Source organism: Ambystoma mexicanum, chromosome 10 (assembly GCF_040938575.1).
Source record: "Ambystoma mexicanum isolate Mex_15411 chromosome 10, UKY_AmexF1_1, whole genome shotgun sequence".
In the NCBI taxonomy this organism is placed as follows: domain Eukaryota; kingdom Metazoa; phylum Chordata; class Amphibia; order Caudata; family Ambystomatidae; genus Ambystoma; species Ambystoma mexicanum.
The window spans coordinates 571,057,714-571,201,892 of NC_090932.1; positions in this window are offsets into that span (position 1 = coordinate 571,057,714).

Consider the following 144,179-nt stretch of genomic DNA (forward strand, 5'->3'; position numbering starts at 1 on the left):
GTATAAGCATTGAGATATCACATCTCTGCTATCGGAAGGGTCTCAGGATTGGAATGGTAAGGAGTTGGATATTCCCATCTCATGTTATAGGAAGGGTCTCAGGTTTGGTATTAGAAGCATTGAGATATCACATCTCATGCTATAGGAAGGGTCTCAGGATTGGAATGGGAAGGACTTGGATATCACATCTCATGCTATAGGGAGGGTCTCAAGTTTGATATTAGAAGCATTGAGCTATCACATCTCATGATATCGGAAGGGTCTCAGGATTGGAATGGGAAGGAGTTGGATATCACATCTCATGATAAAGGAAGGGTCTAAGGTTTGGAAGGGGAAGGATTTGGATATCACATCTCATGTTATAGGATGGGTCTCAGGTTTGGTATTGGAAGCATTGAGATATCAAGTCTCATGGTATAGGAAGGAGTTGGATATGACATCTCTTGTTATAGGGAGGGTCTCAGGATTTGAATGGCAAGGAGTTGGATATCACATCTCATGCCATAGGAAGGGTCTCAGGTTTGGTATTAGAAGCCTTGAGATATCACATCTCATGGTATAATAAGGGTCTCAGGATTGGAATGGGAAGGAGTTGGATATCACATCTCAAGCTATTTCAGGATTGGAATGGGAAGGAGTTTGATATCACATCTCAAGCTATAGGAAGGGTCTCAGGTTTGTGAAGGGAAGGATTGGGATTTCACATCTCATGTTATAGGATGGTTCTCATGTTTGGTTTTAGAAGCATTGAGATATCACATCTCATGCTATCGGAAGGATCTCAGGTTTGGAATGGGAAGGAGTTGGATATCACATCTCATGTTATAGGAAGCATATCAGGTTTGGTATTAGAAGCATTGAGATATCACATCTCATGCTATAGGAAGGGTCTCAGGATTGGAATGTGAAGGATTTGGATATCAAATCTCATGCTAAAGGAAGGGTCTCAGGTTTGGTATAAGCATTGAGATATCACATCTCTGCTATCGGAAGGGTCTCAGGATTGGATTGGGAAGGAGTTGGACATCCCTTCTCATGCTTTAGGAAGGGTCTCATGTTGGAATGGGAAGGAGTTGGATATCATATCTCATGTTATAGGAAGGGTCTCAAGATTGAAATGGGAAGGATTTGGATATCACATCTCTTGCTATATGAAGGGTCTCAGGTTTTTTATTAGAAACATTGAGTTATCACATCTCATGCTATCGGAAGGGTTTCAGGATTGGAATGGGAAGGATTTGGATATCATATCTCATGTTATAGGACGGGTCCCAGGTTTGGTATTAGAAGCATTGAGATATCACATTTTATGGTATAGGAAGGGTCTCAGGTTTGGAATGGGAAGGAGTTGGATATCACATCTCATCCAATAGGAAGGGTCTCAGGTTTGGAATGGGAAGGAATTGGATATTACATCTCATGTTATAGGAAGGATCTCAGGATTGGAATGGGAAGGAGTTGGATATCCCTTCTCATGCTATAGGAAGGGTCTCAGGTTGGAATGGGAAGGATTTGGATATCACATCACTTGCTATAGGAAGGGTCTCAGGTTTTTTATTAGAAACATTGAGATATCACATCTCATGCTATAGGAAGGGTTTAAGGATTGGAATGGGAAGGAGTTGGATATCCCGTCTCATGCTATAGGAAGGGTCTCAGGTTGGAATGGGAAGGATTTGGATATCACATCTCTTGCTATAGGAAGGGTCTCAGGTTTTTTATTAGAAACATTGAGATATCACATCTCATGCTATAGGAAGGGTTTAAGGATTGGAATGGGAAGGATTTGGATATCACATCTCATGCTAAAGGAAGGGTCTCAGGTTTGGAAGGGGAAGGATTTGGATATCACATCTCATGTTATTTGACCGGTCTCAGGTTTGAGATATCAAGTCTCATGGTATAGGAAGGGAGTTTGATATCACATCATGCCATGGTATGGGTCTCAGGTTTTGTAGAAGCATTGGGATATCACATCTCATGCTATCGGAAGGGTATCAGGATTGGATTTGGAAGGAGTTGTTGGATATCCCATCTCATGCTATAGGAAAGGTCTCAGGTTGGAATGGGAAAGAGTTGGATATCACATCTCATGTTATAGGAAGGGTCTCAAGATTGGAATGGGAAGGACTTGGATATCACATCTCATGCTGTAGGAAGGCTTTCAGGTTTGGAAAGGGAAGGAGTTGGATATCACATTTCATGTTAGAGGTAGGATCTCAGGTTTGGTATTAGAGGCATTGAGATATCACATCTCATGCTATCAGAAGGGTATCAGGATTGGAATGGGAAGGAGTTGGATATCACATCTCATGCTAAAGGGAGGGTCTCAGGTTTGGATGGGGAAGGATTTGGATATCACATCTCATGTTATAGGAAGGATCTCAGGTTTGGTATTAGAAGCATTGAGATATCACATCTCATGCTATCGGAAGGATCTCAGGTTTGGTATTAGAAGCATTGAGATATCACATCTCATGCTATAGGAAGGGTCTCAGGATTGGAATGGGAAGGACTTGGATATCACATCTCATGCTAAAGGAAGGGTCTCAGGTTTGGTATAAGCATTGAGATATCACATCTCTGCTATCGGAAGGGTCTCAGGATTGGATTGGGAAGGAGTTGGATATCACATCTCATGTTATAGGAAGGGTCTCCGGATTGGAATGTGAAGGATTTGGATATCACATCTCATGCTAAAGGAAGGGTCTCAGGTTTGGAATGGGAAGGAGTTGGATATGACATCTCTTGTTATAGGGAGGGTCTCAGGATTTGAATGGCAAGGTGTTGGATATCACATCTCATGCCATAGGAAGGGTCTCAGGTTTGGTATAAGCATTGAGATATCACATCTCTGCTATCGGAAGGGTCTCAGAATTGGATTGGGAAGGAGTTGGATATCCCTTCTCATGCTATAGGAAGGGTCTCAGGTTGGAATGGGAAGGAGTTGGATATCACATCTCATGCTATAGGGAGGGTTTCAGTTTTGATATTAGAAGCATTGAGATATCACATCTCATGCTATCGGAAGTGTCTCAGGATTGGAATGGGAAGTAGTTGGATATCACATATGCTAAAGGAAAGGTCTCAGGTTTGGAAGGGGAAGGATTTGGATCTCACATCTCATGTTTTAGGACGGGTCTCAAGTTTGGTATTAGAAGCCTTGAGATATCACATCTCATGGTATAATAAGGGTCTCAGGATTGGAATGGGAAGGAGTTGGATATCACATCTCAAGCTATTTCAGGATTGGAATGGGAAGGAGTTTGATATCACATCTCAAGCTATAGGAAGGCTCTCAGGTTTGGGAAGGGAAGGATTGGGATTTCACATCTCATGTTATAGGATGGTTCTCATGTTTGGTTTTAGAAGCATTGAGATATCACATCTCATGCTATCGGAAGGGTCTCAGGTTTGGAATGGGAAGGAGTTGGAAATCACATCTCATGTTATAGGAAGCATCTCAGGTTTGGTATTAGAAGCATTGAGATATCACATCTCATGCTATAGGAAGGGTCTCAGGATTGGAATGTGAAGGATTTGGATATCAAATCTCATGCTAAAGGAAGGGTCTCAGGTTTGGTATAAGCATTGAGATATCACATCTCTGCTATCGGAAGGGTCTCAGGATTGGATTGGGAAGGAGTTGGACATCCCTTCTCATGCTATAGGAAGGGTCTCATGTTGGAATGGGAAGGAGTTGGATATCATATCTCATGTTATAGGAAGGGTCTCAAGATTGAAATGGGAAGTATTTGGATATCACATCTCTTGCTATATGAAGGGTCTCAGGTTTTTTATTAGAAACATTGAGATATCACATCTCATGCTATCGGATGGGTTTCAGGATTGGAATGGGAAGGACTTGGATATCACATCTCATGCTAAAGGAAGGGTCTCAGTTTTGGTAGAAGCATTGCGATATCACATCTCATGCTATAGGAAGGGTCTCAGGATTGGAATCGGAAGGAGTTGGATATCACATCTCATGCTATAGGAAGGGTCTCAGGTTTGGTATAAGCATTGAGATATCACATCTCTGCTATCGGAAGGGTCTCAGGATTGGATTGGGAAGGAGTTGGATATCACATCTCATGTTATAGGAAGGGTCTCCGGATTGGAATGTGAAGGATTTGGATATCACATCTCATGCTAAAGGAAGGGTCTCAGGTTTGGAATGGGAAGGAATTGGATATCACATCTCATGTTATAGGAAGGATCTCAGGATTGGAATGGGAAGGAGTTGGATATCCCTTCTCATGCTATAGGAAGGGTCTCAGGTTGGAATGGGAAGGATTTGGATATCACATCACTTGCTATAGGAAGGGTCTCAGGTTTTTTATTAGAAACATTGAGATATCACATCTCATGCTATAGGAAGGGTTTAAGGATTGGAATGGGAAGGAGTTGGATATCCCGTCTCATGCTATAGGAAGGGTCTCAGGTTGGAATGGGAAGGATTTGGATATCACATCTCTTGCTATAGGAAGGGTCTCAGGTTTTTTATTAGAAACATTGAGATATCACATCTCATGCTATAGGAAGGGTTTAAGGATTGGAATGGGAAGGATTTGGATATCACATCTCATGCTAAAGGAAGGGTCTCAGGTTTGGAAGGGGAAGGATTTGGATATCACATCTCATGTTATTTGACCGGTCTCAGGTTTGAGATATCAAGTCTCATGGTATAGGAAGGGAGTTTGATATCACATCATGCCATGGTATGGGTCTCAGGTTTTGTAGAAGCATTGGGATATCACATCTCATGCTATCGGAAGGGTATCAGGATTGGATTTGGAAGGAGTTGTTGGATATCCCATCTCATGCTATAGGAAAGGTCTCAGGTTGGAATGGGAAAGAGTTGGATATCACATCTCATGTTATAGGAAGGGTCTCAAGATTGGAATGGGAAGGACTTGGATATCACATCTCATGCTGTAGGAAGGCTTTCAGGTTTGGAAAGGGAAGGAGTTGGATATCACATTTCATGTTAGAGGTAGGATCTCAGGTTTGGTATTAGAGGCATTGAGATATCACATCTCATGCTATCAGAAGGGTATCAGGATTGGAATGGGAAGGAGTTGGATATCACATCTCATGCTAAAGGGAGGGTCTCAGGTTTGGATGGGGAAGGATTTGGATATCACATCTCATGTTATAGGAAGGATCTCAGGTTTGGTATTAGAAGCATTGAGATATCACATCTCATGCTATCGGAAGGATCTCAGGTTTGGTATTAGAAGCATTGAGATATCACATCTCATGCTATAGGAAGGGTCTCAGGATTGGAATGGGAAGGACTTGGATATCACATCTCATGCTAAAGGAAGGGTCTCAGGTTTGGTATAAGCATTGAGATATCACATCTCTGCTATCGGAAGGGTCTCAGGATTGGATTGGGAAGGAGTTGGATATCACATCTCATGTTATAGGAAGGGTCTCCGGATTGGAATGTGAAGGATTTGGATATCACATCTCATGCTAAAGGAAGGGTCTCAGGTTTGGAATGGGAAGGAGTTGGATATGACATCTCTTGTTATAGGGAGGGTCTCAGGATTTGAATGGCAAGGTGTTGGATATCACATCTCATGCCATAGGAAGGGTCTCAGGTTTGGTATAAGCATTGAGATATCACATCTCTGCTATCGGAAGGGTCTCAGAATTGGATTGGGAAGGAGTTGGATATCCCTTCTCATGCTATAGGAAGGGTCTCAGGTTGGAATGGGAAGGAGTTGGATATCACATCTCATGCTATAGGGAGGGTTTCAGTTTTGATATTAGAAGCATTGAGATATCACATCTCATGCTATCGGAAGTGTCTCAGGATTGGAATGGGAAGTAGTTGGATATCACATATGCTAAAGGAAAGGTCTCAGGTTTGGAAGGGGAAGGATTTGGATCTCACATCTCATGTTTTAGGACGGGTCTCAAGTTTGGTATTAGAAGCCTTGAGATATCACATCTCATGGTATAATAAGGGTCTCAGGATTGGAATGGGAAGGAGTTGGATATCACATCTCAAGCTATTTCAGGATTGGAATGGGAAGGAGTTTGATATCACATCTCAAGCTATAGGAAGGCTCTCAGGTTTGGGAAGGGAAGGATTGGGATTTCACATCTCATGTTATAGGATGGTTCTCATGTTTGGTTTTAGAACCATTGAGATATCACATCTCATGCTATCGGAAGGGTCTCAGGTTTGGAATGGGAAGGAGTTGGAAATCACATCTCATGTTATAGGAAGCATCTCAGGTTTGGTATTAGAAGCATTGAGATATCACATCTCATGCTATAGGAAGGGTCTCAGGATTGGAATGTGAAGGATTTGGATATCAAATCTCATGCTAAAGGAAGGGTCTCAGGTTTGGTATAAGCATTGAGATATCACATCTCTGCTATCGGAAGGGTCTCAGGATTGGATTGGGAAGGAGTTGGACATCCCTTCTCATGCTATAGGAAGGGTCTCATGTTGGAATGGGAAGGAGTTGGATATCATATCTCATGTTATAGGAAGGGTCTCAAGATTGAAATGGGAAGTATTTGGATATCACATCTCTTGCTATATGAAGGGTCTCAGGTTTTTTATTAGAAACATTGAGATATCACATCTCATGCTATCGGATGGGTTTCAGGATTGGAATGGGAAGGACTTGGATATCACATCTCATGCTAAAGGAAGGGTCTCAGTTTTGGTAGAAGCATTGCGATATCACATCTCATGCTATAGGAAGGGTCTCAGGATTGGAATCGGAAGGAGTTGGATATCACATCTCATGCTATAGGAAGGGTCTCAGGTTTGGTATAAGCATTGAGATATCACATCTCTGCTATCGGAAGGGTCTCAGGATTGGATTGGGAAGGAGTTGGATATCACATCTCATGTTATAGGAAGGGTCTCCGGATTGGAATGTGAAGGATTTGGATATCACATCTCATGCTAAAGGAAGGGTCTCAGGTTTGGAATGGGAAGGAATTGGATATCACATCTCATGTTATAGGAAGGATCTCAGGATTGGAATGGGAAGGAGTTGGATATCCCTTCTCATGCTATAGGAAGGGTCTCAGGTTGGAATGGGAAGGATTTGGATATCACATCACTTGCTATAGGAAGGGTCTCAGGTTTTTTATTAGAAACATTGAGATATCACATCTCATGCTATAGGAAGGGTTTAAGGATTGGAATGGGAAGGAGTTGGATATCCCGTCTCATGCTATAGGAAGGGTCTCAGGTTGGAATGGGAAGGATTTGGATATCACATCTCTTGCTATAGGAAGGGTCTCAGGTTTTTTATTAGAAACATTGAGATATCACATCTCATGCTATAGGAAGGGTTTAAGGATTGGAATGGGAAGGATTTGGATATCACATCTCATGCTAAAGGAAGGGTCTCAGGTTTGGAAGGGGAAGGATTTGGATATCACATCTCATGTTATTTGACCGGTCTCAGGTTTGAGATATCAAGTCTCATGGTATAGGAAGGGAGTTTGATATCACATCATGCCATGGTATGGGTCTCAGGTTTTGTAGAAGCATTGGGATATCACATCTCATGCTATCGGAAGGGTATCAGGATTGGATTTGGAAGGAGTTGTTGGATATCCCATCTCATGCTATAGGAAAGGTCTCAGGTTGGAATGGGAAAGAGTTGGATATCACATCTCATGTTATAGGAAGGGTCTCAAGATTGGAATGGGAAGGACTTGGATATCACATCTCATGCTGTAGGAAGGCTTTCAGGTTTGGAAAGGGAAGGAGTTGGATATCACATTTCATGTTAGAGGTAGGATCTCAGGTTTGGTATTAGAGGCATTGAGATATCACATCTCATGCTATCAGAAGGGTATCAGGATTGGAATGGGAAGGAGTTGGATATCACATCTCATGCTAAAGGGAGGGTCTCAGGTTTGGATGGGGAAGGATTTGGATATCACATCTCATGTTATAGGAAGGATCTCAGGTTTGGTATTAGAAGCATTGAGATATCACATCTCATGCTATCGGAAGGATCTCAGGTTTGGTATTAGAAGCATTGAGATATCACATCTCATGCTATAGGAAGGGTCTCAGGATTGGAATGGGAAGGACTTGGATATCACATCTCATGCTAAAGGAAGGGTCTCAGGTTTGGTATAAGCATTGAGATATCACATCTCTGCTATCGGAAGGGTCTCAGGATTGGATTGGGAAGGAGTTGGATATCACATCTCATGTTATAGGAAGGGTCTCCGGATTGGAATGTGAAGGATTTGGATATCACATCTCATGCTAAAGGAAGGGTCTCAGGTTTGGAATGGGAAGGAGTTGGATATGACATCTCTTGTTATAGGGAGGGTCTCAGGATTTGAATGGCAAGGTGTTGGATATCACATCTCATGCCATAGGAAGGGTCTCAGGTTTGGTATAAGCATTGAGATATCACATCTCTGCTATCGGAAGGGTCTCAGAATTGGATTGGGAAGGAGTTGGATATCCCTTCTCATGCTATAGGAAGGGTCTCAGGTTGGAATGGGAAGGAGTTGGATATCACATCTCATGCTATAGGGAGGGTTTCAGTTTTGATATTAGAAGCATTGAGATATCACATCTCATGCTATCGGAAGTGTCTCAGGATTGGAATGGGAAGTAGTTGGATATCACATATGCTAAAGGAAAGGTCTCAGGTTTGGAAGGGGAAGGATTTGGATCTCACATCTCATGTTTTAGGACGGGTCTCAAGTTTGGTATTAGAAGCCTTGAGATATCACATCTCATGGTATAATAAGGGTCTCAGGATTGGAATGGGAAGGAGTTGGATATCACATCTCAAGCTATTTCAGGATTGGAATGGGAAGGAGTTTGATATCACATCTCAAGCTATAGGAAGGCTCTCAGGTTTGGGAAGGGAAGGATTGGGATTTCACATCTCATGTTATAGGATGGTTCTCATGTTTGGTTTTAGAACCATTGAGATATCACATCTCATGCTATCGGAAGGGTCTCAGGTTTGGAATGGGAAGGAGTTGGAAATCACATCTCATGTTATAGGAAGCATCTCAGGTTTGGTATTAGAAGCATTGAGATATCACATCTCATGCTATAGGAAGGGTCTCAGGATTGGAATGTGAAGGATTTGGATATCAAATCTCATGCTAAAGGAAGGGTCTCAGGTTTGGTATAAGCATTGAGATATCACATCTCTGCTATCGGAAGGGTCTCAGGATTGGATTGGGAAGGAGTTGGACATCCCTTCTCATGCTATAGGAAGGGTCTCATGTTGGAATGGGAAGGAGTTGGATATCATATCTCATGTTATAGGAAGGGTCTCAAGATTGAAATGGGAAGTATTTGGATATCACATCTCTTGCTATATGAAGGGTCTCAGGTTTTTTATTAGAAACATTGAGATATCACATCTCATGCTATCGGATGGGTTTCAGGATTGGAATGGGAAGGACTTGGATATCACATCTCATGCTAAAGGAAGGGTCTCAGTTTTGGTAGAAGCATTGCGATATCACATCTCATGCTATAGGAAGGGTCTCAGGATTGGAATCGGAAGGAGTTGGATATCACATCTCATGCTATAGGAAGGGTCTCAGGTTTGGTATAAGCATTGAGATATCACATCTCTGCTATCGGAAGGGTCTCAGGATTGGATTGGGAAGGAGTTGGATATCACATCTCATGTTATAGGAAGGGTCTCCGGATTGGAATGTGAAGGATTTGGATATCACATCTCATGCTAAAGGAAGGGTCTCAGGTTTGGAATGGGAAGGAGTTGGATATGACATCTCTTGTTATAGGGAGGGTCTCAGGATTTGAATGGCAAGGTGTTGGATATCACATCTCATGCCATAGGAAGGGTCTCAGGTTTGGTATAAGCATTGAGATATCACATCTCTGCTATCGGAAGGGTCTCAGGATTGGATTGGGAAGGAGTTGGATATCCCTTCTCATGCTATAGGAAGGGTCTCAGGTTGGAATGGGAAGGAGTTGGATATCACATCTCATGCTATAGGGAGCGTTTCAGTTTTGATATTAGAAGCATTGAGATATCACATCTCATGCTATCGGAAGTGTCTCAGGATTGGAATGGGAAGTAGTTGGATATCACATATGCTAAAGGAAAGGTCTCAGGTTTGGAAGGGGAAGGATTTGGATCTCACATCTCATGTTTTAGGACGGGTCTCAGGTTTGGTATTAGAAGCCTTGAGATATCACATCTCATGGTATAATAAGGGTCTCAGGATTGGAATGGGAAGGAGTTGGATATCACATCTCAAGCTATTTCAGGATTGGAATGGGAAGGAGTTTGATATCACATCTCAAGCTATAGGAAGGGTCTCAGGTTTGGGAAGGGAAGGATTGGGATTTCACATCTCATGTTATAGGATGGTTCTCATGTTTGGTTTTAGAAGCATTGAGATATCACATCTCATGCTATCGGAAGGGTCTCAGGTTTGGAATGGGAAGGAGTTGGATATCACATCTCATGTTATAGGAAGCATCTCAGGTTTGGTATTAGAAGCATTGAGATATCACATCTCATGCTATAGGAAGGGTCTCAGGATTGGAATGTGAAGGATTTGGATATCAAATCTCATGCTAAAGGAAGGGTCTCAGGTTTGGTATAAGCATTGAGATATCACATCTCTGCTATCGGAAGGGTCTCAGGATTGGATTGGGAAGGAGTTGGACATCCCTTCTCATGCTATAGGAAGGGTCTCATGTTGGAATGGGAAGGAGTTGGATATCATATCTCATGTTATAGGAAGGGTCTCAAGATTGAAATGGGAAGTATTTGGATATCACATCTCTTGCTATATGAAGGGTCTCAGGTTTTTTATTAGAAACATTGAGATATCACATCTCATGCTATCGGAAGGGTTTCAGGATTGGAATGGGAAGGATTTGGATATCATATCTCATGTTATAGGACGGGTCCCAGGTTTGGTATTAGAAGCATTGAGATATCACATCTTATGGTATAGGAAGGGTCTCAGGTTTGGAATGGGAAGGAGTTGGATATCACATCTCATCCAATAGGAAGGGTCTCAGGTTTGGAATGAGAAGGAATTGGATATCACATCTCATGTTATAGGAAGGATCTCAGGATTGGAATGGGAAGGAGTTGGATATCCCTTCTCATGCTATAGGAAGGGTCTCAGGTTGGAATGGGAAGGATTTGGATATCACATCTCTTGCTATAGGAAGGGTCTCAGGTTTTTTATTAGAAACATTGAGATATCACATCTCATGCTATAGGAAGGGTTTAAGGATTGGAATGGGAAGGAGTTGGATATCCCTTCTCATGCTATAGGAAGGGTCTCAGGTTGGAATGGGAAGGATTTGGATATCACATCTCTTGCTATAGGAAGGGTCTCAGGTTTTTTATTAGAAACATTGAGATATCACATCTCATGCTATAGTAAGGGTTTAAGGATTGGAATGGGAAGGATTTGGATATCACATCTCATGCTAAAGGAAGGGTCTCAGGTTTGGAAGGGGAGGGATTTGGATATCACATCTCATGTTATTTGACCGGTCTCAGGTTTGGTATTAGAAGCATTGAGATATCACATCTCATGCTATAGGAAGGGTTTAAGGATTGGAATGGGAAGGAGTTGGATATCCCTTCTCATGCTATAGGAAGGGTCTCAGGTTGGAATGGGAAGGATTTGGATATCACATCTCTTGCTATAGGAAGGGTCTCAGGTTTTTTATTAGAAACATTGAGATATCACATCTCATGCTATAGGAAGGGTTTAAGGATTGGAATGGGAAGGATTTGGATATCACATCTCATGCTAAAGGAAGGGTCTCAGGTTTGGAAGGGGAAGGATTTGGATATCACATCTCATGTTATTTGACCGGTCTCAGGTTTGGTATTAGAAGCATTGAGATATCAAGTCTCATGGTATAGGACGGGAGTTTGATATCACATCATGCCATGGTATGGGTCTCAGGTTTTGTAGAAGCATTGGGATATCACATCTCATGCTATCGGAAGGGTATCAGGATTGGATTTGGAAGGAGTTGTTGGATATCCCATCTCATGCTATAGGAAAGGTCTCAGGTTGGAATGGGAAGGAGTTGGATATCACATCTCATGTTATAGGAAGGATCTCAGGTTTGGAATGGGAAGGAGTTGGATATCACATCTCATGTTATAGGAAGGATCTCAGGTTTGTTATTAGAAGCATTGAGATATCACATCTCATGCTATCGGAAGGGTCTCAGGTTTGGAATGGGAAGGAGTTGGATATCACATCTCATGTTATAGGAAGGATCTCAGGTTTGTTATTAGAAGCATTGAGATATCACATCTCATGTTATAGGAAGGGTCTCAGGATTGGAATGTGAAGGATTTGGATATTACATCATGCTAAAGGTAGGGTCTCAGGTTTGGTATAAGCATTGAGATATCACATCTCTGCTATCGGAAGGGTCTCAGGATTGGATTGGGAAGGAGTTGGATATCCCTTCTCATGCTATAGGAAGGGTCTCAGGTTGGAATGGGAAGGAGTTGGATATCACATCTCATGCTATAGGAAGGGTCTCAAGATTGAAATGGGAAGGATTTGGATATCACATCTCTTGCTAGAGGAAGGGTCTCAGGTTTTTTATTAGAAACATTGAGATATCACATCTCATGCTATAGGAAGGGTTTCAGGATTGGAATGGGAAGGATTTGGATATCACATCTCATGTTATAGGAAGGATCTCAGGATTGGAATGGGAAGGATTCGGATATCACATCTCTTGCTATAGGAAGGGTCTCAGGTTTTTTATTAGAAGCATTGAGATATCACATCTCATGGTATAGGAAGGGTCTCAGGATTGGAATGGGAAGGAGTTGGATATCCCTTCTCATGCTATTGGAAGGGTTTCAGGATTGGAATGGGAAGGATTTGGATATCACATCTCATGTTATACGGCGGGTCCCAGGTTTGGTATTAGAAGCATTGAGATATCACATCTCATGGTATAGGAAGGGACTCAGGATTGGAATGGGAAGGAGTTGGATATCACATCTCATCCAATAGGAAGGGTCTCAGGTTTGGAATGGGAATGAATTGGATATCACATCTCATGTTATAGGAAGGATCTCAGGATTGGAATGGGAAGGATTTGGATATCACATCTCTTGCTATATGAAGGGTCTCAGGTTTTTTATTAGAAGCATTGAGATATCACATCTCATGGTATAGGAAGGGTCTCAGGATTGGAATGGGAAGGAGTTGGATATCCCTTCTCATGCTATATGAAGGGTTTCAGGTTTGGAAGGGGAAGGATTTGGATATCATATCTCATGTTATAGGACGGGTCCCAGGTTTGGTATTAGAAGCATTGAGATATCACATCTCATGGTATAGGAGGGGAGTTTGATATGACATCTCATGCCATGGTATGGGTCTCAGGTTTTGTAGAAGCATTGGGATATCACATCTCATGCTATCGGTAGGGTATCAGGATTGGATTTGGAAGGAGTTGGATATCCCATCTCATGCTATAGGAAGGGTCTCAGGTTGGAATGGGAAGGAGTTGGATATCACATCTCATGTTATAGGAAGGGTCTCAGGATTGGAATGGGAAGGACTTGGATATCACATCTCATGCTGTAGGAAGGCTCTCAGGTTTGGAAAGGGAAGGAGTTGGATATCACATTTCATGTTAGAGGTAGGATCTCAGGTTTGGTATTAGAGGCATTGAGATATCACATCTCATGCTATCAGAAGGGTATCAGGATTGGAATTGGAAGGAGTTGGATATCACATCTCATTCTAAAGGGAGGGTCTCAGGTTTGGAAGGCGAAGGATTTGGATATCACATCTCATGTTATAGGAAGGATCTCAGGTTTGGTATTAGAAGCATTGAGATATCACATCTCATGCTATCGGAAGGATTTCAGGTTTGGTATAAGAAGCATTGAGATATCACATCTCATGCTATAGGAAAGGTCTCAGGTTTGGAAGGGGAAGGATTTGGATCTCACATCTCATGTTTTAGGACGGGTCTCAGGTTTGGTATTAGAAGCATTGAAATATCACATCTCATGGTATAGGAAGGGTCTCAGGATTGGAATGGGAAGGAGTTGGATATCACATTGAATGGGAAGGAGTTTGATATCACATCTCAAGCTATAGGAAGGGTCTCAGGTTTGGAAAGGGAATGATTTGGATTTCACATCTCATGTTATAGGATGGTTCTCATGTTTGGTTTTAGAAGCATTGTGATATCACATATCATGCTATCGGAAGGGTCTCAGGTTTGGAATGGGAAGGAGTTTGATATCACATCTCATGTTATAGGAAGGATCTCAGGTTTGGTATTAGAAGCATTGAGATATCACATCTCATGCTATAGGAAGGGTCTCAGGTTTGGTATAAGCATTGAGATATCACATCTCTGCTATCGGAAGGGTCTCAGGATTGGAATGGGAAGGAGTTGGATATCCCATCTCGTTATAAGAAGGGTCTCAGGTTTGGTATAAGCATTGAGATATCACATCTCTGCTATCGGAAGGGTCTCAGGATTGGAATGGGAAGGAGTTGGATATCCCATCTCGTTATAGGAAGGGTCTCAGGTTTGGTATTAGAAGCATTGAGATATCACATCTCATGCTATAGGAAGGGTCTATGGTTTGGAAGGGGAAGGATTTGGGTATCACATCTCATGTTATAGGACCGGTCTCAGGTTTGGTATTAGAAGCATTGAGATATCAAGTCTCATGGTATAGGACGGGTCTCAGAATTGGAATGGGAAGGAGTTGGATATTACTCATGTTATAGGACGGGTCTCAGAATTGGAATGGGAAGGATTTGGATATTATCTCATGTTATAGGAAGGGTCTCAGGTTTGGTAGAAGCATTGAGATATCACATCTCATGCTATAGGAAGAGTCTCAGGATTGGAATGGGAAGGAGTTGGATATCCCGTCTCATGTTATAGGAAGGATCTCAGGTTTGGTATTAGAAGCATTGAGATATCATATCTCATGCTATAGGAAGGGTCTCAGGATTGGAATGTGAAGGATTTGGATATCACATCTCATGCTAAAGGAAGGGTCTCAGGTTTGGCAGAAGCATTGAGATATCACATCTCATGCAATAGGAAGGGTCTCAGGATTGCTATAAGCATTGAGATATCACATCTCTGCTATCGGAAGGGTCTCAGGATTGGATTGGGAAGGAGTTGGATATCCCTTCTCATGCTATAGGAAGGGTCACAGGTTGGAATGGGAAGGAGTTGGATATCACATATCATGTTATAGGTAGGGTCTCAGGATTGAAATGGGAAGGATTTGGATATCACATCTCTTGCTATAGGAAGGGTCTCAGTTTTGTATTAGAAACATTGAGATATCACATCTCATGGTATAGGAAGGGTGTCAGGATTGGAATGGGAAGGTGTTGAATATCACATCTCATCCAATAGGAAGGGTCTCAGGTTTGGAATGGGAAATAATTGGGTATCACATCTCATGTTATAGGAAGGATCTCAGGATTGGAATGGGAAGGATTTGGATATCACATCTCTTGCGATAGGAAGGGTCTCAGGATTGGAATGGGAAGGAGTTGGATATCCCTTCTCATGCTATAGGAAGGGTCTCAGGTTGGAATGGGAAGGAGTTGGATATCACATTTCATGTTATAGGAAGGGTCTCAGGATTGGAATGGGAAGGATTTGGATATCACATCTCTTGATATTGGAAGGGTCTCAGGTTTTTTATTAGAAACATTGAGATATCACATCTCATGCTATAGGAGGGGTTTCAGGATTGGAATGGGAAGGATTTGGATATCACATCTCATGTTATAGGAAGGGTCCCAGGTTTGGTATTAGAAGCATTGAGATATCACATCTCATGGTATAGGAAGGGTGTCAGGATTGGAATGGGAAGGTGTTGGATATCACATCTCATCCAATAGAAAGGGTCTCAGGTTTGGAATGCGAAATAATTGGGTATCACATCTCATGTTATAGGAAGGATCTCAGGATTGGAATGGGAAGGATTTGGATATCACATCTCTTGCTATAGGAAGGGTCTCAGGATTGGAATGGGAAGGAGTTGGATATCCCTTCTCATGCTATAGGAAGGGTCTCAGGTTGGAATGGGAAGGAGTTGGATATCACATCTCATGTTATAGAAAGGGTCTCAGGATTGGAATGGGAAGGATTTGGATATCACATCTCTTGCTATTGGAAGGGTCTCAGGTTTTTTATTAGAAACATTGAGATATCACATCTCATGCTATAGGAAGGGTTTCAGGATTGGAATGGGAAGGAGTTGGATATCACATCTCATGTTATAGGAAGGGTCTCAGGATGGGAATGGGAAGGATTTGGATATCACATCTCTTGCTATAGGAAGGGTCTCAGGTTTTTTTATTAGAAACATTGAGATATCACATCTCATGCTAAAGGAAGGGTTTCAGGATTGGAATGGGAAGGATTTGGATATCATATCTCATGTTATAGGACGGGTCCCAGGTTTGGTATTAGAAGCATTGAGATATCACTTCTCATGCTATCGGAAGGATCTCAGGTTTAGTATTAGAAGCATTGAGATATCACATCTCATGCTATCAGAAGGGTCTCAGGATTGGAATGGGAAGGAGTTGGATATCACATCTCATGCTAAAGGGAGGGTCTCAGGTTGGAATGGGAAGGAGTTGGATATCACATCTCATGTTATAGGTAGGGTCTCAGGATTGAAATGGGAAGGATTTGGATATCACATCTCTTGCTATAGGAAGGGTCTCAGTTTTTTATTAGAAACATTGAGATATCAGATCTCATGCTTTAGGAGGGGTTTCAGGATTGAAATGGGAAGGATTTGGATATCACATCTCTTGCTATAGGAAGGGTCTCAGTTTTGTATTAGAAACATTGAGATATCACATCTCATGGTATAGGAAGGGTGTCAGGATTGGAATGGGAAGGTGTTGTATATCACATCTCATCCAATAGGAAGGGTCTCAGGTTTGGAATGGTAAATAATTGGGTATCACATCTCATGTTATAGGAAGGATCTCAGGATTGGAATGGGAAGGATTTGGATATCACATCTCTTGCTATAGGAAGGGTTTTAGGATTGGAATTGGAAGGAGTTGGATATCACATCTCTTGCTATTGGAAGGGTCTCAGGTTTTTTATTAGAAACATTGAGATATCACATCTCATGTTATAGGAAGGGTCTCAGGTTGGAATGGGAAGGAGTGGGATATCACATCTCATGTTATAGGAAGGGTCTCAGGATTGGAATGGGAAGGATTTGGATATCACATCTCTTGCTATTGGAAGGGTCTCAGGTTTTTTATTAGAAACATTGAGATATCACATCTCATGCTATAGGAGGGGTTTCAGGATTGGAATGGGAAGGATTTGGATATCACATCTCATGCTAAAGGAAGGGTCTCAGGTTTGGAAGGGGAAGGATTTGGATATCATATCTCATGTTATAGGACGTGTCCCAGGTTTGGTATTAGAAGCATTGAGATATCACATCTCATGGTATAGGAAGGGTGTCAGGATTGGAATGGGAAGGTCTTGGATATCACATCTCATCCAATAGGAAGGGTCTCAGGTTTGGAATGGGAAATAATTGGGTATCACATCTCATGTTATAGGAAGGATCTCAGGATTGGAATGGGAAGGATTTGGATATCACATCTCTTGCTATAGGAAGGGTCTCAGGATTAGAATGGGAAGGAGTTGGATATCCCTTCTCATACTATAGGAAGGGTCTCAGGTTGGAATGGGAAGGAGTTGGATATCACATCTCATGTTATAGGAAGGGTCTCAGGATTGGAATGGTAAGGATTTGGATATCACATCTCTTGCTATTGGAAGGGTCTCAGGTTTTTTATTAGAAACATTGAGATATCACATCTCATGCTATAGGAAGGGTTTCAGGATTGGAATGGGAAGGAGTTGGATATCACATCTCATGTTATAGGAAGGGTCTCAGGATTGGAATGGGAAGGATTTGGATATCACATCTCTTGCTATAGGAAGGGTCTCAGGTTTTTTATTAGAAACATTGAGATATCACATCTCATGCTAAAGGAAGGGTTTCAGGATTGGAATGGGAAGGATTTGGATATCATATCTCATGTTATAGGACGGGTCCCAGGTTTGGTATTAGAAGCATTGAGATATCACTTCTCATGCTATCAGAAGGATCTCAGGTTTAGTATTAGAAGCATTGAGATATCACATCTCATGCTATCAGAAGGGTCTCAGGATTGGAATGGGAAGGAGTTGGATATCACATCTCATGCTAAAGGGAGGGTCTCAGGTTTGGAAGGGGAAGGATTTGGATATCACATCTCATGTTATCGGAAGGATCTCAGGTTTGGTATTAGAAGCATTGAGATATCACATCTCATGTTATAGGAAGGGTCTCAGGATTGGAATGGGAAGGAGATGGATATCACATCTCATGCTAAAGGAAGGGTCTCATGTTTGGTAGAAGCATTGAGATATCACATCTCATGCTATAGGAAGGGTCTCAGGATTGAAATGGGAAGGAGTTGGATATCACATCTCATGCCATAGGAAGGGTCTCAGGTTTGGTATAAGCATTGAGATATCACATCTCTGCTATCGGAAGGGTCTCAGGATTGGAATGCGAAGGACTTAGATATCACATCTCATGCTATAGGGAGGGTCTCAGTTTTGATATTAGAAGCATTGAGATATCACATCTCATGCTATCGGAAGGGTCTCAGGATTGGAATGGGAAGGAGCTGGATATCACATCTCTTGCTATAGGAAGGGTCTCAGGTTTTTTATTATAAACATTGAGATATCACATCTCATGCTAAAGGAAGGGTTTCAGGATTCGAATGGGAAGGATTTTGATATAATATCTCATGTTATAGGACGGGTCCCAGGTTTGGTATTAGAAGCATTGAGATATCACTTCTCATGCTATCGGAAGGATCTCAGGTTTAGTATTAGAAGCATTGAGATATCACATCTCATGCTATCAGAAGGGTCTCAGGATTGGAATGGGAAGGAGTTGGATATCACATCTCATGCTAAAGGGAGGGTCTCAGGTTTGGAAGGGGAAGGATTTGGATATCACATCTCATGTTATCGGAAGGATCTCAGGTTTGGTATTAGAAGCATTGAGATATCACATCTCATGCTATAGGAAGGGTCTCAGGATTGGAATGGGAAGGAGATGGATATCACATCTCATGCTAAAGGAAGGGTCTCATGTTTGGTAGAAGCATTGAGATATCACATCTCATGCTATAGGAAGGGTCTCAGGATTGAAATGGGAAGGAGTTGGATATCACATCTCATGCCATAGGAAGGGTCTCAGGTTTGGTATAAGCATTGAGATATCACATCTCTGCTATCGGAAGGGTCTCAGGATTGGAATGCGAAGGACTTAGATATCACATCTCATGCTATAGGGAGGGTCTCAATTTTGATATAAAAAGCATTGAGATATCACATCTCATGCTATCGGAAGGGTCTCAGGATTGGAATGGGAAGGAGCTGGATATCACATCTCTTGCTATAGGAAGGGTCTCAGGTTTTTTATTAGAAACATTGAGATATCACATCTCATGCTAAAGGAAGGGTTTCAGGATTGGAATGGGAAGGATTTGGATATAATATCTCATGTTATAGGACGGGTCCCAGGTTTGGTATTAGAAGCATTGAGATATCACTTCTCATGCTATCGGAAGGATCTCAGGTTTAGTATTAGAAGCATTGAGATATCACATCTCATGCTATCAGAAGGGTCTCAGGATTGGAATGGGAAGGAGTTGGATATCACATCTCATGCTAAAGGGAGGGTCTCAGGTTTGGAAGGGGAAGGATTTGGATATCACATCTCATGTTATCGGAAGGATCTCAGGTTTGGTATTAGAAGCATTGAGATATCACATCTCATGCTATAGGAAGGGTCTCAGGATTGGAATGGGAAGGAGATGGATATCACATCTCATGCTAAAGGAAGGGTCTCATGTTTGGTAGAAGCATTGAGATATCACATCTCATGCTATAGGAAGGGTCTCAGGATTGAAATGGGAAGGAGTTGGATATCACATCTCATGCCATAGGAAGGGTCTCAGGTTTGGTATAAGCATTGAGATATCACATCTCTGCTATCGGAAGGGTCTCAGGATTGGAATGGGAAGGTCTTAGATATCACATCTCATGCTATAGGGAGGGTCTCAGTTTTGATATTAGAAGCATTGATATATCACATCTCATGCTATCGGAAGGGTCTCAGGATTGGAATGGGAAGGAGCTGGATATCACATCTCATGCTAAAGGAAGGGTCTCAAGTTTGGAAGGGGAAGGATTTGGATATCACATCTCATGTTATAGGACGGGTCTCAGGTTTGGTATTAGAAGCATTAAGATATCACATCTCATGGTATACGAAGGGTTTCAGGATTGGAATGGGAAGGAGTTGGATATCATATCTCATGCTATAGGAAGGGTCTCAGGATTGGAATGGGAAGGAGTTTGATATCAAATCTCATGCCATAGGAAGGGTCTCAGGTTTGGTATTAGAAGCATTGAGATATCACATCTCATGCTATAGGAAGTGTCTGAGGATTGGAATGGGAAGGAGTTGGATATCCCATCTCATGTTATAGGAAGGGTCTCAGGTTTGGTAGAAGCATTGAGATATCACATCTCATGCTATAGGAAGAGTCTCAGGATTGGAATGGGAAGGAGTTGGATATCACGTCTCATGCTATAGGGAGGGTCTCAAGTTTGATATTAGAAGCATTGAGATATCACATCTCATGCTATAGGAAGGGTCTCAGGATTGGAATGGGAAGGAGTTGGATATCACATCTCATGCTATAGGAAGGGTCTCAGGTTTGGTATAAGCAGTGAGATATCACATCTCATGCTATAGGAAGGGCCTCAGGATTGGAATGGGAAGGAGTTGGATATCACATCTCATGTTATAGGAAGGATCTCAGGTTTGGTATTAGAAGCATTGATACATCACATCTCATGCTATAGGAAGGGTCTCAGGTTGGAATGGGAAGGAGTTGGATATCACATCTCATGTTATAGGTAGGGTCTCAGGATTGAAATGGGAAGGATTTGGATATCACATCTCTTGCTATAGGAAGGGTCTCAGTTTTTTATTAGAAACATTGAGATATCACATCTCATGCTATAGGAGGGGTTTCAGGATTGGAATGGGAAGGATTTGGATATCACATCTCATGCTAAAGGAAGGGTCTCAGGTTTGGAAGGGGAAGGATTTGGATATCATCCAATAGGAAGGGTCTCAGGTTTGGAATGGGAAATAATTGGGTATCACATCTCATGTTATAGGAAGGATCTCAGGATTGGAATGGGAAGGAATTGGATATCACATCTCTTGCTATAGGAAGGGTCTCAGGATTGGAATGGGAAGACGTTGGATATCCCTTCTCATGCTATAGGAAGGGTCTCAGGTTGGAATGGGAAGGAGTTGGATATCACATCACATGTTATAGGAAGGGTCTCAGGATTGGAATGGGAAGGATTTGGATATCACATCTCTTGCTATTGGAAGGGTCTCAGGTTTTTTATTAGAAAAATTGAGATATCACATCTCATGCTATAGGAAGGGTTTCAGGATTGGAATGGGAAGGAGTTGGATATCACATCTCATTTTATAGGAAGGGTCTCAGGATTGGAATGGGAAGGATTTGGATATCACATCTCTTGCTATAGGAAGGGTCTCAGGTTTTTTATTAGAAACATTGAGATATCACATCTCATGCTAAAGGAAGGGTTTAAGGATTGGAATGGGAAGGATTTGGATATAATATCTCATGTTATAAGACGGGTCCCAGGTTTGGTATTAGAAGAATTGAGATATCAATTCTCATGCTATCGGAAGGATCTCAGGTTTAGTATTAGAAGCATTGAGATATCACATCTCATGCTATCAGAAGGGTCTCAGGATTGGAATGGGAAGTAGTTGGATATCACATCTCATGCTAAAGGGAGGGTCTCAGGTTTGGAAGGGGAAGGATTTGGATATCACATCTCATGTTATCGGAAGGATCTCAGGTTTGGTATTAGAAGCATTGAGATATCACATCTCATGCTATAGGAAGGGTCTCAGGATTGGAATGGGAAGGAGATGGATATCACATCTCATGCTAAAGGAAGGCTCTCATGTTTGGTAGAAGCATTGAGATATCACATCTCATGCTATAGGAAGGGTCTCAGGATTGAAATGGGAAGGAGTTGGATATCACATCTCATGCCATAGGAAGGGTCTCAGGTTTGGTATAAGCATTGAGATATCACATCTCTGCTATTGGAAGGGTCTCGGGATTGGAATGGGAAGGACTTAGATATCACATCTCATGCTATAGGGAGGGTCTCAGTTTTGATATTAGAAGCATTGAGATATCACATCTCATGCTATCGGAAGGGTCTCAGGATTGGAATGGGAAGGAGCTGGATATCACATCTCATGCTAAAGGAAGGGTCTCAGGTTTGGAAGGGTAAGGATTTGGATATCACATCTCATGTTATAGGACGGGTCTCAGGTTTGGTATTAGAAGCATTAAGATATCACATCTCATGGTATAGGAAGGGTTTCAGGATTGGAATGGGAAGGAGTTGGATATCATATCTCATGCTATAGGAAGGGTCTCAGGATTGGAATGGGAAGGAGTTTGATATCAAATCTCATGCCATAGGAAGGGTCTCAGGTTTGGTATTAGAAGCATTGAGATATCACATCTCATGCTATAGGAAGTGTCTGAGGATTGGAATGGGAAGGAGTTGGATATCCCATCTCATGTTATAGGAAGGGTCTCAGGTTTGGTAGAAGCATTGAGATATCACATCTCATGCTATAGGAAGAGTCTCAGGATTGGAATGGGAAGGAGCTGGATATCACGTCTCATGCTATAGGGAGGGTCTCAAGTTTGATATTAGAAGCATTGAGATATCACATCTCATGCTATAGGAAGGGTCTCAGGATTGGAATGGGAAGGAGTTGGATATCACATCTCATGCTATAGGAAGGGTCTCAGGATTGGAATGGGAAGGAGTTGGATATCACATCTCATGTTATAGGAAGGATCTCAGGTTTGGTATTAGAAGCATTGAGACATCACATCTCATGCTATAGGAAGGGTCTCAGGATTGGAATGGGAAGGAGTTGGATATCACATCTCATGCCATAGGAAGGGTCTCAGGCTTGGTATAAGCATTGAGATATCACATCTATGCTACCCGAAGGGTCTCAGGATTGGAATGGGAAGGAGTTGGATATCCCATCTCATGTCATAGGAAGGGTCTCAGGTTTGGTATTACAAGCATTGAGATATCACATCTCATGTTATAGGAAGGATCTCAGGATTGGAATGGGAAGGATTTGGATATCACATCTCTTGCTATAGGAAGGGTCTCAGGATTGGAATGGGAAGGAGTTGGATATCACTTCTCATGCAATAGGAAGGGTCACAGGTTGGTATGGGAAGGAGTTGGATATCACATCTCATGTTATAGGAAGGGTCTCAGGATTGGAATGGGAAGGATTTGGATATCACATCTCTTGCTATTGGAAGGGTCTCAGGTTTTTTATTAGAAACATTGAGATATCACATCTCATGCTATAGGAAGGGTTTCAGGATTGGAATGGGAAGGAGTTGGATATCACATCTCTTGCTATAGGAAGGGTCTCAGGATTGAAATGGGAAGGATTTGGATATCACATCTCTTGCTATAGGAAGGGTCTCAGTTTTTTATTAGAAACATTGAGATATCACATCTCATGCTATAGGAGGGGTTTCAGGATTGGAATGGGAAGGATTTGGATATCACATCTCATGCTAAAGGAAGGGTCTCAGGTTTGGAAGGGGAAGGATTTGGATATCATATCTCATGTTATAGGACGGGTCCCAGGTTTGGTATTAGAAGCATTGAGATATCACATCTCATGGTATAGGAAGGGTGTCAGGATTGGAATGGGAAGGTGTTGGATATCACATCTCATCCAATAGGAAGGGTCTCAGGTTTGGAATGGGAAATAATTGGGTATCACATCTCATGTTATAGGAAGGATCTCAGGATTGGAATGGGAAGGATTTGGATATCACATCTCTTGCTATAGGAAGGGTCTCAGGATTGGAATGGGAAGGAGTTGGATATCCCTTCTCATGCTATAGGAAACGTCTCAGGTTGGAATGGGAAGGAGTTGGATATCACATCTCATGTTATAGGAAGGGTCTCAGGATTGGAATGGGAAGGATTTGGATAGCACATCTCTTGCTATTGGAAGGGTCTCAGGTTTCTTATTAGAAACATTGAGATATCACATCTCATGCTATAGGAAGGGTTTCAGGATTGGAATGGGAAGGAGTTGGATATCACATCTCATGTTATAGGAAGGGTCTCAGGTTGGAATGGGAAGGAGTTGGATATCACATCTCATGTTATAGGTAGGGTCTCAGGATTGAAATGGGAAGGATTTGGATATCACATCTCTTGCTATAGGAAGGGTCTCAGTTTTTTATTAGAAACATTGAGATATCACATCTCATGCTATAGGAGGGGTTTCAGGATTGGAATGGGAAGGATTTGGATATCACATCTCATGCTAAAGGAAGGGTCTCAGGTTTGGAAGGGGAAGGATTTGGATATCATATCTCATGTTATAGGACGAGTCCCAGGTTTGGTATTAGACGCATTGAGATATCACATCTCATGGTATAGGAAGGGTGTCAGGATTGGAATGGGAAGGTGTTGGATATCACATCTCATCCAATAGGAAGGGTCTCAGGTTTGGAATGGGAAATAATTGGGTATCACATCTCATGTTATAGGAAGCATCTCAGGATTGGAATGGGAAGGATTTGGATATCACATCTCTTGCTATAGGAAGGGTCTCAGGATTGGAATGGGAAGGAGTTGGATATCCCTTCTCATGCTATAGGAACGGTCTCAGGTTTTTTATTAGAAACATTGAGATATCACATCTCATGCTAAAGGAAGGGTTTCAGGATTGGAATGGGAAGGATTTGGATATCATATCTCATGTTATAGGACGGGTCCCAGGTTTGGTATTAGAAGCATTGAGATATCACTTCTCATGCTATCGGAAGGATCTCAGGTTTAGTATTAGAAGCATTGAGATATCACATCTCATGCTATCAGAAGGGTCTCAGGATTGGAATGGGAAGGAGTTGGATATCACATCTCATGCTAAAGGGAGGGTCTCGGGTTTGGAAGGGGAAGGATTTGGATATCACATCTCATGTTATCGGAAGGATCTCAGGTTTGGTATTAGAAGCATTGAGATATCACATCTCATGCTATAGGAAGGGTCTCAGGATTGGAATGGGAAGGAGATGGATATCACATCTCATGCTAAAGGAAGGGTCTCATGTTTGGTAGAAGCATTGAGATATCACATCTCATGCTATAGGAAGGGTCTCAGGATTGAAATGGGAAGGAGTTGGATATCACATCTCATGCCATAGGAAGGGTCTCAGGTTTAGTATAAGCATTGAGATATCACATCTCTGCTATCGGAAGGGTCTCAGGATTGGAATGGGAAGGACTTAGATATCACATCTCATGCTATAGGGAGGGTTTCAGTTTTGATATTAGAAGCATTGAGATATCACATCTCATGCTATCGGAAGGGTCTCAGGATTGGAATGGGAAGGAGCTGGATATCACATCTCTTGCTATAGGAAGGGTCTCAGGTTTTTTATTAGAAACATTGAGATATCACATCTCATGCTAAAGGAAGGGTTTCATGATTGGAATGGGAAGGATTTGGATATAATATCTCATGTTATAGGACGGGTCCCAGGTTTGGTATTAGAAGCATTGAGACATCACTTCTTATGCTATCGGAAGGATCTCAGGTTTAGTATTAGAAGAATTGAGATATCACATCTCATGCTATCAGAAGGGTCTCAGGATTGGAATGGGAAGAGTTGGATATCACATCTCATGCTAAAGGGAGGGTCTCAGGTTTGGAAGGGGAAGGATTTGGATATCACATCTCATGTTATCGGAAGGATCTCAGGTTTGGTATTAGAAGCATTGAGATATCACATCTCATGCTATAGGAAGGGTCTCAGGATTGGAATGGGAAGGAGATGGATATCACATCTCATGCTAAAGGAAGGGTCTCATGTTTGGTAGAAGCATTGAGATATCACATCTCATGCTATAGGAAGGGTCTCAGGATTGAAATGGGAAGGAGTTGGATATCACATCTCATGCCATATGAAGGGTCTCAGGTTTGGTATAAGCATTGAGATATCACATCTCTGCTATCGGAAGGGAATCAGGATTGGAATGGGAAGGACTTAGATATCACATCTCATGCTATAGGGAGGGTCTCAGTTTTGATATTAGAAGCATTGAGATATCACATCTCATGCCATCGGAAGGGTCTCAGGATTGGAATGGGAAGGAGCTGGATATCACATCTCATGCTAAAGGAAGGGTCTCAGGTTTGGAAGGGGAAGGATTTGGATATCATATCTCATGTTATAGGACGGGTCCCAGGTTTGGTATTAGAAGCATTGAGATATCACATCTCATGGTATAGGAAGGGTGTCAGGATTGGAATGGGAAGGTGTTGGATATCACATCTCATCCAATAGGAAGGGTCTCAGGTTTGGAATGGGAAATAATTGGGTATCACATCTCATGTTATAGGAAGGATCTCAGGATTGGAATGGGAAGGATTTGGATATCACATCTCTTGCTATAGGAAGGGTCTCAGGATTGGAATGGGAAGGAGTTGGATATCCCTTCTCATGCTATAGGAAACGTCTCAGGTTGGAATGGGAAGGAGTTGGATATCACATCTCATGTTATAGGAAGGGTCTCAGGATTGGAATGGGAAGGATTTGGATAGCACATCTCTTGCTATTGGAAGGGTCTCAGGTTTTTTATTAGAAACATTGAGATATCACATCTCATGCTATAGGAAGGGTTTCAGGATTGGAATGGGAAGGAGTTGGATATCACATCTCATGTTATAGGAAGGGTCTCAGGTTGGAATGGGAAGGAGTTGGATATCACATCTCATGTTATAGGTAGGGTCTCAGGATTGAAATGGGAAGGATTTGGATATCACATCTCTTGCTATAGGAAGGGTCTCAGTTTTTTATTAGAAACATTGAGATATCACATCTCATGCTATAGGAGGGGTTTCAGGATTGGAATGGGAAGGATTTGGATATCACATCTCATGCTAAAGGAAGGGTCTCAGGTTTGGAAGGGGAAGGATTTGGATATCATATCTCATGTTATAGGACGAGTCCCAGGTTTGGTATTAGACGCATTGAGATATCACATCTCATGGTATAGGAAGGGTGTCAGGATTGGAATGGGAAGGTGTTGGATATCACATCTCATCCAATAGGAAGGGTCTCAGGTTTGGAATGGGAAATAATTGGGTATCACATCTCATGTTATAGGAAGCATCTCAGGATTGGAATGGGAAGGATTTGGATATCACATCTCTTGCTATAGGAAGGGTCTCAGGATTGGAATGGGAAGGAGTTGGATATCCCTTCTCATGCTATAGCAACGGTCTCAGGTTTTTTATTAGAAACATTGAGATATCACATCTCATGCTATCAGAAGGGTCTCAGGATTGGAATGGGAAGGAGTTGGATATCACATCTCATGCTAAAGGGAGGGTCTCGGGTTTGGAAGGGGAAGGATTTGGATATCACATCTCATGTTATCGGAAGGATCTCAGGTTTGGTATTAGAAGCATTGAGATATCACATCTCATGCTATAGGAAGGGTCTCAGGATTGGAATGGGAAGGAGATGGATATCACATCTCATGCTAAAGGAAGGGTCTCATGTTTGGTAGAAGCATTGAGATATCACATCTCATGCTATAGGAAGGGTCTCAGGATTGAAATGGGAAGGAGTTGGATATCACATCTCATGCCATAGGAAGGGTCTCAGGTTTAGTATAAGCATTGAGATATCACATCTCTGCTATCGGAAGGGTCTCAGGATTGGAATGGGAAGGACTTAGATATCACATCTCATGCTATAGGGAGGGTTTCAGTTTTGATATTAGAAGCAATGAGATATCACATCTCATGCTATCGGAAGGGTCTCAGGATTGGAATGGGAAGGAGCTGGATATCACATCTCTTGCTATAGGAAGGGTCTCAGGTTTTTTATTAGAAACATTGAGATATCACATCTCATGCTAAAGGAAGGGTTTCAGGATTGGAATGGGAAGGATTTGGATATAATATCTCATGTTATAGGACGGGTCCCAGGTTTGGTATTAGAAGCATTGAGACATCACTTCTTATGCTATCGGAAGGATCTCAGGTTTAGTATTAGAAGAATTGAGATATCACATCTCATGCTATCAGAAGGGTCTCAGGATTGGAATGGGAAGGAGTTGGATATCACATCTCATGCTAAAGGGAGGGTCTCAGGTTTGGAAGGGGAAGGATTTGGATATCACATCTCATGTTATCGGAAGGATCTCAGGTTTGGTATTAGAAGCATTGAGATATCACATCTCATGCTATAGGAAGGGTCTCAGGATTGGAATGGGAAGGAGATGGATATCACATCTCATGCTAAAGGAAGGGTCTCATGTTTGGTAGAAGCATTGAGATATCACATCTCATGCTATAGGAAGGGTCTCAGGATTGAAATGGGAAGGAGTTGGATATCACATCTCATGCCATAGGAAGGGTCTCAGGTTTGGTATAAGCATTGAGATATCACATCTCTGCTATCGGAAGGGACTCAGGATTGGAATGGGAAGGACTTAGATATCACATCTCATGCTATAGGGAGGGTCTCAGTTTTGATATTAGAAGCATTGAGATATCACATCTCATGCCATCGGAAGGGTCTCAGGATTGGAATGGGAAGGAGCTGGATATCACATCTCATGCTAAAGGAAGGGTCTCAGGTTTGGAAGGGGAAGGATTTGGATATCACATCTCATGTTATAGGACGGGTCTCAGGTTTGGTATTAGAAGCATTAAGATATCACATCTCATGGTATAGGAAGGGTTTCAGGATTGGAATGGGAAGGAGTTGGATATCATATCTCATGCTAAAGGAAGGGTCTCAGGATTGGAATGGGAAGGAGTTTGATATCAAATCTCATGCCATAGGAAGGGTCTCAGGTTTGGTATTAGAAGCATTGAGATATCACATCTCATGCTATAGGAAGTGTCTGAGGATTGGAATGGGAAGGAGTTGGATATCCCATCTCATGCTATAGGGAGGGTCTCAAGTTTGATATTAGAAGCATTGAGATATCACATCTCATGCTATAGGAAGGGTCTCAGGATTGGAATGGGAAGGAGTTGGATATCACATCTCATGCTATAGGAAGGGTCTCAGGTTTGGTATAAGCAGTGAAATATCACATCTCATGCTATAGGAAGGGTCTCAGGATTGGAATGGGAAGGAGTTGGATATCACATCTCATGTTATAGGAAGGATCTCAGGTTTGGTATTAGAAGCATTGAGACATCACATCTCATACTATAGGAAGGGTCTCAGGTTTGGTATTAGAAGCATTGAGATATCACATCTCATGCTATAGGAAGGGTCTCAGGATTGGAATGGGAAGGACTTGGATATCACATCTCATGCTGTAGGAAGGGTCTCAGGCTTGGTATAAGCATTGAGATATCATATCTCTGCTATCCGAAGGGTCTCAGGATTGGAATGGGAAGGAGTTGGATATCCCATCTCATGTCATAGGAAGGGTCTCAGGTTTGGTATTAGAAGCATTGAGATATCACATCTCATGCTATAGGAAGGGTCTCAGGATTGGAATGGGAAGGACTTGGATATCACATCTCATGCTAAAGGAAGGGTCTCAGGTTTGGAAGGGGAAGGATTTGGATCTCACATCTCATGTTTTAGGACGGGTCTCAGGTTTGGTATTAGAAGCATTGAGATATGACATCTCATGGTATAATAAGGGTCTCAGGATTGGAATGGGAAGGAGTTGGATATCACATCTCATGCTATAGGAAGGCTCTCAGGTTTGGAAGGGGAAGGAGTTGGATATCACATTTCCCATCTCATGCTATAGGAAGGGTCTCAGGTTTGGTATTAGAAGCATTGAGATATCACATCTCATGCTATAGGAAGGGTCTCAGGATTGGAATGGGAAGGAGTTGGATATCACATCTCATGCTAAAGGAAGGGTCTCAGGTTTGGTAGATAGCATGAGATGGGATATCCAACTACTTCCAAATCCAATCCTGATACCCTTCCGATAGCATGAGATGTGATGTTTCAATGCCTCTAATACTAAACCTGAGATCCTTCCGATAGCATGAGAAGTGATATCTCAATGCTTCTAATACCAAACCTGAGATCCTTCCTATAACATGAGATGTGATATCCAAATCCTTCCCCTTCCAAATCTGAGACCCTCCCTTTAGCATGAGATGTGATATCCAACGCCTTCCCATCCCAATCCTGAGACCCTTCTGATAGCATGAGATGTGATATCTCAATGCCTCTAATTCCAAACCTGCGATTCTACCTCTAACATGAAATGTGGTATCCAACTCCTTCCCCTTCCAAACCTGAGAGCCTTCCTATAGCATGAGATGTGATATCCAAGTCCTTCCCATTCCAATCCTGAGACCCTTCCTTTATCATGAGATGTGATATCCAACTCCTTCCCATTCCAATCCTGAGACCCTTCCGATATCATGAGATGTGATATCTCAATGCTTCTAATATCAAACTTGAGACCCTTCCTATAACATGAGATGGGATATCCAACTCCTTCCCATTCCAATCCTGAGACCCTTCCTATAGCATGAGATGTGATGTCTCAATGCTTCTAATACCAAACCTGAGACTCTTCCTATAACATGAGATGGGATATCCAACTCCTTCCCATTCCAATCCTGATACCCTTCCGATAGCAGAGATGTGATATCTCAATGCTTATACCAAACCTGAGATCCTTCCTATGGCATGAGATGTCATATACAACTTCCAATTCCAATCCTGAGACCCTTCCTATAGCATGGGATGTGGTGATATCTCAATGCTTATACCAAACCTGAGACCCTTCCTATAGCATGAGATGTGATGTCTCAATGCTTCTAATACCAAACCTGAGATCCTTCCTATAGCATGAGATGTGATATCTCAATGTTTATACCAAACCTGATAACCCTTCCTATGGCATGAGATGTGATATCCAACTCCTTCCCATTCCAATCCTGAGTTCCTTCCTATAGCATGAGATGTGATATCTCAATGCTTCTATCAAACCTGAGACCCTTCCTTTAGCATGAGATGTGATATCCAACTCCTTGCCATTCCAATCCTGAGACCCTTCCTATAGCATGAGATGTGATATCTCAATGCTTCTAATACCAAACCTGAGATCCTTCCTATAACATGAGATGTGATATCCAACTCCTTCCCATTCCAAACCTGAGACCCTTCCGATAGCATGAGATGTGATATCTCAATGCTTCAAAAACCAAACATGAGAACCATCCTATAACATGAGATGTGAAATCCAAATCCTTCCCTTCCCAAACCTGAGGCTCTTCCCATAGCATGAGATGTGATATCTGAATGCTTCTACCAAACCTGAAACCCTTCCTATAGCATGAGATGTGATATCCAACTCCTTCCCATTCCAATCCTGAGACTATTCCTATAGCATGAGATGTGATATCACAATGCTTCTAATACCAAACCTGAGACCCGTCCTATAACATGAGATGTGATATCCAAATCCTTCCCCTTCCAAACCTGAGACCCTTCCTTTAGCATGAGATGTGATATCCAGCTCCTCCCATTCCAATCCTGAGACCCTTCCGATAGCATGAGATGTGATATCTCAATGCTTCTGATATCAAAACTGAGACCCTCCCTATAGCATGAGATGTGATGTCTAAGTCCTTCCCATTCCAATCTTGAGACCCTTCCGATAGCAGAGATGTGATATTTCAATGCTTATACCAAACCTGAGACCCTTCCTATAGCATGAGATGTGATATCCAACTCCTTCCGATTCCAATCCTGAGACCCTTCCTATAGCATGAGATGTGATATCGCAATGCTTCTACCAAAACTGAGAACCTTCCTTTAGCATGAGATGTGATATCCAACTCCTTCCCATTCCAATCCTGAGACCCTTCCTTTAGCATGAGATGTGATATCTCAATGCTTCTAATACCAAACCTGAGATCCTTCCTATAACATGAGATGTGATATCCAACTCCTTCCCATTCCAATCCTGAGACCCTTCCTATAGCATGAGATGTGATATCTCAATGCTTTTAATACCAAACCTGAGATCCTTCCGATAGCATGAGATGTGATATCTCAATGCTTCTAATACCAAACCTGAGATCCTTCCTATAACATGAGATGTGATATCCAAATCCTTCCCCTTCCAAACCTGAGACCCTCCCTTTAGCATGAGATGTGATATCCAACTCCTTCCCATTCCAATCCTGATACCCTTCTTGTTAAGACGGATTTCTGAACTCTGTCCTGGTGGCGCAGAAGTTCAGAAGGCCAACCTAGTTACTTGGAACAGGGTAACCTCTAGACGAGCCAGACCAATCAAGGTAGCGATCGCGGCGGGCAAGACTAGGTCTCAAGAGGGGTGAGGGTGACTGAAAGCTCGTAATGAGCCCACAAAGCAAGATCACTTACAAACTACTCCAAACAGTTGTTATATAAAAAATATATACACATTTATTTTAAGGCCTTTAAAACAATGACCGTAGCGAGAAAATCACAATATCACAATATTAAACCAACACATACCATATCCACACAATATATATACAAATACGACAGTCGCAAGCGTTATAGGCACGAAATGTGTAGTCCACCTAAAAGGGAAGGAAAACAGGCAGTGCGATATAATGCTTAGACTCAGTTCGCCTTCAGAGGCACCTAACTAGATGGAAGTCCGAGCCCTGCGAAGAGTGGAGCCTTGTGCTCAAAGTACCTGCACGCGCTGGTGCCAACGGGTAAAAGGAGAAGCTCTTTGAAGGAAGTCAGGCAGTTCAGTTTAGTGCACGAAAGAAGAAGAACAAGTTCCGCGACTCAAGCGCAGCCTCCACAGTGGGCAGAAGCAGAGCGCGAGTACGGACAAGGGTGCTGTTTTACACAGCGGGGAAAAGCAATGGGCTCCTGCAGGAGGGCGACCAGATCCTAGCTATGCTACTCACCGGTCCCCGATGCAAGCAGACCCAGGCTTCTCCGCGTCAGTTTCAGCAGCTGGCAGGTTCAGAAGAGCAGGGAACGCCTCGTCGTCGTGTAGAGCAAAAAGACGTCCCAATCGAAGAAACCTGCACAGTTTGTTGCCGCAGCAGGGCAACGGAGCGGCCGTGTGTATCTGAGCCAAATGTCCACTCCTGCCTTCAGACCTGGGAACGCCAAGAGTACGAAGCGTGGGAGAGTGACAAGGACTCGAGATACTACACAACCTGGCGGCGGTTACAGAGCAGGACTCCCGTGTAAGCTGGTCAGTCAACTGGATGGCCCAGAGACGCTTCCGAAGGCTTACTGGCAGGAGATGATGAAGTTGCCGAGAATAGCTGTTCCTGCTATTCCAAAGGTCGAAGCACCAGTACAGGCCTTCTGGTTCGATCAAAGGAGGAAAGGGTTTCACAGGACGACAGCAGTGCAAAGGAGGAATCCTTCAGCGGGTCACCAGCGATTCCTCGGTCCAGCCTCTTGGTTGCAGGATACTTGGCTCCTGTATTCCTTCGTTCGTGAGAACTCAGGAGATCGACATGGTAGTGGTGTTTCCAGCCCCCTCTTATCCACGGTTCCCTTCGCGCCAAAACGGAGGGGACCCGATGGGAGATCCGCTCATCAACACACACCATTCGTGGACCAATCACGGACCACGGTGGTCCCAGGCATTCACACCACCCTAGACTCTCTGGCACCCAGGATGTGTATTGGGACCAGACATCCCAGCCCACATCCTGGAGGCACACACACGACATGTAGAAGCCCGCAAAAGCATCCGTGTTTCGCGGGAAAGTACATGCCCAAATAAGGAAGGCCCCGGGTCGGCTCGACCTGGGAAAGGTGAAGGGAGCAAGACGGTCAGCGGACAGGACAAAGGAGCCTCGTGGTCTGGCCATTTTGGGAGCCAGGCCACCATTTTGGGTTAAGCGCGAGAAATGCGCTTAGAACGCCAAAAGGAGCTCAAAACACAAGAAAACGATCGCTGCCACCATTCCCGTCCCTGAATTACTTGCACCGATCAGATACAATCCTAAACGAGTATCTAGGGCCCGTAGAAGGCTAGAGACCCAAGAGAGCTGTAACTTAGCTTACAGTGCCCTCTTGTGTCATGTTGCACTAAAGCCGCAACATGATAAAAGAAACTACGGGAAACAGCGTTCTCCGGTACTGACTGTCTTAAGGGCATGTCAGTTTCCCCATGAGAAAAGGAGCGAAATCCCAGAGGAGTGCAGCAGAAGGCTGCACTTCTCTGGCAAAGTCAAGAACAAGGTGAAAAACAACAGCAAAAAGTTTAGGGGTTGCCACATGGAAGGAAAATTACCTACAATTACGAAATCTTTCCTAACACTTCTGATAGCATGAGGTGTGATATCTCAATGTCTCTAATACCAAACCTGAGATCCTACCTCTAACATGAAATGTGATATCCAACTCCTTCCCTTTCCAAACCTAAGAGCCTTCCTACAGCATGAGATGTGATATCCAAGTCCTTCCCATTCCAATCCTGAGACCCTTCCTATAGCATGAGATGGGATATCCAACTCCTTCCAAATCCAATCCTGATACCCTTCCGATAGCATGAGATGTGATATGCCAATGCTTCTACAAAACCTGAGACCCATACCATGGCATGAGATGTGATATCAAACTCCCGTCCTATACCATGAGACTTGATATCTCAATGCTTCTAATACCAAACCTGAGACCAGTCCAATAACATGAGATGTGATATCCAAATCCTTCATGTTCCAAAACTGATACCCTTCCTATAGCATGAGATGTGATATCCAATTCCTTCCCATCCCAATCCTGAGACACCTCCGATAGCAGAGATGTGATATCTCAATGCTTATACCAAACCTGAGACTCTTCCTATAACATGAGATGTGATATCCAACTCCTTCCCGTTCCAAACCTGAGACCCTTCCTATAGCATGAGATGTGATATCCAACTCCTTCCCATTCCAATCCTGAGACCCTTCCGATAGCATGAGATGTGATATCTCAATGCTTCTAATACCAAACCTGTGATCCTTCCTATAACAAGAGATGTGATATCCAAATCCTTTCCCTTCCAAACCCGAGACCCTCCCTTTAGCATGAGATGTGATATCTCAATGCCTCTAATACCAAACCTGAGATCCTTCCGATAGCATGAGATGTGATATCTCAATGCTTCTAATACCAAACCTGAGATCCTTCCTATAACATGAGATGTGATATCCAACTCCTTCCCATTCCAATCCTGAGACCCTTCCTATAGCATGAGATGTGATATCTCAATGCTTTTAATACCAAACCTGAGATCCTTCCGATAGCATGAGATGTGATATCTCAATGCTTCTAATACCAAACCTGAGATCCTTCCTATAACATGAGATGTGATATCCAAATCCTTCCCCTTCCAAACCTGAGACCCTCCCTTTAGCATGAGATGTGATATCCAACTCCTTCCCATTCCAATCCTGATACCCTTCTTGTTAAGACGGATTTCTGAACTCTGTCCTGGTGGCGCAGAAGTTCAGAAGGCCAACCTAGTTACTTGGAACAGGGTAACCTCTAGACGAGCCAGACCAATCAAGGTAGCGATCGCGGCGGGCAAGACTAGGTCTCAAGAGGGGTGAGGGTGACTGAAAGCTCGTAATGAGCCCACAAAGCAAGATCACTTACAAACTACTCCAAACAGTTGTTATATAAAAAATATATACACATTTATTTTAAGGCCTTTAAAACAATGACCGTAGCGAGAAAATCACAATATCACAATATTAAACCAACACATACCATATCCACACAATATATATACAAATACGACAGTCGCAAGCGTTATAGGCACGAAATGTGTAGTCCACCTAAAAGGGAAGGAAAACAGGCAGTGCGATATAATGCTTAGACTCAGTTCGCCTTCAGAGGCACCTAACTAGATGGAAGTCCGAGCCCTGCGAAGAGTGGAGCCTTGTGCTCAAAGTACCTGCACGCGCTGGTGCCAACGGGCAAAAGGAGAAGCTCTTTGAAGGAAGTCAGGCAGTTCAGTTTAGTGCACGAAAGAAGAAGAACAAGTTCCGCGACTCAAGCGCAGCCTCCACAGTGGGCAGAAGCAGAGCGCGAGTACGGACAAGGGTGCTGTTTTACACAGCGGGGAAAAGCAATAGGCTCCTGCAGGAGGGCGACCAGATCCTAGCTATGCTACTCACCGGTCCCCGATGCAAGCAGACCCAGGCTTCTCCGCGTCAGTTTCAGCAGCTGGCAGGTTCAGAAGAGCAGGGAACGCCTCGTCGTCGTGTAGAGCAAAAAGACGTCCCAATCGAAGAAACCTGCACAGTTTGTTGCCGCAGCAGGGCAACGGAGCGGCCGTGTGTATCTGAGCCAAATGTCCACTCCTGCCTTCAGACCTGGGAACGCCAAGAGTACGAAGCGTGGGAGAGTGACAAGGACTCGAGATACTACACAACCTGGCGGCGGTTACAGAGCAGGACTCCCGTGTAAGCTGGTCAGTCAACTGGATGGCCCAGAGACGCTTCCGAAGGCTTACTGGCAGGAGATGATGAAGTTGCCGAGAATAGCTGTTCCTGCTATTCCAAAGGTCGAAGCACCAGTACAGGCCTTCTGGTTCGATCAAAGGAGGAAAGGGTTTCACAGGACGACAGCAGTGCAAAGGAGGAGTCCTTCAGCGGGTCACCAGCGATTCCTCGGTCCAGCCTCTTGGTTGCAGGATACTTGGCTCCTGTATTCCTTCGTTCGTGAGAACTCAGGAGATCGACATGGTAGTGGTGTTTCCAGCCCCCTCTTATCCACGGTTCCCTTCGCGCCAAAACGGAGGGGACCCGATGGGAGATCCGCTCATCAACACACACCATTCGTGGACCAATCACGGACCACGGTGGTCCCAGGCATTCACACCACCCTAGACTCTCTGGCACCCAGGATGTGTATTGGGACCAGACATCCCAGCCCACATCCTGGAGGCACACACACGACATGTAGAAGCCCGCAAAAGCATCCGTGTTTCGCGGGAAAGTACATGCCCAAATAAGGAAGGCCCCGGGTCGGCTCGACCTGGGAAAGGTGAAGGGAGCAAGACGGTCAGCGGACAGGACAAAGGAGCCTCGTGGTCTGGCCATTTTGGGAGCCAGGCCACCATTTTGGGTTAAGCGCGAGAAATGCGCTTAGAACGCCAAAAGGAGCTCAAAACACAAGAAAACGATCGCTGCCACCATTCCCGTCCCTGAATTACTTGCACCGATCAGATACAATCCTAAACGAGTATCTAGGGCCCGTAGAAGGCTAGAGACCCAAGAGAGCTGTAACTTAGCTTACAGTGCCCTCTTGTGTCATGTTGCACTAAAGCCGCAACATGATAAAAGAAACTACGGGAAACAGCGTTCTCCGGTACTGACTGTCTTAAGGGCATGTCAGTTTCCCCATGAGAAAAGGAGCGAAATCCCAGAGGAGTGCAGCAGAAGGCTGCACTTCTCTGGCAAAGTCAAGAACAAGGTGAAAAACAACAGCAAAAAGTTTAGGGGTTGCCACATGGAAGGAAAATTACCTACAATTACGAAATCTTTCCTAACACTTCTGATAGCATGAGGTGTGATATCTCAATGTCTCTAATACCAAACCTGAGATCCTACCTCTAACATGAAATGTGATATCCAACTCCTTCCCTTTCCAAACCTGAGAGCCTTCCTACAGCATGAGATGTGATATCCAAGTCCTTCCCATTCCAATCCTGAGACCCTTCCTATAGCATGAGATGGGATATCCAACTCCTTCCAAATCCAATCCTGATACCCTTCCGATAGCATGAGATGTGATATGCCAATGCTTCTACAAAACCTGAGACCCATACCATGGCATGAGATGTGATATCAAACTCCCGTCCTATACCATGAGACTTGATATCTCAATGCTTCTAATACCAAACCTGAGACCAGTCCAATAACATGAGATGTGATATCCAAATCCTTCATGTTCCAAAACTGATACCCTTCCTATAGCATGAGATGTGATATCCAATTCCTTCCCATCCCAATCCTGAGACACCTCCGATAGCAGAGATGTGATATCTCAATGCTTATACCAAACCTGAGACTCTTCCTATAACATGAGATGTGATATCCAACTCCTTCCCGTTCCAAACCTGAGACCCTTCCTATAGCATGAGATGTGATATCCAACTCCTTCCCATTCCAATCCTGAGACCCTTCCGATAGCATGAGATGTGATATCTCAATGCTTCTAATACCAAACCTGTGATCCTTCCTATAACAAGAGATGTGATATCCAAATCCTTTCCCTTCCAAACCCGAGACCCTCCCTTTAGCATGAGATGTGATATCTCAATGCCTCTAATACCAAACCTGAGATCCTTCCGATAGCATGAGATGTGATATCTCAATGCTTCTAATACCAAACCTGAGATCCTTCCTATAACATGAGATGTGATATCCAAATCCTTCCCCTTCCATTCCTGAGACCCTCCCTTTAGCATGAGATGTGATATCCAACTCCTTCCCATTCCAATCCTGAGACCCTTCTGATAGCATGAGATGTGATATCTCAATGCCTCTAATAAAAAACCTGAGATCCTACCTCTAACATGAAATGTGATATCCAACTCCTTCCCTTTCCAAACGTGAGACCCTCCCTATAGCATGAGATGTGATATCCAAGTCCTTCCCATTCCAATCCTGAGACCCTTCCTATAGCATGAGATGTGATATCTCAATGCTTCTAATACCAAACCTGAGACCCTTCCTATAACATAAGATGGGATATCCAACTCCTTCCCATTGCAATCCTGAGACCCTTCCGATAGCAGAGATGTGATATCTCAATGCTTATACCAAACCTGAGACCCTTCCTGTGGCATGAGATGTCATATACAACTCCTTCCCATTCCAATCCTGAGACCCTTCCTATAGCATGAGATGTGATATCTCAATGCTTATACCAAACCTGAGACCCTTCCTATAGCATGAGATGTGATATCCAACTCCTTCCCATTCCAATCCTGAGACCCTTCCTATAACATGAGATGTGATGTCTCAATGCTTCTAAAACCAAAACTGAGATCCTTCCTATGGCATGAGATGTCATATAAAACTCCTTCCCATTCCAATCCTGAGACCCTTCCTATAGCATGAGATGTGATATCGAACTCCTTCCCATTCCAATCCTGAGATCCTTCCGATAGCATGAGATGTGATATCTCAATGCTTCTAATACCAAACCTGAGATCATTCCTATAACACAAGATGTAATATCCAAATCCTTCCCCTTCCAAACCTGAGACCCTCCCTTTAGCATGAGATGTGATATCCAACTCCTTCCCATTCCAATCCTGAGACCCTTCCTATAGCATGAGATGTGATGTCTCAATGCTTCTAATACCAAACCTGAGATCCTTCCTATAACATGAGATGTGATATCCAACTCCTTCCCATTCCAATCCTGAGACACTTCCTATAGCATGAGAAGTGATATCTCAATGCTTATACCAAACCTGAGACCCTTCCTATAGCATGAGATGTGATATCCAAATCCTTCCCATTCCAATCCCGAGACCCTTCCTATAGCATGAGATGTGATATCCAAGTCCATCCCATTCCAATCCTTAGACCCTTCCTACAGCATGCGATGTGATATCTCAATTATTCTAATACCAAACCAGAGACCCGTCCTATAACATGAGATGGAATATCCAACTCCTTCCCATTCCAATCCTGATCCACCTCCGATAGCAGAGATGTGATATCTCAATGCTTATACCAATCCTGAGACCCTTCCTATAACATGAGATGTGATATCCAACTCCTTCCCGTTCCAAACCTGAGACCCTTCCTATAGCATATGTGATATCCAACTCCTTCCCATTCCAAACATGAGACCCTTCCTATAGCAAGAATGTAATATCCAACTCCTACACATTCCAATCCTGAGACCATTCCTATAGCATGAGATGTGATATCTCAATGCTTCTAATACCAAACCTGAGATACTTCCTATGACATGAGATGTGATATCCAATTCCTTCCCATTCCAAACCTGAGATCCTACCTACAGCATGCGATGTGATATCTCAATGCTTCTAATACCAAACCTGAGACCCGTCCTATAACATGAGATGGGATATCCAACTCCTTCCCGTTCCATACCTGATACCCTTCCTATAGCATGAGATGTAATATCCAACTCCTTCCCATCCCAATCCTGAGACACCTCCGATAGCAGAGATGTGATATCTCAATGCTTATACCAAACCTGAGACTCTTCCTATAACATGAGATGTGATATCCAACTCCTTCCCGTTCCAAACCTGAGACCCTTCCTATAGCATGAGATGTGATATCCAACTCCTTCCCATTCCAATCCTGAGACCCTTCCGATAGCATGAGATGTGATATCTCAATGCTTCTAATACCAAACCTGTGATCCTTCCTATAACATGAGATGTGATATCCAAATCCTTCCCCTTCCAAACCTGAGACCCTCCCTTTAGCATGAGATGTGATATCCAACTCCTTCCCATTCCAATCCTGAGACCCTTCATACAGCATGAGATGTGATATCTCAATGCTTCTAATACCAAACCTGAGACCCTTCCTATAACATGAGATGGGAATATCCAACTCCTTCCCATTCCAATCCTGAGACCCTTCAGATAGCAGAGATGTGATATCTCAATGCTTATACCAAACTTGATATCCTTCCTATAACATGAGATGTGATATCCAACTCCTTCCCATTCCAATCCTGAGACCCTTCCTATAGCATGAGATGTGATATCACACTGCTTATACCAAACGTGAGACCCTTCCTATAGCATGAGATTTGATATCCAACTCCTTCCCATTCCAATCCTGAGACCCTTCCTATAGCATGAGATGTGATATCTCAATGCTTCTAATATCAAACTTGAGACCCTCCCTATAGCATGAGTAGTGATATCCAAGTCCTTCCCATTCCAATCCTGAGACACTTCCTATAGCATGAGATGTGATATCTCAATGCTTCTAATACCAAACCTGAGACTCTTCCTATAACATGAGATGGGATATCCAACTCCTTCCCATTCCAATCCCGAGACCCTTCCGATAGCAGAGATGTGATATCTCAATGCTTATACCAAACCTGAGATCCTTCCTATAACATGAGATGTGATATCCAACTCCTTCCCATTCCAATCCTGAGACCCTTCCTATAGCATGAGATGTGAAATCTCAATGCTTATACCAAACCTGAGACCCTTCCTATAACATGAGATGTGATACCCAACTCCTTCCCATTCCAATCCTGAGACCCTTCCTATAGCATGAGATGTGATATCTCAATGCCTCTAATACCGAACCTGAGATCCTTCCTCTAACATGAAATGTGATATCCAACTCCTTCCCTTTCCAAACCTGAGAGCCTATCTATAGCATGAGATGTAATATCCAAGTCCTTCCCATTCCAATCCTTAGACCCTTCCTACAGCATGCAATATGATATCTCAATGATTCTAATAACAAACCTGAGACCCGTCCTATAACATGAGATGGGATATCCAACTCCTTCCCATTCCAATCCTGAGACACTTCCGATAGCAGAGATGTGATATCTCAATGCTTATACCAAACCTGAGACCCTCCCTATAGCATGATATGTGATATCTAAGTCCTTCCCATTCCAATCCTGAGACCCTTCCTATAACATGAGATGTGATATCCAACTCCTTCCCATTCCAATACTGAGACACTTCCTATAGCATGAGATGTGATATCTCAATGCTTCTACCAAACCTGAGATCCTTCCTTTAGCATGAGATGTGATATCCAACTCCTTCCCATTCCAATCCTGAGACCCTTCCTATAGCATGAGATGTGATATCTCAATACTTCTAATACCAAACCTGAGATCCTTCCGATAACATGAGATGTGATATCCAAATCCTTCCCCTTCCAATCCTAAGACCCTTCTGATAGCATGAGATGTGATATCTCAATGCTTCTAATACCAAACCTGAGATCCTTCCGATAGCTTGAGATGTGATATCTCAATGCTTCTAATACCAAACCTGAGATCCTTCCTATAACATGAGATGTTATATCCAAATCCTTCCCCTTCCAAACCTGAGACCCTCCCTTTAGCATGAGATGTGATATCCAACTCCTTCCCATTCCAATTCTGAGCCCCTTCCTATACCATGAGACTTGATATCCAACTCCTTCCCATTCCAATTCTTAGCCCCTTCCTATACCATGAGACTTGATATCTCAATGCTTCTAATACCAAACCTGAGACCCGTCCTATAACATGAGATGTGATATATAAATCCTTCCCCTTCCAAACCTTAGACCCTTCCTTTATCATGAGATGTGATATCCAACTCCTTCCCATTCCAATCCTGAGACCCTTCCGATATCATGAGATGTGATATCTCAATGCTTCTAATAGCAAACTTGAGACACTCCCTATAGCATGAGATGTGATATCCAAGTCCTTCCCATTCCAATCCTGAGACCCTTCCTATAGCTTGAGATGTGATATCCAACTCCTTCCCATTCCAATTCTGAGCCCCTTCCTATACCATGAGACTTGATACCTCAATGCTTCTAATACCAAACCACTTTCCTCCCTGATGACAAGTTCCTCTCCATGCCCAGATCCAACCGTTCTTGAGGGGGAGTATCCTTGTTTCCTGTAGTAAATTGCTTTCCTTTGCAGGCCGACTCCTCTCACGAATGCCTTGTCTGCATGCATTCTCTCGTTCCTGGCGAATCTCTCACCGTGGCTATTTGCCTACCCCCTTCCTCTCAGTGGATGGACTTCTCCATCCTAGCCTCCTACCACTCAACTCCGCCTACTTGGAGAATTCAACATGAACCTCTATGCTTCCTGACCTGGACTTTTACGAGATCTGCAACTCTTCATGTCGCTGGCCCTACACACTGCAGGAAATACTCAGGATTTTCAGATCTCAGACCTCCCCCTCTGTAACCCTCTCAACAATCCTCTCCCGTGGTGATCAAGTTCTCATCTCCAAAGAAGGCTGCCAGCTGTTCCTCCTCAGTGGAGTTCTCCCTTTCTGTCCCTGCTCCCTGCACCGTTTCGCGTTGCAAGTACTCACTTCCCAGCTCTCTGGTTTAGACGCGTGTTCCCTGCCTTCTCTCTTCTTCCCGCTGCCTTCAAATCAACAAATGAGCTTCAAAAGATACACGGTGTATGTACTGTGTCCGTGCGTTTGTTGTCGAATCCTGACGTTTTTAACCACTGTTCTCCCATACAAGGGGGGGTCAACATCTACTGCTGTTCACAGGCTGATTGTATACGGCTGAAATCTTCAAGGCATTATCAGCTTTCCTGACTGTTTTGGAACGTGTATTTGCCATCTGTTAATGCAGTCGCCCTGTGTTCATCGTCCCTTCTACTTTACAGGCTGCACTCCCCTGGAGATCACATTCTCCTCTCCAGAGCAGGCTAACTACCAGCTGATCCTCCTCATAAGCGTTCATCCTTTCTGTCCCTGCTCCCTGCACAGTTTCGCGTTGCAAGTACTCGCTTCCCAGCTCTCTGGTTTAGAAGCGTGTTCCCTGCCTTCTCTGCTCTTCCCGCTGCCTTCAAATCAACAAATGAGCTTCAAAAGATACACATTGCTCAGAATGCTTTATAACACCCATTATTCATCATATAGCCGTAACCCACTAGACGTATTGAAATGTGCTGTAAACTAGCAAAACCAGCTAGAAAATGTACTTTCCTCGCGTTTTTGTAAATGCGAATTCTGATGGGTTCCCATGTATGTACTGTGTCCGTGCGTTTGTTGTCGAATCCTGAAGTTTTTAACCACTGTTCTCCCATAGGGGGGTTCAACATCTACTGCTGTTCACAGGCTGAATGTATACGGCTGAAATCTTCAAGGCATTATCAGCTTTCCTGACTGTTTTGGAACGTGTATTTGCCATCTGTTAATGCAGTCGCCTTGTGGTCATCGTCCCTTTTAATTTACAGGCTGCACTCCCCTGGTGATCACATTCTCCTCTCCAGAGCAGGCTAACTACCAGCTGCTCCTCCTCAGAGGCGTTCCTTCTTTCTGTCCCTGCTCCCTGCACCGTTTCGCGTTGCATGTTCTCGCTTCCCAGCTCTCTGGTTAGATGCGTATTCCCTGCCTTCTCTCCTCTTCCTACAGCCTTCCAATGAGCTCCACAAGATAGTGTTCAGAATGCTTTATAACCCCATTATTCAACATATAGCTGTAACCCGCTAGACGTATTGAAACGTGCTAAAAACTAGCAAAAACAGCTAGAAAATGTACTTCCTCGCGTTTTGGTAAATGCAGGGCACACGCGTCTAAACCAGAGAGCAGGGAAGCGAGCATTTCAGCAGTATAAATTCAGCCTGTGAACAACACATTTTGATCCTCCCTTTTATGGGAGAAGAGTGGTTCAAAAGTACAGAATTCGACTGATCAAACGCACGAACAGAGTACAAAATGGGAATCCACCAGAATTCGCATTTACCAAAACGCGAGGAAAGTACATTTTCTAACTGTTTTTGCTAGTTTTTAGAACGTTTCAATACGTCTAGCGGGTTAAGGCTATATGTTGAATAATGGGTGTTATAAAGCATTCTGAACACTGTATCTTGTGGAGCTCATTGGAAGGCTTTAGGAAGAGGAGAGAACAGGGAACACGCATCTAAACCAGAGAGCTGGGAAGCGTGTACATGCAACGCGAAACGGAGCAGGGATCAGGAACAGAAAGGATGAACGCCTATGAGGAGGAGCAGCTGGTAGTTAGCCTGCTCTGGAGAGGAGAATGTGATCACCAGGGGAGTGCAGCCTGTAAAGTAGAAGGGACGATGAACACAGGGCGACTGCATTAACAGATGGCAAATACACGTTCCAAAACAGTCAGGAAAGCTGATAATGCATTGAAGATTTCAGCCGTATACATTCAGACTGTGAACAGCAGTAGATGTTGACCCCCCTTAGTATGGCAGAACAATGGTTAAAAACTTCAGGATTCGACAACAAACGCACGGACACTACATACAACATGGGAACCCACCAGAATTCGCATTTACAAAAACGCGAGGGAAGTACATTTTCTAGCTATTTTTGCTAGTTTTTAGCACGTTTCAATACGTCTAGCGGGTTACAGCTAATGTTGAATAATGGGGTTATAAAGCATTCTGAACACTATCATGTGGAGCTCATTGGAAGGCTGTAGGAAGAGGAGAGAAGGCAGGGAATACGCATCTAACCAGAGAGCTGGGAAGCGAGTACATGCAACGCGAAACGGTGCAGAGAGCAGGGACAGAAAGAAGGAACGCCTCTGAGGAGCAGCTGGTAGTTAGCCTGCTCTGGAGAGGAGAATGTGATCACCAGGGGAATGCAGCCTGTAAACTAAAAGGGACGATGACCACAAGGCGACTGCATTAACAGATGGCAAATACACGTTCCAAAACAGTCACGAAACCTGATAATGCCTTGAAGATTTCAGCCGTATACATTCAGCCTGTGAACAGCAGTAGATGTTGACCCCCCTCCTTGTATGGGAGAACAGTGGCTAAAAACTTCAGGATTCGACAACAAACGCACGGACACAGTACATACATGGGAACCCATCAGAATTCGCATTTACAAGAACGCGAGGACAGTACATTTTCTAGCTGGTTTTGCTAGTTTACAGCACATTTCAATACGTCTAGCGGGTTACGGCTTTATGATGAATAATGGGTGTTATAAAGCATTCTGAGCACCGTGTATCTTTTGAAGCTCATTTGTTGATTTGAAGGCAGCGGGAAGAGGAGAGAAGGCAGGGAACACGCGTCTAAACCAGAGAGCTGGGAAGCGAGTGTTTGCAACGCGAAACGGTGCAGGGAGCAGGGACAGAAAGGGAGAACTCCACTGAGGAGGAACAGCTGGTAGTTAGCCTTCTTTGGAGATGAGAACTTGATCACCACGGGAGAGGATTGTTGAGAGGGTTACAGAGGGGGAGGTCTGAGATCAGAAAATCCTGAGTATTCCCTGCAGTGTGTAGGGCCAGCGACATGTAGAGTTGCAGAGCTCGTAAAAGTCCAGGTCAGGAAGTATACAGGTTCATGTTGAATTCTCCAAGTAGGCTGAGTTGAGTGGTAGGAGGCTAGGATGGAGAAGTCCATCCACTGAGAGAGGAAGGGGTTAGGCAAATAGCCACGGTGAGAGAATGACCAGGAAAGAGAGAATGCATGCAGACAAGGCATTCGTGAGAGGAGTCGGCCTGCAAAGGAAAGCAATTTACTACAGGAATCAAGGATACTCCCCCTCAAGAAATCTGGGCATGGAGAGGAACTTGTCATCAGGGAGGAAAGTGTCAAAGCTCGAGACAGCGCTGGCCGTCAACCATGTCTCGGTTAGACCAAGGACATCAAGGTCGGGTTCTTCCAGGAAATGGCAGATGTCAGATGAGTGTTTGAAACTGAGTGAGAGTTGAGAGTGGGGAGGGGTACAAATCAGTAATCCCTGCTGAGGTGTAGAAGGAGCCTGACCTAGGGCAGATGAGGACGGAGAGAGGAAAGAAAGCAAAAGAAGGGAGAGAAGAGACAGCAGGAGTGCATGATCAATCCGGGAGCTAGGAGTGGTGAGAAGGTTAGACGGGGAGGTCTGAGTCTCAGGATTGGAATGGGAAGTTCGATATCACATGTCATGCTATAGGAAGAGTCTCAGGAATGGAATGGGAAGGAGTTGGATATGACATCTCTTGTTATAGGGAGGGTCTCAGGTTTGGTATTAGAAACACTGAGATATCAAATCACATCCTTTCGGAAGGGACTCGAGTTTGGTATTTTAAGGAGTGAGATAGTAAATCTCATCCTATCGGAAGGGTATCGGGTTTGGTATTGGAAGAAATGAGATTTCAAATCTCATGCTGTGGGAAGGGTCTCGGGTTTGGTATTGGAAGGGGTGAGAAATCACATTTCATGCTACAGGAAGGGTCACAAGTTTGGAATGGGAAGGAGTTGGATATCACATATACTACGGGAAGGGGCTCAGGTTTGGTATTAGAAGCATAGAGATATCACATCTCATGTTATAGGAAGGGTCTCGATTGGAATGGGAAGGAGTTGGATATCACATCTCATGCTATAGGGAGGGTCTCAGTTTTGATATTAGAAGCATTGAGATATCACATATGCTATTGGAAGGGTCTCAGTATTGGAATTGGAAGGAGTTGGATAGCACATCTCGTGCTATAGGGAGGTTCTCAGGTTTGATATTAGAAGCATTGAGATATCACATCTCATGCTATAGGAAGGGTCTCAGGATTGGAATGGGAAGTAGTTGGATATCACATATGCTAAAGGAAAGGTCTCAGGTTTGGAAGGGGAAGGATTTGGATCTCACATCTCATGTTTTAGGACGGGTCTCAGGTTTGGTATTAGAAGCCTTGAGATATCACATCTCATGGTATAATAAGGGTCTCAGGATTGGAATGGGAAGGAGTTGGATATCACATCTCAAGCTATTTCAGGATTGGAATGGGAAGGAGTTTGATATCACATCTCAAGCTATAGGAAGGGTCTCAGGTTTGGGAAGGGAAGGATTGGGATTTCACATCTCATGTTATAGGATGGTTCTCATGTTTGGTTTTAGAAGCATTGAGATATCACATCTCATGCTATCGGAAGGGTCTCAGGTTTGGAATGGGAAGGAGTTGGATATCACATCTCATGTTATAGGAAGCATCTCAGGTTTGGTATTAGAAGCATTGAGATATCACATCTCATGCTATAGGAAGGGTCTCAGGATTGGAATGTGAAGGATTTGGATATCACATCTCATGCTAAAGGAAGGGTCTCAGGTTTGGTATAAGCATTGAGATATCACATCTCTGCTATCGGAAGGGTCTCAGGATTGGATTGGGAAGGATTTGGATATCCCTTCTCATGCTATAGGAAGGGTCTCATGTTGGAATGGGAAGGAGTTGGATATCACATCTCATGTCATAGGAAGGGTCTCAATATTGAAATGGGAAGGATTTGGATATCACATCTCTTGCTATAGGAAGGGTCTCAGGTTTTTTATTAGAAACATTGAGATATCACATCTCATGCTATAGGAAGGGTTTCAGGATTGGAATGGGAAGGATTTAGATATCACATCTCATGCTAAAGGAAGGCTCTCAGGTTTGGAAGGGGAAGGATTTGGATATCATATCTCATGTTATAGGACGGGTCCCAGGTTTGGTATTAGAAGCATTGAGATATCACATCTTATGTTATAGGAAGGGTCTCAGGATTGGAATGGGAAGGAGTTGGATATCACATCTCATCCAATAGGAAGGGTCTCAGGTTTGAAATGGGAAGGAATTGGATATCACATCTCATGTTATAGGAAGGATCTCAGGATTGGAATGGGAAGGATTTGGATATCACATCTCTTGCTATAGGAAGGGTCTCAGGTTTTTTATTAGAAGCATTGAGATATCACATCTCATGGTATAGGAAGGATCTCAGGATTGGAATGGGAAGGAGTTGGATATCCCTTCTCATGCTATAGGAAGGGTCTCAGGTTGGAATGGGAAGGATTTGGATATCAAATCTCTTGCTATAGGAAGGGTCTCAGGTTTTTTATTAGAAACATTGAGATATCACATCTCATGCTATAGGAAGGGTTTAAGGATTGGAATGGGAAGGATTTGGATATCACATCTCATGCTAAAGGAAGGGTCTCAGGTTTGGAAGGGGAAGGATTTGGATATCACATCTCATGTTATTGGACCGGTCTCAGGTTTGGTATTAGAAGCATTGAGATATCAAGTCTCATGGTATAGGACGGGAGTTTGATATCACATCATGCCATGGTATGGGTCTCAGGTTTTGTAGAAGCATTGGGATATCACATCTCATGCTATCGGAAGGGTATCAGGATTGGATTTGGAAGGAGTTGGATATCCCATCTCATGCTATAGGAAGGGTCTCAAGTTGGAATGGGAAAGAGTTGGATGTCACATCTCATGTTATAGGAAGGGTCTCAGGATTGGAATGGGAAGGACTTGGATATCACATCTCATGCTGTAGGAAGGCTCTCAGGTTTGGAAAGGGAAGGAGTTGGATATCACTTTTCATGTTAGAGGTAGGATCTCAGGTTTGGTATTAGAGGCATTGAGATATCACATCTCATGCTATCAGAAGGGTATCAGGATTGTAATGGGAAGGAGTTGGATATCACATCTCATGCTAAAGGGAGGGTCTCAGGTTTGGAAGGGGAAGGATTTGGATATCACATCTCATGTTATAGGAAGGATCTCAGGTTTGGTATTAGAAGCATTGAGATATCACATCTCATGCTATCGGAAGGATCTCAGGTTTGGTATTAGAAGCATTGAGATATCACATCTCATGCTATAGGAAAGGTCTCAGGATTGGAATGGGAAGGAGTTGGATATCACATCTCATGCTAAAGGAAGGGTCTCAGTTTTGGTAGAAGCATTGCGATATCACATCTCATGCTATAGGAAGGGTCTCAGGATTGGAATCGGAAGGAGTTGGATATCACATCTCATGCTATAGGAAGGGTCTCAGGTTTGGTATAAGCATTGAAATATCACATCTCTGCTATCGGAAGGGTCTCAGGATTGGAATGGGAAGGATTTAGATATCACATCTCATGCTACAGGGAGGGGCTCAGTTTTGATATTAGAAGCATTGAGATATCACATCTCATGGTATAGGAAGGGTCTCAGGATTGGAATGGGAAGGAGTTGGCTGTCACATCTCAAGCTATCTCAGGACTGGAATGGGAAAGATTTTGATATCACATCTCAAGCTATAGGAAGGGTCTCAGGTTTGGAAAGGGAAGGATTTGGATTTCACATCTCATGTTATAGGATGATTCTCAGGTTTGGTTTTAGAAGCATTAAGATATAACATCTCAAGCTATAGGAACGGTCTCAGGTTTGGAATGGGAAGGAGTTAGATATCACATCTCATGCTAAAGGAAAGGTCTCAGGTTTGGAAGGGGAAGGATTTGGATCTCACATCTCATGTTTTAGGACGGGTCTCAGGTTTGGTATTAGAAGCATTGAAATATCACATCTCATGGTATAGGAAGGGTCTCAGGATTGGAATGGGAAGGAATTGGATATCACATTGAATGGGAAGGAGTTTGATATCACATCTCAAGCTATAGGAAGGGTCTCAGGTTTGGAAAGGGAATGATTTGGATTTCACATCTCATGTTATAGGATGGTTCTCATGTTTGGTTTTAGAAGCATTTAGATATCACATCTGCTATAGGAAGGGTCTCAGGATTGGAATGGGAAGGAGTTGGATATCCCATCTCATGCTATAGGAAGGGTCTCAGGATTGGAATCGGAAGGAGTTGTATATGACATCTCATGCCATAGGAAGGGTCTCAGGTTTGGTATAAGCATTGAGATATCACATCTCTGCTATCGGAAGGGTCTCAGGATTGGAATGGGAAGGAGTTGGATATCCCATCTCATGCTATAGGAAGGGTCTCAGGTTTGGTATAAGCATTGAGATATCCCATCTCATGCTATAGGAAGGGTCTAAGGTTTGGAAGGGGAAGGATTTGGGTATCACATCTCATGTTATAGGACCGGTCTCAGGTTTGGTATTAGAAGCATTGAGATATCAAGTCTCATGGTATAGGACGGGTCTCAGAATTGGAATGGGAAGGAGTTGGATATCACATCTCAAGCTATAGGAAGGGTCTCAGGATTGGAATGGGAAGGAGTTTGATATCACATCTCATGCCATGGTATGGGTTTCAGGTTTTGTAGAAGCATTGGGATATCACATCTCATGCTATCAGAAGGGTATCGGGATTGGATTTGGAAGGAGTTGGATATCCCATCTCATGCTATAGGAAGGGTCTAAGGTTGGAATGTGAAGGAGTTGGATATCACATCTCATGTTATAGGAAGGGTCTCAGGATTGGAATGGGAAGGACTTGGATATCACATCTCATTCTATAGGAAGGCTCTCAGGGTTGGAAGGGGAAGGAGTTGGATATCACATTTCATGTAGAGGTAGGATCTCAGTTTTGGTATTAGAGGCATTGAGATATCACATCTCATGCTATCAGAAGGGTCTCAGGATTGGAATGGGAAGGAGTTGGATATCACATCTCATGCCATAGGAAGGGTCTCAGGTTTGGTATTAGAAGCATTGAGATATCACATCTCATGCTATAGGAAGGGTCTCAGGAATGGAATGGGAAGGACTTGGATATCGCATCTCATGATAAAGGAAGGGTCTAAGGTTTGGAAGGGGAAGGATTTGGATATCACATCTCATGTTATTGGACCGGTCTCAGGTTTGGTATTAGAAGCATTGAGATATCAAGTCTCATGGTATAGGACGGGAGTTTGATATCACATCATGCCATGGTATGGGTCTCAGGTTTTGTAGAAGCATTGGGATATCACATCTCATGCTATCGGAAGGGTATCAGGATTGGATTTGGAAGGAGTTGGATATCCCATCTCATGCTATAGGAAGGGTCTCAGGTTGGAATGGGAAAGAGTTGGATATCACATCTCATGTTATAGGAAGGGTCTCAGGATTGGAATGGGAAGGACTTGGATATCACATCTCATGCTGTAGGAATGCTCTCAGGTTTGGAAAGGGAAGGAGTTGGATATCACATTTCATGTTAGAGGTAGGATCTCAGGTTTGGTATTAGAGGCATTGAGATATCACATCTCATGCTATCAGAAGGGTATCAGGATTGGAATGGGAAGGAGTTGGATATCACATCTCATGCTAAAGGGAGGGTCTCAGGTTTGGAAGGGAAAGGATTTGGATATCACATCTCATGTTATAGGAAGGATCTCAGGTTTGGTATTAGAAGCATTGAGATATCACATCTCATCCTATCGGAAGGATCTCGGGTTTGGTATTAGAAGCATTGAGATATCCCATCTCATGCTATAGGACGGGTCTCAGGATTGGAATGGGAAGGAGTTGGATATCACATCTCATGCTAAAGGAAGGGTCTCAGTTTTGGTAGAAGCATTGCGATATCACATCTCATGCTATAGGAAGGGTCTGAGGATTGGAATGGGAAGGACTTAGATATCACATCTCATGCTATAGGGAGGGTCTCAGTTTTGATATTAGAAGCATTGAGATATCACATCTCATGCTATCGGAAGGGTCTCAGGGTTGGAATGGGAGGAGCTGGATATCACATCTCATGCTAAAGGAAGGGTCTCAGGTTTGGAAGGGGAAGGATTTGGATATCACATCTCATGCTATAGGAAGGGTTTCAGGTTTGGTAGAAGCATTGAGATATCACATCTCATGCTATAGGAAGAGTCTCAGGTTTGGGAAGGGAAGGATTTGGATTTCACATCTCATGTTATAGGATGGTTCTCATGTTTGGTTTTTGAAGCATTGAGATATCACATCTCATGCTATCGGTAGGGTTTCAGATTTGGTATTAGAAGCATTGAGATATCACATCTCATGCTATAGGATTGGGCTCCAGATTGGAATGTGAAGGATTTGGAAATCACATCTCATGCTAAAGGAAGGGTCTCAGGTTTGGAATGGGAAGGAATTGGATATGACATCTCTTGTTATAGGGAGGGTCTCAGGATTTGAATTGCAAGGGGTTGGATATCACATCTCATGCCGTAGGAAGGGTCTCAGGTTTGGTATAAGCATTGAGATATCACATCTCTGCTATCGGAAGGGTCTCAGGATTGGATTGGGAAGGAGTTGAATATCACATCTCATGTTATAGGAAGGGTCTCCGGATTGGAATGTGAAGGATTTGGATATCACATCTCATGCTAAAGGAAGGGTCTCAGGTTTGGAATGGGAAGGAGTTGGATATGACATCTCTTGTTATAGGGAGGGTCTCAGGATTTGAATGGCAAGGAGTTGGATATCACATCTCATGCCATAGGAAGGGTCTCAGGTTTGGTATAAGCATTGAGATATCACATCTCTGCTATCGGAAGGGTCTCAGGATTGTATTGGGAAGGAGTTGGATATCACATCTCATGCCATAGGAAGGGTCTCAGGTTTGGTAGAAGCATTGAGATATCACATCTCATGCTATAGGAAGGGTCTCAGGATTGGAATGGGAAGGACTTAGATATCACATATCATGCTATAGGGAGGGTTTCAGTTTTGATATTAGAAGCATTGAGATATCACATCTCATGCTATCGGAAATGTCTCAGGATTGGAATGCGAAGGAGCTGGATATCACATCTCATGCTAAAGGAAGGGTCTCAGGTTTGGAACGAAAAGGAGTTGGATATCCGATCTCATGTTATAGGAAGGGTCTCAGGTTTGGTATAAGCATTGAGATATCACATCTCTGCTATCGGAAGTGTCTCAGGATTGGAATGGGAAGGAATTGGATATCCCATCTCATGTTATAGGACGGGTCTCAGGATTTTTATTAGAATCATTGAGATATCATATTGCATGCTGTAGGAAGGGTCTAAGGATTGGAATGGGAAGGACTTGGATATCACATCTCATGCTATAGGAAGGGTCTCAGGTTTGGTATAAGCATTGAGATATCAAATCTCATGCTATAGGAAGGGTCTCAGGATTGGAATGGAAGGAGTTGGATATCACATCTCATGTTATAGGAAGGATCTCAGGTTTGGTATTAGAAGCATTGAGACATCACATCTCATGCTATAGGAAGGGTCTCAGGATTGGAATGGGAAGGATTTGGATATCACATCTCATACTATAGGAAGGGTCTCAGGTTTGGTATAAGCATTGAGATATCACATCTCATGCTATAGGAAGGGTCTCAGGATTGGAATGGGAAGGAGTTGTATATGACATCTCATGCCGTAGGAAGGGTCTCAGGTTTGGTATAAGCATTGAGATATCACATCTCTGCTATCGGAAGGGTCTCAGGATTGGAAGGGGAAGGAGTTGGATATCCCATCTCATGTTATAGGAAGAGTCTCAGGTTTGGTATTAGAAGCATTGAGATATCACATCTCATGCTATAGGAAGTGTCTCAGGATTGGAATGGGAAGGACTTGGATATCACATCTCATGCTATAGGGAGGGTCTCAAGTTTGATATTAGAAGCATTGAGATATCACATCTCATGCTATAGGAAGGGTCTCAGGATTGGAATGGGAAGGAGTTGTATATGACATCTCATGCCGTAGGAAGGGTCTCAGGTTTGGTATAAGCATTGAGATATCACATCTCTGCTATCGGAAGGGTCTCAGGATTGGAATGGGAAGGAGTTGGATATCCCATCTCATGTTATAGGAAGAGTCTCAGGTTTGGTATTAGAGGCATTGAGATATCACATCTCATGCTGTAGGAAGTGTCTCAGGATTGGAATGGGAAGGACTTGGATATCACATCTCATGCTATAGGGAGGCTCTCAAGTTTGATATTAGAAGCATTGAGATATCACATCTCATGCTATAGGAAGGGTCTCAGTATTGGAATGGGAAGGAGTTGGATATCACATCTCATGCTATAGGAAGGGTCTCAGGTTTGGTATAAGCAGTGAGATATCACATCTCATGCTATAGGCAGTGTCTCAGTATTGGAATGGGAAGGAGTTGGATATCACATCTCATGTTATAGGAAGGATCTCAGGTTTGGTATAAACATTGAGATATCACATCTCTGCTATCGGAAGGGTCTCAGGATTGGAATGTAAGGAGTTGGATATTCCCATCTCATGTTATAGGAAGGGTCTCAGGTTTGGTATTAGAAGCATTGAGATATCACATCTCATGCTATAGGAAGGGTCTCAGGATTGGAATGGGAAGGACTTGGATATCACATCTCATGCTATAGGGAGGGTCTCAAGTTTGATATTAGAAGCATTGAGATATCACATCTCATGATATCGGAAGGGTCTCAGGATTGGAATGGGAAGGAGTTGGATATCACATCTCATGATAAAGGAAGGGTCTAAGGTTTGGAAGGGGAAGGGTTTGGATATCACATCTCATGTTATAGGACGGGTCCCAGGTTTGGTATTAGAAGCATTGAGATAGCAAGTCTTATGGTATAGGAAGGGTCTCAGAATTGGAATGGGAAGGAGTTTGATATCACATCTCATGCCATAGTATGGGTCTCAGGTTTGGTAGAAGCATTGGGATATCACATCTCATGCTATCGGAATGGTATCAGGATTGGATTTGGAAGGAGTTGGATATCCCATCTCATGCTATAGGAAGGGTCTCAGGTTGGAATGGGAAGGAGTTGGATATCACATCTCATGTTATAGGAAGGGTCTCAGGATTGGAATGGGAAGGACTTGGATATCACATCTCATGCTATAGGAAGGCTCTCAGGTTTGGAAGGGGAGAGAGTTGGATATCACATTTCATGTTAGAGGTAGGATCTCAGGTTTGGTATTAGAGGCATTGAGATATCACATCTCATGCTATCAGAAGGGTCTCAGGATTGGAATGGGAAGGACTTAGATATCACATATCATGCTATAGGGAGGGTCTCTGTTTTGATATTAGAAGCATTGAGATATCACATCTCATGCTATCGGAAGTGTCTCAGGATTGGAATGGGAAGGAGCTGGATATCACATCGCATGCTAAAGGAAGAGTCTCAGGTTTGGAACGGGAAGGAGTTGGATATCACATCTCATGTTATAGGAAGGGTCTCAGGTTTGGTATAAGCATTGAGATATCACATCTCTGCTATCGGAAGTGTCTCAGGATTGGAATGGGAAGGAGTTGGATATCCCATCTCATGTTATAGGACGGGTCTCAGGTTTGTTATTAGAATCATTGAGATATCATATTGCATGCTGTAGGAAGGGTCTAAGGATTGGAATGGGAAGGACTTGGATATCACATCTCATGCTATAGATAGGCTCTCAGGTTTGGAAAGGGAAGGAGTTGGATATCACATTTCATGTTATAGGAAGGATCTCAGGTTTGGTATTAGAGGCATTGAGATATCACATCTCATGCTATAGGAAGGGTCTCAGGTTGGAATGGGAAGGAGTTGGATATCACATCTCATGTTAAAGGGAGGGTCTCAGAATTGGAAGGGGAAGGATTTGGATATCACATCTCATGTTATAGGAAAGATCTCAGGTTTGGTATTAGAAGCATTGAGATATCACATCTCATGCTATCGGAAGGATCTCAGGTTTGGTATTAGAAGCATTGAGATATCACATCTCATGCTATCAGAAGGGTCTCAGGATTGGAATGGGAAGGAGTTGGATATCACATCTCATGCTAAAATGGAGGGTCTCAGGTTTGGAAGGGGAAGGATTTGGATATCACATCTCATGTTATCGGAAGGATCTCAGGTTTGGTATTAGAAGTATTGAGATATCACATCTCATGCTATAGGAAGGGTCTCAGGATTAGAATGGGAAGGAGTTGGATATCACATCTCATGCTAAAGGAAGGGTCTCAGGTTTGGTAGAAGCATTGAGATATCACATCTCATGCTATAGGAAGGGTCTCAGGATTGGAATGGGAAGGACTTAGATATCACATATCATGCTATAGGGAGGGTTTCCGTTTTGATATTAGAAGCATTGAGATATCACATCTCATGCTATCGGAAGTGTCTCAGGATTGCAATGGGAAGGAGCTGGATATCACATCTCATGCTAAAGGAAGGGTCTCAGGTTTGGAACGGGAAGGAGTTGGATATCCGATCTCATGTTATAGGAAGGGTCTAAGGTCTGGTATAAGCATTGAGATATCACATCTCTGCTATCGGAAGTGTCTCAGGATTGGAATGGGAAGGAGTTGGATATCCCATCTCATGTTATAGGAAGGGTCTCAGGTTTGGTATAAGCATTGAGATATCACATCTCATGCTATAGGAAGGGTCTCAGGATTGGAATGGGAAGTAGTTGGATATCACATCTCATGCTATAGGAAGGGTCTCAGGTTTGGTATAAGCATTGAGATATCACATCTCATGCTATAGGAAGGGTCTCAGGATTGGAATGGGAAGGAGTTGTATATGACATCTCATGCCGTAGGAAGGGTCTCAGGTTTGGTATAAGCATTGAGATATCACATCTCTGCTATCGGAAGGGTCTCAGGATTGGAATGGGAAGGAGTTGGATATCCCATCTCATGTTATAGGAAGAGTCTCAGGTTTGGTATTAGAGGCATTGAGATATCACATCTCATGCTGTAGGAAGTGTCTCAGGATTGGAATGGGAAGGACTTGGATATCACATCTCATGCTATAGGGAGGCTCTCAAGTTTGATATTAGAAGCATTGAGATATCACATCTCATGCTATAGGAAGGGTCTCAGTATTGGAATGGGAAGGAGTTGGATATCACATCTCATGCTATGGGAAGGGTCTCAGGTTTGGTATAAGCAGTGAGATATCACATCTCATGCTATAGGCAGTGTCTCAGTATTGGAATGGGAAGGAGTTGGATATCACATCTCATGTTATAGGAAGGATCTCAGGTTTGGTATAAACATTGAGATATCACATCTCTGCTATCGGAAGGGTCTCAGGATTGGAATGTAAGGAGTTGGATATTCCCATCTCATGTTATAGGAAGGGTCTCAGGTTTGGTATTAGAAGCATTGAGATATCACATCTCATGCTATAGGAAGGGTCTCAGGATTGGAATGGGAAGGACTTGGATATCACATCTCATGCTATAGGGAGGGTCTCAAGTTTGATATTAGAAGCATTGAGATATCACATCTCATGATATCGGAAGGGTCTCAGGATTGGAATGGGAAGGAGTTGGATATCACATCTCATGATAAAGGAAGGGTCTAAGGTTTGGAAGGGGAAGGATTTGGATATCACATCTCATGTTATAGGACGGGTCTCAGGTTTGGTATTAGAAGCATTGAGATAGCAAGTCTCATGGTATAGGAAGGGTCTCAGAATTGGAATGGGAAGGAGTTTGATATCACATCTCATGCCATAGTATGGGTCTCAGGTTTGGTAGAAGCATTGGGATATCACATCTCATGCTATCGGAATGGTATCAGGATTGGATTTGGAAGGAGTTGGATATCCCATCTCATGCTATAGGAAGGGTCTCAGGTTGGAATGGGAAGGAGTTGGATATCACATCTCATGTTATAGGAAGGGTCTCAGGATTGGAATGGGAAGGACTTGGATATCACATCTCATGCTATAGGAAGGCTCTCAGGTTTGGAAGGGGAGAGAGTTTGATATCACATTTCATGTTAGAGGTAGGATCTCAGGTTTGGTATTAGAGGCATTGAGATATCACATCTCATGCTATCAGAAGGGTCTCAGGATTGGAATGGGAAGGACTTAGATATCACATATCATGCTATAGGGAGGGTCTCAGTTTTGATATTAGAAGCATTGAGATATCACATCTCATGCTATCAGAAGTGTCTCAGGATTGGAATGGGAAGGAGCTGGATATCACATCTCATGCTAAAGGAAGAGTCTCAGGTTTGGAACGGGAAGGAGTTGGATATCACATCTCATGTTATAGGAAGGGTCTCAGGTTTGGTATAAGCATTGAGATATCACATCTCTGCTATCGGAAGTGTCTCAGGATTGGAATGGGAAGGAGTTGGATATCCCATCTCATGTTATAGGACGGGTCTCAGGTTTGTTATTAGAATCATTGAGATATCATATTGCATGCTGTAGGAAGGGTCTAAGGATTGGAATGGGAAGGACTTGGATATCACATCTCATGCTATAGATAGGCTCTCAGGTTTGGAAAGGGAAGGAGTTGGATATCACATTTCATGTTAGAGGAAGGATCTCAGGTTTGGTATTAGAGGCATTGAGATATCACATCTCATGCTATAGGAAGGGTCTCAGGTTGGAATGGGAAGGAGTTCGATATCACATCTCATGTTAAAGGGAGGGTCTCAGAATTGGAAGGGGAAGGATTTGGATATCACATCTCATGTTATAGGAAAGATCTCAGGTTTGGTATTAGAAGCATTGAGATATCACATCTCATGCTATCGGAAGGATCTCAGGTTTGGTATTAGAAGCATTGAGATATCACATCTCATGCTATCAGAAGGGTCTCAGGATTGGAATGGGAAGGAGTTGGATATCACATCTCATGCTAAAATGGAGGGTCTCAGGTTTGGAAGGGGAAGGATTTGGATATCACATCTCATGTTATCGGAAGGATCTCAGGTTTGGTATTAGAAGTATTGAGATATCACATCTCATGCTATAGGAAGGGTCTCAGGATTAGAATGGGAAGGAGTTGGATATCACATCTCATGCTAAAGGAAGGGTCTCAGGTTTGGTAGAAGCATTGAGATATCACATCTCATGCTATAGGAAGGGTCTCAGGATTGGAATGGGAAGGACTTAGATATCACATATCATGCTATAGGGAGGGTTTCCGTTTTGATATTAGAAGCATTGAGATATCACATCTCATGCTATCGGAAGTGTCTCAGGATTGGAATGGGAAGGAGCTGGATATCACATCTCATGCTAAAGGAAGGGTCTCAGGTTTGGAACGGGAAGGAGTTGGATATCCGATCTCATGTTATAGGAAGGGTCTAAGGTCTGGTATAAGCATTGAGATATCACATCTCTGCTATCGGAAGTGTCTCAGGATTGGAATGGGAAGGAGTTGGATATCCCATCTCATGTTATAGGAAGGGTCTCAGGTTTGGTATAAGCATTGAGATATCACATCTCATGCTATAGGAAGGGTCTCAGGATTGGAATGGGAAGGAGTTGGATATCACATCTCATGCTATAGGAAGGGTCTCAGGTTTGGTATAAGCATTGAGATATCACATCTCATGCTATAGGAAGGGTCTCAGGATTGGAATGGGAAGGAGTTGTATATGACATCTCATGCCGTAGGAAGGGTCTCAGGTTTGGTATAAGCATTGAGATATCACATCTCTGCTATCGCAAGGGTCTCTGGATTTGAATGGGAAGGAGTTGGATATCCCATCTCATGTTATAGGAAGAGTCTCAGGTTTGGTATTAGAAGCATTGAGATATCACATCTCATGCTATAGGAAGTGTCTCAGGATTGGAATGGGAAGGACTTGGATATCACATCTCATGCTATAGGGAGGCTCTCAAGTTTGATATTAGAAGCATTGAGATATCACATCTCATGCTATAGGAAGGGTCTCAGGATTGGAATGGGAAGGAGTTGGATATCACATCTCATGCTATAGGAAGGGTCTCAGGTTTGGTATAAGCAGTGAGATATCACATCGCATGCTGTAGGAAGGGTCTCAGGTTTGGTATTAGAAGCATTGAGATATCACATCTCATGCTATCGGAAGGGTCTCAGGTTTGGAATGGGAAGGAGTTGGATATCACATCTCATGTTATAGGAAGCATCTCAGGTTTGGTATTAGAAGCATTGAGATATCACATCTCATGCTATAGGAAGGGTCTCAGGATTGGAATGTGAAGGATTTGGATATCACATCTCATGCTAAAGGAAGGGTCTCAGGTTTGGTATACGCATTGAGATATCACATCTCTGCTATCCGAAGGGTGTCAGGATTGGATTGGGAAGGAGTTGGATATCCCTTCTCATGCTATAGGAAGGGTCTCATGTTGGAATGGGAAGGAGTTGGATATCACATCTCATGTCATAGGAAGGGTCTCAAGATTGAAATGGGAAGGATTTGGATATCACATCTCTTGCTATAGGAAGGGTCTCAGGTTTTTTATTAGAAACATTGAGATATCACATCTCATGCTATAGGAAGGGTTTCAGGATTGGAATGGGAAGGATTTAGATATCACATCTCATGCTAAAGGAAGGCTCTCAGGTTTGGAAGGGGAAGGATTTGGATATCATATCTCATGTTATAGGACGGGTCCCAGGTTTGGTATTAGAAGCATTGAGATATCACATCTTATGTTATAGGAAGGGTCTCAGGATTGGAATGGGAAGGAGTTGGATATCACATCTCATCCAATAGGAAGGGTCTCAGGTTTGAAATGGGAAGGAATTGGATATCACATCTCATGTTATAGGAAGGATCTCAGGATTGGAATGGGAAGGATTTGGATATCACATCTCTTGCTATAGGAAGGGTCTCAGGTTTTTTATTAGAAGCATTGAGATATCACATCTCATGGTATAGGAAGGGTCTCAGGATTGGAATGGGAAGGAGTTGGATATCCCTTCTCATGCTATAGGAAGGGTCTCAGGTTGGAATGGGAAGGATTTGGATATCAAATCTCTTGCTATAGGAAGGGTCTCAGGTTTTTTATTAGAAACATTGAGATATCACATCTCATGCTATAGGAAGGGTTTAAGGATTGGAATGGGAAGGATTTGGATATCACATCTCATGCTAAAGGAAGGGTCTCAGGTTTGGAAGGGGAAGGATTTGGATATCACATCTCATGTTATTGGACCGGTCTCAGGTTTGGTATTAGAAGCATTGAGATATCAAGTCTCATGGTATAGGACGGGAGTTTGATATCACATCATGCCATGGTATGGGTCTCAGGTTTTGTAGAAGCATTGGGATATCACATCTCATGCTATCGGAAGGGTATCAGGATTGGATTTGGAAGGAGTTGGATATCCCATCTCATGCTATAGGAAGGGTCTCAAGTTGGAATGGGAAAGAGTTGGATGTCACATCTCATGCTATAGGAAGGGTCTCAGGTTTGGTATAAGCATTGAGATATCACATCTCATGCTATAGGAAGGGTCTCAGGATTGGAATGGGAAGGAGTTGTATATGACATCTCATGCCGTAGGAAGGGTCTCAGGTTTGGTATAAGCATTGAGATATCACATCTCATGCTATAGGAAGGGTCTCAGGATTGGAATGGGAAGGAGTTGGATATCACATCTCATGCTATAGGAAGGGTCTCAGGTTTGGTATAAGCATTGAGATATCACATCTCATGCTATAGGAAGGGTCTCAGGATTGGAATGGGAAGGAGTTGTATATGACATCTCATGCCGTAGGAAGGGTCTCAGGTTTGGTATAAGCATTGAGATATCACATCTCTGCTATCGCAAGGGTCTCTGGATTTGAATGGGAAGGAGTTGGATATCCCATCTCATGTTATAGGAAGAGTCTCAGGTTTGGTATTAGAAGCATTGAGATATCACATCTCATGCTATAGGAAGTGTCTCAGGATTGGAATGGGAAGGACTTGGATATCACATCTCATGCTATAGGGAGGCTCTCAAGTTTGATATTAGAAGCATTGAGATATCACATCTCATGCTATAGGAAGGGTCTCAGGATTGGAATGGGAAGGAGTTGGATATCACATCTCATGCTATAGGAAGGGTCTCAGGTTTGGTATAAGCAGTGAGATATCACATCGCATGCTGTAGGAAGGGTCTCAGGTTTGGTATTAGAAGCATTGAGATATCACATCTCATGCTATCGGAAGGGTCTCAGGTTTGGAATGGGAAGGAGTTGGATATCACATCTCATGTTATAGGAAGCATCTCAGGTTTGGTATTAGAAGCATTGAGATATCACATCTCATGCTATAGGAAGGGTCTCAGGATTGGAATGTGAAGGATTTGGATATCACATCTCATGCTAAAGGAAGGGTCTCAGGTTTGGTATACGCATTGAGATATCACATCTCTGCTATCCGAAGGGTGTCAGGATTGGATTGGGAAGGAGTTGGATATCCCTTCTCATGCTATAGGAAGGGTCTCATGTTGGAATGGGAAGGAGTTGGATATCACATCTCATGTCATAGGAAGGGTCTCAAGATTGAAATGGGAAGGATTTGGATATCACATCTCTTGCTATAGGAAGGGTCTCAGGTTTTTTATTAGAAACATTGAGATATCACATCTCATGCTATAGGAAGGGTTTCAGGATTGGAATGGGAAGGATTTAGATATCACATCTCATGCTAAAGGAAGGCTCTCAGGTTTGGAAGGGGAAGGATTTGGATATCATATCTCATGTTATAGGACGGGTCCCAGGTTTGGTATTAGAAGCATTGAGATATCACATCTTATGTTATAGGAAGGGTCTCAGGATTGGAATGGGAAGGAGTTGGATATCACATCTCATCCAATAGGAAGGGTCTCAGGTTTGAAATGGGAAGGAATTGGATATCACATCTCATGTTATAGGAAGGATCTCAGGATTGGAATGGGAAGGATTTGGATATCACATCTCTTGCTATAGGAAGGGTCTCAGGTTTTTTATTAGAAGCATTGAGATATCACATCTCATGGTATAGGAAGGGTCTCAGGATTGGAATGGGAAGGAGTTGGATATCCCTTCTCATGCTATAAGAAGGGTCTCAGGTTGGAATGGGAAGGATTTGGATATCAAATCTCTTGCTATAGGAAGGGTCTCAGGTTTTTTATTAGAAACATTGAGATATCACATCTCATGCTATAGGAAGGGTTTAAGGATTGGAATGGGAAGGATTTGGATATCACATCTCATGCTAAAGGAAGGGTCTCAGGTTTGGAAGGGGAAGGATTTGGATATCACATCTCATGTTATTGGACCGGTCTCAGGTTTGGTATTAGAAGCATTGAGATATCAAGTCTCATGGTATAGGACGGGAGTTTGATATCACATCATGCCATGGTATGGGTCTCAGGTTTTGTAGAAGCATTGGGATTTCACATCTCATGCTATCGGAAGGGTATCAGGATTGGATTTGGAAGGAGTTGGATATCCCATCTCATGCTATAGGAAGGGTCTCAAGTTGGAATGGGAAAGAGTTGGATGTCACATCTCATGTTATAGGAAGGGTCTCAGGAATGGAATGGGAAGGACTTGGATATCACATCTCATGCTGTAGGAAGGCTCTCAGGTTTGGAAAGGGAAGGAGTTGGATATCACTTTTCATGTTAGAGGTAGGATCTCAGGTTTGGTATTAGAGGCATTGAGATATCACATCTCATGCTATCAGAAGGGTATCAGGATTGTAATGGGAAGGAGTTGGATATCACATCTCATGCTAAAGGGAGGGTCTCAGGTTTGGAAGGGGAAGGATTTGGATATCACATCTCATGTTATAGGAAGGATCTCAGGTTTGGTATTAGAAGCATTGAGATATCACATCTCATGCTATCGGAAGGATCTCAGGTTTGGTATTAGAAGCATTGAGATATCACATCTCATGCTATAGGAAAGGTCTCAGGATTGGAATGGGAAGGAGTTGGATATCACATCTCATGCTAAAGGAAGGGTCTCAGTTTTGGTAGAAGCATTGCGATATCACATCTCATGCTATAGGAAGGGTCTCAGGATTGGAATCGGAAGGAGTTGGATATCACATCTCATGCTATAGGAAGGGTCTCAGGTTTGGTATAAGCATTGAAATATCACATCTCTGCTATCGGAAGGGTCTCAGGATTGGAATGGGAAGGATTTAGATATCACATCTCATGCTACAGGGAGGGGCTCAGTTTTGATATTAGAAGCATTGAGATATCACATCTCATGGTATAGGAAGGGTCTCAGGATTGGAATGGGAAGGAGTTGGCTGTCACATCTCAAGCTATCTCAGGACTGGAATGGGAAAGATTTTGATATCACATCTCAAGCTATAGGAAGGGTCTCAGGTTTGGAAAGGGAAGGATTTGGATTTCACATCTCATGTTATAGGATGGTTCTCAGGTTTGGTTTTAGAAGCATTAAGATATAACATCTCAAGCTATAGGAACGGTCTCAGGTTTGGAATGGGAAGGAGTTAGATATCACATCTCATGCTAAAGGAAAGGTCTCAGGTTTGGAAGGGGAAGGATTTGGATCTCACATCTCATGTTTTAGGACGGGTCTCAGGTTTGGTATTAGAAGCATTGAAATATCACATCTCATGGTATAGGAAGGGTCTCAGGATTGGAATGGGAAGGAATTGGATATCACATTGAATGGGAAGGAGTTTGATATCACATCTCAAGCTATAGGAAGGGTCTCAGGTTTGGAAAGGGAATGATTTGGATTTCACATCTCATGTTATAGGATGGTTCTCATGTTTGGTTTTAGAAGCATTTAGATATCACATCTCATGCTATAGGAAGGGTCTCAGGATTGGAATGGGAAGGAGTTGGATATCACATCTCATGCTATAGGAAGGGTCTCAGGTTTGGTATAAGCATTGAGATATCCCATCTCATGCTATAGGAAGGGTCTCAGGATTGGAATCGGAAGGAGTTGTATATGACATCTCATGCCATAGGAAGGGTCTCAGGTTTGGTATAAGCATTGAGATATCACATCTCTGCTATCGGAAGGGTCTCAGGATTGGAATGGGAAGGAGTTGGATATCCCATCTCATGCTATAGGAAGGGTCTCAGGTTTGGTATAAGCATTGAGATATCCCATCTCATGCTATAGGAAGGGTCTAAGGTTTGGAAGGGGAAGGATTTGGGTATCACATCTCATGTTATAGGACCGGTCTCAGGTTTGGTATTAGAAGCATTGAGATATCAAGTCTCATGGTATAGGACGGGTCTCAGAATTGGAATGGGAAGGAGTTGGATATCACATCTCAAGCTATAGGAAGGGTCTCAGGATTGGAATGGGAAGGAGTTTGATATCACATCTCATGCCATGGTATGGGTTTCAAGTTTTGTAGAAGCATTGGGATATCACATCTCATGCTATCAGAAGGGTATCGGGATTGGATTTGGAAGGAGTTGGATATCCCATCTCATGCTATAGGAAGGGTCTAAGGTTGGAATGTGAAGGAGTTGGATATCACATCTCATGTTATAGGAAGGGTCTCAGGATTGGAATGGGAAGGACTTGGATATCACATCTCATTCTATAGGAAGGCTCTCAGGGTTGGAAGGGGAAGGAGTTGGATATCACATTTCATGTAGAGGTAGGATCTCAGTTTTGGTATTAGAGGCATTGAGATATCACATCTCATGCTATCAGAAGGGTCTCAGGATTGGAATGGGAAGGAGTTGGATATCACATCTCATGCCATAGGAAGGGTCTCAGGTTTGGTATAAGCATTGAGATATCACATCTCATGCTATAGGAAGGGTCTCAGGATTGGAATGGGAAGGACTTGGATATCACATCTCATGTTATAGGAAGGGTCTCAGGTTTGGTATTAGAAGCATTGAGATATCACATCTCATGCTATAGGAAGGGTCTCAGGAATGGAATGGGAAGGACTTGGATATCGCATCTCATGATAAAGGAAGGGTCTAAGGTTTGGAAGGGGAAGGATTTGGATATCACATCTCATGTTATTGGACCGGTCTCAGGTTTGGTATTAGAAGCATTGAGATATCAAGTCTCATGGTATAGGACGGGAGTTTGATATCACATCATGCCATGGTATGGGTCTCAGGTTTTGTAGAAGCATTGGGATATCACATCTCATGCTATCGGAAGGGTATCAGGATTGGATTTGGAAGGAGTTGGATATCCCATCTCATGCTATAGGAAGGGTCTCAGGTTGGAATGGGAAAGAGTTGAATATCACATCTCTTGTTATAGGAAGGGTCTCAGGATTGGAATGGGAAGGACTTGGATATCACATCTCATGCTGTAGGAATGCTCTCAGGTTTGGAAAGGGAAGGAGTTGGATATCACATTTCATGTTAGAGGTAGGATCTCAGGTTTGGTATTAGAGGCATTGAGATATCACATCTCATGCTATCAGAAGGGTATCAGGATTGGAATGGGAAGGAGTTGGATATCACATCTCATGCTAAAGGGAGGGTCTCAGGTTTGGAAGGGAAAGGATTTGGATATCACATCTCATGTTATAGGAAGGATCTCAGGTTTGGTATTAGAAGCATTGAGATATCACATCTCATGCTATCGGAAGGATCTCAGGTTTGGTATTAGAAGCATTGAGATATCACATCTCATGCTATAGGACGGGTCTCAGGATTGGAATGGGAAGGAGTTGGATATCACATCTCATGCTAAAGGAAGGGTCTCAGTTTTGGTAGAAGCATTGCGATATCACATCTCATGCTATAGGAAGGGTCTGAGGATTGGAATGGGAAGGACTTAGATATCACATCTCATGCTATAGGGAGGGTCTCAGTTTTGATATTAGAAGCATTGAGATATCACATCTCATGCTATCGGAAGGGTCTCAGGGTTGGAATGGGAGGAGCTGGATATCACATCTCATGCTAAAGGAAGGGTCTCAGGTTTGGAAGGGGAAGGATTTGGATATCACATCTCATGCTATAGGAAGGGTTTCAGGTTTGGTAGAAGCATTGAGATATCACATCTCATGCTATAGGAAGAGTCTCAGGTTTGGGAAGGGAAGGATTTGGATTTCACATCTCATGTTATAGGATGGTTCTCATGTTTGGTTTTTGAAGCATTGAGATATCACATCTCATGCTATCGGTAGGGTCTCAGATTTGGTATTAGAAGCATTGAAATATCACATCTCATGCTGTAGGATTGGGCTCCAGATTGGAATGTGAAGGATTTGGAAATCACATCTCATGCTAAAGGAAGGGTCTCAGGTTTGGAATGGGAAGGAGTTGGATATGACATCTCTTGTTATAGGGAGGGTCTCAGGATTTGAATTGCAAGGGGTTGGATATCACATCTCATGCCGTAGGAAGGGTCTCAGGTTTGGTATAAGCATTGAGATATCACATCTCTGCTATCGGAAGGGTCTCAGGATTGGATTGGGAAGGAGTTGGATATCACATCTCATGTTATAGGAAGGGTCTCCGGATTGGAATGTGAAGGATTTGGATATCACATCTCATGCTAAAGGAAGGGTCTCAGGTTTGGAATGGGAAGGAGTTGGATATGACATCTCTTGTTATAGGGAGGGTCTCAGGATTTGAATGGCAAGGAGTTGGATATCACATCTCATGCCATAGGAAGGGTCTCAGGTTTGGTATAAGCATTGAGATATCACATCTCTGCTATCGGAAGGGTCTCAGGATTGTATTGGGAAGGAGTTGGATATCACATCTCATGCCATAGGAAGGGTCTCAGGTTTGGTAGAAGCATTGAGATATAACATCTCATGCTATAGGAAGGGTCTCAGGATTGGAATGGGAAGGACTTAGATATCACATATCATGCTATAGGGAGGGTTTCAGTTTTGATATTAGAAGCATTGAGATATCACATCTCATGCTATCGGAAGTGTCTCAGGATTGGAATGCGAAGGAGCTGGATATCACATCTCATGCTAAAGGAAGGGTCTCAGGTTTGGAACGAAAAGGAGTTGGATATCCGATCTCATGTTATAGGAAGGGTCTCAGGTTTGGTATAAGCATTGAGATATCACATCTCTGCTATCGGAAGTGTCTCAGGATTGGAATGGGAAGGAATTGGATATCCCATCTCATGTTATAGGACGGGTCTCAGGATTGTTATTAGAATCATTGAGATATCATATTGCATGCTGTAGGAAGGGTCTAAGGATTGGAATGGGAAGGACTTGGATATCACATCTCATGCTATAGGAAGGGTCTCAGGTTTGGTATAAGCATTGAGATATCAAATCTCATGCTATAGGAAGGGTCTGAGGATTGGAATGGAAGGAGTTGGATATCACATCTCATGTTATAGGAAGGATCTCAGGTTTGGTATTAGAAGCATTGAGACATCACATCTCATGCTATAGGAAGGGTCTCAGGATTGGAATGGGAAGGAGTTGGATATCACATCTCATACTATAGGAAGGGTCTCAGGTTTGGTATAAGCATTGAGATATCACATCTCATGCTATAGGAAGGGTCTCAGGATTGGAATGGGAAGGAGTTGTATATGACATCTCATGCCGTAGGAAGGGTCTCAGGTTTGGTATAAGCATTGAGATATCACATCTCTGCTATCGGAAGGGTCTCAGGATTGGAATGGGAAGGAGTTGGATATCCCATCTCATGTTATAGGAAGAGTCTCAGGTTTGGTATTAGAAGCATTGAGATATCACATCTCATGCTATAGGAAGTGTCTCAGGATTGGAATGGGAAGGACTTGGATATCACATCTCATGCTATAGGGAGGGTCTCAAGTTTGATATTAGAAGCATTGAGATATCACATCTCATGCTATAGGAAGGGTCTCAGGATTGGAATGGGAAGGAGTTGTATATGACATCTCATGCCGTAGGAAGGGTCTCAGGTTTGGTATAAGCATTGAGATATCACATCTCTGCTATCGGAAGGGTCTCAGGATTGGAATGGGAAGGAGTTGGATATCCCATCTCATGTTATAGGAAGAGTCTCAGGTTTGGTATTAGAGGCATTGAGATATCACATCTCATGCTGTAGGAAGTGTCTCAGGATTGGAATGGGAAGGACTTGGATATCACATCTCATGCTATAGGGAGGCTCTCAAGTTTGATATTAGAAGCATTGAGATATCACATCTCATGCTATAGGAAGGGTCTCAGGATTGGAATGGGAAGGAGTTGGATATCACATCTCATGCTATAGGAAGGGTCTCAGGTTTGGTATAAGCAGTGAGATATCACATCTCATGCTATAGGCAGTGTCTCAGTATTGGAATGGGAAGGAGTTGGATATCACATCTCATGTTATAGGAAGGATCTCAGGTTTGGTATAAACATTGAGATATCACATCTCTGCTATCGGAAGGGTCTCAGGATTGGAATGTAAGGAGTTGGATATTCCCATCTCATGTTAAAGGAAGGGTCTCAGGTTTGGTATTAGAAGCATTGAGATATCACATCTCATGCTATAGGAAGGGTCTCAGGATTGGAATGGGAAGGACTTGGATATCACATCTCATGCTATAGGGAGGGTCTCAAGTTTGATATTAGAAGCATTGAGATATCACATCTCATGATATCGGAAGGGTCTCAGGATTGGAATGGGAAGGAGTTGGATATCACATCTCATGATAAAGGAAGGGTCTAAGGTTTGGAAGGGGAAGGATTTGGATATCACATCTCATGTTATAGGACGGGTCTCAGGTTTGGTATTAGAAGCATTGAGATAGCAAGTCTCATGGTATAGGAAGGGTCTCAGAATTGGAATGGGAAGGAGTTTGATATCACATCTCATGCCATAGTATGGGTCTCAGGTTTGGTAGAAGCATTGGGATATCACATCTCATGCTATCGGAATGGTATCAGGATTGGATTTGGAAGGAGTTGGATATCCCATCTCATGCTATAGGAAGGGTCTCAGGTTGGAATGGGAAGGAGTTGGATATCACATCTCATGTTATAGGAAGGGTCTCAGGATTGGAATGGGAAGGACTTGGATATCACATCTCATGCTATAGGAAGGCTCTCAGGTTTGGAAGGGGAGAGAGTTGGATATCACATTTCATGTTAGAGGTAGGATCTCAGGTTTGGTATTAGAGGCATTGAGATATCACATCTCATGCTATCAGAAGGGTCTCAGGATTGGAATGGGAAGGACTTAGATATCACATATCATGCTATAGGGAGGGTCTCAGTTTTGATATTAGAAGCATTGAGATATCACATCTCATGCTATCGGAAGTGTCTCAGGATTGGAATGGGAAGGAGCTGGATATCACATCTCATGCTAAAGGAAGAGTCTCAGGTTTGGAATGGGAAGGAGTTGGATATCCCATCTCATGTTATAGGACGGGTCTCAGGTTTGTTATTAGAATCATTGAGATATCATATTGCATGCTGTAGGAAGGGTCTAAGGATTGGAATGGGAAGGACTTGGATATCACATCTCATGCTATAGATAGGCTCTCAGGTTTGGAAAGGGAAGGAGTTGGATATCACATTTCATGTTAGAGGAAGGATCTCAGGTTTGGTATTAGAGGCATTGAGATATCACATCTCATGCTATAGGAAGGGTCTCAGGTTGGAATGGGAAGGAGTTGGATATCACATCTCATGTTAAAGGGAGGGTCTCAGAATTGGAAAGGGAAGGATTTGGATATCACATCTCATGTTATAGGAAAGATCTCAGGTTTGGTATTAGAAGCATTGAGATATCACATCTCATGCTATCGGAAGGATCTCAGGTTTGGTATTAGAAGCATTGAGATATCACATCTCATGCTATCAGAAGGGTCTCAGGATTGGAATGGGAAGGAGTTGGATATCACATCTCATGCTAAAATGGAGGGTCTCAGGTTTGGAAGGGGAAGGATTTGGATATCACATCTCATGTTATCGGAAGGATCTCAGGTTTGGTATTAGAAGTATTGAGATATCACATCTCATGCTATAGGAAGGGTCTCAGGATTAGAATGGGAAGGAGTTGGATATCACATCTCATGCTAAAGGAAGGGTCTCAGGTTTGGTAGAAGCATTGAGATATCACATCTCATGCTATAGGAAGGGTCTCAGGATTGGAATGGGAAGGACTTAGATATCACATATCATGCTATAGGGAGGGTTTCCGTTTTGATATTAGAAGCATTGAGATATCACATCTCATGCTATCGGAAGTGTCTCAGGATTGGAATGGGAAGGAGCTGGATATCACATCTCATGCTAAAGGAAGGGTCTCAGGTTTGGAACGGGAAGGAGTTGGATATCCGATCTCATGTTATAGGAAGGGTCTAAGGTCTGGTATAAGCATTGAGATATCACATCTCTGCTATCGGAAGTGTCTCAGGATTGGAATGGGAAGGAGTTGGATATCCCATCTCATGTTATAGGAAGGGTCTCAGGTTTGGTATAAGCATTGAGATATCACATCTCATGCTATAGGAAGGGTCTCAGGATTGGAATGGGAAGTAGTTGGATATCACATCTCATGCTATAGGAAGGGTCTCAGGTTTGGTATAAGCATTGAGATATCACATCTCATGCTATAGGAAGGGTCTCAGGATTGGAATGGGAAGGAGTTGTATATGACATCTCATGCCGTAGGAAGGGTCTCAGGTTTGGTATAAGCATTGAGATATCACATCTCTGCTATCGGAAGGGTCTCAGGATTGGAATGGGAAGGAGTTGGATATCCCATCTCATGTTATAGGAAGAGTCTCAGGTTTGGTATTAGAGGCATTGAGATATCACATCTCATGCTGTAGGAAGTGTCTCAGGATTGGAATGGGAAGGACTTGGATATCACATCTCATGCTATAGGGAGGCTCTCAAGATTGATATTAGAAGCATTGAGATATCACATCTCATGCTATAGGAAGGGTCTCAGTATTGGAATGGGAAGGAGTTGGATATCACATCTCATGCTATAGGAAGGGTCTCAGGTTTGGTATAAGCAGTGAGATATCACATCTCATGCTATAGGCAGTGTCTCAGTATTGGAATGGGAAGGAGTTGGATATCACATCTCATGTTATAGGAAGGATCTCAGGTTTGGTATAAACATTGAGATATCACATCTCTGCTATCGGAAGGGTCTCAGGATTGGAATGTAAGGAGTTGGATATTCCCATCTCATGTTATAGGAAGGGTCTCAGGTTTGGTATTAGAAGCATTGAGATATCACATCTCATGCTATAGGAAGGGTCTCAGGATTGGAATGGGAAGGACTTGGATATCACATCTCATGCTATAGGGAGGGTCTCAAGTTTGATATTAGAAGCATTGAGATATCACATCTCATGATATCGGAAGGGTCTCAGGATTGGAATGGGAAGGAGTTGGATATCACATCTCATGATAAAGGAAGGGCCTAAGGTTTGGAAGGGGAAGGATTTGGATATCACATCTCATGTTATAGGACGGGTCTCAGGTTTGGTATTAGAAGCATTGAGATAGCAAGTCTCATGGTATAGGAAGGGTCTCAGAATTGGAATGGGAAGGAGTTTGATATCACATCTCATGCCATAGTATGGGTCTCAGGTTTGGTAGAAGCATTGGGATATCACATCTCATGCTATCGGAATGGTATCAGGATTGGATTTGGAAGGAGTTGGATATCCCATCTCATGCTATAGGAAGGGTCTCAGGTTGGAATGGGAAGGAGTTGGATATCACATCTCATGTTATAGGAAGGGTCTCAGGATTGGAATGGGAAGGACTTGGATATGACATCTCATACTATAGGAAGGCTCTCAGGTTTGGAAGGGGAGAGAGTTGGATATCACATTTCATGTTAGAGGTAGGATCTCAGGTTTGGTATTAGAGGCATTGAGATATCACATCTCATGCTATCAGAAGGGTCTCAGGATTGGAATGGGAAGGACTTAGATATCACATATCATGCTATAGGGAGGGTCTCAGTTTTGATATTAGAAGCATTGAGATATCACATCTCATGCTATCGGAAGTGTCTCAGGATTGGAATGGGAAGGAGCTGGATATCACATCTCATGCTAAAGGAAGAGTCTCAGGTTTGGAACGGGAAGGAGTTGGATATCACATCTCATGTTATAGGAAGGGTCTCAGGTTTGGTATAAGCATTGAGATATCACATCTCTGCTATCGGAAGTGTCTCAGGATTGGAATGGGAAGGAGTTGGATATCCCATCTCATGTTATAGGACGGGTCTCAGGTTTGTTATTAGAATCATTGAGATATCATATTGCATGCTGTAGGAAGGGTCTAAGGATTGGAATGGGAAGGACTTGGATATCACATCTCATGCTATAGATAGGCTCTCAGGTTTGGAAAGGGAAGGAGTTGGATATCACATTTCATGTTAGAGGAAGGATCTCAGGTTTGGTATTAGAGGCATTGAGATATCACATCTCATGCTATAGGAAGGGTCTCAGGTTGGAATGGGAAGGAGTTGGATATCACATCTCATGTTAAAGGGAGGGTCTCAGAATTGGAAGGGGAAGGATTTGGATATCACATCTCATGTTATAGGAAAGATCTCAGGTTTGGTATTAGAAGCATTGAGATATCACATCTCATGCTATCGGAAGGATCTCAGGTTTGGTATTAGAAGCATTGAGATATCACATCTCATGCTATCAGAAGGGTCTCAGGATTGGAAGGAGTTGGATATCACATCTCATGCTAAAATGGAGGGTCTCAGGTTTGGAAGGGGAAGGATTTGGATATCACATCTCATGTTATCGGAAGGATCTCAGGTTTGGTATTAGAAGTATTGAGATATCACATCTCATGCTATAGGAAGGGTCTCAGGATTAGAATGGGAAGGAGTTGGATATCACATCTCATGCTAAAGGAAGGGTCTCAGGTTTGGTAGAAGCATTGAGATATCACATCTCATGCTATAGGAAGGGTCTCAGGATTGGAATGGGAAGGACTTAGATATCACATATCATGCTATAGGGAGGGTTTCCGTTTTGATATTAGAAGCATTGAGATATCACATCTCATGCTATCGGAAGTGTCTCAGGATTGGAATGGGAAGGAGCTGGATATCACATCTCATGCTAAAGGAAGGGTCTCAGGTTTGGAACGGGAAGGAGTTGGATATCCGATCTCATGTTATAGGAAGGGTCTAAGGTCTGGTATAAGCATTGAGATATCACATCTCTGCTATCGGAAGTGTCTCAGGATTGGAATGGGAAGGAGTTGGATATCCCATCTCATGTTATAGGAAGGGTCTCAGGTTTGGTATAAGCATTGAGATATCACATCTCATGCTATAGGAAGGGTCTCAGGATTGGAATGGGAAGTAGTTGGATATCACATCTCATGCTATAGGAAGGGTCTCAGGTTTGGTATAAGCATTGAGATATCACATCTCATGCTATAGGAAGGGTCTCAGGATTGGAATGGGAAGGAGTTGTATATGACATCTCATGCCGTAGGAAGGGTCTCAGGTTTGGTATAAGCATTGAGATATCACATCTCATGCTATAGGAAGGGTCTCAGGATTGGAATGGGAAGGAGTTGGATATCACATCTCATGCTATAGGAAGGGTCTCAGGTTTGGTATAAGCATTGAGATATCACATCTCATGCTATAGGAAGGGTCTCAGGGTTGGAATGGGAAGGAGTTGTATATGACATCTCATGCCGTAGGAAGGGTCTCAGGTTTGGTATAAGCATTGAGATATCACATCTCTGCTATCGCAAGGGTCTCTGGATTTGAATGGGAAGGAGTTGGATATCCCATCTCATGTTATAGGAAGAGTCTCAGGTTTGGTATTAGAAGCATTGAGATATCACATCTCATGCTATAGGAAGTGTCTCAGGATTGGAATGGGAAGGACTTGGATATCACATCTCATGCTATAGGGAGGCTCTCAAGTTTGATATTAGAAGCATTGAGATATCACATCTCATGCTATAGGAAGGGTCTCAGGATTGGAATGGGAAGGAGTTGGATATCACATCTCATGCTATAGGAAGGGTCTCAGGTTTGGTATAAGCAGTGAGATATCACATCGCATGCTGTAGGAAGGGTCTCAGGTTTGGTATTAGAAGCATTGAGATATCACATCTCATGCTATAGGAAGGATCTCAGGTATGGTATTAGAAGTATTGAGATATCACATCTCATGCTATAGGAAGGGTCTCAGGATTGGAATGGGAAGGAGTTGGATATCACATATCATGCTAAAGGAAGGGTCTCAGGTTTGGTAGAAGCATTGAGATATCACATCTCATGCTATAGGAAGGATCTCAGGTTTGGTATTAGAAGTATTGAGATATCACATCTCATGGTATAATAAGGGTCTCAGGATTGGAATGGGAAGGAGTTGGATATCACATCTCAAGCTATTTCAGGATTGGAATGGGAAGGAGTTTGATATCACATCTCAAGCTATAGGAAGGGTCTCAGGTTTGGGAAGGGAAGGATTGGGATTTCACATCTCATGTTATAGGATGGTTCTCATGTTTGGTTTTAGAAGCATTGAGATATCACATCTCATGCTATCGGAAGGGTCTCAGGTTTGGAATGGGAAGGAGTTGGATATCACATCTCATGTTATAGGAAGCATCTCAGGTTTGGTATTAGAAGCATTGAGATATCACATCTCATGCTATAGGAAGGGTCTCAGGATTGGAATGTGAAGGATTTGGATATCACTTCTCATGCTAAAGGAAGGGTCTCAGGTTTGGTATACGCATTGAGATATCACATCTCTGCTATCCGAAGGGTGTCAGGATTGGATTGGGAAGGAGTTGGATATCCCTTCTCATGCTATAGGAAGGGTCTCATGTTGGAATGGGAAGGAGTTGGATATCACATCTCATGTCATAGGAAGGGTCTCAAGATTGAAATGGGAAGGATTTGGATATCACATCTCTTGCTATAGGAAGGGTCTCAGGTTTTTTATTAGAAACATTGAGATATCACATCTCATGCTATAGGAAGGGTTTCAGGATTGGAATGGGAAGGATTTAGATATCACATCTCATGCTAAAGGAAGGCTCTCAGGTTTGGAAGGGGAAGGATTTGGATATCATATCTCATGTTATAGGACGGGTCCCAGGTTTGGTATTAGAAGCATTGAGATATCACATCTTATGTTATAGGAAGGGTCTCAGGATTGGAATGGGAAGGAGTTGGATATCACATCTCATCCAATAGGAAGGGTCTCAGGTTTGAAATGGGAAGGAATTGGATATCACATCTCATGTTATAGGAAGGATCTCAGGATTGGAATGGGAAGGATTTGGATATCACATCTCTTGCTATAGGAAGGGTCTCCGGTTTTTTATTAGAAGCATTGAGATATCACATCTCATGGTATAGGAAGGGTCTCAGGATTGGAATGGGAAGGAGTTGGATATCCCTTCTCATGCTATAGGAAGGGTCTCAGGTTGGAATGGGAAGGATTTGGATATCAAATCTCTTGCTAAAGGAAGGGTCTCAGGTTTTTTATTAGAAACATTGAGATATCACATCTCATGCTATAGGAAGGGTTTAAGGATTGGAATGGGAAGGATTTGGATATCACATCTCATGCTAAAGGAAGGGTCTCAGGTTTGGAAGGGGAAGGATTTGGATATCACATCTCATGTTATTGGACCGGTCTCAGGTTTGGTATTAGAAGCATTGAGATATCAAGTCTCATGGTATAGGACGGGAGTTTGATATCACATCATGCCATGGTATGGGTCTCAGGTTTTGTAGAAGCATTGGGATATCACATCTCATGCTATCGGAAGGGTATCAGGATTGGATTTGGAAGGAGTTGGATATCCCATCTCATGCTATAGGAAGGGTCTCAAGTTGGAATGGGAAAGAGTTGGATGTCACATCTCATGTTATAGGAAGGGTCTCAGGATTGGAATGGGAAGGACTTGGATATCACATCTCATGCTGTAGGAAGGCTCTCAGGTTTGGAAAGGGAAGGAGTTGGATATCACTTTTCATGTTAGAGGTAGGATCTCAGGTTTGGTATTAGAGGCATTGAGATATCACATCTCATGCTATCAGAAGGGTATCAGGATTGTAATGGGAAGGAGTTGGATATCACATCTCATGCTAAAGGGAGGGTCTCAGGTTTGGAAGGGGAAGGATTTGGATATCACATCTCATGTTATAGGAAGGATCTCAGGTTTGGTATTAGAAGCATTGAGATATCACATCTCATGCTATCGGAAGGATCTCAGGTTTGGTATTAGAAGCATTGAGATATCACATCTCATGCTATAGGAAAGGTCTCAGGATTGGAATGGGAAGGAGTTGGATATCACATCTCATGCTAAAGGAAGGATCTCAGTTTTGGTAGAAGCATTGCGATATCACATCTCATGCTATAGGAAGGGTCTCAGGATTGGAATCGGAAGGAGTTGGATATCACATCTCATGCTATAGGAAGGGTCTCAGGTTTGGTATAAGCATTGAAATATCACATCTCTGCTATCGGAAGGGTCTCAGGATTGGAATGGGAAGGATTTAGATATCACATCTCATGCTACAGGGAGGGGCTCAGTTTTGATATTAGAAGCATTGAGATATCACATCTCATGGTATAGGAAGGGTCTCAGGATTGGAATGGGAAGGAGTTGGCTGTCACATCTCAAGCTATCTCAGGACTGGAATGGGAAAGATTTTGATATCACATCTCAAGCTATAGGAAGGGTCTCAGGTTTGGAAAGGGAAGGATTTGGATTTCACATCTCATGTTATAGGATGGTTCTCAGGTTTGGTTTTAGAAGCATTAAGATATAACATCTCAAGCTATAGGAACGGTCTCAGGTTTGGAATGGGAAGGAGTTAGATATCACATCTCATGCTAAAGGAAAGGTCTCAGGTTTGGAAGGGGAAGGATTTGGATCTCACATCTCATGTTTTAGGACGGGTCTCAGGTTTGGTATTAGAAGCATTGAAATATCACATCTCATGGTATAGGAAGGGTCTCAGGATTGGAATGGGAAGGAATTGGATATCACATTGAATGGGAAGGAGTTTGATATCACATCTCAAGCTATAGGAAGGGTCTCAGGTTTGGAAAGGGAATGATTTGGATTTCACATCTCATGTTATAGGATGGTTCTCATGTTTGGTTTTAGAAGCATTTAGATATCACATCTCATGCTATAGGAAGGGTCTCAGGATTGGAATGGGAAGGAGTTGGATATCACATCTCATGCTATAGGAAGGGTCTCAGGTTTGGTATAAGCATTGAGATATCCCATCTCATGCTATAGGAAGGGTCTCAGGATTGGAATCGGAAGGAGTTGTATATGACATCTCATGCCATAGGAAGGGTCTCAGGTTTGGTATAAGCATTGAGATATCACATCTCTGCTATAGGAAGGGTCTCAGGATTGGAATGGGAAGGAGTTGGATATCCCATCTCATGCTATAGGAATGGTCTCAGGTTTGATATAAGCATTGAGATATCCCATCTCATGCTATAGGAAGGGTCTAAGGTTTGGAAGGGGAAGGATTTGGGTATCACATCTCATGTTATAGGACCGGTCTCAGGTTTGGTATTAGAAGCATTGAGATATCAAGTCTCATGGTATAGGACGGGTCTCAGAATTGGAATGGGAAGGAGTTGGATATCACATCTCAAGCTATAGGAAGGGTCTCAGGATTGGAATGGGAAGGAGTTTGATATCACATCTCATGCCATGGTATGGGTTTCAGGTTTTGTAGAAGCATTGGGATATCACCTCTCATGCTATCAGAAGGGTATCGGGATTGGATTTGGAAGGAGTTGGATATCCCATCTCATGCTATAGGAAGGGTCTAAGGTTGGAATGTGAAGGAGTTGGATATCACATCTCATGTTATAGGAAGGGTCTCAGGATTGGAATGGGAAGGACTTGGATATCACATCTCATTCTATAGGAAGGCTCTCAGGGTTGGAAGGGGAAGGAGTTGGATATCACATTTCATGTAGAGGTAGGATCTCAGTTTTGGTATTAGAGGCATTGAGATATCACATCTCATGCTATCAGAAGGGTCTCAGGATTGGAATGGGAAGGAGTTGGATATCACATCTCATGCCATAGGAAGGGTCTCAGGTTTGGTATAAGCATTGAGATATCACATCTCATGCTATAGGAAGGGTCTCAGGATTGGAATGGGAAGGACTTGGATATCACATCTCATGTTATAGGAAGGGTCTCAGGTTTGGTATTAGAAGCATTGAGATATCACATCTCATGCTATAGGAAGGGTCTCAGGAATGGAATGGGAAGGACTTGGATATCGCATCTCATGATAAAGGAAGGGTCTAAGGTTTGGAAGGGGAAGGATTTGGATATCACATCTCATGTTATTGGACCGGTCTCAGGTTTGGTATTAGAAGCATTGAGATATCAAGTCTCATGGTATAGGACGGGAGTTTGATATCACATCATGCCATGGTATGGGTCTCAGGTTTTGTAGAAGCATTGGGATATCACATCTCATGCTATCGGAAGGGTATCAGGATTGGATTTGGAAGGAGTTGGATATCCCATCTCATGCTATAGGAAGGGTCTCAGGTTGGAATGGGAAAGAGTTGGATATCACATCTCATGTTATAGGAAGGGTCTCAGGATTGGAATGGGAAGGACTTGGATATCACATCTCATGCTGTAGGAATGCTCTCAGGTTTGGAAAGGGAAGGAGTTGGATATCACATTTCATGTTAGAGGTAGGATCTCAGGTTTGGTATTAGAGGCATTGAGATATCACATCTCATGCTATCAGAAGGGTATCAGGATTGGAATGGGAAGGAGTTGGATATCACATCTCATGCTAAAGGGAGGGTCTCAGGTTTGGAAGGGAAAGGATTTGGATATCACATCTCATGTTATAGGAAGGATCTCAGGTTTGGTATTAGAAGCATTGAGATATCACATCTCATGCTATCGGAAGGATCTCAGGTTTGGTATTAGAAGCATTGAGATATCACATCTCATGCTATAGGACGGGTCTCAGGATTGGAATGGGAAGGAGTTGGATATCACATCTCATGCTAAAGGAAGGGTCTCAGTTTTGGTAGAAGCATTGCGATATCACATCTCATGCTATAGGAAGGGTCTGAGGATTGGAATGGGAAGGACTTAGATATCACATCTCATGCTATAGGGAGGGTCTCAGTTTTGATATTAGAAGCATTGAGATATCACATCTCATGCTATCGGAAGGGTCTCAGGGTTGGAATGGGAGGAGCTGGATATCACATCTCATGCTAAAGGAAGGGTCTCAGGTTTGGAAGGGGAAGGATTTGGATATCACATCTCATGCTATAGGAAGGGTTTCAGGTTTGGTAGAAGCATTGAGATATCACATCTCATGCTATAGGAAGAGTCTCAGGTTTGGGAAGGGAAGGATTTGGATTTCACATCTCATGTTATAGGATGGTTCTCATGTTTGGTTTTTGAAGCATTGAGATATCACATCTCATGCTATCGGTAGGGTCTCAGATTTGGTATTAGAAGCATTGAAATATCACATCTCATGCTATAGGATTGGGCTCCAGATTGGAATGTGAAGGATTTGGAAATCACATCTCATGCTAAAGGAAGGGTCTCAGGTTTGGAATGGGAAGGAGTTGGATATGACATCTCTTGTTATAGGGAGGGTCTCAGGATTTGAATTGCAAGGGGTTGGATATCACATCTCATGCCGTAGGAAGGGTCTCAGGTTTGGTATAAGCATTGAGATATCACATCTCTGCTATCGGAAGGGTCTCAGGATTGGATTGGGAAGGAGTTGGATATCACATCTCATGTTATAGGAAGGGTCTCCGGATTGGAATGTGAAGGATTTGGATATCACATCTCATGCTAAAGGAAGGGTCTCAGGTTTGGAATGGGAAGGAGTTGGATATGACATCTCTTGTTATAGGGAGGGTCTCAGGATTTGAATGGCAAGTGTTAGGAAAGATTTCGTTATTGTAGGGAACTTTCCTTCCATGTGGCAACCCCTGAACTTTTTGCTATTGTTTTCAACCTGTTTTCTTGACTTTGCCAGAGAAGTGCAGCCTTCTGCTGTACTCCTCTGGGCTTTCGCTCCTTTCTTACGGGGAAACTGACATGCCCTTAAGACAGTCAGTACCGGGGAACGCTGTTTCCCGTAGTTTCTTTTATCGTGTCGCCATTTTAGTGCAACACGACACAAGAGGGCACTGTAAGCTAAGTTACAGCTCTCTTGGGTCTCTAGCCTTCTACAGACCCTAGACACTCTTATAGGATGGTTTTTGGATCGGTGCAAGTCATTCAGGGACTGGGCTGGTGGCAGCGATCATTTGGTTTATTTTGAGCTCCTTTTGCCGTTCTGAGCACCTTTTTGCCGCGAACACAAAAGGGTGGCCCGGCTACCCAAAATGGCCGGACCACGAGGCTCCTTTGTCTCGTCCACTGTCCGTCTTGCTCCCTTTACCTTCCCCCGGGTCAGGCGACCCGGGGCCTTCCTTATTTGGGCATGTAGTTTCCCGCGAAACACGGTTGCTTTCGCGGGCTTCTACATGTCGTTTGAGTGCCCCCAGGATGTGGGCTGGGCTGTCTGGTCCCAATACACATCCTGGGTGCCAGAGAGTCTAGGGTGGTGTGAATGCCTGGGACCACTGTGGTCCGTGATTGGTCCACGTATGGTATGTGTGTTGATGAGCGGATCTCCCATTGGCTCCCCTCCGTTTTGGCGCGAAGGGAACCGTGGATAAGAGGGAGCTGGAAACACCACTGCCATGTCGATCTCCTGAGTTCTTACGAACCCAGGGATACAGGAGCCAAGTATCCTGCGAACACGAGGCTGGACCGAGGAATCGCTGGTGACCCCCTGAAGAACTTCTGCTCCTCATTGCTGTCGTCCGGTGAAGCCCTTTCCACCTAAGATCGAACAAGAAGGCCTGTACTGGCGCTTCGACCTATTGGAATAGCAGGACCAGCTATTCCCGGCACCTTCATCAACTCCTGCTGTAAGCCTTCGGAAGTGTCTCTGGGCCATCCAGTTGACTGACCAGCTTACTAAGGAGGCCTGCTCTGTAATCGCCGACAGGTTGGGTGGTATTCTGAGTCCGGGGCATGCTCACACGCTTCGTTTGCTTAGCAGTCCTAAGCTAGAGGTGAGCAGTGCTCGTTTGGCTTGAATACACCCGGCCGTTCCGTTGCCCTGCTGTGGCGACGAAAACTGTGCTTGTTTCTTCGATCGGGACGTCTTTTTACTCTGCACGACGACGAGACGTTCCCTGCTCTTCAGAACCTGCCAGAAGCTGCATCTATCGAGGAGGAGCTCGGGCCTGCTTGCTTCGGGGACCGGTGAGTAGATTAGCTAGGATCTGGTCGCCCTCCTGCAGTGCCTCTTGCTTTTCCCCGCTGTAAATACAGCACCCCTTGTCCGTACTCGCGCCCTGCTTCTGCCTCACAGTGGAGGCTGCGCTAGAGTCGCGGACCGTGTTCTCCTTCATTAGAGCTCCCTACAGAGCTGTTCAACGTCCTCCGAAGAGCTTCACCTTCTGCCCATTGGCACCGGCGTGTGCAGGTACTTTTGAGCGCTAGGCTCCACTCTTCGTAGGGATTGGACTACCATCCAGTTAGGGGCCTCAGAAGGCGGACATATCACTCGCATTGGTTCGCACTGCCTGTTTTCCTTCCCCTGCAGGTGGATAACATATTTCGTGCTGCTAATGCTGTGAAACTGTGTATTCTGTATATATATTGGGTGGATAGTGTATGTGTTGGTTTAATATCGTTGTATATTGCTGCTTTTACTGTAGTTATTAGTTTCAAGGCCTTATAATAAATGTGTATCTATTTTTGATATAAACAACTGTTTGGAGTAGTTTGTAAGCGCTCTTGCTTTGTGTGCTCATTGCGGGCTTTCAGTCACCCTCACCCCTCTTGAGACCTAGTCTTGACCGCCGCGATCGCTACCTTGATTGGTCTGGCTTGTCCAGAGGTTACCCTGTTCCAAGTAATTAGGTTGGCCTTCTGAACCTCTGCGCCACCAGGACAGAGTTCAGAAATCCGTCTTAACAAATTGGTGTACAGCGGTGGGATACGACTGAAGGTATCCAGTGTTGCGCACGAGCTAAGGCGTTTTCAGGTTATTCCAACCAGGACACGCAGTAAAGTATTGAATATAACGTTAAAAAGGCCATAGTCCTATCGACAGTATGGAAACGAATACTTTATTAACCTTAAATGCTTCGAAATCTGAAACATTGAAGAAGATGTGTGCGGAGAGAGGGGTTTCCTCTCAAGGCACTAAATTGGAAATGATCCAGAGAATCGTGGCGTGGCAAGAAGCGCAGCTTGACGCTATAACTTCCGAGGACAGTGCAGAAGGTGGTGGGGCTGCTCTCACTGGCAGAACCGACGGTTCTGCCGCTGCACTGATCCATCACGACCACGAGGACAGGGAGGATGTAATGTCTAACGTTTCCTCTGCCAGTGTTGATGGGGAGGCTATGCTTGAATTCAAGAAGCAAGAGCTGCGGTTTAGGCAGCAGGAGCTTGAATTCAGCATAGCCAAACTGAAAATCGACCAGGCAGAAAAACAAAAAGACAGGGATCACCAGTTGGAACTGGCCAAGCTTCAGTTCGCAAATGGGTCCAAGGGTCCTGGACATGGTTCTGGGGCTTCCTCTCATCCACGGTTTCCAAAAGATCTGCTCAGTGTGTATGAGGAACGAAATGACATTATGGACTGGTTAAATGCGTTTGAGTATGCATGCGAGGTTCAAGAGGTTGATAATGCGGATAAGATTGCATGGTTACTCAGCAGACTGCCCCATTCTGGTTGCAGTGCCATTATGGAAATGTCGAAGGCTGAGCGCGCTGATTTTGCAATGTTGAAGCAGACTCTCATTTTAAAGTTTGGGAAGACTCCGACCCAATATTTGAAAAGGTTTAGAGAGTATAAGAAAAAGGAAGGTGGTACTTGGGTGTCGTATGTAGCTGAGTCCCTGAAAAACTTGACTGGCTGGGTTGAAGGTTATAAGGTTTCTACCTTCGAAGGCATGATCAATCTGGTCATGCTGGAACACATTTTTGCTTCTTCTTCCCCGGAGCTTAAGCAGCATTTGGCCGATTCGAAGGAGATAGATCCTAAGAAGCTGGCCATTGCAGCAGACTTATGGGTGTCACATCGAGTGTCCCATAAGGACAAAACTCATCCTGGTAAGCAGGAGGAAGGGAAAAAGTCCAAAGATGTGGAGGGTGGGGAATCTGCTAAATCTTCCCATAAGGGCCACAAAAAGAAAAATAAGGGTAAGCCATCCGAGAACTCACAGGGTAGTGGAGGTTCGCCTCCGAAACAGAACTCTGGTTATAATAAGCCTCCCTACGTAAACAGACCCAATGGGGCTTGTTTTTCTTGTGGAGCAACTGACCATGTGAAGGGGGATCCCCGTTGTAAGGTTAGACCTTTGGGGGTCCACTCCGCTAATCTGGCCTTCTCCTCCTACGAGGAAGAAGAGATTACAGGAGCATCCTTCTCCTCAGACTCATTTCCCAGCGGAATAGAGGCTGAGGTAGTTTTAGTGTCCCTGGGTTCCTGGGAGCCTAAAGTCGCAGAGGCGTATGCTAGGATTCCGGATAATACCAAGCACTACTTTAAAGACAGTGTGCTGATCAATGGAGTGGATACTCCAGCTCTTAGGGATAGTGGGTGCAGTCGAACTGTAGTGGATTCTACCTTGGTAGACTCAGAGGAAGTTGCCAGAGCTCCTCTGATGCCCACTAAGTTGGCTGACGGCCCCCTCCGTATGTTTCCCGTGATCCCTGTTAATCTAACTTTAAATGGTACAGCAGTTAGGATTCCAGTGAGCATTCAGAGAAACGTCCCGGGAAAGGTCTTGTTGGGCAATGATCTCAGAGCTCTAGGGCTCGTAGGAGACACTGCCGAAAGACCCTACACACGGTCTCAAGCACGGGCAGCATTGGCCAAGTCCAATACGCCGCCCCAGCCGAAGGGGAAACCCAAGGCGAAAGGAGTCAACAAGTCCCGACGGGGGAAAGAGAATATTCCCCCGAGCTCGCCTACCACTGCGGTGGAGGGAGTTGGTCAATCGCCCGAGCCTGACGAGGAGGTGGCGATGCCTGAAGTGTTCGACCCCAACGACCATCCTGAACTAAAAGACTTGTTAGTTGAAGGAGGTCCTGATAGGGACGACTTCAGTAAGGGCCAACGTGAGTGCCCATCTCTGGAAGGCCTAAGGAGACAGGCCTGCTCCCAGCTTGAGGGTGAACCTCCTGGGTTGCAAAGGATTTACCAGGAAGGTGGACTCCTTTATAGTGAGCCCACAGAGTCTACAGAAGGAGACCATAGGAGGTTGGTGGTTTCCCTTGCTGTTAGGCCCTTCCTCCTGCAGTTGGCGCATGTCGTTCACCTTGCTGGTCACCTTGGTATGAGGAGGACCAAGCAAAGGTTATCCATGCACTTCTACTGGCCCAAGATGGGGGAGCAAGTAGAAAGTCACTGCAGGAGTTGTGCCGCCTGCCAGTTGTCTGGTAAGGTTGGCGCGACAATCCAAGCTCCGTTGGTACCGCTCCCAGTTGTGGGGGTACCCTTTGAAAGGGTAGGGATCGACATGGTTGGTCCCCTTGACCCGCAAACATCCTCAGGCAATAGGTTTATCCTGGTGCTGGTCGACCATGCAACCCGGTATCCTGAGGCCGTCCCATTTACAACTGTAACTGCCAAGCCAGTTGCAGAAGCTTTACTCGGCATGTTCACTAGGGTTGGCTTCCCTAAAGAAGTTGTGTCGGATCATGGCAGCAACTTTATGTCGAAGTATAGGCAGGCTATGTGGAAAGAATGTGGGGTCACCTACAGGTTCTCTTCTGCATACCGCCCCCAGACCGATGGTCTGGGGGGGCGTTTCAACAGGACGTTAACGAGCATGATTGGGGCTCTGGAGGAGCCTCAGAGAAGAGAATGGGATCTTCTTGTTTCATGCTTACTGTTTGCCTACCGAGAGGTACCACAGGAGGGTGTTGGCTTCAGCCCCTTCGAACTTCTGTTCGGTCATCCCGTACGGGGACCCTTAGCCATTGTCAAGGAGGGATGGGAGATGCCCACTCCCCCTGTTACTACCAATGTAGTTGATTATGTGCTAGGGCTCAGAAAACGGATGGTACTTCTGATGGGCTTGGCTAGTGCTAAATTGAAGGCAGGGCAAGCGCTGGTGAAACATTGGTACGACCAGAAAGCTTCCCTCATCAACGTTACACATGGCCAGCAAGTCCTGATCGTGAATCCCATAAGGCCTCGAGCTTTACAGGACAAATGGTCAGGCCCTTACCCAGTGGTGGAGCCCCTGGGTGAGGTTAGCTATTCAGTGGACCTTGGAAGGCCTGGACAGGCTCTAAAAGTGTTTCCCGTGAATAGGCTGAAGGCTTTCGTCCCAAGCGGCGAAATCGCAGCACTGCTATTGGCTTCAGACGTTGAGGAAGAGGAGTCTGAACCTCTCCCTGACCTGTTCCAAAGCAGTCCTTCAGAAAGCTCTTTTGAGGGTGTCCGAGTGGCCCCTCACCAAAATGGACAAGGCTCAGTGGTTTGCCTTGGACATGAAGTAGGTGGAGGGAGGAGACAGCCTCTATCCAGTAAGGTACCAGCGGTACAAGACTGGCCTACCCCCACTACGCAAACCCAAGTGAGAGCCTTCTTAGGACTCACGGGTTATTACCGCAATTTTGTGGCAGACTATGGCACCATAGCTGCTCCTCTGACTGCCCTCACAACTCCGAAGAAACCCAAGAAGGTAACTTGGACTGACGAGTGTGAGAAGGCCTTCAATGGCTTGAAAGACTCCTTGTGCCAGGCCCCTGTGCTCAGGGCCCCTGATTATCAAAGACCTTTTATCGTGCAGACAGATGCCTCTGACACTGGGATAGGAGCTGTACTATCACAAGTAGATGAGAAGGGTAAGGAACACCCTATCGGTTTTATTAGTCGCCAGCTTAAGGACAGAGAGCTCAGATGGTCCACGGTAGAGAAAGAATGTTTCTCTGTTGTGTGGGCCCTAAGGAAGCTGCGGCCCTACCTCTATGGGACCCACTTCACTGTGCAGACTGACCATAAGCCGTTAAAGTGGCTAATGAACATGAAGGGGGAGAATCCAAAGTTGCTTAGGTGGTCCATAAGTCTACAAGGCTTCGACTTCACTATTGAGCATAGGCCAGGTGTCCAACATAGCAATGCTGATGGGTTGTCCAGAATGTTTTACCGACCTGAACAAGAGACTCATCCAGGGGTGGATTAGTTCCCCCTGTCCATAGTCTGGGAGGGGCGAGTGTTAGGAAAGATTTCGTTATTGTAGGGAACTTTCCTTCCATGTGGCAACCCCTGAACTTTTTGCTATTGTTTTCAACCTGTTTTCTTGACTTTGCCAGAGAAGTGCAGCCTTCTGCTGTACTCCTCTGGGCTTTCGCTCCTTTCTTACGGGGAAACTGACATGCCCTTAAGACAGTCAGTACCGGGGAACGCTGTTTCCCGTAGTTTCTTTTATCGTGTCGCCATTTTAGTGCAACACGACACAAGAGGGCACTGTAAGCTAAGTTACAGCTCTCTTGGGTCTCTAGCCTTCTACAGACCCTAGACACTCTTATAGGATGGTTTTTGGATCGGTGCAAGTCATTCAGGGACTGGGCTGGTGGCAGCGATCATTTGGTTTATTTTGAGCTCCTTTTGCCGTTCTGAGCACCTTTTTGCCGCGAACACAAAAGGGTGGCCCGGCTACCCAAAATGGCCGGACCACGAGGCTCCTTTGTCTCGTCCACTGTCCGTCTTGCTCCCTTTACCTTCCCCCGGGTCAGGCGACCCGGGGCCTTCCTTATTTGGGCATGTAGTTTCCCGCGAAACACGGTTGCTTTCGCGGGCTTCTACATGTCGTTTGAGTGCCCCCAGGATGTGGGCTGGGCTGTCTGGTCCCAATACACATCCTGGGTGCCAGAGAGTCTAGGGTGGTGTGAATGCCTGGGACCACTGTGGTCCGTGATTGGTCCACGTATGGTATGTGTGTTGATGAGCGGATCTCCCATTGGCTCCGCTCCGTTTTGGCGCGAAGGGAACCGTGGATAAGAGGGAGCTGGAAACACCACTGCCATGTCGATCTCCTGAGTTCTTACGAACCCAGGGATACAGGAGCCAAGTATCCTGCGAACACGAGGCTGGACCGAGGAATCGCTGGTGACCCCCTGAAGAACTTCTGCTCCTCATTGCTGTCGTCCGGTGAAGCCCTTTCCACCTAAGATCGAACAAGAAGGCCTGTACTGGCGCTTCGACCTATTGGAATAGCAGGACCAGCTATTCCCGGCACCTTCATCAACTCCTGCTGTAAGCCTTCGGAAGTGTCTCTGGGCCATCCAGTTGACTGACCAGCTTACTAAGGAGGCCTGCTCTGTAATCGCCGACAGGTTGGGTGGTATTCTGAGTCCGGGGCATGCTCACACGCTTCGTTTGCTTAGCAGTCCTAAGCTAGAGGTGAGCAGTGCTCGTTTGGCTTGAATACACCCGGCCGTTCCGTTGCCCTGCTGTGGCGACGAAAACTGTGCTTGTTTCTTCGATCGGGACGTCTTTTTACTCTGCACGACGACGAGACGTTCCCTGCTCTTCAGAACCTGCCAGAAGCTGCATCTATCGAGGAGGAGCTCGGGCCTGCTTGCTTCGGGGACCGGTGAGTAGATTAGCTAGGATCTGGTCGCCCTCCTGCAGTGCCTCTTGCTTTTCCCCGCTGTAAATACAGCACCCCTTGTCCGTACTCGCGCCCTGCTTCTGCCTCACAGTGGAGGCTGCGCTAGAGTCGCGGACCGTGTTCTCCTTCATTAGAGCTCCCTACAGAGCTGTTCAACGTCCTCCGAAGAGCTTCACCTTCTGCCCATTGGCACCGGCGTGTGCAGGTACTTTTGAGCGCTAGGCTCCACTCTTCGTAGGGATTGGACTACCATCCAGTTAGGGGCCTCAGAAGGCGGACATATCACTCGCATTGGTTCGCACTGCCTGTTTTCCTTCCCCTGCAGGTGGATAACATATTTCGTGCTGCTAATGCTGTGAAACTGTGTATTCTGTATATATATTGGGTGGATAGTGTATGTGTTGGTTTAATATCGTTGTATATTGCTGCTTTTACTGTAGTTATTAGTTTCAAGGCCTTATAATAAATGTGTATCTATTTTTGATATAAACAACTGTTTGGAGTAGTTTGTAAGCGCTCTTGCTTTGTGTGCTCATTGCGGGCTTTCAGTCACCCTCACCCCTCTTGAGACCTAGTCTTGACCGCCGCGATCGCTACCTTGATTGGTCTGGCTTGTCCAGAGGTTACCCTGTTCCAAGTAATTAGGTTGGCCTTCTGAACCTCTGCGCCACCAGGACAGAGTTCAGAAATCCGTCTTAACAGCAAGGAGTTGGATATCACATCTCATGCCATAGGAAGGGTCTCAGGTTTGGTATAAGCATTGAGATATCACATCTCTGCTATCGGAAGGGTCTCAGGATTGTATTGGGAAGGAGTTGGATATCACATCTCATGCCATAGGAAGGGTCTCAGGTTTGGTAGAAGCATTGAGATATCACATCTCATGCTATAGGAAGGGTCTCAGGATTGGAATGGGAAGGACTTAGATATCACATATCATGCTATAGGGAGGGTTTCAGTTTTGATATTAGAAGCATTGAGATATCACATCTCATGCTATCGGAAGTGTCTCAGGATTGGAATGCGAAGGAGCTGGATATCACATCTCATGCTAAAGGAAGGGTCTCAGGTTTGGAACGAAAAGGAGTTGGATATCCGATCTCATGTTATAGGAAGGGTCTCAGGTTTGGTATAAGCATTGAGATATCACATCTCTGCTATCGGAAGTGTCTCAGGATTGGAATGGGAAGGAATTGGATATCCCATCTCATGTTATAGGACGGGTCTCAGGATTGTTATTAGAATCATTGAGATATCATATTGCATGCTGTAGGAAGGGTCTAAGGATTGGAATGGGAAGGACTTGGATATCACATCTCATGCTATAGGAAGGGTCTCAGGTTTGGTATAAGCATTGAGATATCAAATCTCATGCTATAGGAAGGGTCTCAGGATTGGAATGGAAGGAGTTGGATATCACATCTCATGTTATAGGAAGGATCTCAGGTTTGGTATTAGAAGCATTGAGACATCACATCTCATGCTATAGGAAGGGTCTCAGGATTGGAATGGGAAGGAGTTGGATATCACATCTCATACTATAGGAAGGGTCTCAGGTTTGGTATAAGCATTGAGATATCACATCTCATGCTATAGGAAGGGTCTCAGGATTGGAATGGGAAGGAGTTGTATATGACATCTCATGCCGTAGGAAGGGTCTCAGGTTTGGTATAAGCATTGAGATATCACATCTCTGCTATCGGAAGGGTCTCAGGATTGGAATGGGAAGGAGTTGGATATCCCATCTCATGTTATAGGAAGAGTCTCAGGTTTGGTATTAGAAGCATTGAGATATCACATCTCATGCTCTAGGAAGTGTCTCAGGATTGGAATGGGAAGGACTTGGATATCACATCTCATGCTATAGGGAGGGTCTCAAGTTTGATATTAGAAGCATTGAGATATCACATCTCATGCTATAGGAAGGGTCTCAGGATTGGAATGGGAAGGAGTTGTATATGACATCTCATGCCGTAGGAAGGGTCTCGGGTTTGGTATAAGCAGTGAGATATCACATCTCATGCTATAGGCAGTGTCTCAGTATTGGAATGGGAAGGAGTTGGATATCACATCTCATGTTATAGGAAGGATCTCAGGTTTGGTATAAACATTGAGATATCACATCTCTGCTATCGGAAGGGTCTCAGGATTGGAATGTAAGGAGTTGGATATTCCCATCTCATGTTATAGGAAGGGTCTCAGGTTTGGTATTAGAAGCATTGAGATATCACATCTCATGCTATAGGAAGGGTCTCAGGATTGGAATGGGAAGGACTTGGATATCACATCTCATGCTATAGGGAGGGTCTCAAGTTTGATATTAGAAGCATTGAGATATCACATCTCATGATATCGGAAGGGTCTCAGGATTGGAATGGGAAGGAGTTGGATATCACATCTCATGATAAAGGAAGGGTCTAAGGTTTGGAAGGGGAAGGATTTGGATATCACATCTCATGTTATAGGACGGGTCTCAGGTTTGGTATTAGAAGCATTGAGATAGCAAGTCTCATGGTATAGGAAGGGTCTCAGAATTGGAATGGGAAGGAGTTTGATATCACATCTCATGCCATAGTATGGGTCTCAGGTTTGGTAGAAGCATTGGGATATCACATCTCATGCTATCGGAATGGTATCAGGATTGGATTTGGAAGGAGTTGGATATCCCATCTCATGCTATAGGAAGGGTCTCAGGTTGGAATGGGAAGGAGTTGGATATCACATCTCATGTTATAGGAAGGGTCTCAGGATTGGAATGGGAAGGACTTGGATATCACATCTCATGCTATAGGAAGGCTCTCAGGTTTGGAAGGGGAGAGAGTTGGATATCACATTTCATGTTAGAGGTAGGATCTCAGGTTTGGTATTAGAGGCATTGAGATATCACATCTCATGCTATCAGAAGGGTCTCAGGATTGGAATGGGAAGGACTTAGATATCACATATCATGCTATAGGGAGGGTCTCAGTTTTGATATTAGAAGCATTGAGATATCACATCTCATGCTATCGGAAGTGTCTCAGGATTGGAATGGGAAGGAGCTGGATATCACATCTCATGCTAAAGGAAGAGTCTCAGGTTTGGAATGGGAAGGAGTTGGATATCCCATCTCATGTTATAGGACGGGTCTCAGGTTTGTTATTAGAATCATTGAGATATCATATTGCATGCTGTAGGAAGGGTCTAAGGATTGGAATGGGAAGGACTTGGATATCACATCTCATGCTATAGATAGGCTCTCAGGTTTGGAAAGGGAAGGATTTGGATATCACATTTCATGTTAGAGGAAGGATCTCAGGTTTGGTATTAGAGGCATTGAGATATCACATCTCATGCTATAGGAAGGGTCTCAGGTTGGAATGGGAAGGAGTTGGATATCACATCTCATGTTAAAGGGAGGGTCTCAGAATTGGAAGGGGAAGGATTTGGATATCACATCTCATGTTATAGGAAAGATCTCAGGTTTGGTATTAGAAGCATTGAGATATCACATCTCATGCTATCGGAAGGATCTCAGGTTTGGTATTAGAAGCATTGAGATATCACATCTCATGCTATCAGAAGGGTCTCAGGATTGGAATGGGAAGGAGTTGGATATCACATCTCATGCTAAAATGGAGGGTCTCAGGTTTGGAAGGGGAAGGACTTGGATATCACATCTCATGTTATCGGAAGGATCTCAGGTTTGGTATTAGAAGTATTGAGATATCACATCTCATGCTATAGGAAGGGTCTCAGGATTAGAATGGGAAGGAGTTGGATATCACATCTCATGCTAAAGGAAGGGTCTCAGGTTTGGTAGAAGCATTGAGATATCACATCTCATGCTATAGGAAGGGTCTCAGGATTGGAATGGGAAGGACTTAGATATCACATATCATGCTATAGGGAGGGTTTCCGTTTTGATATTAGAAGCATTGAGATATCACATCTCATGCTATCGGAAGTGTCTCAGGATTGGAATGGGAAGGAGCTGGATATCACATCTCATGCTAAAGGAAGGGTCTCAGGTTTGGAACGGGAAGGAGTTGGATATCCGATCTCATGTTATAGGAAGGGTCTAAGGTCTGGTATAAGCATTGAGATATCACATCTCTGCTATCGGAAGTGTCTCAGGATTGGAATGGGAAGGAGTTGGATATCCCATCTCATGTTATAGGAAGGGTCTCAGGTTTGGTATAAGCATTGAGATATCACATCTCATGCTATAGGAAGGGTCTCAGGATTGGAATGGGAAGTAGTTGGATATCACATCTCATGCTGTAGGAAGGGTCTCAGGTTTGGTATAAGCATTGAGATATCACATCTCATGCTATAGGAAGGGTCTCAGGATTGGAATGGGAAGGAGTTGTATATGACATCTCATGCCGTAGGAAGGGTCTCAGGTTTGGTATAAGCATTGAGATATCACATCTCATGCTATAGGAAGGGTCTCAGGATTGGAATGGGAAGGAGTTGGATATCACATCTCATTCTATAGGAAGGGTCTCAGGTTTGGTATAAGCATTGAGATATCACATCTCATGCTATAGGAAGGGTCTCAGGATTGGAATGGGAAGGAGTTGTATATGACATCTCATGCCGTAGGAAGGGTCTCAGGTTTGGTATAAGCATTGAGATATCACATCTCTGCTATCGCAAGGGTCTCTGGATTTGAATGGGAAGGAGTTGGATATCACATCTCATGCTATAGGAAGGGTCTCAGGTTTGGTATAAGCAGTGAGATATCACATCGCATGCTGTAGGAAGGGTCTCAGGTTTGGTATTAGAAGCATTGAGATATCACATCTCATGCTATAGGAAGGATCTCAGGTTTGGTATTAGAAGTATTGAGATATCACATCTCATGCTATAGGAAGGGTCTCAGGATTGGAATGGGAAGGAGTTGGATATCACATATCATGCTAAAGGAAGGGTCTCAGGTTTGGTAGAAGCATTGAGATATCACATCTCATGGTATGGGAAGGGTCTCAGGATTGGAATGGGAAGGACTTAGATATCACATATCATGCTATAGGGAGGGTCTCAGTTTTGATATCAGAAGCATTGAGATATCACATCTCATGCTATCGGAAGTGTCTCAGGATTGGAATGGGAAGGAGCTGGATATCACATCTCATGCTAAAGTAAGAGTCTCAGGTTTGGAACGGGAAGGAGTTGGATATCACATCTTATGTTATAGGAAGGGTCTCAGGTTTGGTATAAGCATTGAGATATCACATCTCTGCTATCGGAAGTGTCTCAGGATTGGAAATGGAAGGAGTTGGATATCCCATCTCATGTTATAGGACGGGTCTCAGGTTTGTTATTAGAATCATTGAGATATCATATTGCATGCTGTAGGAAGGGTGTAAGGATTGGAATGGGAAGGACTTGGATATCACATCTCATGCTATAGATAGGCTCTCAGGTTTGGAAAGGGAAGGAGTTGGATATCACATTTCATGTTAGAGGAAGGATCTCAGGTTTGGTATTAGAGGCATTGAGATATCACATCTCATGCTATAGGAAGGGTCTCAGGTTGGAATGGGAAGGAGTTGGATATCACATCTCATGTTAAAGGGAGGGTCTCAGAATTGGAAGGGGAAGGATTTGGATATCACATCTCATGTTATAGGAAGGATCTCAGGTTTGGTATTAGAAGCATTGAGATATCACATCTCATGCTATCGGAAGGATCTCAGGTTTGGTATTAGAAGCATTGAGATATCACATCTCATGCTATCAGAAGGGTCTCAGGATTGGAATGGGAAGGAGATGGATATCACATCTCATGCTAAAGGGAGGGTCTCAGGTTTGGAAGGGGAAGGATTTGGATATCACATCTCATGTTATCGGAAGGATCTCAGGTTTGGTATTAGAAGTATTGAGATATCACATCTCATGCTATAGGAAGGATCTCAGGATTGGAATGGGAAGGAGTTGGATACCACATCTCATGCTAAAGGAAGGGTCTCGGGTTTGGTAGAAGCATTGAGATATCACATCTCATGCTATAGGAAGGGTCTCAGGATTGGAATGGGAAGGAGTTTGATATCACATCTCATGCCATGTATGGGTCTCAGGTTTTGTAGAAGCATTGGTATATCACATCTCATGCTATCGGAAGGGTATCAGGATTGGATCTGGAAGGAGTTGGATATCCCATCTCATGCTATAGGAAGGGTCTCAGGTTGGAATGGGAAGGAGTTGGATATCACATCTCATGTTATAGGAAGGGTCTCAGGATTGGAATGGGAAGGACTTGGATATCACATCTCATGCTATAGGAAGGCTCTCAGGTTTGGAAGGGGAAGGAGTTGGATATCACATTTCATGTTAGAGGATGGATCTCTGGTTTGGTATTAGAGGCATTGAGATATCACATCTCATGCTATCGGACGGATCTCAGGTTTGGTATTAGAGGCATTGAGATATCACATCTCATGCTATCAGAAGGGTCTCAGGATTGGAATGGGAAGGAGTTGGATATCACATCTCATGCTAAAGGGAGGGTCTCAGGTTTGGAAGGGGAAGGATTTGGAGATCACATCTCATGTTATAGGAAGGATCTCAGGTTTGGTATTAGAAGCATTGAGATATCACATCTCAAGCTATAGGAAGGGTCTCAGGATTGGAATGGGAAGGAGTTGGATATCACATCTCAAGCTATAGGAAGGGTCTCAGGATTGGAATGGGAAGGAGTTGGATATCACATCTCATGCTATAGGAAGGGTCTCAGGTTTGGTATAAGCATTGAGATATCCCATCTCATGCTATAGGAAGGGTCTCAGTTTTGGAATCGGAAGGAGTTGTATATGACATCTCATGCCATAGGAAGGGTCTCAGGTTTGGTATAAGCATTGAGATATCACATCTCTGCTATCGGAAGGGTCTCAGGATTGGAATGGGAAGGAGTTGGATATCCCATCTCGTTATAGGAAGGGTCTCAGGTTTGGTATTAGAAGCATTGAGATATCACATCTCATGGTATAGGACGGGTTTCAGAATTGGAATGGGAAGGAGTTGGATATCACATCTCAAGCTATAGGAAGGGTCTCAGGATTGGAATGGGAAGGACTTGGATATCACATCTCATGTAATAGGAAGGGTCTCAGGTTTGGTATTAGAAGCATTGAGATATCACATCTCATGCTATAGGAAGGGTCTCAGGATTGGAATGGGAATGACTTGGATATCACATCTCATGTTATAGGAAGGGTCTCAGGTTTGGTATTAGAAGCATTGAGATATCACATCTCATGCTATGGGAAGGGTCTCAGAATTGGAATGGGAAGGAGTTGGATATCACATCTCAAGCGATAGGAAGGGTCTCAGGATTGGAATGGGAAGGAGTTTGATATCACATCTCATGACATGTATGGGTCTCAGGTTTTGTAGAAGCATTGGGATATCACATCTCATGCTATCGGAAGGGTATCAGGATTGGATTTGGAAGAAGTTGGATATCCCATCTCATGCTATAGGAAGGGTCTCAGGTTGGAATGGGAAGGAGTTGGATATCACATCTCATGTTATAGGAAGGGTCTCAGGATTGGAATGGGAAGGACTTGGATATCACATCTCATGCTATAGGAAGGCTCTCAGGTTTGGAAGGGGAAGGAGTTGGATATCACATTACATGTTAGAGGTAGGATCTCAGGTTTGGTATTAGAGGCATTGAGATATCACATCTCATGCTATCAGAAGGATCTCAGGATCGGAATGGGAAGGAGTTGGATATCACATCTCATGCTAAAGGGAGGGTCTCAGGTTTGGAAGGGGAAGGATTTGGATATCACATCCCATGTTATAGGAAGGATCTCAGGTTTGGTATTAGACGCATTGAGATATAACATCTCATGCTATCGGAAGGATCTCAGGTTTGGTATTAGAGGCATTGAGATATCACATCTCATGATATCAGAAGGGTCTCAGGATTGGAATGGGAAGGAGTCGGATATCACATCTCATGCTAAAGGGAGGGTCTCAGGTTGGGTATTAGAAGCATTGAGATATCACATCTCATGTTATAGGAAGGATCTCAGGTTTGGTATTAGAGGCATTGAGATATCACATCTCATGCTATCAGAAGGGTCTCAGGATTGGAATGGGAAGGAGTCGGATATCACATCTCATGCTAAAGGGAGGGTTTCAGGTTTGGAAGGGGAAGGATTTGGATATCACATCTCATGTTATAGGAAGGATCTCAGGTTTGGTATTAGAAGCATTGAGATATCACGTCTCATGCTATCGGAAGGATCTCAGGTTTGGTATTAGAGGCATTGAGATATCACATCTCATGCTATCAGAAGGGTCTCGGGATTGGAATGGGAAGGAGTTGGATATCACATCTCATGCTAAAGGGAGGGTCTCGGGTTTGGAAGGGGAAGGATTTGGATATCACATCTCGTGTTGCAGGAAGGATCTCAGGTTTGGTATTAGCATTGAGATATCCCATCTGATGCTATAGGAAGGGTCTCAGGTTTGGAATCGGAAGGAGTTGTATATGACATCTCATGCCATAGGAAGGGTCTCAGGTTTGGTATAAGCACTGAGATATCGCATCTCTGCTATCGGAAGGGTCTCAGGATTGGAATGGGAAGGAGTTGGATATCCCATCTCGTTATAGGAAGGGTCTCAGGTTTGGTATTAGAAGCATTGAGATATCACATCTCATGGTATAGGACTGGTCTCAGAATTGGAATGGGAAGGAGTTGGATATCACATCTCAAGCTATAGGAAGGGTCTCAGGATTGGAATGGGAAGGTTTTGGATATCACATCTCATGTTATAGGAAGGGTCTCAGGTTTGGTATTAGAAGCATTGAGATATCACATCTCATGCTATAGGAAAGGTCTCAGGATTGGAATGGGAAGGACTTGGATATCACATCTCATGATAAAGGAAGGGTCTAAGGTTTGGAAGGGGAAGGATTTGGATATCACATCTCATGTTATAGGACCGGTCTCAGGTTTAGTATTAGAAGCATTGAGATATCAAGTCTCATGGTATAGGACGGGTCTCAGAATTGGAATGGGAAGGAGTTTGATATCACATCTCATGCCATGTATGGGTCTCAGGTTTGGTACAAGCATTGGGATATCACATCTCATGCTATCGGAAGGGTATCAGGATTGGATCTGGAAGGAGTTGGATATCCCATCTCATGCTATAGGAAGGGTCTCAGGTTTGGTATAAGCATTGAGATATCCCATCTCATGCTATAGGAAGGGTCTCAGGTTTGGAATCGGAAGGAGTCGTATATGACATCTCATGCCATAGGAAGGGTCTCAGGTTTGGTATAAGCATTGAGATATCACATCTCTGCTATCTGAAGGGTCTCAGGATTGGAATGGGAAGGAGTTGGATATCCCATCTCGTTATAGGAAGGGTCTCAGGTTTGGTATTAGAAGCATTGAGATATCACATCTGATGGTATAGGACGGGTCTCAGAATTGGAATGGGAAGGAGTTGGATATCACATCTCAAGCTATAGGAAGGGTCTCAGTATTGGAATGGGAAGGACTTGGATATCACATCTCATGTTATAGGAAGGATCTCAGGTTTGGTATTAGAAGCATTGAGATATCACATCTCATGCTATAGGAAGGGTCTCAGGATTGGAATGGGAAGGACTTGGATATCACATCTCATGTTATAGGAAGGGTCTCAGGTTTGGTATTAGAAGCATTGAGATATCACATCTCATGCTATGAGAAGGGTCTCAGAATTGGAATGGGAAGGAGTTGGATATCACATCTCAAGCTATAGGAAGGGTCTCAGGATTGGAATGGGAAGGAGTTTGATATCACATCTCATGCCATGTATGGGTCTCAGGTTTTGTAGAAGCATTGGGATATCACATCTCATGCTATCGGAAGGGTATCAGGATTGGATTTGGAAGGAGTTGGATATCCCATCTCATGCTATAGGAAGGGTCTCAGGTTGGAATGGGAAGGAGTTGGATATCACATCTCATGTTATAGGTAGGATCTCAGGTTTGGTATTAGAGGCATTGAGATATCACATCTCATGCTATCAGAAGGATCTCAGGATCGGAATGGGAAGGAGTTGGATATCACATCTCATGCTACAGGGAGGGTCTTAGGTTTGGAAGGGGAAGGATTTGGATATCACATCTCATGTTATAGGAAGGATCTCAGGTTTGGTATTAGATGCATTGAGATATCACATCTCATGCTATCGGAAGGATCTCAGGTTTGGTATTAGAGGCATTGAGATATCACATCTCATGATATCAGAAGGGTCTCAGGATTGGAATGGGAAGGAGTCGGATATCACATCTCATGCTAAAGGGAGGGTCTCAGGTTGGGTATTAGAAGCATTGAGATATCACATCTCATGTTATAGGAAGTGTTAAGACGGATTTCTGAACTCTGTCCTGGTGGCGCAGAAGTTCAGAAGGCCAACCTAATTACTTGGAACAGGGTAACCTCTGGACAAGCCAGACCAATCAAGGTAGCGATCGCGGCGGTCAAGACTAGGTCTCAAGAGGGGTGAGGGTGACTGAAAGCCCACAGTGAGCACACAAAGCAAGAGCGCTTACAAACTACTCCAAACAGTTGTTTATATCAAAAATAGATACACATTTATTATAAGGCCTTGAAACTAATAACCACAGTAAAAGCAGCAATATACAACGATATTAAACCAACACATACACTATCCACCCAATATATATACAGAATACACAGTTTCACAGCATTAGCAGCACGAAATATGTTATCCACCTGCAGGGGAAGAAAAACAGGCAGTGCGAACCAATGCGTGTGATATGTCCGCCTTCTGAGGCCCCTAACTAGATGGTAGTCCAATCCCTACGAAGAGTGGAGCCTAGCGCTCAAAAGTACCTGCACACGCCGGTGCCACTGGGCAGAAGGTGAAGCTCTTCGGAGGACGTTGAACAGCTCTGTAGGGAGCTCTAATGAAGGAGAACACGGTCCGCGACTCTAGCGCAGCCTCCACTGTGAGGCAGAAGCAGGGCGCGAGTACGGACAAGGGGTGCTGTATTCACAGCGGGGAAAAGCAAGGGGCACTGCAGGAGGGCGACCAGATCCTAGCTAATCTACTCACCGGTCCCCGAAGCAAGCAGGCCCGAGCTTCTCCTCGATAGATGCAGCTTCTGGCAGGTTCTGAAGAGCAGGGAACGTCTCGTCGTCGTGCAGAGTAAAAAGACGTCCCGATCGAAGAAACAAGCACAGTTTTGTCGCCACAGCAGGGCAACGGAACGGCCGGGTGTATTCAAGCCAAACGAGCACCGCTCACCTCTAGCTTAGGGTTGCTAAGCAAACGAAGCGTGTGAGCGTGCCCCGGACTCAGAATACCACCCAACCTGTCGGCGATTACAGAGCAGGACTCCTTAGTAAGCTGGTCAGTCAACTGGATGGCCCAGAGACACTTCCGAAGGCTTACGGCAGGAGTTGATGAAGGTGCCGGGAATAGCTGGTCCTGCTATTCCAATAGGTCGAAGCGCCAGTACAGGCCTTCTTGTTCGATCTTAGGTGGAAAGGGCTTCACCGGACGACAGCAATGAGGAGCAGAAGTTCTTCAGGGGGTCACCAGCGATTCCTCGGTCCAGCCTCGTGTTCGCAGGATACTTGGCTCCTGTATCCCTGGGTTCGTAAGAACTCAGGAGATCGACATGGTAGTGGTGTTTCCAGCTCCCTCTTATCCACGGTTCCCTTCGCGCCAAAACGGAGGGGAGCCAATGGGAGATCCGCTCATCAACACACATACCATACGTGGACCAATCACGGACCACAGTGGTCCCAGGCATTCACACCACCCTAGACTCTCTGGCACCCAGGATGTGTATTGGGACCAGACAGCCCAGCCCACATCCTGGGGGCACTCAAACGACATGTAGAAGCCCGCGAAAGCAACCGTGTTTCGCGGGAAACTACATGCCCAAATAAGGAAGGCCCCGGGTCGCCTGACCCGGGGGAAGGTAAAGGGAGCAAGACGGACAGTGGACGAGACAAAGGAGCCTCGTGGTCCGGCCATTTTGGGTAGCCGGGCCACCCTTTTGTGTTCGCGGCAAAAAGGTGCTCAGAACGGCAAAAGGAGCTCAAAATAAACCAAATGATCGCTGCCACCAGCCCAGTCCCTGAATGACTTGCACCGATCCAAAAACCATCCTATAAGAGTGTCTAGGGTCTGTAGAAGGCTAGAGACCCAAGAGAGCTGTAACTTAGCTTACAGTGCCCTCTTGTGTCGTGTTGCACTAAAATGGCGACACGATAAAAGAAACTACGGGAAACAGCGTTCCCCGGTACTGACTGTCTTAAGGGCATGTCAGTTTCCCCGTAAGAAAGGAGCGAAAGCCCAGAGGAGTACAGCAGAAGGCTGCACTTCTCTGGCAAAGTCAAGAAAACAGGTTGAAAACAATAGCAAAAAGTTTAGGGGTTGCCACATGGAAGGAAAGTTCCCTACAATAACGAAATCTTTCCTAACACTCGCCCCTCCCAGACTATGGACAGGGGGAACTAATCCACCCCTGGATGAGTCTCTTGTTCAGGTCGGTAAAACATTCTGGACAACCCATCAGCATTGCTATGTTGGACACCTGGCCTATGCTCAATAGTGAAGTCGAAGCCTTGTAGACTTATGGACCACCTAAGCAACTTTGGATTCTCCCCCTTCATGTTCATTAGCCACTTTAACGGCTTATGGTCAGTCTGCACAGTGAAGTGGGTCCCATAGAGGTAGGGCCGCAGCTTCCTTAGGGCCCACACAACAGAGAAACATTCTTTCTCTACCGTGGACCATCTGAGCTCTCTGTCCTTAAGCTGGCGACTAATAAAACCGATAGGGTGTTCCTTACCCTTCTCATCTACTTGTGATAGTACAGCTCCTATCCCAGTGTCAGAGGCATCCGTCTGCACGATAAAAGGTCTTTGATAATCAGGGGCCCTGAGCACAGGGGCCTGGCACAAGGAGTCTTTCAAGCCATTGAAGGCCTTCTCACACTCGTCAGTCCAAGTTACCTTCTTGGGTTTCTTCGGAGTTGTGAGGGCAGTCAGAGGAGCAGCTATGGTGCCATAGTCTGCCATAAAATTGCGGTAATAACCCGTGAGTCCTAAGAAGGCTCTCACTTGGGTTTGTGTAGTGGGGGTAGGCCAGTCTTGTACTGCTTGTACTTTACTGGGGGGAGGCTGTATCCTTCCTCCACCTACTTCATGCCCAAGGTAAACCACTGAGCCTTGTCCAATCTGGCATTTACTCGCCTTTATGGTCAAGTGGGCTTTCTGAAGAGCCTGGAGCACAATCCCGAGGTGTTTCACATGGTCTTCCCAGGTGGCACTGAAAACTGCTATATCGTCCAGATATGCAAGACAGAATTCGTCCAACCCATTCAACACATGATTCACAAGCCTCTGGAAAGTGGCAGGTGCATTCTTCAATCCGAACGGCATTACCCGGAATTGGTAAAGCCCGTCGGGAGTTGAAAATGCTGTCTTCTCCTTGGCATGTTCTGCTAAAGCTATTTGCCAATAGCCCGCAGTCAGGTCAAACGTGCTGAGGTACTTGGAGGCACCCAAGGTATCCACCAGCTCGTCAGTTCGAGGCAAGGGGTGAGCGTCTGTCTTGGTGACAGCATTCAGAGCCCTGTAATCCACGCAGAACCTCAATTCAGAAGTGCCTGCTTTTGGAACCAGAACCACAGGACTGGACCAAGGACTACTAGAGGGTTCAATCACCCCAAGGTCTAACATCTTGTTGACCTCGGTCTTAATATAAGACCGTACTTTATCCGACATCCTGTATCCCCTACTTTTGGTAGGTACACTGTCTCCTGTGTCAATGTTATGTTTGCACCAAGGTGTCAAACCAGGCGACTGTGAAAACAGGGGGGAAAACTGCCTAAGCAAACTTTTCACCTCAGCCTGCTGATCAGAAGTCAGGTGAGGGGCCACTCGGACACCCTCAACGGAGCTATCTGAAGGACCGCTTTGGAACAGGTCGGGAAGAGGTTCTGACTCCTCTTCCTCAACGTCTGACGCCAGTAGCAGTGCTGCGATTTCGACTCTTGGGACGAAAGCCTTCAGCCTATTTACGTGGAACACTTTTGGAGCCTGTCCAGGCCTTCCAAGGTCCACTAAATAGTTCACCTCACCCAGGGGCTCCACCACTGTGTAAGGGCCTGACCATTTGTCCTGTAAAGCGCGAGGCCTTATAGGGTTCATGATCAGGACTTGCTGACCAGGGGTAAAGTGAATTAAGGAAGCTTTCTGGTCGTACCAATGTTTCACCAGCGCTTGTCCGGCCTTCAACTTTTCACTAGCCAAGCCCATCAGGAGTACCATCCGTTTTCTGAGCCCTAGCACATAGTCAACTACATTGGTAGTAACAGGGGGAGTGGGCATCTCCCATCCCTCTTTGACGATGGCTAAGGGTCCCCGTACGGGATGACCGAACAGAAGTTCGAAGGGGCTGAAGCCAACACCCTCCTGTGGTACCTCTCTGTAGGCAAACAACAAGCATGGTAAAAGAAGGTCCCATTTCCTCCTCTGGGGCTCCTCCAGAGCCCCAATCATGCTCTTTAGCGTTCTGTTGAAACGCTCCACCAGACCATTGGTCTGGGGGTGGTATGCAGAAGAGAACTTGTAGGTGACCCCACATTCTTTCCACATAGCCTGCATATACTTCGACATAAAGTTGCTGCCACGATCTGACACAACTTCTTTAGGGAAGCCAACCCTAGTAAATATGCCGAGTAACGCTTTTGCAACTGACTTGGCAGTTACAGTCTTTAATGGGATGGCCTCAGGATACCTGGTTGCATGGTCGACCAGCACCAGGATAAACCTATTGCCTGAGGATGTTTGCGGGTCAAGGGGACCAACGATGTCGATCCCTACCCTTTCAAATGGTACCCCCACAACTGGGAGCGGTACCAACGGAGCTTGGATTGTCGCGCCAACCTTACCAGACAACTGGCAGGAGGCACAACTCCTGCAGTGACTTTCTACTTGCACCCCCATCTTGGGCCAGTAGAAGTGCATAGATAACCTTTGCTTGGTCCTCTTCATTCCAAGGTGACCAGCAAGGGGAACTTCATGCGCCAACTGCAGGAGGAAGGGTCTAACAGAAAGGGGAACCACCAACCTCCTATGGTCTCCTTCTGTAGACTCTGTGGGCTCACTGTACAGGAGTCCACCTTCCCAATAAATCCGATGCTTCCCAGGAGGTTCACCCTCAAGCTGGGAGCAGGCCTGTCTCCTTAGGCCTTCCAGAGATGGGCACTCACGTTGGCCCTTACTGAAGTCGTCCCTATCAGGACCTCCTTCAACTAACAAGTCTTTTAGTTCAGGATGGTCGTTGGGGTCGAACACTTCAGGCATCGCCACCTCCTCGTCAGGCTCGGGCGATTGACCAACTCCCTCCACCGCAGTGGTAGGCGAGTTCGGGGGAATATTCTCTTTCCCCCGTCGGGACTTGTTGACTCCTTTCGCCTTGGGTTTCCCCTTCGGCTGGGGCGGCGTATTGGACTTGGCCAATGCTGCCCGTGCTTGAGACCGTGTGTAGGGTCTTTCGGCAGTGTCTCCTACGAGCCCTAGAGCTCTGAGATCATTGCCCAACAAGACCTTTCCCGGGACGTTTCTCTGAATGCTCACTGGAATCCTAACTGCTGTACCATTTAAAGTTAGATTAACAGGGATCACGGGAAACATACGGAGGGGGCCGTCAGCCAACTTAGTGGGCATCAGAGTAGCTCTGGCAACTTCCTCTGAGTCTACCAAGGTAGAATCCACTACAGTTCGACTGCACCCACTATCCCTAAGAGCTGGAGTATCCACTCCATTGATCAGCACACTGTCTTTAAAGTAGTGCTTGGTATTATCCGGAATCCTAGCATACGCCTCTGCGACTTTAGGCTCCCAGGAACCCAGGGACACTAAAACTACCTCAGCCTCTATTCCGCTGGGAAATGAGTCTGAGGAGAAGGATGCTCCTGTAATCTCTTCTTCCTCGTAGGAGGAGAAGGCCAGATTAGCGGAGTGGACCCCCAAAGGTCTAACCTTACAACGGGGATCCCCCTTCACATGGTCAGTTGCTCCACAAGAAAAACAAGCCCCATTGGGTCTGTTTACGTAGGGAGGCTTATTATAACCAGAGCTCTGTTTCGGAGGCGAACCTCCACTACCCTGTGAGTTCTCGGATGGCTTACCCTTATTTTTCTTTTTGTGGCCCTTATGGGAAGAAGATTTAGCAGATTCCCCACCCTCCACATCTTTGGACTTTTTCCCTTCCTCCTGCTTACCAGGATGAGTTTTGTCCTTATGGGACACTCGATGTGACACCCATAAATCTGCTGCAATGGCCAGCTTCTTAGGATCTATCTCCTTCGAATCGGCCAAATGCTGCTTAAGCTCCGGGGAAGAAGAAGCAAAAATGTGTTCCAGCATGACCAGATTGATCATGCCTTCGAAGGTAGAAACCTTATAACCTTCAACCCAGCCAGTCAAGTTTTTCAGGGACTCAGCTACATACGACACCCAAGTACCACCTTCCTTTTTCTTATACTCTCTAAACCTTTTCAAATATTGGGTCGGAGTCTTCCCAAACTTTAAAATGAGAGTCTGCTTCAACATTGCAAAATCAGCGCGCTCAGCCTTCGACATTTCCATAATGGCACTGCAACCAGAATGGGGCAGTCTGCTGAGTAACCATGCAATCTTATCCGCATTATCAACCTCTTGAACCTCGCATGCATACTCAAACGCATTTAACCAGTCCATAATGTCATTTCGTTCCTCATACACACTGAGCAGATCTTTTGGAAACCGTGGATGAGAGGAAGCCCCAGAACCATGTCCAGGACCCTTGGACCCATTTGCGAACTGAAGCTTGGCCAGTTCCAACTGGTGATCCCTGTCTTTTTGTTTTTCTGCCTGGTCGATTTTCAGTTTGGCTATGCTGAATTCAAGCTCCTGCTGCCTAAACCGCAGCTCTTGCTTCTTGAATTCAAGCATAGCCTCCCCATCAATACTGGCAGAGGAAACGTTAGACATTACATCCTCCCTGTCCTCGTGGTCGTGATGGATCAGTGCAGCGGCAGAACCGTCGGTTCTGCCAGTGAGAGCAGCCCCACCACCTTCTGCACTGTCCTCGGAAGTTATAGCGTCAAGCTGCGCTTCTTGCCACGCCACGATTCTCTGGATCATTTCCAATTTAGTGCCTTGAGAGGAAACCCCTCTCTCCGCACACATCTTCTTCAATGTTTCAGATTTCGAAGCATTTAAGGTTAATAAAGTATTCGTTTCCATACTGTTGATAGGACTATGGCCTTTTTAACGTTATATTCAATACTTTACTGCGTGTCCTGGTTGGAATAACCTGAAAACGCCTTAGCTCGTGCGCAACACTGGATACCTTCAGTCGTATCCCACCGCTGTACACCAATTTGTTAAGACGGATTTCTGAACTCTGTCCTGGTGGCGCAGAAGTTCAGAAGGCCAACCTAATTACTTGGAACAGGGTAACCTCTGGACAAGCCAGACCAATCAAGGTAGCGATCGCGGCGGTCAAGACTAGGTCTCAAGAGGGGTGAGGGTGACTGAAAGCCCACAGTGAGCACACAAAGCAAGAGCGCTTACAAACTACTCCAAACAGTTGTTTATATCAAAAATAGATACACATTTATTATAAGGCCTTGAAACTAATAACCACAGTAAAAGCAGCAATATACAACGATATTAAACCAACACATACACTATCCACCCAATATATATACAGAATACACAGTTTCACAGCATTAGCAGCACGAAATATGTTATCCACCTGCAGGGGAAGAAAAACAGGCAGTGCGAACCAATGCGTGTGATATGTCCGCCTTCTGAGGCCCCTAACTAGATGGTAGTCCAATCCCTACGAAGAGTGGAGCCTAGCGCTCAAAAGTACCTGCACACGCCGGTGCCACTGGGCAGAAGGTGAAGCTCTTCGGAGGACGTTGAACAGCTCTGTAGGGAGCTCTAATGAAGGAGAACACGGTCCGCGACTCTAGCGCAGCCTCCACTGTGAGGCAGAAGCAGGGCGCGAGTACGGACAAGGGGTGCTGTATTCACAGCGGGGAAAAGCAAGGGGCACTGCAGGAGGGCGACCAGATCCTAGCTAATCTACTCACCGGTCCCCGAAGCAAGCAGGCCCGAGCTTCTCCTCGATAGATGCAGCTTCTGGCAGGTTCTGAAGAGCAGGGAACGTCTCGTCGTCGTGCAGAGTAAAAAGACGTCCCGATCGAAGAAACAAGCACAGTTTTGTCGCCACAGCAGGGCAACGGAACGGCCGGGTGTATTCAAGCCAAACGAGCACCGCTCACCTCTAGCTTAGGGTTGCTAAGCAAACGAAGCGTGTGAGCGTGCCCCGGACTCAGAATACCACCCAACCTGTCGGCGATTACAGAGCAGGACTCCTTAGTAAGCTGGTCAGTCAACTGGATGGCCCAGAGACACTTCCGAAGGCTTACGGCAGGAGTTGATGAAGGTGCCGGGAATAGCTGGTCCTGCTATTCCAATAGGTCGAAGCGCCAGTACAGGCCTTCTTGTTCGATCTTAGGTGGAAAGGGCTTCACCGGACGACAGCAATGAGGAGCAGAAGTTCTTCAGGGGGTCACCAGCGATTCCTCGGTCCAGCCTCGTGTTCGCAGGATACTTGGCTCCTGTATCCCTGGGTTCGTAAGAACTCAGGAGATCGACATGGTAGTGGTGTTTCCAGCTCCCTCTTATCCACGGTTCCCTTCGCGCCAAAACGGAGGGGAGCCAATGGGAGATCCGCTCATCAACACACATACCATACGTGGACCAATCACGGACCACAGTGGTCCCAGGCATTCACACCACCCTAGACTCTCTGGCACCCAGGATGTGTATTGGGACCAGACAGCCCAGCCCACATCCTGGGGGCACTCAAACGACATGTAGAAGCCCGCGAAAGCAACCGTGTTTCGCGGGAAACTACATGCCCAAATAAGGAAGGCCCCGGGTCGCCTGACCCGGGGGAAGGTAAAGGGAGCAAGACGGACAGTGGACGAGACAAAGGAGCCTCGTGGTCCGGCCATTTTGGGTAGCCGGGCCACCCTTTTGTGTTCGCGGCAAAAAGGTGCTCAGAACGGCAAAAGGAGCTCAAAATAAACCAAATGATCGCTGCCACCAGCCCAGTCCCTGAATGACTTGCACCGATCCAAAAACCATCCTATAAGAGTGTCTAGGGTCTGTAGAAGGCTAGAGACCCAAGAGAGCTGTAACTTAGCTTACAGTGCCCTCTTGTGTCGTGTTGCACTAAAATGGCGACACGATAAAAGAAACTACGGGAAACAGCGTTCCCCGGTACTGACTGTCTTAAGGGCATGTCAGTTTCCCCGTAAGAAAGGAGCGAAAGCCCAGAGGAGTACAGCAGAAGGCTGCACTTCTCTGGCAAAGTCAAGAAAACAGGTTGAAAACAATAGCAAAAAGTTTAGGGGTTGCCACATGGAAGGAAAGTTCCCTACAATAACGAAATCTTTCCTAACAGGAAGGATCTCAGGTTTGGTATTAGAGGCATTGAGATATCACATCTCATGCTATCAGAAGGGTCTCAGGATTGGAATGGGAAGGAGTCGGATATCACATCTCATGCTAAAGGGAGGGTCTCAGGTTTGGAAGGGGAAGGATTTGGATATCACATCTCATGTTACAGGAAGGATCTCAGGTTTGGTATTAGAAGCATTGAGATATCACATCTCATGCTATCGGAAGGATCTCAGGTTTGGTATTAGAGGCATTGAGATATCACATCTCATTCTATCAGAAGGGTCTCGGGATTGGAATGGGAAGGAGTTGGATATCACATCTCATGCTAAAGGGAGGGTCTCGGGTTTGGAAGGGGAAGAATTTGAATATCACATCTCATGTTATAGGAAGGATCTCAGGTTTGGTATTAGCATTGAGATATCCCATCTGATGCTACAGGAAGGGTCTCAGGTTTGGAATCAGAAGGAGTTGTATATGACATCTCATGCCATAGGAAGGGTCTCAGGTTTGGTATAAGCATTGAGATATCACATCTCTGCTATCGGAAGGGTCTCAGGATTGGAATGGGAAGGAGTTGGATATCCCATCTCATGCTATAGGAAGGGTCTCATGTTTGGTATTAGAAGCATTGAGATATCACATCTCATGCTATAGGAAGGGTCTCAGGATTGGAATGGGAAGGACTTGGATATCACATCTCATGTTATAGGAAGGGTCTCAGGTTTGGTGTTAGAAGCATTGAGATATCACATCTCATGGTATAGGACGGGTCTCAGAATTGGAATGGGAAGGAGTTGGATATCACATTTCAAGCTATAGGAAGGGTCTCAGGATTGGAATGGGAAGGTTTTGGATATCACATCTCATGTTATAGGAAGGGTCTCAGGTTTGGTATTAGAAGCATTGAGATATCACATCTCATGCTATAGGAAGGGTCTCAGGATTGGAATGGGAAGGACTTGGATATCACATCTCATGATAAAGGAAGGGTCTAAGGTTTGGAAGGGGAAGGATTTGGATATCACATCTCATGTTATAGGACCAGTCTCAGGTTTGGTATTAGAAGCATTGAGATATCAAGTCTCATGGTATAGGACGGGTCTCAGAATTGGAATGGGAAGGAGTTGGATATCACATCTCAAGCTATAGGAAGGGTCTCAGGATTGGAATGGGAAGGAGTTTGATATCACATCTCATGCCATGTATGGGTCTCAGGTTTTGTAGAAGCATTGGGATATCACATCTCATGCTATCGGAAGGGTATCAGGATTGGATCTGGAAGGAGTTGGATATCCCATCTCATGCTATAGGAAGGGTCTCAGGTTGGAATGGGAAGGAGTTGGATATCACATCTCATGTTATAGGAAGGGTCTCAGGATTGGAATGGGAAGGACTTGGATATCACATCTCATGCTATAGGAAGGCTCTCAGGTTTGGAAGGGGAAGGAGTTGGATATCACATTTCATGTTAGAGGAAGGATCTCACGTTTGGTATTAGAGGCATTGAGATATCACATCTCATGCTATCGGAAGGATCTCAGGTTTGGTATTAGAGGCATTGAGATATCACATCTCATGCTATCAGAAGGGTCTCAGGATTGGAATGGGAAGGAGTCGGATATCACATCTCATGCTAAAGGGAGGGTCTCAGGTTTGGAAGTGGAAGGATTTGGATATCACATCTCATGTTATAGGAAGGATCTCAGGTTTGGTATTAGAAGCATTGAGATATCACATCTCATGCTATAGGAAAGGTCTCAGGATTGGAATGGGAAGGAGTTGGATATCACATCTCAAGCTATAGGAAGGGTCTCAGGATTGGAATGGGAAGGAGTTGGATATCACATCTCAAGCTATAGGAAGGGTCTCAGGATTGGAATGGGAAGGAGTTGGATATCACATCTCATGCTATAGGAAGGGTCTCAGGTTTGGAATCGGAAGGAGTTGTATATGACATCTCATGCCATAGGAAGGATCTCAGGTTTGGTATAAGCATTGAGATATCACATCTCTGCTATGGGAAGGGTCTCGGGATTGGAATGGGAAGGAGTTATATCCCATCTCGTTATAGGAAGGGTCTCAGGTTTGGTATTAGAAGCATTGAGATATCACATCTCATGGCATAGGACGGGTCTCAGAATTGGAATGGGAAGGAGTTGGATATCACATCTCAAGCTATAGGAAGGGTCTCGGGATTAGAATGGGAAGGACTTGGATATCACATCTCATGTTATAGGAAGGGACTCAGGTTTGGTATTAGAAGCATTGAGATATCACATCTCATGCTATAGGAAGGGTCTTAGGATTGGAATGGGAAGGACTTGGATATCACATCTCATGTTATAGGATGGGTCTCAGGTTTGGTATTAGAAGCATTGAGATATCACATCTCATGCTATGGGAAGGGTCTCAGAATTGGAATGGGAAGGAGTTGGATATCACATCTCAAGCTATAGGAAGGGTCTCAGGATTGGAATGGGAAGAAGTTGGATATCACATCTCATGCTATAGGAAGGGTCTCAGGTTTGGTATAAGCATTGAGATATCCCATCTCATGCTATAGGAAGGGTCTCAGGTTTGGAATCGGAAGGAGTTGTATATGACATCTCTTGCCATAGGAAGGGTCTCAGGTTTGGTATAAGCATTGAGATATCACATCTCTGCTATCGGAAGGGTCTCAGGATTGGAATGGGAAGGAGTTGGATATCCCATCTCGTTATAGGAAGGGTCTCAGGTTTGGTATTAGAAGCATTGAGATATCACATCTCATGGTATAGGACGGGTTTCAGAATTGGAATGGTAAGGAGTTGGATATCACATCTCAAGCTATAGGAAGGGTCTCAGGATTGGAATGGGAAGGACTTGGATATCACATCTCATGTTATAGGAAGGGTCTCAGGTTTGGTATTAGAAGCATTGCGATATCACATCTCATGCTATAGGAAGGGTCTCAGGATTGGAATGGGAAGGACTTGGATATCACATCTCATGTTATAGGAAGGGTCTCAGGTTTGGTATTAGAAGCATTGAGATATCACATCTCATGCTATCGGAAGGATCTCAGGTTTGGTATTAGAGGCATTGAGATATCACATCTCATGCTATCAGAAGGGTCTCAGGATTGGAATGGGAAGGAGTCGGATATCACATCTCATGCTAAAGGGAGGGTCTCAGGTTTACTATTAGAAGCATTGAGATATCACATCTCATGTTATAGGAAGGAACTCAGGTTTGGTATTAGAGGCATTGAGATATCACATCTCATGCTATCAGAAGGGTCTCAGGATTGGAATGGGAAGGAGTCGGATATCACATCTCATGCTAAAGGGAGGGTCTCAGGTTTGGAAGGGGAAGGATTTGGATATCACATCTCATGTTATAGGAAGGATCTCAGGTTTGGTATTAGAAGCATTGAGATATCACATCTCATGCTATCGGAAGGATCTCAGGTTTGGTATTAGAGGCATCGAGATATCACATCGCATGCTATCAGAAGGGTGTCGGGATTGGAATGGGAAGGAGTTGGATATCACATCTCATGCTAAAGGGAGGGTCTCGGGTTTGGAAGGGGAAGGATTTGGATATCACCTCTCATGTTATAGGAAGGATCTCAGGTTTGGTATTAGCATTGAGATATCCCATCTGATGCTATAGGAAGGGTCTCAGGTTTGGAATCGGAAGGAGTTGTATATGACATCTCATGCCATAGGAAGGGTCTCAGGTTTGGTATAAGCATTGAGATATCACATCTCTGCTATCGGAAGGGTCTCAGGATTGGAATGGGAAGGAGTTGGATATCACATATCATGCTATAGGGAGGGTTTCCGTTTTGATATTAGAAGCATTGAGATATCACATCTCATGCTATCGGAAGTGTCTCAGGATTGGAATGGGAAGGAGCTGGATATCACATCTCAAGCTATAGGAAGGGTCTCCGGATTGGAACGGGAAGGAGTTGGATATCCGATCTCATGTTATAGGAAGGGTCTAAGGTCTGGTATAAGCATTGAGATATCACATCTCTGCTATCGGAAGTGTCTCAGGATTGGAATGGGAAGGAGTTGGATATCCCATCTCATGTTATAGGAAGGGTCTCAGGTTTGGTATAAGCATTGAGATATCACATCTCATGCTATAGGAAGGGTCTCAGGATTGGAATGGGAAGGAGTTGGATATCACATCTCATGCTATAGGAAGGGTCTCAGGTTTGGTATAAGCATTGAGATATCACATCTCATGCTATAGGAAGGGTCTCAGGATTGGAATGGGAAGGAGTTGTATATGACATCTCATGCCGTAGGAAGGGTCTCAGGTTTGGTATAAGCATTGAGATATCACATCTCATGCTATAGGAAGGGTCTCAGGATTGGAATGGGAAGGAGTTGGATATCACATCTCATGCTATAGGAAGGGTCTCAGGTTTGGTATAAGCATTGAGATATCACATCTCATGCTATCGGAAGGGTCTCAGGATTGGAATGGGAAGGAGTTGGATATCCCATCCCGTTATAGGAAGGGTCTCAGGTTTGGTATTAGAAGCATTGCGATATCACATCTCATGCTATAGGAAGGGTCTCAGGATTGGAATGGGAAGGACTTGGATATCACATCTCATGTTATAGGAAGGGTCTCAGGTTTGGTATTAGAAGCATTGAGATATCACATCTCATGCTATCGGAAGGATCTCAGGTTTGGTATTAGAGGCATTGAGATATCACATCTCATGCTATCAGAAGGGTCTCAGGATTGGAATGGGAAGGAGTCGGATATCACATCTCATGCTAAAGGGAGGGTCTCAGGTTTGGAAGGGGAAGGATTTGGATATCACATCTCATGTTATAGGAAGGATCTCAGGTTTGGTATTAGAAGCATTGAGATATCACATCTCATGCTATCGGAAGGATCTCAGGTTTGGTATTAGAGGCATTGAGATATCACATCGCATGCTATCAGAAGGGTCTCGGGATTGGAATGGGAAGGAGTTGGATATCACATCTCATGCTAAAGGGAGGGTCTCGGGTTTGGAAGGGGAAGGATTTGGATATCACCTCTCATGTTATAGGAAGGATCTCAGGTTTGGTATTAGCATTGAGATATCCCATCTGATGCTATAGGAAGGGTCTCAGGTTTGGAATCGGAAGGAGTTGTATATGACATCTCATGCCATAGGAAGGGTCTCAGGTTTGGTATAAGCATTGAGATATAACATCTCTGCTAACGGAAGGGTCTCAGGATTGGAATGGGAAGGAGTTGGATATCACATATCATGCTATAGGGAGGGTTTCCGTTTTGATATTAGAAGCATTGAGATATCACATCTCATGCTATCGGAAGTGTCTCAGGATTGGAATGGGAAGGAGCTGGATATCACATCTCAAGCTATAGGAAGGGTCTCCGGATTGGAACGGGAAGGAGTTGGATATCCAATCTCATGTTATAGGAAGGGTCTAAGGTCTGGTATAAGCATTGAGATTTCACACCTCTGCTATCGGAAGTGTCTCAGGATTGGAATGGGAAGGAGTTGGATATCCCATCTCATGTTATAGGAAGGGTCTCAGGTTTGGTATTAGCATTGAGATATCACATCTCATGCTATAGGAAGGGTCTCAGGATTGGAATGGGAAGGAGTTGGATATCACATCTCATGCTATAGGAAGGGTCTCAGGTTTGGTATAAGCAGTGAGATATCACATCTCATGCTATAGGAAGTGTCTCAGGATTGGAATGGGAAGGAGTTGGATATCACATCTCATGTTATAGGAAGGATCTCAGGTTTGGTATAAGAATTGAGATATCACATCTCTGCAATCGGAAGGGTCTCAGGATTGGAATGGGAAGGAGTTGGATATTCCAATCTCATGTTATAGGAAGGGTCTCAGGTTTGGTATTAGAAGCATTGAGATATCACATCTCATGCTATAGAAAGGGTCTCAGGATTGGAATGGGAAGGACTTGGATATCACATCTCATGCTATAGGGAGGGTCTCAAGTTTGATATTAGAAGCATTGAGATATTACATCTCATGATATCGGAAGGGTCTCAGGATTGGAATGGGAAGGAGTTGGATATCACATCTCATGATAAAGGAAGGGTCTAAGGTTTGGAAGGGGAAGGATTTGGATATCAAATCTCATGTTATAGGACGGGTCTCAGGTTTGGTATTAGAAGCATTGAGATATCAAGTCTCATGGTATAGGAAGGGGATCAGAATTGGAATGGGAAGGAGTTGGATGTCACATCTCAAGCTATAGGAAGGGTCTCAGGATTGGAATGGGAAGGACTTGGATATCACATCTCATGCTATAGGGAGGGTCTCAAGTTTGATATTAGAAGCATTGAGATTTCACATCTCATGATATCGGAAGGGTCTCAGGATTGGAATGGGAAGGAGTTGGATATCACATCTCATGATAAAGGAAGGGTCTAAGGTTTGGAAGGGGAAGGATTTGGATATCACATCTCATGTTATAGGACGGGTCTCAGGTTTGGTATTAGAAGCATTGAGATATCAAGTCTCATGGTATAGGAAGGGGCTCAGAATTGGAATGGGAAGGAGTTGGATATCAAGTCTCATGGTATAGGAAGGGGCTCAGAATTGGAATGGGAAGGAGTTGGATATCACATCTCATGTTATAGGAAGGATCTCAGGTTTGGTATAAGAATTGAGATATCACATCTCTGCAATCGGAAGGGTCTCAGGATTGGAATGGGAAGGAGTTGGATATTCCAATCTCATGTTATAGGAAGGGTCTCAGGTTTGGTATTAGAAGCATTGAGATATCACATCTCATGCTATAGAAAGGGTCTCAGGATTGGAATGGGAAGGACTTGGATATCACATCTCATGCTATAGGGAGGGTCTCAAGTTTGATATTAGAAGCATTGAGATATTACATCTCATGATATCGGAAGGGTCTCAGGATTGGAATGGGAAGGAGTTGGATATCACATCTCATGATAAAGGAAGGGTCTAAGGTTTGGAAGGGGAAGGATTTGGATATCAAATCTCATGTTATAGGACGGGTCTCAGGTTTGGTATTAGAAGCATTGAGATATCAAGTCTCATGGTATAGGAAGGGGATCAGAATTGGAATGGGAAGGAGTTGGATGTCACATCTCAAGCTATAGGAAGGGTCTCAGGATTGGAATGGGAAGGACTTGGATATCACATCTCATGCTATAGGGAGGGTCTCAAGTTTGATATTAGAAGCATTGAGATATCACATCTCATGATATCGGAAGGGTCTCAGGATTGGAATGGGAAGGAGTTGGATATCACATCTCATGATAAAGGAAGGGTCTAAGGTTTGGAAGGGGAAGGATTTGGATATCACATCTCATGTTATAGGACGGGTCTCAGGTTTGGTATTAGAAGCATTGAGATATCAAGTCTCATGGTATAGGAAGGGGCTCAGAATTGGAATGGGAAGGAGTTGGATATCAAGTCTCATGGTATAGGAAGGGGCTCAGAATTGGAATGGGAAGGAGTTGGATATCACATCTCATGCTAAAGGGAGGGTCTCAGGTTTGGAAGGGGAAGGATTTGGATATCACATCTCATGTTATAGGAAGGATCTCAGGTTTGGTATTAGAAGCATTGAGATATCACATCTCATGCTATCGGAAGGATCTCAGGTTTGGTATTAGAAGCATTGAGATATCACATCTCATGCTATCAGAAGGGTCTCAGGATTGGAAGGGGAAGGATTTGGATATCACATCTCATGTTATCGGAAGGATCTCAGGTTTGATATTAGAAGTATTGAGATATCACATCTCATGCTATAGGAAGGGTCTCAGGATTGGAATGGGAAGGAGTTGGATATCACATCTCATGCTAAAGGAAGGGTCTCAGGTTTGGTAGAAGCATTGAGATATCACATCTCATGCTATAGGAAGGGTCTCAGGATTGGAATGGGAAGGAGTTGGATATCACATCTCATGCTATAGGAAGGGTCTCAGGTTTGGTATAAGCATTGAGATATCACATCTCATGCTATAGGAAGGGTCTCAGGATTGGAATGGGAAGGAGTTGTATATGACATCTCATGCCGTAGGAAGGGTCTCAGGTTTGGTATAAGCATTGAGATATCACATCTCATGCTATAGGAACGGTCTCAGGATTGGAATGGGAAGGAGTTGGATATCACATCTCATGCTATAGGAAGGGTCTCAGGTTTGGTATAAGCATTGAGATATCACATCTCATGCTATAGGAAGGGTCTCAGGATTGGAATGGGAAGGAGTTGTATATGACATCTCATGCCGTAGGAAGGGTCTCAGGTTTGATATAAGCATTGAGATATCACATCTCTGCTATCGGAAGGGTCTCAGGATTGGAATGGGAAGGAGTTGGATATCCCATCTCATGTTATAGGAAGAGTCTCAGGTTTTGTATTAGAAGCATTGAGATATCACATCTCATGCTATAGGAAGTGTCTCAGGATTGGAATGGGAAGTACTTGGATATCACATCTCATGCTATAGGGAGGCTCTCAAGTTTGATATTAGAAGCATTGAGATATCACATCTCATGCTATAGGAAGGGTCTCAGGATTGGAATGGGAAGGAGTTGGATATCACATCTCATGCTATAGGAAGGGTCTCAGGTTTGGTATAAGCAGTGAGATATCACATCTCATGCTATAGGAAGTGTCTCAGGATTGGAATGGGAAGGAGTTGGATATCACATCTCATGTTATAGGAAGGATCTCAGGTTTGGTATAAGAATTGAGATATCACATCTCTGCTATCGGAAGGGTCTCAGGGTTGGAATGGGAAGGAGTTGGATATTCCAATCTCATGTTATAGGAAGGGTCTCAGGTTTGGTATTAGAAGCATTGAGATATCACATCTCATGCTATAGGAAGGGTCTCAGGATTGGAATGGGAAGGACTTGGATATCACATCTCATGCTATAGGGAGGGTCTCAAGTTTGATATTAGAAGCATTGAGATATCACATCTCATGATATCGGAAGGGTCTCAGGATTGGAATGGGAAGGAGTTGGATATCACATGTCATGATAAAGGAAGGGTCTAAGGTTTGGAAGTGGAAGGATTTGTATATCACATCTCATGTTATAGGACGGGTCTCAGGTTTGGTATTAGAAGCATTGAGATATCAAGTCTCATGGTATAGGAAGGGGCTCAGAATTGGAATGGGAAGGAGTTGGATATCACATCTCAAGCTATAGGAAGGGTCTCAGGATTGGAATGGGAAGGACTTGGATATCACATCTCATGCTATAGGGAGTATCTCAAGTTTGATATTAGAAGCATTGAGATATCACATCTCATGATATCGGAAGGGTCTCAGGATTGGAATGGGAAGGAGTTGGATATCACATCTCATGATAAAGGAAGGGTCTAAGGTTTGGAAGGGGAAGGATTTGGATATCACATCTCATGTTATAGGACGGGTCTCAGGTTTGGTATTAGAAGCATTGAGATATCAAGTCTCATCGTATAGGAAGGGGCTAAGAATTGGAATGGGAAGGAGTTGGATATCAAGTCTCATGGTATAGGAAGGGGCTCAGAATTGGAATGGGAAGGAGTTGGATATCACATCTCATGCTAAAGGGAGGGTCTCAGGTTTGGAAGGGGAAGGATTTGGATATCACATCTCATGTTATAGGAAGGATCTCAGGTTTGGTATTAGAAGCATTGAGATATCACATCTCAAGCTATCGGAAGGATCTCAGGTTTGGTATTAGAAGCATTGAGATATTACATCTCATGCTATCAGAAGGGTCTCAGGATTGGAAGGGGAAGGATTTGGATATCACATCTCATGTTATCGGAAGGATCTCAGGTTTGGTATTAGAAGTATTGAGATATCAAATCTCATGCTATAGGAAGGGTCTCAGGATTGGAATGGGAAGGAGTTGGATATCACATCTCATGCTAAAGGAGGGGTCTCAGGTTTGGTAGAAGCATTGAGATATCACATCTCATGCTATAGGAAGGGTCTCAGGATTGGAATGGGAAGGACTTAGATATCACATATCATGCTATAGGGAGGGTCTCAGTTTTGATATTAGAAGCATTGAGATATCACATCTCATGCTATCAGAAGTGTCTCAGGATTGGAATGGGAAGGAGCTGGATATCACATCTCATGCTAAAGGAAGGGTCTCAGGTTTGGAATGGGAAGGAGTTGGATATCACATCTCATGTTATAGGAAGGGTCTCAGGTTTGGTATAAGCATTGAGATATCACATCTCTGCTATCGGAAGTGTCTCAGGATTGGAATGGGAAGGAGTTGGATATCCCATCTCATGTTATAGGACGGGTCTCAGGATTGTTATTAGAATCATTGAGATATCATATTGCATGCTGTAGGAAGGGTCTAAGGATTGGAATGGGAAGGACTTGGATATCACATCTCATGCTATAGATAGGCTCTCAGGTTTGGAAAGGGAAGGAGTTGGATATCACATTTCATGTTAGAGGAAGGATCTCAGGTTCGGTATTAGAGGCATTGAGATATCACATCTCATGCTATAGGAAGGGTCTCAGGATTGGAATGGGAAGGAGTTGGGTATCACATCTCATGCTATAGGGAGGGTCTCAGGTTTGGTATAAGCATTGAGATTTCACATCTCATGCTATAGGAAGGGTCTCAGGATTGGAATGGAAGGAGTTGGATATCACATCTCATGTTATAGGAAGGATCTCAGGTTTGGTATTAGAAGCATTGAGACATCACATCTCATGCTATGGGAAGGGTCTCAGGATTGGAATGGGAAGGAGTTGGATATCACATCTCATGCTATAGGAAGGGTCTCAGGTTTGGTATAAGCATTGAGATATCACATCTCATGCCATAGGAAGGTTCTCAGGATTGGAATGGGAAGGAGTTGTATATGACATCTCATGCCGTAGGACGGGTCTCAGGTTTGGTATAAGCATTGAGATATCACATCTCTGCTATCGGAAGGGTCTCGGGATTGGAATGGGAAGGAGTTGGATATCCCATCTCATGTTATAGGAAGAGTCTCAGGTTTGGTATTAGAAGCATTGAGATATCACATCTCATGCTATAGGAAGTGTCTCAGGATTGGAATGGGAAGGACTTGGATATCACGACTCATGCTATAGGGAGGGTCTCAAGTTTGATATTAGAAGCATTGAGATATCACATCTCATGCTATAGGAAGGGTCTCAGGATTGGAATGGGAAGGAGTTGGATATCACATCTCATGCTATAGGAAGGGTCTCACGTTTGGTATAAGCAGTGAGATATTACATCTCATGCTATAGGAAGGGTCTCAGGATTGGAATGGGAAGGAGTTGGATATCACATCTCATGTTATAGGAAGGATATCAGGTTTGGTATAAGCATTGAGATATCACATCTCTGCTATCGGAAGGGTCTCAGGATTGGAATGGGAAGGAGTTGGATATTCCCATCTCATGTTATAGGAAGGGTCTCAGGTTTGGTATTAGAAGCATTGAGATATCACATCTCATGCTGTATGAAGGGTCTCAGGATTGGAATGGGAAGGAGTTGGATATCACAACTCATGCTAAAGGGAGGGTCTCAGGTTTGGAAGGGGAAGGATTTGGATATCACATCTCATGTTATAGGAAGGATCACAGGTTTGGTATTAGAAGCATTGAGATATCACATCTCATGCTATCGGAAGGGTCTCAGGATTGGAATGGGAAGGAGTTGGATATCACATCTCATGCTATAGGAAGGGTCTCAGGTTTGGAACGGGAAGGAGTTGGATATCACATCTCATGTTATAGGAAGAGTCTCAGGTTTGGTATAAGCATTGAGATATCACATCTCTGCTATCGGAGGTGTCTCAGGATTGGGATGGGAAGGAGTTGGATATCACATCTCATGCTATATGAAGGGTATCAGGTATGGAATGGGAAGGAGTTGGATATCCCATCTCATGTTATAGGACGGGTCTCAGGTTTGGTATTAGAAGCATTGAGATATCACATCGCATGCTGTAGGAAGGATCTCAGGTTTGGAATGGGAAGGAATTGGATATCACATCTCATGTCATAGGAAGTATCTCAGGTTTGGTATTAGAAGCATTGAGATATCACATCTCATGCTATAGGAATGGTCTCAGGATTGGAATGGGTAGGAGTTGGATATTACATTCTTGCTATAGGAAGGGTCTCATGTTTGGAATGGGAAGGAGTTAGATATCACATATGCTATAGGAAGGGTCTCAGGTTTGGAACGGGAAGGAGTTGGATATCACATCTCATGTTATAGGAAGGGTCTCAGGTTTGGTATCAGCATTGAGATAGCACATCTCTGCTATCGGAGGTGGCTCAGGATTGGAATGGGAAGGAGTTGGATATCCCATCTCATGTTATAGGACGGGTCTCTGGTTTGGTAATAGAATCATTGAGATATCACATCGCATGCTGTAGGAAGGGTCTAAGGATTGGAATGGGATGGACTTGGATATCACATCTCATGCTATAGGTAGGCTCTCAGGTTTGGTATAAGCATTGAGATATCACATTTCATGCTATAGGAAGGGTCTAGGGATTGGAATGGGAAGGATTTGGATATTACATCTCATGCTATAGGAAGGGTCTCAGGTTTGTTATAAGCATGGAGATATCACTTCTCATGCTATAGGAAGTGTCTCAGGATTGGAATGGGAAGGAGTTGGATATCACATCTCATGTTATAGGAAGGATCTCAGGTTTGGTATTAGAAGCATTGAGACATCACATCTCATGCTATAGGAAGGGTCTCAGGATTGGAATGGGAAGGAGTTGGATATCACATCTCATGCTAAAGGGAGGGTCTCAGGTTTGGAAGGGGAAGGATTTGGATATTACATCTCGTGTTATAGGAATGATCTCAGGTTTGGTATTAGAAGCATTGAGATATCACATCTCATGCTATCGGAAGGATCTCAGGATTGGAATGGGAAGGAGTTCGATTTCACATCTCATGCTATAGGAAGGGTCTCAGGATTGGAATGGGAAGGAGTTTTATATGACATCTCATGCCATAGGAAGGATCTCAGTTTTGGTATTAGAAGCATTGAGACATCACATCTCATGTTATAGGAAGGGTCTCAGGATTGGAATGGGAAGGAGTTGGATATCTCATCTCATGCTATAGGAAGGGTCTCAGGTTTGGTATAAGCATTGAGATATCACATCTCATGCTATAGGAAGGGTCTCAGGATTGGAATGGGAAGGAGTTGTATATGACATCTCATGCCACAGGAAGGGTCTCAGGTTTGGTATAAGCATTGAGATATCACATCTCTGCTATCGGAAGGGTCTCAGGATTGCAATGGGAAGGAGTTGGATATCCCATCTTATGTTATAGGAAGGGTCTCAGGTTTGGTATTAGAAGCATTGAGATATCACATCTCATGCTATAGGAAGGGTCTCAGGATTGGAATGGGAAGGACTTGGATATCACATCTCATGCTATAGGGAGGGTCTCACGTTTGGAAAGGGAAGGAGTTGGATATCACATTTCATGTTAGAGGTAGGATCTCAGGTTTGTTATTAGAGGCATTGAGATATCACATCTCATGCTATCAGAAGGGTCTCAGGATTGGAATGGGAAGGAGTTGGATATCACATCTCATGCTAAAGGGAGGGTCTCAGGAATGGAAGGGGAAGGATTTGGATATCACATCTCATGTTATAGGAAGGATCTCAGGTTTGGTATTAGAAGCATTGAGATATCACATCTCATGCTATCGGAAGGATCTCAGGTTTGGTATTAGAGGCATTGAGATATCACATCTCATGCTAAAGGGAGGGTCTCGGGTTTGGAAGGGAAAGGATTTGGATATCACATCTCTTGTTATAGGAAGGATCACAGGTTTGGTATTAGAAGCATTGAGATATCACATCTCATGCTATCGGAAGGGTCTCAGGATTGGAATGGGAAGGAGTTGGATATCACATCTCATGCTATAGGAAGGGTCTCAGGTTTGGAACGGGAAGGAGTTGGATATCACATCTCATGTTATAGGAAGAGTCTCAGGTTTGGTATAAGCATTGAGATATCACATCTCTGCTATCGGAGGTGTCTCAGGATTGGGATGGGAAGGAATTGGATATCACATCTCATGCTATAGGAAGGGTATCAGGTTTGGAACGGGAAGGAGTTGGATATCCCATCTCATGTTATAGGATGGGTCTCAGGTTTGATATTAGAAGCATTGAGATATCCCATCGCATGCTGTAGGAAGGGTCTCAGGTTTGGTATTAGAAGCATTGAGATATCACATCTCATGCTATCAGAAGGGTCTCAGGATTGGAATGGGAAGCAGTTGGATATCACATCTCATGCTAAAGGGAGGGTCTCAGGTTTGGAAGGGGAAGGATTTGGATATCACATCTCATGTTATCGGAAGGATCTCAGGTTTGGTATTAGAAGTATTGAGATATCACATCCCATGCTATAGGACGGGTCTCATGTTTGATATTAGAAGCATTGAGATATCCCATCGCATGCTGTAGGAAGGGTCTCAGGTTTGGTATTAGAAGCATTGAGATATCACATCTCATGCTATCAGAAGGGTCTCAGGATTGGAATGGGAAGCAGTTGGATATCACATCTCATGCTAAAGGGAGGGTCTCAGGATTGGAATGGGAAGGAGTTGGATATCACATCTCATGCTATCGGAAGGGTCTCAGGTTTGGAATGGGAAGGAGTTGGATATCACATCTCATGTTATAGGAAGCATCTCAGGTTTGGTATTAGAAGCATTGAGATATCACATCTCATGCTATAGGAAGGGTCTCAGGATTGGAATGTGAAGGATTTGGATATCAAATCTCATGCTAAAGGAAGGGTCTCAGGTTTGGTATAAGCATTGAGATATCACATCTCTGCTATCGGAAGGGTCTCAGGATTGGATTGGGAAGGAGTTGGACATCCCTTCTCATGCTATAGGAAGGGTCTCATGTTGGAATGGGATGGGAAGGAGTTGGATATCATATCTCATGTTATAGGAAGGGTCTCAAGATTGAAATGGGAAGTATTTGGATATCACATCTCTTGCTATATGAAGGGTCTCAGGTTTTTTATTAGAAACATTGAGATATCACATCTCATGCTATCGGAAGGGTTTCAGGATTGGAATGGGAAGGACTTGGATATCACATCTCATGCTAAAGGAAGGGTCTCAGTTTTGGTAGAAGCATTGCGATATCACATCTCATGCTATAGGAAGGGTCTCAGGATTGGAATCGGAAGGAGTTGGATATCACATCTCATGCTATAGGAAGGGTCTCAGGTTTGGTATAAGCATTGAGATATCACATCTCTGCTATCGGAAGGGTCTCAGGATTGGATTGGGAAGGAGTTGGATATCACATCTCATGTTATAGGAAGGGTCTCCGGATTGGAATGTGAAGGATTTGGATATCACATCTCATGCTAAAGGAAGGGTCTCAGGTTTGGAATGGGAAGGAGTTGGATATGACATCTCTTGTTATAGGGAGGGCCTCAGGATTTGAATGGCAAGGTGTTGGATATCACATCTCATGCCATAGGAAGGGTCTCAGCTTTGGTATAAGCATTGAGATATCACATCTCTGCTATCGGAAGGGTCTCAGGATTGGATTGGGAAGGAGTTGGATATCCCTTCTCATGCTATAGGAAGGGTCTCAGGTTGGAATGGGAAGGAGTTGGATATCACATCTCATGCTATAGGGAGGGTTTCAGTTTTGATATTAGAAGCATTGAGATATCACATCTCATGCTATCGGAAGTGTCTCAGGATTGGAATGGGAAGTAGTTGGATATCACATATGCTAAAGGAAAGGTCTCAGGTTTGGAAGGGGAAGGATTTGGATCTCACATCTCATGTTTTAGGACGGGTCTCAGGTTTGGTATTAGAAGCCTTGAGATATCACATCTCATGGTATAATAAGGGTCTCAGGATTGGAATGGGAAGGAGTTGGATATCACATCTCAAGCTATTTCAGGATTGGAATGGGAAGGAGTTTGATATCACATCTCAAGCTATAGGAAGGGTCTCAGGTTTGGGAAGGGAAGGATTGGGATTTCACATCTCATGTTATAGGATGGTTCTCATGTTTGGTTGTAGAAGCATTGAGATATCACATCTCATGCTATCGGAAGGGTCTCAGGTTTGGAATGGGAAGGAGTTGGATATCACATCTCATGTTATAGGAAGCATCTCAGTTTTGGTATTAGAAGCATTGAATCTCATGCTATAGGAAGGCTCTCAGGATTGGAATGTGAAGGATTTGGATATCAAATCTCATGCTAAAGGAAGGGTCTCAGGTTTGGTATAAGCATTGAGATATCACATCTCTGCTATCGGAAGGGTCTCAGGATTGGATTGGGAAGGAGTTGGACATCCCTTCTCATGCTATAGGAAGGGTCTCATGTTGGAATGGGAAGGAGTTGGATATCATATCTCATGTTATAGGAAGGGTCTCAAGATTGAAATGGGAAGTATTTGGATATCACATCTCTTGCTAAATGAAGGGTCTCAGGTTTTTTATTAGAAACATTGAGATATCACATCTCATGCTATCGGAAGGGTTTCAGGATTGGAATGGGAAGGATTTGGATATCATATCTCATGTTATAGGACGGGTCCCAGGTTTGGTATTAGAAGCATTGAGATATCACATCTTATGGTGTAGGAAGGGTCTCAGGTTTGGAATGGGAAGGAGTTGGATATCACATCTCATCCAATAGGAAGGGTCTCAGGTTTGGAATGGGAAGGAATTGGATATCACATCTCATGTTATAGGAAGGATCTCAGGATTGGAATGGGAAGGAGTTGGATATCCCTTCTCATGCTATAGGAAGGGTCTCAGGTTGGAATGGGAAGGATTTGGATATCACATCTCTTGCTATAGGAAGGGTCTCAGGTTTTTTATTAGAAACATTGAGATATCACATCTCATGCTATAGGAAGGGTTTAAGGATTGGAATGGGAAGGAGTTGGATATCCCTTCTCATGCTATAGGAAGGGTCTCAGGTTGGAATGGGAAGGATTTGGATATCACATCTCTTGCTATAGGAAGGGTCTCAGGTTTTTTATTAGAAACATTGAGATATCACATCTCATGCTATAGGAAGGGTTTAAGGATTGGAATGGGAAGGATTTGGATATCACATCTCATGCTAAAGGAAGGGTCTCAGGTTTGGAAGGGGAAGGATTTGGATATCACATCTCATGTTATTTGACCGGTCTCAGGTTTGGTATTAGAAGCATTGAGATATCACATCTCATGCTATAGGAAGGGTTTAAGGATTGGAATGGGAAGGAGTTGGATATCCCTTCTCATGCTATAGGAAGGGTCTCAGGTTGGAATGGGAAGGATTTGGATATCACATCTCTTGCTATAGGAAGGGTCTCAGGTTTTTTATTAGAAACATTGAGATATCACATCTCATGCTATAGGAAGGGTTTAAGGATTGGAATGGGAAGGATTTGGATATCACATCTCATGCTAAAGGAAGGGTCTCAGGTTTGGAAGGGGAAGGATTTGGATATCACATCTCATGTTATTTGACCGGTCTCAGGTTTGGTATTAGAAGCATTGAGATATCAAGTCTCATGGTATAGGACGGGAGTTTGATATCACATCATGCCATGGTATGGGTCTCAGGTTTTGTAGAAGCATTGGGATATCACATCTCATGCTATCGGAAGGGTATCAGGATTGGATTTGGAAGGAGTTGTTGGATATCCCATCTCATGCTATAGGAAAGGTCTCAGGTTGGAATGGGAAGGAGTTGGATATCACATCTCATGTTATAGGAAGGATCTCAGGTTTGGAATGGGAAGGAGTTGGATATCACATCTCATGTTATAGGAAGGATCTCAGGTTTGTTATTAGAAGCATTGAGATATCACATCTCATGCTATCGGAAGGGTCTCAGGTTTGGAATGGGAAGGAGTTGGATATCACATCTCATGTTATAGGAAGGATCTCAGGTTTGTTATTAGAAGCATTGAGATATCACATCTCATGTTATAGGAAGGGTCTCAGGATTGGAATGTGAAGGATTTGGATATCACATCATGCTAAAGGTAGGGTCTCAGGTTTGGTATAAGCATTGAGATATCACATCTCTGCTATCGGAAGGGTCTCAGGATTGGATTGGGAAGGAGTTGGATATCCCTTCTCATGCTATAGGAAGGGTCTCAGGTTGGAATGGGAAGGAGTTGGATATCACATCTCATGCTATAGGAAGGGTCTCAAGATTGAAATGGGAAGGATTTGGATATCACATCTCTTGCTATAGGAAGGGTCTCAGGTTTTTTATTAGAAACATTGAGATATCACATCTCATGCTATAGGAAGGGTTTCAGGATTGGAATGGGAAGGATTTGGATATCACATCTCATGCTAAAGGAAGGGTCTCAGGTTTGGAAGGGGAAGGATTTGGATATCATATCTCATGTTATAGGGCGGGTCCCAGGTTTGGTATTATAAGCATTGAGATATCACATCTCATGGTATAGGAAGGGTCTCAGGATTGGAATGGGAAGGAGTTGGATATCACATCTCATGCCATAGGAAGGATCTCAGTTTTGGTATTAGAAGCATTGAGACATCACATCTCATGTTATAGGAAGGGTCTCAGGATTGGAATGGGAAGGAGTTGGATATCTCATCTCATGCTATAGGAAGGGTCTCAGGTTTGGTATAAGCATTGAGATATCACATCTCATGCTATAGGAAGGGTCTCAGGATTGGAATGGGAAGGAGTTGTATATGACATCTCATGCCACAGGAAGGGTCTCAGGTTTGGTATAAGCATTGAGATATCACATCTCTGCTATCGGAAGGGTCTCAGGATTGCAATGGGAAGGAGTTGGATATCCCATCTTATGTTATAGGAAGGGTCTCAGGTTTGGTATTAGAAGCATTGAGATATCACATCTCATGCTATAGGAAGGGTCTCAGGATTGGAATGGGAAGGACTTGGATATCACATCTCATGCTATAGGGAGGGTCTCACGTTTGGAAAGGGAAGGAGTTGGATATCACATTTCATGTTAGAGGTAGGATCTCAGGTTTGTTATTAGAGGCATTGAGATATCACATCTCATGCTATCAGAAGGGTCTCAGGATTGGAATGGGAAGGAGTTGGATATCACATCTCATGCTAAAGGGAGGGTCTCAGGAATGGAAGGGGAAGGATTTGGATATCACATCTCATGTTATAGGAAGGATCTCAGGTTTGGTATTAGAAGCATTGAGATATCACATCTCATGCTATCGGAAGGATCTCAGGTTTGGTATTAGAGGCATTGAGATATCACATCTCATGCTAAAGGGAGGGTCTCGGGTTTGGAAGGGAAAGGATTTGGATATCACATCTCTTGTTATAGGAAGGATCACAGGTTTGGTATTAGAAGCATTGAGATATCACATCTCATGCTATCGGAAGGGTCTCAGGATTGGAATGGGAAGGAGTTGGATATCACATCTCATGCTATAGGAAGGGTCTCAGGTTTGGAACGGGAAGGAGTTGGATATCACATCTCATGTTATAGGAAGAGTCTCAGGTTTGGTATAAGCATTGAGATATCACATCTCTGCTATCGGAGGTGTCTCAGGATTGGGATGGGAAGGAATTGGATATCACATCTCATGCTATAGGAAGGGTATCAGGTTTGGAACGGGAAGGAGTTGGATATCCCATCTCATGTTATAGGATGGGTCTCAGGTTTGATATTAGAAGCATTGAGATATCCCATCGCATGCTGTAGGAAGGGTCTCAGGTTTGGTATTAGAAGCATTGAGATATCACATCTCATGCTATCAGAAGGGTCTCAGGATTGGAATGGGAAGCAGTTGGATATCACATCTCATGCTAAAGGGAGGGTCTCAGGTTTGGAAGGGGAAGGATTTGGATATCACATCTCATGTTATCGGAAGGATCTCAGGTTTGGTATTAGAAGTATTGAGATATCACATCCCATGCTATAGGACGGGTCTCATGTTTGATATTAGAAGCATTGAGATATCCCATCGCATGCTGTAGGAAGGGTCTCAGGTTTGGTATTAGAAGCATTGAGATATCACATCTCATGCTATCAGAAGGGTCTCAGGATTGGAATGGGAAGCAGTTGGATATCACATCTCATGCTAAAGGGAGGGTCTCAGGATTGGAATGGGAAGGAGTTGGATATCACATCTCATGCTATCGGAAGGGTCTCAGGTTTGGAATGGGAAGGAGTTGGATATCACATCTCATGTTATAGGAAGCATCTCAGGTTTGGTATTAGAAGCATTGAGATATCACATCTCATGCTATAGGAAGGGTCTCAGGATTGGAATGTGAAGGATTTGGATATCAAATCTCATGCTAAAGGAAGGGTCTCAGGTTTGGTATAAGCATTGAGATATCACATCTCTGCTATCGGAAGGGTCTCAGGATTGGATTGGGAAGGAGTTGGACATCCCTTCTCATGCTATAGGAAGGGTCTCATGTTGGAATGGGAAGGAGTTGGATATCATATCTCATGTTATAGGAAGGGTCTCAAGATTGAAATGGGAAGTATTTGGATATCACATCTCTTGCTATATGAAGGGTCTCAGGTTTTTTATTAGAAACATTGAGATATCACATCTCATGCTATCGGAAGGGTTTCAGGATTGGAATGGGAAGGACTTGGATATCACATCTCATGCTAAAGGAAGGGTCTCAGTTTTGGTAGAAGCATTGCGATATCACATCTCATGCTATAGGAAGGGTCTCAGGATTGGAATCGGAAGGAGTTGGATATCACATCTCATGCTATAGGAAGGGTCTCAGGTTTGGTATAAGCATTGAGATATCACATCTCTGCTATCGGAAGGGTCTCAGGATTGGATTGGGAAGGAGTTGGATATTCCATCTCATGTTATAGGAAGGGTCTCCGGATTGGAATGTGAAGGATTTGGATATCACATCTCATGCTAAAGGAAGGGTCTCAGGTTTGGAATGGGAAGGAGTTGGATATGACATCTCTTGTTATAGGGAGGGTCTCAGGATTTGAATGGCAAGGTGTTGGATATCACATCTCATGCCATAGGAAGGGTCTCAGGTTTGGTATAAGCATTGAGATATCACATCTCTGCTATCGGAAGGGTCTCAGGATTGGATTGGGAAGGAGTTGGATATCCCTTCTCATGCTATAGGAAGGGTCTCAGGTTGGAATGGGAAGGAGTTGGATATCACATCTCATGCTATAGGGAGGGTTTCAGTTTTGATATTAGAAGCATTGAGATATCACATCTCATGCTATCGGAAGTGTCTCAGGATTGGAATGGGAAGTAGTTGGATATCACATATGCTAAAGGAAAGGTCTCAGGTTTGGAAGGGGAAGGATTTGGATCTCACATCTCATGTTTTAGGACGGGTCTCAGGTTTGGTATTAGAAGCCTTGAGATATCACATCTCATGGTATAATAAGGGTCTCAGGATTGGAATGGGAAGGAGTTGGATATCACATCTCAAGCTATTTCAGGATTGGAATGGGAAGGAGTTTGATATCACATCTCAAGCTATAGGAAGGGTCTCAGGTTTGGGAAGGGAAGGATTGGGATTTCACATCTCATGTTATAGGATGGTTCTCATGTTTGGTTGTAGAAGCATTGAGATATCACATCTCATGCTATCGGAAGGGTCTCAGGTTTGGAATGGGAAGGAGTTGGATATCACAGCTCATGTTATAGGAAGCATCTCAGTTTTGGTATTAGAAGCATTGAGATATCACATCTCATGCTATAGGAAGGGTCTCAGGATTGGAATGTGAAGGATTTGGATATCAAATCTCATGCTAAAGGAAGGGTCTCAGGTTTGGTATAAGCATTGAGATATCACATCTCTGCTATCGGAAGGGTCTCAGGATTGGATTGGGAAGGAGTTGGACATCCCTTCTCATGCTATAGGAAGGGTCTCATGTTGGAATGGGAAGGAGTTGGATATCATATCTCATGTTATAGGAAGGGTCTCAAGATTGAAATGGGAAGTATTTGGATATCACATCTCTTGCTATATGAAGGGTCTCAGGTTTTTTATTAGAAACATTGAGATATCACATCTCATGCTATCGGAAGGGTTTCAGGATTGGAATGGGAAGGATTTGGATATCATATCTCATGTTATAGGACGGGTCCCAGGTTTGGTATTAGAAGCATTGAGATATCACATCTTATGGTATAGGAAGGGTCTCAGGTTTGGAATGGGAAGGAGTTGGATATCACATCTCATCCAATAGGAAGGGTCTCAGGTTTGGAATGGGAAGGAATTGGATATCACATCTCATGTTATAGGAAGGATCTCAGGATTGGAATGGGAAGGAGTTGGATATCCCTTCTCATGCTATAGGAAGGGTCTCAGGTTGGAATGGGAAGGATTTGGATATCACATCTCTTGCTATAGGAAGGGTCTCAGGTTTTTTATTAGAAACATTGAGATATCACATCTCATGCTATAGGAAGGGTTTAAGGATTGGAATGGGAAGGAGTTGGATATCCCTTCTCATGCTATAGGAAGGGTCTCAGGTTGGAATGGGAAGGATTTGGATATCACATCTCTTGCTATAGGAAGGGTCTCAGGTTTTTTATTAGAAACATTGAGATATCACATCTCATGCTATAGGAAGGGTTTAAGGATTGGAATGGGAAGGATTTGGATATCACATCTCATGCTAAAGGAAGGGTCTCAGGTTTGGAAGGGGAAGGATTTGGATATCACATCTCATGTTATTTGACCGGTCTCAGGTTTGGTATTAGAAGCATTGAGATATCACATCTCATGCTATAGGAAGGGTTTAAGGATTGGAATGGGAAGGAGTTGGATATCCCTTCTCATGCTATAGGAAGGGTCTCAGGTTGGAATGCTAAGGATTTGGATATCACATCTCTTGCTATAGGAAGGGTCTCAGGTTTTTTATTAGAAACATTGAGATATCACATCTCATGCTATAGGAAGGGTTTAAGGATTGGAATGGGAAGGATTTGGATATCACATCTCATGCTAAAGGAAGGGTCTCAGGTTTGGAAGGGGAAGGATTTGGATATCACATCTCATGTTATTTGACCGGTCTCAGGTTTGGTATTAGAAGCATTGAGATATCAAGTCTCATGGTATAGGACGGGAGTTTGATATCACATCATGCCATGGTATGGGTCTCAGGTTTTGTAGAAGCATTGGGATATCACAGCTCATGCTATCGGAAGGGTATCAGGATTGGATTTGGAAGGAGTTGTTGGATATCCCATCTCATGCTATAGGAAAGGTCTCAGGTTGGAATGGGAAGGAGTTGGATATCACATCTCATGTTATAGGAAGGATCTCAGGTTTGGAATGGGAAGGAGTTGGATATCACATCTCATGTTATAGGAAGGATCTCAGGTTTGTTATTAGAAGCATTGAGATATCACATCTCATGCTATCGGAAGGGTCTCAGGTTTGGAATGGGAAGGAGTTGGATATCACATCTCATGTTATAGGAAGGATCTCAGGTTTGTTATTAGAAGCATTGAGATATCACATCTCATGTTATAGGAAGGGTCTCAGGATTGGAATGTGAAGGATTTGGATATCACATCATGCTAAAGGTAGGGTCTCAGGTTTGGTATAAGCATTGAGATATCACATCTCTGCTATCGGAAGGGTCTCAGGATTGGATTGGGAAGGAGTTGGATATCCCTTCTCATGCTATAGGAAGGGTCTCAGGTTGGAATGGGAAGGAGTTGGATATCACATCTCATGCTATAGGAAGGGTCTCAAGATTGAAATGGGAAGGATTTGGATATCACATCTCTTGCTATAGGAAGGGTCTCAGGTTTTATATTAGAAACATTGAGATATCACATCTCATGCTATAGGAAGGGTTTCAGGATTGGAATGGGAAGGATTTGGATATCACATCTCATGCTAAAGGAAGGGTCTCAGGTTTGGAAGGGGAAGGATTTGGATATCATATCTCATGTTATAGGGCGGGTCCCAGGTTTGGTATTATAAGCATTGAGATATCACATCTCATGGTATAGGAAGGGTCTCAGGTTTGGTATAAGCATTGAGATATCACATCTCATGCTATAGGAAGGGTCTCAGGATTGGAATGGGAAGGAGTTGTATATGACATCTCATGCCACAGGAAGGGTCTCAGGTTTGGTATAAGCATTGAGATATCACATCTCTGCTATCGGAAGGGTCTCAGGATTGCAATGGGAAGGAGTTGGATATCCCATCTTATGTTATAGGAAGGGTCTCAGGTTTGGTATTAGAAGCATTGAGATATCACATCTCATGCTATAGGAAGGGTCTCAGGATTGGAATGGGAAGGACTTGGATATCACATCTCATGCTATAGGGAGGGTCTCACGTTTGGAAAGGGAAGGAGTTGGATATCACATTTCATGTTAGAGGTAGGATCTCAGGTTTGTTATTAGAGGCATTGAGATATCACATCTCATGCTATCAGAAAGGTCTCAGGATTGGAATGGGAAGGAGTTGGATATCACATCTCATGCTAAAGGGAGGGTCTCAGGAATGGAAGGGGAAGGATTTGGATATCACATCTCATGTTATAGGAAGGATCTCAGGTTTGGTATTAGAAGCATTGAGATATCACATCTCATGCTATCGGAAGGATCTCAGGTTTGGTATTAGAGGCATTGAGATATCACATCTCATGCTAAAGGGAGGGTCTCGGGTTTGGAAGGGAAAGGATTTGGATATCACATCTCTTGTTATAGGAAGGATCACAGGTTTGGTATTAGAAGCATTGAGATATCACATCTCATGCTATCGGAAGGGTCTCAGGATTGGAATGGGAAGGAGTTGGATATCACATCTCATGCTATAGGAAGGGTCTCAGGTTTGGAACGGGAAGGAGTTGGATATCACATCTCATGTTATAGGAAGAGTCTCAGGTTTGGTATAAGCATTGAGATATCACATCTCTGCTATCGGAGGTGTCTCAGGATTGGGATGGGAAGGAATTGGATATCACATCTCATGCTATAGGAAGGGTATCAGGTTTGGAACGGGAAGGAGTTGGATATCCCATCTCATGTTATAGGATGGGTCTCAGGTTTGATATTAGAAGCATTGAGATATCCCATCGCATGCTGTAGGAAGGGTCTCAGGTTTGGTATTAGAAGCATTGAGATATCACATCTCATGCTATCAGAAGGGTCTCAGGATTGGAATGGGAAGCAGTTGGATATCACATCTCATGCTAAAGGGAGGGTCTCAGGTTTGGAAGGGGAAGGATTTGGATATCACATCTCATGTTATCGGAAGGATCTCAGGTTTGGTATTAGAAGTATTGAGATATCACATCCCATGCTATAGGACGGGTCTCATGTTTGATATTAGAAGCATTGAGATATCCCATCGCATGCTGTAGGAAGGGTCTCAGGTTTGGTATTAGAAGCATTGAGATATCACATCTCATGCTATCAGAAGGGTCTCAGGATTGGAATGGGAAGCAGTTGGATATCACATCTCATGCTAAAGGGAGGGTCTCAGGATTGGAATGGGAAGGAGTTGGATATCACATCTCATGCTATCGGAAGGGTCTCAGGTTTGGAATGGGAAGGAGTTGGATATCACATCTCATGTTATAGGAAGCATCTCAGGTTTGGTATTAGAAGCATTGAGATATCACATCTCATGCTATAGGAAGGGTCTCAGGATTGGAATGTGAAGGATTTGGATATCAAATCTCATGCTAAAGGAAGGGTCTCAGGTTTGGTATAAGCATTGAGATATCACATCTCTGCTATCGGAAGGGTCTCAGGATTGGATTGGGAAGGAGTTGGACATCCCTTCTCATGCTATAGGAAGGGTCTCATGTTGGAATGGGATGGGAAGGAGTTGGATATCATATCTCATGTTATAGGAAGGGTCTCAAGATTGAAATGGGAAGTATTTGGATATCACATCTCTTGCTATATGAAGGGTCTCAGGTTTTTTATTAGAAACATTGAGATATCACATCTCATGCTATCGGAAGGGTTTCAGGATTGGAATGGGAAGGACTTGGATATCACATCTCATGCTAAAGGAAGGGTCTCAGTTTTGGTAGAAGCATTGCGATATCACATCTCATGCTATAGGAAGGGTCTCAGGATTGGAATCGGAAGGAGTTGGATATCACATCTCATGCTATAGGAAGGGTCTCAGGTTTGGTATAAGCATTGAGATATCACATCTCTGCTATCGGAAGGGTCTCAGGATTGGATTGGGAAGGAGTTGGATATCACATCTCATGTTATAGGAAGGGTCTCCGGATTGGAATGTGAAGGATTTGGATATCACATCTCATGCTAAAGGAAGGGTCTCAGGTTTGGAATGGGAAGGAGTTGGATATGACATCTCTTGTTATAGGGAGGGCCTCAGGATTTGAATGGCAAGGTGTTGGATATCACATCTCATGCCATAGGAAGGGTCTCAGGTTTGGTATAAGCATTGAGATATCACATCTCTGCTATCGGAAGGGTCTCAGGATTGGATTGGGAAGGAGTTGGATATCCCTTCTCATGCTATAGGAAGGGTCTCAGGTTGGAATGGGAAGGAGTTGGATATCACATCTCATGCTATAGGGAGGGTTTCAGTTTTGATATTAGAAGCATTGAGATATCACATCTCATGCTATCGGAAGTGTCTCAGGATTGGAATGGGAAGTAGTTGGATATCACATATGCTAAAGGAAAGGTCTCAGGTTTGGAAGGGGAAGGATTTGGATCTCACATCTCATGTTTTAGGACGGGTCTCAGGTTTGGTATTAGAAGCCTTGAGATATCACATCTCATGGTATAATAAGGGTCTCAGGATTGGAATGGGAAGGAGTTGGATATCACATCTCAAGCTATTTCAGGATTGGAATGGGAAGGAGTTTGATATCACATCTCAAGCTATAGGAAGGGTCTCAGGTTTGGGAAGGGAAGGATTGGGATTTCACATCTCATGTTATAGGATGGTTCTCATGTTTGGTTGTAGAAGCATTGAGATATCACATCTCATGCTATCGGAAGGGTCTCAGGTTTGGAATGGGAAGGAGTTGGATATCACATCTCATGTTATAGGAAGCATCTCAGTTTTGGTATTAGAAGCATTGAATCTCATGCTATAGGAAGGGTCTCAGGATTGGAATGTGAAGGATTTGGATATCAAATCTCATGCTAAAGGAAGGGTCTCAGGTTTGGTATAAGCATTGAGATATCACATCTCTGCTATCGGAAGGGTCTCAGGATTGGATTGGGAAGGAGTTGGACATCCCTTCTCATGCTATAGGAAGGGTCTCATGTTGGAATGGGAAGGAGTTGGATATCATATCTCATGTTATAGGAAGGGTCTCAAGATTGAAATGGGAAGTATTTGGATATCACATCTCTTGCTAAATGAAGGGTCTCAGGTTTTTTATTAGAAACATTGAGATATCACATCTCATGCTATCGGAAGGGTTTCAGGATTGGAATGGGAAGGATTTGGATATCATATCTCATGTTATAGGACGGGTCCCAGGTTTGGTATTAGAAGCATTGAGATATCACATCTCATGGTATAGGAAGGGTCTCAGGTTTGGAATGGGAAGGAGTTGGATATCACATCTCATCCAATAGGAAGGGTCTCAGGTTTGGAATGGGAAGGAATTGGATATCACATCTCATGTTATAGGAAGGATCTCAGGATTGGAATGGGAAGGAGTTGGATATCCCTTCTCATGCTATAGGAAGGGTCTCAGGTTGGAATGGGAAGGATTTGGATATCACATCTCTTGCTATAGGAAGGGTCTCAGGTTTTTTATTAGAAACATTGAGATATCACATCTCATGCTATAGGAAGGGTTTAAGGATTGGAATGGGAAGGAGTTGGATATCCCTTCTCATGCTATAGGAAGGGTCTCAGGTTGGAATGGGAAGGATTTGGATATCACATCTCTTGCTATAGGAAGGGTCTCAGGTTTTTTATTAGAAACATTGAGATATCACATCTCATGCTATAGGAAGGGTTTAAGGATTGGAATGGGAAGGATTTGGATATCACATCTCATGCTAAAGGAAGGGTCTCAGGTTTGGAAGGGGAAGGATTTGGATATCACATTTCATGTTATTTGACCGGTCTCAGGTTTGGTATTAGAAGTATTGAGATATCACATCTCATGCTATAGGAAGGGTTTAAGGATTGGAATGGGAAGGAGTTGGATATCCCTTCTCATGCTATAGGAAGGCTCTCAGGTTTGGAAGGGGAAGGATTTGGATATCACATCTCATGTTATTTGACCGGTCTCAGGTTTGGTATTAGAAGCATTGAGATATCAAGTCTCATGGTATAGGACGGGAGTTTGATATCACATCATGCCATGGTATGGGTCTCAGGTTTTGTAGAAGCATTGGGATATCACATCTCATGCTATCGGAAGGGTATCAGGATTGGATTTGGAAGGAGTTGTTGGATATCCCATCTCATGCTATAGGAAAGGTCTCAGGTTGGAATGGGAAGGAGTTGGATATCACATCTCATGTTATAGGAAGGATCTCAGGTTTGGAATGGGAAGGAGTTGGATATCACATCTCATGTTATAGGAAGGATCTCAGGTTTGTTATTAGAAGCATTGAGATATCACATCTCATGCTATCGGAAGGGTCTCAGGTTTGGAATGGGAAGGAGTTGGATATCACATCTCATGTTATAGGAAGGATCTCAGGTTTGTTATTAGAAGCATTGAGATATCACATCTCATGTTATAGGAAGGGTCTCAGGATTGGAATGTGAAGGATTTGGATATCACATCATGCTAAAGGTAGGGTCTCAGGTTTGGTATAAGCATTGAGATATCACATCTCTGCTATCGGAAGGGTCTCAGGATTGGATTGGGAAGGAGTTGGATATCCCTTCTCATGCTATAGGAAGGGTCTCAGGTTGGAATGGGAAGGAGTTGGATATCACATCTCATGCTATAGGAAGGGTCTCAAGATTGAAATGGGAAGGATTTGGATATCACATCTCTTGCTATAGGAAGGGTCTCAGGTTTTTTATTAGAAACATTGAGATATCACATCTCATGCTATAGGAAGGGTTTCAGGATTGGAATGGGAAGGATTTGGATATCACATCTCATGCTAAAGGAAGGGTCTCAGGTTTGGAAGGGGAAGGATTTGGATATCATATCTCATGTTATAGGGCGGGTCCCAGGTTTGGTATTATAAGCATTGAGATATCACATCTCATGGTATAGGAAGGGTCTCAGGATTGGAATGGGAAGGAGTTGGATATCACATCTCATCCAATAGGAAGGGTCTCAGGTTTGGAATGGGAATGAATTGGATATCACATCTCATGTTATAGGAAGGATCTCAGGATTGGAATGGGAAGGATTTGGATATCACATCTCTTGCTATATGAAGGGTCTCAGGTTTTTTATTAGAAGCATTGAGATATCACATCTCATGGTATAGGAAGGGTCTCAGGATTGGAATGGGAAGGAGTTGGATATCCCTTCTCATGCTATAGGAAGGGTTTCAGGTTTGGAAGGGGAAGGATTTGGATATCATATCTCATGTTATATGACGGGTCCCAGGTTTGGTATTAGAAGCATTGAGATATCACATCTCATGGTATAGGAGGGGAGTTTGATATGACATCTCATGCCATGGTATGGGTCTCAGGTTTTGTAGAAGCATTGGGATATCACATCTCATGCTATCGGAAGGGTATCAGGATTGGATTTGGAAGGAGTTGGATATCCCATCTCATGCTATAGGAAGGGTCTCAGGTTGGAATGGGAAGGAGTTGGATATCACATCTCATGTTATAGGAAGGGTCTCAGGATTGGAATGGGAAGGACTTGGATATCACATCTCATGCTGTAGGAAGGCTCTCAGGTTTGGAAAGGGAAGGAGTTGGATATCACATTTCATGTTAGAGGTAGGATCTCAGGTTTGGTATTAGAGGCATTGAGATATCACATCTCATGCTATCAGAAGGGTATCAGGATTGGAATTGGAAGGAGTTGGATATCACATCTCATTCTAAAGGGAGGGTCTCAGGTTTGGAAGGCGAAGGATTTGGATATCACATCTCATGTTATAGGAAGGATCTCAGGTTTGGTATTAGAAGCATTGAGATATCACATCTCATGCTATCGGAAGGATTTCAGGTTTGGTATAAGAAGCATTGAGATATCACATCTCATGCTATAGGAAAGGTCTCAGGTTTGGAAGGGGAAGGATTTGGATCTCACATCTCATGTTTTAGGACGGGTCTCAGGTTTGGTATTAGAAGCATTGAAATATCACATCTCATGGTATAGGAAGGGTCTCAGGATTGGAATGGGAAGGAGTTGGATATCACATTGAATGGGAAGGAGTTTGATATCACATCTCAAGCTATAGGAAGGGTCTCAGGTTTGGAAAGGGAATGATTTGGATTTCACATCTCATGTTATAGGATGGTTCTCATGTTTGGTTTTAGAAGCATTGTGATATCACATATCATGCTATCGGAAGGGTCTCAGGTTTGGAATGGGAAGGAGTTTGATATCACATCTCATGTTATAGGAAGGATCTCAGGTTTGGTATTAGAAGCATTGAGATATCACATCTCATGCTATAGGAAGGGTCTCAGGTTTGGTATAAGCATTGAGATATCACATCTCTGCTATCGGAAGGGTCTCAGGATTGGAATGGGAAGGAGTTGGATATCCCATCTCGTTATAGGAAGGGTCTCAGGTTTGGTATAAGCATTGAGATATCACATCTCTGCTATCGGAAGGGTCTCAGGATTGGAATGGGAAGGAGTTGGATATCCCATCTCGTTATAGGAAGGGTCTCAGGTTTGGTATTAGAAGCATTGAGATATCACATCTCATGCTATAGGAAGGGTCTATGGTTTGGAAGGGGAAGGAGTTGGATATCACATCTCATGTTATTTGACCGGTCTCAGGTTTGGTATTAGAAGCATTGAGATATCAAGTCTCATGGTATAGGACGGGAGTTTGATATCACATCATGCCATGGTATGGGTCTCAGGTTTTGTAGAAGCATTGGGATATCACATCTCATGCTATCGGAAAGGTTTCAGGATTGGAATGGGAAGGATTTGGATATCATATCTCATGTTATAGGACGGGTCCCAGGTTTGGTATTAGAAGCATTGAGATATCACATCTTATGGTATAGGAAGGGTCTCAGGTTTGGAATGGGAAGGAGTTGGATATCACATCTCATCCAATAGGAAGGGTCTCAGGTTTGGAATGGGAAGGAATTGGATATCACATCTCATGTTATAGGAAGGATCTCAGGATTGGAATGGGAAGGAGTTGGATATCCCTTCTCATGCTATAGGAAGGGTCTCAGGTTGGAATGGGAAGGATTTGGATATCACATCTCTTGCTATAGGAAGGGTCTCAGGTTTTTTATTAGAAACATTGAGATATCACATCTCATGCTATAGGAAGGGTTTAAGGATTGGAATGGGAAGGAGTTGGATATCCCTTCTCATGCTATAGGAAGGGTCTCAGGTTGGAATGGGAAGGATTTGGATATCACATCTCTTGCTATAGGAAGGGTCTCAGGTTTTTTATTAGAAACATTGAGATATCACATCTCATGCTATAGGAAGGGTTTAAGGATTGGAATGGGAAGGATTTGGATATCACATCTCATGCTAAAGGAAGGGTCTCAGGTTTGGAAGGGGAAGGATTTGGATATCACATCTCATGTTATTTGACCGGTCTCAGGTTTGGTATTAGAAGCATTGAGATATCACATCTCATGCTATAGGAAGGGTTTAAGGATTGGAATGGGAAGGAGTTGGATATCCCTTCTCATGCTATAGGAAGGGTCTCAGGTTGGAATGGGAAGGATTTGGATATCACATCTCTTGCTATAGGAAGGGTCTCAGGTTTTTTATTAGAAACATTGAGATATCACATCTCATGCTATAGGAAGGGTTTAAGGATTGGAATGGGAAGGATTTGGATATCACATCTCATGCTAAAGGAAGGGTCTCAGGTTTGGAAGGGGAAGGATTTGGATATCACATCTCATGTTATTTGACCGGTCTCAGGTTTGGTATTAGAAGCATTGAGATATCAAGTCTCATGGTATAGGACGGGAGTTTGATATCACATCATGCCATGGTATGGGTCTCAGGTTTTGTAGAAGCATTGGGATATCACATCTCATGCTATCGGAAGGGTATCAGGATTGGATTTGGAAGGAGTTGTTGGATATCCCATCTCATGCTATAGGAAAGGTCTCAGGTTGGAATGGGAAGGAGTTGGATATCACATCTCATGTTATAGGAAGGATCTCAGGTTTGGAATGGGAAGGAGTTGGATATCACATCTCATGTTATAGGAAGGATCTCAGGTTTGTTATTAGAAGCATTGAGATATCACATCTCATGCTATCGGAAGGGTCTCAGGTTTGGAATGGGAAGGAGTTGGATATCACATCTCATGTTATAGGAAGGATCTCAGGTTTGTTATTAGAAGCATTGAGATATCACATCTCATGTTATAGGAAGGGTCTCAGGATTGGAATGTGAAGGATTTGGATATCACATCATGCTAAAGGTAGGGTCTCAGGTTTGGTATAAGCATTGAGATATCACATCTCTGCTATCGGAAGGGTCTCAGGATTGGATTGGGAAGGAGTTGGATATCCCTTCTCATGCTATAGGAAGGGTCTCAGGTTGGAATGGGAAGGAGTTGGATATCACATCTCATGCTATAGGAAGGGTCTCAAGATTGAAATGGGAAGGATTTGGATATCACATCTCTTGCTATAGGAAGGGTCTCAGGTTTTTTATTAGAAACATTGAGATATCACATCTCATGCTATAGGAAGGGTTTCAGGATTGGAATGGGAAGGATTTGGATATCACATCTCATGCTAAAGGAAGGGTCTTAGGTTTGGAAGGGGAAGGATTTGGATATCATATCTCATGTTATAGGGCGGGTCCCAGGTTTGGTATTATAAGCATTGAGATATCACATCTCATGGTTTAGGAAGGGTCTCAGGTTTGGTATAAGCATTGAGATATCACATCTCATGCTATAGGAAGGGTCTCAGGATTGGAATGGGAAGGAGTTGTATATGACATCTCATGCCACAGGAAGGGTCTCAGGTTTGGTATAAGCATTGAGATATCACATCTCTGCTATCGGAAGGGTCTCAGGATTGCAATGGGAAGGAGTTGGATATCCCATCTTATGTTATAGGAAGGGTCTCAGGTTTGGTATTAGAAGCATTGAGATATCACATCTCATGCTATAGGAAGGGTCTCAGGATTGGAATGGGAAGGACTTGGATATCACATCTCATGCTATAGGGAGGGTCTCACGTTTGGAAAGGGAAGGAGTTGGATATCACATTTCATGTTAGAGGTAGGATCTCAGGTTTGTTATTAGAGGCATTGAGATATCACATCTCATGCTATCAGAAGGGTCTCAGGATTGGAATGGGAAGGAGTTGGATATCACATCTCATGCTAAAGGGAGGGTCTCAGGAATGGAAGGGGAAGGATTTGGATATCACATCTCATGTTATAGGAAGGATCTCAGGTTTGGTATTAGAAGCATTGAGATATCACATCTCATGCTATCGGAAGGATCTCAGGTTTGGTATTAGAGGCATTGAGATATCACATCTCATGCTAAAGGGAGGGTCTCGGGTTTGGAAGGGAAAGGATTTGGATATCACATCTCTTGTTATAGGAAGGATCACAGGTTTGGTATTAGAAGCATTGAGATATCACATCTCATGCTATCGGAAGGGTCTCAGGATTGGAATGGGAAGGAGTTGGATATCACATCTCATGCTATAGGAAGGGTCTCAGGTTTGGAACGGGAAGGAGTTGGATATCACATCTCATGTTATAGGAAGAGTCTCAGGTTTGGTATAAGCATTGAGATATCACATCTCTGCTATCGGAGGTGTCTCAGGATTGGGATGGGAAGGAATTGGATATCACATCTCATGCTATAGGAAGGGTATCAGGTTTGGAACGGGAAGGAGTTGGATATCCCATCTCATGTTATAGGATGGGTCTCAGGTTTGATATTAGAAGCATTGAGATATCCCATCGCATGCTGTAGGAAGGGTCTCAGGTTTGGTATTAGAAGCATTGAGATATCACATCTCATGCTATCAGAAGGGTCTCAGGATTGGAATGGGAAGCAGTTGGATATCACATCTCATGCTAAAGGGAGGGTCTCAGGTTTGGAAGGGGAAGGATTTGGATATCACATCTCATGTTATCGGAAGGATCTCAGGTTTGGTATTAGAAGTATTGAGATATCACATCCCATGCTATAGGACGGGTCTCATGTTTGATATTAGAAGCATTGAGATATCCCATCGCATGCTGTAGGAAGGGTCTCAGGTTTGGTATTAGAAGCATTGAGATATCACATCTCATGCTATCAGAAGGGTCTCAGGATTGGAATGGGAAGGAGTTGGATATCACATCTCATGCTAAAGGGAGGGTCTCAGGATTGGAATGGGAAGGAGTTGGATATCACATCTCATGCTATCGGAAGGGTCTCAGGTTTGGAATGGGAAGGAGTTGGATATCACATCTCATGTTATAGGAAGCATCTCAGGTTTGGTATTAGAAGCATTGAGATATCACATCTCATGCTATAGGAAGGGTCTCAGGATTGGAATGTGAAGGATTTGGATATCAAATCTCATGCTAAAGGAAGGGTCTCAGGTTTGGTATAAGCATTGAGATATCACATCTCTGCTATCGGAAGGGTCTCAGGATTGGATTGGGAAGGAGTTGGACATCCCTTCTCATGCTATAGGAAGGGTCTCATGTTGGAATGGGATGGGAAGGAGTTGGATATCATATCTCATGTTATAGGAAGGGTCTCAAGATTGAAATGGGAAGTATTTGGATATCACATCTCTTGCTATATGAAGGGTCTCAGGTTTTTTATTAGAAACATTGAGATATCACATCTCATGCTATCGGAAGGGTTTCAGGATTGGAATGGGAAGGACTTGGATATCACATCTCATGCTAAAGGAAGGGTCTCAGTTTTGGTAGAAGCATTGCGATATCACATCTCATGCTATAGGAAGGGTCTCAGGATTGGAATCGGAAGGAGTTGGATATCACATCTCATGCTATAGGAAGGGTCTCAGGTTTGGTATAAGCATTGAGATATCACATCTCTGCTATCGGAAGGGTCTCAGGATTGGATTGGGAAGGAGTTGGATATCACATCTCATGTTATAGGAAGGGTCTCCGGATTGGAATGTGAAGGATTTGGATATCACATCTCATGCTAAAGGAAGGGTCTCAGGTTTGGAATGGGAAGGAGTTGGATATGACATCTCTTGTTATAGGGAGGGCCTCAGGATTTGAATGGCAAGGTGTTGGATATCACATCTCATGCCATAGGAAGGGTCTCAGGTTTGGTATAAGCATTGAGATATCACATCTCTGCTATCGGAAGGGTCTCAGGATTGGATTGGGAAGGAGTTGGATATCCCTTCTCATGCTATAGGAAGGGTCTCAGGTTGGAATGGGAAGGAGTTGGATATCACATCTCATGCTATAGGGAGGGTTTCAGTTTTGATATTAGAAGCATTGAGATATCACATCTCATGCTATCGGAAGTGTCTCAGGATTGGAATGGGAAGTAGTTGGATATCACATATGCTAAAGGAAAGGTCTCAGGTTTGGAA